This window comes from Sycon ciliatum, chromosome 2, assembly GCF_964019385.1.
Source record: "Sycon ciliatum chromosome 2, ocSycCili1.1, whole genome shotgun sequence".
NCBI lineage: Eukaryota > Metazoa > Porifera > Calcarea > Leucosolenida > Sycettidae > Sycon > Sycon ciliatum.
In genome coordinates, this window is record NC_088644.1 from 35,186,903 (window position 1) to 35,331,081 (window position 144,179).

At 46.6% G+C, this 144,179-nt stretch overlaps 7 protein-coding genes across 7 annotated transcripts; all 7 read right to left on the minus strand.

Annotated features, from left to right (window-relative positions):
- Positions 1 to 26,908: 26,908 nt before the first annotated feature.
- LOC135809816 (uncharacterized) lies at positions 26,909 to 34,219 on the minus strand. The gene is made up of 5 exons (XM_065323245.1): positions 33,631 to 34,219; positions 31,492 to 31,760; positions 29,850 to 30,037; positions 28,916 to 28,992; positions 26,909 to 27,473 (listed from the first exon to the last, which is right to left on the minus strand). The coding sequence occupies exons 1-5, from the start codon at positions 34,081 to 34,083 to the stop codon at positions 27,090 to 27,092; spliced, it is 1,371 nt and encodes a 456-aa protein (XP_065179317.1). The 5' UTR covers positions 34,084 to 34,219; the 3' UTR covers positions 26,909 to 27,089.
- A 10,336-nt stretch (positions 34,220 to 44,555) lies between these two features.
- Positions 44,556 to 54,966, minus strand: LOC135809817 (uncharacterized). The gene is made up of 5 exons (XM_065323247.1): positions 50,908 to 54,966; positions 49,158 to 49,426; positions 47,517 to 47,704; positions 46,586 to 46,662; positions 44,556 to 45,120 (listed from the first exon to the last, which is right to left on the minus strand). Exons 1-5 carry the CDS (start codon positions 51,364 to 51,366, stop codon positions 44,737 to 44,739), a joined length of 1,377 nt encoding a protein of 458 aa, XP_065179319.1. The 5' UTR covers positions 51,367 to 54,966; the 3' UTR covers positions 44,556 to 44,736.
- A 4,809-nt stretch (positions 54,967 to 59,775) lies between these two features.
- LOC135809818 (uncharacterized) lies at positions 59,776 to 69,946 on the minus strand. The gene is made up of 5 exons (XM_065323248.1): positions 66,519 to 69,946; positions 64,357 to 64,625; positions 62,715 to 62,902; positions 61,781 to 61,857; positions 59,776 to 60,340 (listed from the first exon to the last, which is right to left on the minus strand). The coding sequence occupies exons 1-5, from the start codon at positions 66,969 to 66,971 to the stop codon at positions 59,957 to 59,959; spliced, it is 1,371 nt and encodes a 456-aa protein (XP_065179320.1). The 5' UTR covers positions 66,972 to 69,946; the 3' UTR covers positions 59,776 to 59,956.
- A 7,123-nt stretch (positions 69,947 to 77,069) lies between these two features.
- Positions 77,070 to 87,789, minus strand: LOC135809819 (uncharacterized). The gene is made up of 5 exons (XM_065323249.1): positions 84,362 to 87,789; positions 82,223 to 82,491; positions 80,581 to 80,768; positions 79,647 to 79,723; positions 77,070 to 77,634 (listed from the first exon to the last, which is right to left on the minus strand). Exons 1-5 carry the CDS (start codon positions 84,812 to 84,814, stop codon positions 77,251 to 77,253), a joined length of 1,371 nt encoding a protein of 456 aa, XP_065179321.1. The 5' UTR covers positions 84,815 to 87,789; the 3' UTR covers positions 77,070 to 77,250.
- A 9,387-nt stretch (positions 87,790 to 97,176) lies between these two features.
- Positions 97,177 to 104,486, minus strand: LOC135809820 (uncharacterized). Its single transcript, XM_065323250.1, has 5 exons — positions 103,898 to 104,486; positions 101,757 to 102,025; positions 100,115 to 100,302; positions 99,181 to 99,257; positions 97,177 to 97,741 (listed from the first exon to the last, which is right to left on the minus strand). Exons 1-5 carry the CDS (start codon positions 104,348 to 104,350, stop codon positions 97,358 to 97,360), a joined length of 1,371 nt encoding a protein of 456 aa, XP_065179322.1. The 5' UTR covers positions 104,351 to 104,486; the 3' UTR covers positions 97,177 to 97,357.
- Positions 104,487 to 114,822: 10,336 nt separating this feature from the next.
- LOC135809821 (uncharacterized) lies at positions 114,823 to 125,232 on the minus strand. The gene is made up of 5 exons (XM_065323251.1): positions 121,174 to 125,232; positions 119,424 to 119,692; positions 117,783 to 117,970; positions 116,852 to 116,928; positions 114,823 to 115,387 (listed from the first exon to the last, which is right to left on the minus strand). The coding sequence occupies exons 1-5, from the start codon at positions 121,630 to 121,632 to the stop codon at positions 115,004 to 115,006; spliced, it is 1,377 nt and encodes a 458-aa protein (XP_065179323.1). The 5' UTR covers positions 121,633 to 125,232; the 3' UTR covers positions 114,823 to 115,003.
- Positions 125,233 to 130,929: 5,697 nt separating this feature from the next.
- Positions 130,930 to 141,109, minus strand: LOC135809822 (uncharacterized). The gene is made up of 5 exons (XM_065323252.1): positions 137,682 to 141,109; positions 135,523 to 135,791; positions 133,872 to 134,059; positions 132,937 to 133,013; positions 130,930 to 131,494 (listed from the first exon to the last, which is right to left on the minus strand). Exons 1-5 carry the CDS (start codon positions 138,132 to 138,134, stop codon positions 131,111 to 131,113), a joined length of 1,371 nt encoding a protein of 456 aa, XP_065179324.1. The 5' UTR covers positions 138,135 to 141,109; the 3' UTR covers positions 130,930 to 131,110.
- Positions 141,110 to 144,179: the final 3,070 nt, after the last annotated feature.

Sequence of the window (144,179 nt, forward strand, 5' to 3'; positions counted from 1 at the left end):
GACCAACGACTCACTTCAAGAGAAAATGGATTCAGCTAGCGACCTGGTGCTCACATTGCCAAATCCAACTTCCTGCAATGAAAAACGGGACGCAAAGCGACGATCATTGTACTTGAGCATATACGTTACAAGTAATCCAATCTTCTTGCGTGTCAGGGTCGATTCCAAGGTGTTCGCAGAATCCTTCTCCTCGTCGCCACCAGCTGCTACACGTCCTGAAGAACAACAGAACATGGCCCGACAAGTCATCGAAGATCTCGCCAAGGTCAGCGCAATGTCTGCATACCCATCGTCACCAGCAGGAAATATCGTGTCTCTACTGACTCTGCTCTGCTTCGGAACAGCCACAATGGAGGAAGATATCTGCATCGCTACCAATGAGGCTGATGAACAGGCCCACGGAATAGCTCCGAATATTCCAATACCTGCATCTATGCTGGAAGTGTACCTGGCGCTTTACAATGACGTAGTAGAAGAAGAAGGTGGAAAGTCAAAGTCGCATTCTTCGTTTCACCATCTGGATCCCACCACTCGAGAACGAGTTCGAATTCTGTACAAGCGTCGTCGTTTGGTAGAAGTTCGCCTGCTCCTTCCCGGCGGCTCGACTTTCGAGATTTACCAGCACCTGAAGAACCTCTTTAAAAACATCCACGGAGATATGAACGACTGGTTTCCAGGCATGTCAGTGGTAACTTTCTCGCCGATTATTCTCTCACCTGATTACGCTGGTGAACTGGAGGGTCTTCAGATTTCTGTTGTGTCCAGCTGTGATAAATCAGCGTCTACTCCCACGACATTTATGTTTCATGTCGGTGATAGCCTTGACACAGTAACTGCTGTCGTTATGTACATTGAGAATGACGGAATCACATCTGTCATGATAAAGAAACATCGGAGAAGGAGCGACTCGTCGAGGACACAGGCTTGGTGGAGTCGTCTCGACATGACTATCTTGGAGTACCTGCCAGTACACAAATACACGATTTCCGGCCCAGCAGGTACACAGTTGCAGCTTTATCCGAGCACGTATCGCTCAAGACGCACCACGTACTTTCCAGTGCCTATTCAAGTTTGCGTGCCTGAATGGGAGGTCCTCACGCAGCCTCCTAAATTGAGTCCTAATGACCGACTGCTACAGTGTGAAGGATGCTGGAGACATTCCAGACTCCTCACGGACAAGCAGCTCCACCAGTTTCAGCTGACATCGCAAGTAGACGTCACATGCCCATACTGTAACACAGACTATGGAATCCTGGGATAACCAAACCCGGTCTAACTACGTAGAGCATCTCCAAAGAGTTACTTCAGTCACTTGCCTAGTCACTGGCAACACAGGATGGCCAGGTGATCCGTATTTATAGCAAACACTTTGCACTGTAGAGTTCTACACCAAAACACCAGACCACGAATGAACGCTCTGATTATTAATACGTTGTTTGTTTGTTTTTATTCTTTAATTTGCTTGCAGGCAACTCATCTACACTCAATGGAGCACTGGTTTTACACACATAGTGTGACAGTTTTTTTATTCAATATAGGATATCCCAATGGCCTGATGCTATCCAGGAGGCCAGAAACTGTGACGGATGCTTCTCCATATACAAAATTGCCTCTGTTACCCTACTGCTCAAGGCTGGGGATCCCTGTCAAGCCAGCAACTACAGACCAATTTCCCTTCTCCCGATAGTCTCAAAGCTCCTCGAAAAGATCGTTCGGAAACAGCTGAGAAAGTACATCGAAGACAACCCTGACCTCAACATTCTTCCTCTCCAGCAATTTGCCTATAGGTCCCACCATTCAACTGAGGCTGCGCTAAGCTGCGCCATAAATAGATGGCAGTGTAGCTTGGAAGAGCGGAACGTGGTCGGTGTGTTATTTTTAGACATGAGCAAAGCTTTCGATCGAATCCGCCATGACACCCTCCTGGATGATCTTTTCCGATGCGGCATCGGAGGCACAGCCTTGTCCTGGTTTGCAGGCTATCTGTGCGACCGACACCAACAGGTGTAATATCGCCAAACTGGTCAGACCGCTACTCCCGTCGCATGCACAAGAGGAGTTCCACAAGGATCAGTGTTGGGACCTGTCCTCTTCACGATATACACAAGAGAGGTACCGACACGTGTAAATAGTGACTCTCTGCTCTACGCCGACGACACCTGCCTATTAAAGGCCTGCAAAGTGCCCAACATATCGAGCATGCTGAGGGTTTTATCAGAAGATTTCGCCGCTCTTAAATCATATTTTGATGGTCGTGGCCTTCTGGTAAACCTAAAGAAAGCCGAACTCCTAATCATCCATCGTGCCAGAGACTCAATTCCGGTGACTGCATCAGTGCTGTGCGACACGACTGTCATCACCCCGTCACCCACATGTTCGTATCTTGAGCTCCACATCGATGAGCACCTGACCTTCCGAGCCCATATCTCCCACCTCCGTGATGACATTAATAAGAAGCTAGGTGCTTTTAGGCGAGGCGGAGACAACCTGGACAGTAAGGCCCGCCGAGCGTTCTATCTCGGAGTTATACAGAGCAAATTAGAGTACGCAAGCACATCATATGTTCATTCATTATACGCTGCAGAATACGATACGCTTCTAGGACTGAGCCGCCGAGCTGTTCGTATTGTATTTGCCTACTCTTCCCGTGCTGACGTTGAGCCCATTTTGCGTTGTCACAACCTCCACCCACTCAACCTCCGCCTCACTCTTAAGCTTTTCATTGTTACTTTTCGGTGCCTCAGGTCCCTTGCCAGTCCCCTCATCTCCCAAATCTTCACGACCCGAAATGATGCTACCCACACTACCTCCCAAACCAGAGGCCAAACATTCAGTAGTCTCTTTCTCCCCCCATTCATGTCCCGGCCAGGCCTTTACAGTCTCTCATTTCTTGGTGCTGACCGCTTTAATGCACTACCCGCTATCATTCGACCCCAGCGTACTTTGCCTGCTTTTCGCGCTAGCTGCTCACAATTTCCCCTTCGGCACCCTGTAAGAAGGCCATAGGCCTGCTGGGTATACCCAAGTAAAATAATAAATACTACTACTACTGCGCCGACATGAACCTTCTCTTCTCCACCGCCCCCATCCCCTCTCTCCTTTCTCCATTTGTTCATTGGACCCGCACCCTCCCAACAATACAGTTATTCTTCTGGCCGTTGTAGGCTTCTTCGCCTTCTCGTTGAATTGGATTGTACACGTACCTCGTGTTTAATGGATGTAAAAAAGTACTATAATTATACTAGTGCAGATGTTTTTCAGGGTGTGCGTTTGTTTCTTGTTTCTCTCATTCTTTCGCTCTCTCTCTCTCTCTCTCTCTCTCTCTCTCTCTCTCTCTCTCTCTCTCTCTCTCTCTCTCTCTCTCTCTCTCTCTCTCTCTCTCTCTCTCTCTCTCTCTCTCTCTCGCTCGCTCTCTCGCTCTATTTCTCTCTCTCTCTCTCTCCCTCTCTCTCTCTCTCTCTCTCTCTCTCTCTCTCTCTCTCTCTCTCTCTCTCTCTCTCTCTTCTCTCTCTCTCTCTCTCTCTCTCTCTCTCTCTCTCTCTCTCTCTCTCTCTCCTCTCGCTCGCTCTCTCGCTCTATTTCTCTCTCTCCCCCCCCCCCCTCTCTCTCTCTCTCTCTCTCTCTCTCTCTCTCTCTCTCTCTCTCTCTCTCTCTCTCTCTCTCTCTCTCTCTCTCTCTCTCTCTCTCTCTCTCTCTCTCTCTCTCTCTCTCTCTCTCTCTGTTTCTTTTGCTCCATTCTCCGTGTGGTGTCGTAAATGGCATAAGTGAAAGGCACCCTCGCCACACTTGCATGAATAACCATGTGCCCTACGCAACTGCTGATGAACATTAATGATCAATACTTGCAGCAATATCAAAGTAAACCTCGTGGAGTTACATTGAAATGAACAATGTGTGTGCAATTTAGAGTACGTACGTGAAGAAGATCAAAGAAGATGATACACAACAAATCATCTCAATTGTCGTTCAACAGGAAAACCTAACTACACAAGCGCAGTGCATTGTTTCCCGGTCACATAGAACGATGCAATATCCATTTTACCCTTGAGAAAGTTAAAGTGCTTGGTGGGGGGGGGGGGGCAACATACATTCTTCAATCCAGCAAGCACAAACTGGACTACGCTGGCTGGGTCAGGCTGTGCGAGCCAAGATGGCAGTAAACACCAAGGATGTCATGCTATCGCTCCATGTACTTGTTTATCTCAGTTTGATTTGATCAATGTTGAATTTTGATTTGAGCTCTTTTTATCCAAGCGCTATTAATATTCAGACCAACGTTCATCAGTAGTTATTCCATGTCAATCAAGTATGCAGCATCAGACTGCAACAAGCTGCTTCTTTCTTTATAAAACGAAAGATAAATCTAAACAAAATGGTGACAGTGTCACACGCTGCATGAGACTGCAAACGTCACAAGTCACATGTCCATATCTAGTGGTGTCATCCTTCATTCAACTCAATCTATGAACAACACTTTTTGATGACAAAATAGTTGATTATTGAAATTGGAATGACGATCAGAAAGAACAGGAAATAGATGTTTTCGTCGAATGCCTTTGCCTGGTGTTGTGAACCCTCTGGTTCTCTAAAGTATCAGGAACGAACGACCCCACACGGCACGAGGACAACTATTTATTCTCAACAGTATATTTCACTTCCATCGACTAATAACAATGAACAATGAATGACTGAATGAACAACTGAAACTAACTGAATAACACTAAAACCACCAGGTAGTTATAGCGTGAAAATGACAGCGTATATGAGAAAAGCATACACATACAACATACAACTACAGCGCACCCAGCAAACCGCACATAGTGCATGTAGCGTATACTACGTCGTAAACATCAGCGGTACGGCGGAGTCGGGATACAGCTGCATTGGAACGAACACAATGTCACAAGCGAGAAGGCCTTTCACTCTCGAGAACTTGTCGTTTCACAACATTCTCCCCACCAAAGGGCTTCTCACCGCCGTACAACAACTCACAAGTCAAACGATTTGGGGCTTACTACGCGTCATCTTATGCTGCGGTGGTGGCCATGGTAGAATATCACTAATGCCCACCACTTCAGCCATCTCGATTTCGCGAAGCTTGCCGCTGTGGGCTGTCGCACACGACACTGTCACCGATCCACTTCGACATGAGGCAGACGCTGGACCCGACAACACACAACCGATAATGTCATAAAGCTCGACGATGTGGGCTGTCACACACGACATGGTCACCGGTACACTGCTTCGACCCGGGGCGGGCGCGGAATCCGAGGACACACATCGGATCTCTGTGTTCCACACAGTCTCGCCGCTTACATCTTCCGTGCTAACCAGTAGTATCGCCCTTCTCATTTTCTCGGCTTCTACGCCTTGCGTTTCTAAGTCTTGCGCCTCTAAGTCTTGCGCCTCCAACTCTTGCGCCTCCAACTCTTGCGCCTCCAACTCTTGCGCCTCCAACTCTTGCGCCTCCAACTCTTGCGCCTCCAACTCTTGCGCCTCCAACTCTTGCGCCTCCAACTCTTGCGCCTCCAACTCTTGCGCCTCCAACTCGTTCGGCCGAGACTCCAGCTGCTTCTGAGCGTCTCCGACCGATGTCGCCATGCACTGTACCGACCCAGTGGGCCTCGGATCTGATCCTCCCACTGGCTTCGAATACTCTTCTGACCGCTGCTTGTCTGCAAGCAAAGTCTTACACGCCTTGTCCGGCGTCCTTCCGGGCGAGGCAAGCAAATCTCGCTCTGCTTCCTCATAATATGTACTGACGGCGATGCGCTCGGCCATCTTCTTGAGCTTTTCGTTAAACTCTGCGCGGAGCGCACACTCTTGCCGTCTAGCACTGCGCTCTTCAAACTCCTCGCTCTGTCGGAGCCTCTTCTCCACGTATTCTCTCAACCTATCGCCTTCAAATCCATACCGAATTCCGTTGGCGATAAAGCTGGCTTCAATGATCCATAGTTCCTGTGCCATGCTCGCTTCGTATCCTGGCGTGGTCGCCAAATGTTATGAACCCTCTGGTTCTCTAAAGTATCAGGAACGAACGACCCCACACGGCACGAGGACAACTATTTATTCTCAACAGTATATTTCACTTCCATCGACTAATAACAATGAACAATGAATGACTGAATGAACAACTGAAACTAACTGAATAACACTAAAACCACCAGGTAGTTATAGCGTGAAAATGACAGCGTATATGAGAAAAGCATACACATACAACATACAACTACAGCGCACCCAGCAAACCGCACATAGTGCATGTAGCGTATACTACGTCGTAAACATCAGCGGTACGGCGGAGTCGGGATACAGCTGCATTGGAACGAACACAATGTCACAAGCGAGAAGGCCTTTCACTCTCGAGAACTTGTCGTTTCACAACACCTGGGTTGATGGCGTGCAAGTTGGCGGAGGATCACCATGCACGTCCGAACCATTCTGCACGTATAGCTCAATAGCAGTCTTCAGTGTGTTACGAACCTGCTTCTGATAGGCAGGGTCATACGAGTCGTTAATCAGATTGATGTTGGCGTTTAGTAGTTCATAGAGTGGCGTTAGGGAGTTGTCCTCGGTGACGCTGATGGCGCTTTGCTTGGAGCGTAAGGACCTGACGTATTCGAAAAACGTACTGTCGTCTCCAGCCAGAGAGGCATCGCCTTCCAGAATCACGTCCATCTGAATGTCGACAATATCCGCCTCTGTCTCGCTGCTGGATGTGTTCGATGCTCCACCAACGTCTGTTTCCAGTCCCTTGGCTGGACATGTCGAAAGCTTTCGACAAAGGTTCGTCACCATGTCCTCATACAGGATCTGTTTGAGGTTGGCGTAACTGGCAGGGGATTGTCATGGATTGCCAGCCATCTCAGCATCCAAAGTGGCATGAAATCGTGCACATGTGGTGTTCCACAGGACTCAGTGCTTGCCCCCCTGATGTTCAGTGTCTATACCCGGGATGTCCCATCTGTTGTAGAGCCAGCAAAGTCAAGCCAATTTGCTGATGACATTGAGGTTCAATTCAGCCACAAGTCAACGGATGTCATCTCATCTAATCTCTCCACAGCATTCACAAAGCTCAGTGAGTGGCTATGTCAACGTGGCCTCATTCTCAATGAGACAACGAGTCATCTCCTAGCAGTGTATGCAGGATGCAAACAGGCAATACCACCGATCGAAGTCACCTGCGACAGAACACCCCTTCCGAAAGCCTCCTCAGTCAAGTATCTCGGAGTGACCCTGGACAACATGTTAACACTTTGACATTCAAGGAGCTCATTGATAGAATGGCAGCCAAGATGGCTCAGAAGATTGGAGCACTCTGGCGCGCACGCCGCTGCCTTAGTGAAGCTGCAAGGGCACGGTACGTGACCTCTGTAGTACTAGGCTATAGGGACCATTGGCAAGTCGTGAAAACCGTGAAACTTCAACGAGAACGGGTTCATCGGAACGCACGTGAAACACGGCGTGATTTAGAATTAGCTTCTCTTGTTAAAAACCTGTCTACGCGAGGAGGCTGCTTTCCAGATTCAAACAGTTTTCTGATATTTTTACTGGCACTGATTTTTGCGAACTTTTCCTTGACAACAATTCTCAGCTTGACTGACGATTTCCCGAACAAAAGTGGAAGAAACCCATGACACCCACTGGGCTACATCGCCGGTTGGATGGGTGCAGCAAGGTGGTGTGTTCGAGAGGTCCATGTCAAAACATTCTCCGAAAAACTTTGCAATGAAGCCAGTCAATTAAGAACATTTGAAAAAATGTACGTTTCGGAGCAGTCGACAAAAAATGGAGTGAGCTAGCTGAAGGTGGTCTTGAAAAAATCTAATTTCCGGCACTGTGGTTACCCTCGATCCTGTTCGAAACTTTGCAATGGAGCCAGTCAATTAAGAACATTTGAAAAAATGTACGTTTCGGAGCAGTCGACAAAAAATGGAGTGAGCTAGCTGAAGGTGGTCTTGAAAAAATCTAATTTTCGGCACTGTGGTTACCCTCGATCCTGTTCTGTTCCATGTTAGTATCAGTTATGCCAAAATAAATGGTCCTACTGGTTGTTTGGCTCGTTTCGCCATCATATTCTAACAAGAATGGATGTGACATTTTCGAAATTTGAGAAAAATGGTGAAGTCAAAAAGAGGCACGAGTTATGGTGCTATTCTCCGTATCATGGTTGAAATCGCACGTACTGGACTAAGACCTACTCAATAAAATTAGCTGAATCGACATTTGTGCACTTTATTCATGCAATGTAAAAACGGTGGAGACAATGGCGCATGTCCTAGCGGTGTATTTTTTCTCTACACCATTTCTTCATATTTTCATTGCTTTATTGCACATCGTCTCATATTTGTGCATTATTGTTAATCTTGCTTCCCTCTTCGCTACCTTGATATTGGGAAGAAATTCCCGTTTGGATTTTGCAAAGTAAGGCGAGACCAAAATAAAATCGAGATTCCAGGGCAGGACCCATGTGAAATTGGTGTGGGCGGGCGAATTATATTTTTTATTTTTTCCCCATGTATGTACATGTACAAGCCATGTTGAACTTTTTGTACAGCTTTTTCCGGTTATTTTATTCAATTTTTTTACAGACAACAGGTACGCGGTTTACCCGTTCAATTTTTCTATATTTCGGCCAACGATGGCTCTGATCTGTACATCAGGGAGTCGTACAAGCCCGGGTTTGTGTGACTCCACGTCACAGATCTACTCACACGATCAGTACTGTACATGTACATGTATGAACTGTTCAAAAAAAAATTGGCTTTGGCTCGATTTTGGTGCGGGAGGGCCCCGGAATCCCTTTTTTTTTTGGTCTCGCCTTAAAAGCAAAATATTTCTTCATAATTCCAAAAATCCATTGCAGCGTATTTCTTGCACTTGAAAATACCGCCATTCCGACAACAGGCTCTCAGCTGCACCAAATAGATACTAAGTAAATAAATAGCATTGCCAATATTTAAAAAGAGTAACCAGCGCAGACGGTGGTGGCGCCGACACAGAGCTATCAGAGCAACATGGCTGTGAAGTCGATAACCTTGTCCCTCAACAGCTCGCGGAACCGTCCCTCACCTTTGTCCGCCAGAGACATGTTAGAGTCTTGAAAGTATTTCGTTTGCCTACGAAATCCCGGTCAGCACTTTGGAAAACGCCCTTTCAGCTAACAAGATCTTGCTAGCTTAGTGTGTCTAACGCGACTTGTCACTGTGTTCCCTAAGACTGTAGACTGTGGAGTAAGACTAAGACTTAAAGTAAGAGTCTCACTCGGCGCGTTCCCCAGCGAAAACATCTACAATGACATCTCGCGTGTCCAGTCCTTGCCCTTGGACCTCGAGTCTTGTATAAAAGCTAGCTGGAAGCAGGCGTGTCGCTGGGAATCCCCATCACGGCTTGTATGAGTAAGCGCTCGTGCCTGTCGCTCACGCGATCAGACTTGCAAGTCTCCTTTGTACTGGGCCTGGGCCGCCCTGGGATGCGCTGGCGGGAGTGTCCCACGACGTAGCCTTTCAAGTGAACGACTGATGAAGACTATTATTTTTAGTTCTATAATACATGTTCGAAGTACATCACCTGCATACATATGACACTCTACTCTTAACACCACTCACACATGTTCTGTACATGACGATAACATTTTGACATCTTTATTGTTGAAATAGTGGCTACTACTTCGGCGATGATTTGTTGGGGGGGGGGGGGTATCGGTATTGTTGAACCAAAAATAGCAATACATTACGTACATGACATACATGTACATGTATGTCATGTCATGAACGTGTACTGGGGACTACTGGCACGAAAACTACTGTGTTTATGGCTAATACTCACATTCGTACTGAATTAGTGTTATGCTCTGGACTGTTGTGGCCATGCTTAGGGAGATACATGTAAATGTGCATATATCTACCAATATAGTGGGGTATGATCTCCGCCATGCACATTAGTTTGATTCACGATCGAAGAGGCTGCTCCGAACATCATTGACATCCGATCACAGCATTGGGGGGAATGACCCTTCGCGCACAGAATTGTCACCATGTCTTGATGGAATAACATAAAAGTTACAACAGATCCATGGCACTCTGAATGAAAATAAACTAAAGAAAGTTGGAAGATTTGACGCCCTTGAACTTTGGGATTGATCCTGTACGCTAGACGTCTAGAACACGAAGTACAAAAGCTACTGGAAATTCGACGAGGCATTAGCCATTACGCACCAATATTCTTCAATGTCGGATTTCCGCTGCTCGCATGTTTATAGGCCACTTGGGTAGATCAATACCGCACCAATTATCCTTGCGGAGTGTTCTTCTCTTCATTTCCAATTTCTTTATGTCTTACACATGTAGAAGCAAGTGGTACACTGTCTGAGACTACATGTACATGTATTGAAACAGGGGGGGGGGGGGGTGGAGGAGAGAAGGTTCGTGAAAAGGCATCTGTATAGGTAATATGTATTGCTTGGAATAAAAATAAATAACCTGATGAGCCGTCACGAACCATACGCCATGCAGTCGTATTTATTCAGCTTTTATTTCTTGTGGACTTGCATACTCTGCATTCCCAACTCATCACAACCACGCGCTCTTCAGCCGAACCATACAGACACCAGCAAGGACACTTCCGTTGAGAGATAATATTGCTCCACGCCTCTAGACAGCTGTTTCGCTCCCTGTCGGAGCTCATCAGTAGAGGATGATAATGATGATAATGGAGGAATGATCATTCTTATACACCAGAAATGGCGCAAGTGCGCGCTTTTCACATAATTATATCAATGGCATATGCAAGCTGCTAAAATGGTAAAGTGTGAGAACAGCGATAAATAATCATAGTACGCGCTCATTGGTGGAGAAACACACCACACAAGCGACGAAAATCTTACTCGGAATACTGATGCCAATGGAAAGTACATGTATGTTGTTTATTATTATGATGTTGCAATGTCCATGTATGCAGGCGAGGCGAGACTCACCGCCGAGATCCCCCAACGCGACAGGCTCGGTTGCCGTTCAGGATTCACACCGACCTGTCCGCCCGTCAACAGGATCGACAGCGGGAGGCCCCACTGATGCCGATGTCGATGCACACCAGGAAACTTGTAGTCGTGAGTGTGATACTAAACAGGTCTAGTGGGGGATCTCGGCGGTGAGTCTCGCCTCGCCTGCATACATGGACATTGCAACATCATAATAATAAACAACATTTTTTTTTTTTTTTTTTACGAGAAACCACGAACCTCGAGAACAGAATACTGCATGGTAGAGGTGGTTGCAGACGCAACTGTGGTGGTGAAAACTGGAGCATCTCCGCCGACCTGAGGTCTCGGCTTCAGCAACACTTCAGAGCACCAAAAACTGGGGAGGAGTAGGCACAGGGGGAGGGGAGGGGGGGGTACATTTATATAGAGGAAGGAAAAACGGAAAGATGATACATGTGAAAGAGGAAGAAAAAAAAATAAATAATAAATAAATAAAAAATAAATAAATAAATAAATAAAATAATAAAAAATAAATAAATAAATAAAAAAAGGGGGGAGCCAGGGTGCAAGCAGAGAGGGTGTTCAGCGAGTGTTCAGAGGGCATCTGTGGCTGAACGCCAGTCTCGGCTGCGGAGCGACTTGTAGGCGCCTTCCTTGAATGCCTGCATTCCCTTCTGCGTGGGAAGGTTGCGTAGCAGGGCAGATGGGAGACGATTCCAGTCTTGGATCGTGGCATGGGGGAATGATCGGAGAGCACTATTACGGGCTCCGGCGGGCAGTGTCGGTGCTAGTTGGTGCTGGTGCTGGTTCTTTTGCTGGTGGCGAGTGGAGCGCCGGTGCTGGTTTGCAACTGCCCTCGGTGGTGTCATGGAGGTCAGGATTGGGGGACCGTCGATCCAATGCAGCTTGTACAGGAATGTGAGTGCTGCGACTTGACGCCGAACAGTGAGGCTTGGGAGGTATGACCCTGGGCCGATGAGCTTTAGGGCTCGGTGCTGTACCCGGTCCAGCTGGTTCAGGGTAGACTGGGACGCACCCAACCATGAAAGCGGGCAGTATTCAAGTACTGGGCGGACGAAGCCGCAACATACATGTACTTTCCATTGGCATCAGTATTCCGAGTAAGATTTTCGTCGCTTGTGTGGTGTGTTTCTCCACCAATGAGCGCGTACTATGATTATTTATCGCTGTTCTCACACTTTACCATTTTAGCAGCTTGCATATGCCATTGATATAATTATGTGAAAAGCGCGCACTTGCGCCATTTCTGGTGTATAAGAATGATCATTCCTCCATTATCATCATTATCATCCTCTACTGATGAGCTCCGACAGGGAGCGAAACAGCTGTCTAGAGGCGTGGAGCAATATTATCTCTCAACGGAAGTGTCCTTGCTGGTGTCTGTATGGTTCGGCTGAAGAGCGCGTGGTTGTGATGAGTTGGGAATGCAATGAATTGAAAATATGGCCGAAAGCTCTGTCGCAATATTTAGTTCTGAAGACTTGCATACTGGTATTAGTTTAGTCCCACAACCTGCGATAAAATGATCAGCTGTAGCACCTACTCCACTTTTTGTTTATGTATCTATGTCATTCGGATCTTCCCAAGTTGTACAATGTACTGTTGAGATACCGAATTCAAATAAATCAATACCATACCATCAATACGCCGAAACGTACGTCGTGTGAAACAACTTGTTTTGTAGTCAACTAGTCCATCACAATGTCATGCATGAGGAGTACTGTAGGAGTTTGGCTTTCGGCTTGTACAATTCGTTTTCGCAAAGCTTCCCTTTCTTTACTTATCTTTGATATTTATGACCCACCCAAGTTGGGTGGTGTGCTGCTTTGCTGCTTCGAATTGTAGTTAGACCGCTTTGTCAAATATCGTACTGGTCTCGTCATCGTCCAGTAACAATCGACATTCTTTGTTCCGTTGGGACTGTAGCTTTTGCTCGTTTTCGTTGCGCTTGCCTTCCCCTCTTTGGTCTTTCCATAACCTTGAACCTTCCAAGTTGGAAGGCTGTCGGTTAGCGCTACGGAGATGTGTTGAAGCTACATGTAGGTGTCAGGACGTCGAATGTTTCAGTACTCTGTCAGTTTTGTGCCTAGTTATTGCACTTTCTGACTGTATATAGTATCATGTTACAGCGATGGAGAGTTACTCTTAACTCGTATCCATATGTCCTTTTCTCTTCTACATAAATAAATCTACATGTACATGTACCAGGAAAATACTCTGCAAACCTTTTTTGTAAGGAATGTCCTTTCGCTAAGAACCCTCAATCACAACCTGATCACTGTTCAAGGCCCAGCATCTTTACAGTCATGTGCGCAATTACAATGAAGGAAACTACCATAATGATACCGCGTGACTCAGTGACACTGACCCAAAACATGTCGTCACAGAATTAGACAGAATGCGACAACTTTTGTCGCAAGCAGCTAGGCTCTCGCGAAACCCGTCATGTAATTTCTCAACACTGAAAAAAGTCATTGGCGTACTATTACTAGTAGTACGTGTACTAGTACATGTTGTTTGTAGACAGCATGTAACAAGGCGGGGACCACATACACGCGCTGTCGACCGACAACATGGGTTTTTTTAAACGGTTTATCTAATACCAGTATTATACGATCATGTACAGTAGGTGACAAAAGACGATAGGTACTAGGTGTCACTAGTGCACTACTACTACTACTAGCCAGCTCAACCAACTACAATGTACTCTTACTAGTCTTAGTTCTAGCACCAAATTTCCGACTTTGAAGAATAATGGTGCGAAAGACCTCGTCGATACTCCCAGTTGCTTCTATAATTCGTGTTCTACTCGATGAAATTTTCCACCCCCACGGCCCCAGATGGCTAGCGAGGACATGCCTAGCACCTACATGTCCATGTACATGTAACTGATCGCATGAACGACATATTGAACACAACTTTGCAGGTACGTTTCCACTAACTTTTATTCTCCACCGCCCCCACCCGCTCTCTCCCCCCCCCCCCCCCCCCCCTCTGCATTTGTTCGGTGGACCCGCGCCCTCCACACAAGGTACTTTGCATATGCTCCATTCTCCGTGTGGTGTCGTGAATGACATAAGGGAGAGGCACCCTCGCCACACTTACTTGAACACACCTAAAACCATGCGCAATACGCAACTGCTGATGAACAATAATAGTCAATACTTGTAGCAATATCAAAATAAAACCTCGCGGAGTTACATTGAAATGGACATTGATTGGGAAATTGCCCAATACGTCCGTGAAGAAGATCAAGGCAGAGGATACACAACAAATCATCTCAATAAAATCGTTCAACAATAAAGATTAACTACACTGGCGTAGTGTATTGTTTTCCGGTCACATAGAAAGAAGCAACAGCCATTGTATCCTTGGGAAAGGTGGTGTTCTTAGGGGGCGACAACCATTATTCAATGCAGCAAGCACAAATTGGTATCATGTGCGGCAGATGTAGACTACGCTGGCTGGGCCAGGCTGTGCGAGCCAAGATGGCAGTAAACACCAAGGATGTCAAGCTATTGCTATACACGTATCTCAGTTGGATTTGATTAGAGCTGTTTTATATCCAGACGCTATTCAAATTAAGATCAACGTCCATCAGTAGGTATTCCATGTCAATCAAGTATGCAGCGGACTGCATAATTACACTGCTTCTGTCCAAGTAAAACGAAAGATAAATCTAAACAAATGGTGGCAGTGCCACACGCTGCATGAGACTGCTAACGTCACAAGTCACATGTCCATATCTAGTGGTGTCATCCTTCAACTCAGTCTAAAATTTTAATTTCTATACCACTTGATGACCACATAGATGATTATTACTAATGGAAGGACAAGCAGAAAGAACAGGAAATAGATGTTTTCGTTGAATGGCTTTACCTGAGTTGGCGTGCAAACTGGCGGAGGATCACCATCCACGTCCGAACCATTCTGCAGGTCTAGCTCAATAGCAGTCTTCAGGGTGTTCTGAACCTGCTTCCAATAGGTAGCATCATACGAGTCGTTAAGCAGGTTGATGTTGGCGTTTAGTAGCTCATAGAGTGGCGTTAGAGAGTTGTCCTCGGTGACGCTGATGGCGCTTTGCTTGGAGCGTACGGACCTGACGTATTCGAAAAACGTACTGTCGTCTCCAGCCAGAGAGGCATCGCCTCCCAGAATCGTGTCCTCCTGAATGTCGACACTGGCCGACTCTGTTTCGCTGCTGGATGTGTTCAATGCTCCACCAAGGTCTACTTTCAGTCCCTTGGCCAATGTCTGATAGGCAGACTCCTTAACGGACTGGCCCTTGGTCCTTGCATTGTACGCCTCGCACTTGTCCACGGTGGCCTTGGCGACGGCACGGCCTCCCAAATACACTTGAGCAACGAAAGCGTGACCATAGGCTGCAATGAAATACCCGTAGGAAGGATGAGTAGGATCTGTTGGATGCAAGCTCAGTAAGTGGCCCAGGAAACTGGGGGTGAATGGATAACAGCGCCAGTCATCGATCGATACGATGCCGTAGATCACTCGACGATCGTTCAGTGCGTAGTAGTTCTTGCCCTTGCTCAGACTCTGCACTCCGCTGGACTTTGAAAATCCGAATTTTGCAGTGATCCCATCGTAGTTTCCCGTCAAGCCCAATTCGCCCGATCTCAATCTAATGTACTGCTCGCTATTGGTGAACATACGAACATCTCTGTTCCACTCGACGATGGGAGGATTGAATTCGTCATACAGCGCTTCGCAGGGCAGATTGACGGGTGCAGACGGTGGTGGCGCCGACACAGAGCTAGCAGAGCAATATGTGAAGTCGAAAATCCGGTTCCTCAACTGCTCGCGGAACCGTCCCTCGCCTTTGTCGGTCTTGACATTGTAGCCAATTCCGATGCTGGCGGCCCTGGCCCGAAGGAACGGGGTACTCGGCAAGCGCGTGCAATATCGCTCCTGACAGGGACTAAGGGACTTGGCGCAGCTTAGCTGAAGCTCCGTAGCATTTAGTTGAGCAGACAGCTTCGCCAAGGAACTAAGTAACACAGCAAGACTTAGTATTAGTCGCGTGCCTGACGACACCATGATCCCGGTTTCCACCTACAGGCACCACCGGTTCGTCCGGGCTCCGTCTCTCAAAGCCGCTGGAATGGAACAACTTCAGAACTTTACTGATCGGACACAACCAGTGTCTAATCCGATCATTCAGAAAAACATGTCAGTTAGTTGTCCCGTAATGTAATGATGAAACACAAGACAGCTGCGGCCTCTTATACCATCGGTCCACTGTAGAACCGAGTGGTGAGACTGATCGCTCATGGCTAATTATCGTTCACTGGCCGACGTCGGCGCAAGGTTGGCGAAATCAAAATTCCCCGGTGACTCGCACTCGTAGTACACATGATGTAGAATACAAGTAGATCACACTACCTCATATCCTCTGCCAGAACATGATGTTTTCAGGTCAGAATGTTGATGACATAATACCTCCCCCCCAGTATCCATGTGTCATCGCCGATGTGGCGATGGTCGGGAATGCACAAAACAAATCCCATGTGAAACAGTACTATTAGAATCTCATGTACATGTACTGGTGGGCTTGCTTCTATCAAGATCATGATTGACTGACTCGGTCAGAGACATGTTAGAGTCTTGAAAGTATTTCGTTTGCCTACGAAACTACGGTCAGCACTTCGGAAAATATCTTCGGAAAATATATTTTTCAGCTAAAAAATTATCTTGCTTGCAATGTGTATCTCACTCGCAACTGATGTCACTGTGTTCCCTATTGTAGTATTGAAGACTGTACTGTAGTAAGAGTAAGACTCTGACACTCAGCTCAGCGCGTTCAGCAGCGAAAACATCGACAATGACATCTCGCGTGTCAAGTCCTTGCCTTGGACCTCGCGTCTTTTAGTAGTTTTACAGCTAGCTGGAAGCAGGCGTGTCATGTCGCCAGGAATCCCCATCACTGCTAGTATGAGTAAGCGCTCATACCTGTACCTGTCGCTCACCCGAACAGACTTGCAAGTCTCCTTTGCACGGCGTCGCGCCGCCGGGACTATCCCTTGAACTGTTGAAGTAGCCTTTGAAGTGAACAGAATGATGTATAACCTGCATACACATGAAACTCTTCTCTTGAGTCTTGTCTTGACACCACTCAGACATGTTCTGTACATGACGACGATCGATACTCGTACTAGTCGTAGTCAACTACATTGTATTGACATTAATTTTTTATAGTCAATTCTAGTACATTACGTGCACATTACGTGCATATGAACGTGCACTGGCAGGAAAACTATTGGGGTTATGACTAGTCATCTCACATTCGTATACCGAATTCGTGTAAGGCTCTGGGGCAGTCTGGGCTGTTTCATGCTTCGTACAATGACTTATGTCTACATCTACGACTGTGGTGGGGTATGATCTCCGCAGTGCGGCGTATTTTGATGAGCGATAGAACATTGACATCATTGACATTGAAGCTTTCCCAACACAATCCGGCTCTTACAACTTTACTTCTGCTTTCGTGAGTCGACCGTATAAAAGGCACCGATCAACTCGACCCCGTCACATTGCCAGCAGAAGCCAGTCATAATCATGTCCACTATTGGGCTCCTTCTGAGGACTGGAGCGATCATTCTTCTGGGGAGCGTCGTGGCTGCATCTGACATTTCTCAATGCGGTAACCAAATTGCTTCCTATCCTTGCCACAGCGACCAAGTAACGTGCCACGAGGAGCGACTGGGCAAGATCGCCAACACTCTGCCATTGGGGCGTGGTGTGGACGCAGCGCGCGCATCAGACCTGTACAGTACACGCAAGCCGCACGTATTCGACCTCTCTTACTGTGATAACAACCGGAGCGAAGTCGGCCGCTTCTTCAATGGTTACAGAGTGGCATGCGAAGCCGATTACGACGATTATGCTCCCCGCGAGTTCTTCAGGAAATCCGTGAAAGTCTATACGTCTGCTAAACAATATGGTAGCGATAAGGCAATGACTGCTGGCCTTTCCGCGACAGAGTCCAACTTCGCATTGCAAGGATCGTACGATAGTGTAGCTGCGGACATACGAGAGCAACGCGGGGCGGTGGCGGAGTTGGAGAGGACGGTGCAAATCGGCTCTGTGCGACTGGAGGGCCTAGAGTGTCTCAGATTCACCGAGAACTACAAACGTTGCTTTAACCAGCTGAACGAGACCGACCCGACGCATCCGGCCTACCACACAATCTTCACGGAGTTCGGCACTCATGTTGTGGTACGAGTCGGCATCGGTGCCACACAGAAGATCACGTCCACGATTAATCAATGTACGCTACAGTCCCTGCAGAAGGACAGGTTTGGCGTCAAGCTAGGTTTGGAGAAGTTCATCTCCATTGCCCTGGGCTCAACCTCCGCTAGCAGTGAGTTCGAATCTCTGGGAACCTCGGAGGTGAGCTTCAAGTTTATCGGTGGCGATGCATCCCTCTATCGAACCGACCAGTGGCAACAGTATGTGGCTTCGGTGAACGGTTCGGAGGCGGTGATTGCCTTTGAAATGCTCGTGCCGCTCTACTCGCTCGTGGACAACATCAACACCATTGATGACCCGCGTGACCAGGTCACATTCGGACAAACATACAAGACAGCTACTCTTCTACACATGGAGAACGCAGTTGTGCAAGATCCGCCACCAGTCGACTGCAACCAAATCTAGGCGTGAACAGTGGTTACAAAACCCACCACCACCTTGAAGATTCGAACCGTCGCTCTGTCCCACAATCATACTAGTAGGTTATGGACATACTACACCGTTACTTGTTCAGTTTTTTTATGTCTTTTGAAATTGAGGTTGACAAATACGAGTAATAGCCCATACAATGTATACATGTGCGTACACTATTGGTACTAGCTCTCAATACTACAATGTACATGGTATAATTATCGTTTCCCTAGATTATAATAATATCAAAATCAGATCTTGCCTGTTGAACCATTATCAGTTGTATGATGATTGCCTATTTAGGCGTGAAGCTATTGTAACAACGGTGATGCGTGCTGCCCTGTGACTAGTGGTTTTCGCCCAAATGAATAAGCATGCCATGTTGAACTACCGGTATGGGTAGCGTGTAGCAGCACTGGATTACTACCTACATCGTAGCTGGGATTGCCTGGGAATACTACAATAGATGGGGACAATGATTCAGATGACGCTGGAGACACCACGTCTCAATCACAGCCGCCTGCAGACTGCGCGTGTGACCAGTTTTCGCTCGTCTGCTAGTTCAGGAATTGGCATCAAAAGCACCCATATCGCCAGTTTGCTGCAGATATGCCACTTTAATGCTCGGCAGTGCTAGTTTGCTAAAACAAGCATCATAATGCTACACTTATACTGCTAGCATTAGCCGCCGATGCCTAGCCATGTGGAGTTGGAAAGTTCATCGCGTGACAATTCTCAAACAATTTTACATGCATAATTATGCCGTTCACGATCGTCGACCGTTGCCGCTGCTACCCAACAACGCAATAGCCTGTTACACGTGACGGTACACATGGTACAGTGAGTGCAATGATGGAGACATTATTTTATTACTACATGTAGACAGTCCCGACCCCGGCGGGGCGACGCAGTGCAAAGGAGACTTGCACGTCTGTTCGCGTGAGCGACAGCTGTCGACAGGTATGAGCGCTTACTCATACTAGCAGTGATGGGGATTCCCGGCGACAGGACACGCCTGCTTCCAGCTAGCTGTAAAAGACCCGAGGTCCAAGGACTTGACACGCGAGATGTCATTGTCGATGTTTTCGCTGCTGAACGCGCCGAGTGAGAGTCTTTCTCTTACTACAATCTTAGGGAACACAGTGACATCAGTTGCGAGGGAGATACACATAATTGCAAGCAAGATAATATTTTAGCTGAAAAAGACATTTTCCGAAGTGCTGACCATACTGTAGTTTCCATGGTTTCGTAGGCAAACGAAAATTATTAATTCTTTCAAGACTCTAACATGTCTCTGACCGAGTCAGTCAATCATGACCTTGATAGAAGCAAGCCCAGTACATGTACATGACACATGACACATGACACATGACATTGTAATTACGGTAAAATCCTGCCAGAGCGCCCCTACCTCCTCGACGCTTCAGGTGGGAGTGGCGGATGGGCGAGTTCTACTTGCCGCATTCAGTGCTACATGAAAAAGTACTCACCCTACGAAAACTATTGGTACTAGCTCTCAATACTACAATGTACATGGTATAATAATCATTTCCCTAGATTATAATAATATCAAAAATTTCCCATTTCACAAGCAATGGAAAATTGTGTAGTGAAGTGGGAATTGTATAAGGAGTTGGAGGTGAGATATAACTATGTCTAGCCCTCGCGATTTACGCGATTTCATGCTCGAACACAGCATTTTTTTAAAGTTCAATATTCTAATGAAGCTGTACTTGATGCAGCTCATCCAAGGCCCTTCAGGCCTATTTTCATGGAGAACAAACCCAAACAGGGTGGGTGGGACATAGTTATATCTCACCTCCAACTCCTTATACAATTCCCACTTCACTACACAATTTTCCATTGCTTGTGAAATGGGAAATTGCATGTCGGAGTTTCCGGTGAGATATAACTATGTCTTGTTTAAAGTCGGTTCCGCACCCTGAGCGGAAACAAGAAACTATCCCACTGTCCACACAAGGACTTAGTGAAAGTTCTAGTAAAAGGTGCGTGGCATGATAAACAAGCATAATCAGCCCACACTATGCCAGGCACAGACCACCGAATGACCATCACTGAGTACAGATGGAATTATCATAAAACTTACGCACGGAACGGCGAGTGGAGTAGATCATACCAAAATGGAATACAACTTAGCATTGTCAACTATGCAGAATTAACGGACAATGCAAACTCCAGAGTGGGAACACCTGGGAAAACTGGTGCACCAGGTATATACAGGACCTTTGGAAAGGAAAAGGTCTGAGAAAAACCCAAATGTGTAGGAGAAAAGAACACGGCGGACTGAAGCCGTGGACCCTATCGGCCGCAATCATGAGCGGCGGAATAACAGACTGTCAGCCAAGGACAGTCGCACCTAAGGTGGTGCCATCAGAAAAACGATGGTGTCCACACCAGCATCCGACATGGAAGTGAGGAACCACCTCAGCGGCAACGGTGCTCGGTGAGACCGGCCTGTGAGGCCGTCGGAGCGACAGCAGCAGAGGGTTGGCAGACGCGGCGGCAACGGGCGGGAAACTCTCTCTCTCTGTGCGAGCAGAATACTGCCTTAGAGCATCCACACACAACGGAGGGTGCTGAGGGCAAGCAGGGAAGACAAACTGCTTGGCTGGATCACCGACGCGCTGATTCTGGGTAAAAGTGGGGATCCCAAATAAAGCAGCGTTGACAATAATGTCCATAAAACGAACATCGAGCTTCTGCAGCTCAGAGCAACGCTGGGCACCCGTCAGAGCCAGCAGCATAGTCAACCTGAGAGTCAGTTCTTTGAGAGACTCATGCGTGAAGGACATGTTCCGGAACCAATCCAGGACTGCCTGTACATTCCACATCCTGCCATAGCACGGCTGAGAAGGACGGGAGTGGGATGCACCGGGGAGCATATGAGACACCAGAGGATGCGGGCCAACCACAACGCCATCGATGGGAGGAAGCGTCATTGACATGGCTGACCGGTACAACCCTAGCGTATGATACAGTCGAGCCAGACGGAATTGGGAGGTCAGAAAATCGAGGACCTCTGAGAGAACACCCAGGGAAGCAATTTGCTGTGTGGCACACCAATCACACCATTTGTTCCATGCCGACTGATACACACGGTCGGTGAGGGAACGCCATGATGCCAAGAGTAGGTTGGCAGTGTCGCCCGAAACTCCACTGCGGCTGTTGCTAGCCCGGAGAGTTTCCATGCGACCAGGGTGAAGTGAGCTGACTGTACTGACGGGTGAACTTTGTGATCTGGACCAGCGAACAAGACCGGAGAGGCTGACAGCACGCGCGGAATGTCCACCACTAGTGCCAAGAGAGCTGGAAACCAAGCCTGGCCGGGCCGAAGCGGAGTGACCATGACTATGGATGGGATCTCCTGTAGAACAACCCTGGCCGGGCATTTGCCAATCAGATAGATTGGAGGGAAGGCATAGACTTGCAGGCAGGACCAGTGGAGACGGAAGGCATGGGGGCTGTGTGCATATGGGCGCCAACTGACGTACGTGTGCAGTTGAAATTTAGTGCGAGATGCAAACAGGTCGCAGGCACTCGGTCGCATGATCTGGTGATCCTGGAAAACTGACCGGTCGAGCATCCAGGCGCTGGTATCCGTGTGATGGCGAGAGTGATAATCGGCAACTGTATTCACTGCATCAGGTAGATATTGGGAAGCAAAGTGATATCTCTGAGCAGACTGACACCACTCCCACAGCGTGGCAGCTATCCTGTCTAATGTCGGTGATGAACGGCTGCCAGTGCGGGGCAAACAGGGAACAGCCACACGTTAGTCGAGCTGCAGGAGAATACTGCCCTGGTATAGAGAAGGCGCTAGCGACTGGACAGCATACTGGGCTGTGAGCGGTTCCGGGACATTCATGTGAAGCTGCTTCTCGGCAGATGTCCATCAGCCGCCTGTGGTGACATTGGCACAATATGCACCGGGCCCCAACCCGAATGACCTGCACGGGATGCATCGGACTGGATGGCGAGGTTCGGTTCGGAAAGGCGTACAGGTCGCCCACTTCACAGCTGGAGATGCCGAATCCACTAATGAATCTCGGCATGGCACTCATGACTGAGAGTAAGCCGGTAAGTGTAAAAGGGACCCTGCCGTAGGAACGTAGTCTTCAAACACTGCAAGCGACGATAGTTAAGTGATGCAGGAACCACGGCAACCATGGTGGACACCATCATGCCCACAATTGACGCAATACCCCGAAGACATACGGTGTGAGCAGCCAGCAGACGCGCACATTGTTGTTGAAGCGTGGATGCTTTCGAGTCTGGCAATGAGAACGCCATGGTGACGGAGTTGACCTGAATACCCAGGTATTGTATCTGCCTGGTTGGAATCAGATACGACTGCATCCAGTTGATATCGAGCCCAAGACCAATCAGCAGATGAAGAATGGTAGCAACAGGGAGAAACAGGTCGGACGTTGTCCGTGCCATGATAAATACGTCGGCGAGGTAAATCACCAGGTGTAGGCCGAGCGAACGTACCATCTTCACTACAGGGTGCAGGAGCTAGTCTTGGTGGAGACTCTGGCCTCTGGGACCACTGCGCAAGCCAAACGGTAGACAGTTAAACTGGGAAATCTGTTGATACCACTGAAAACTAGAGAAACTGACGATCGAGCCGCTGGACTGGAGAAATAAGCATCTCTTAAGTCTATCCCGATCATCACATCCCCTAGCTGCAGGTGATCCGGCACTGTCTTCAATGACTCCAGCGCGAAGTGGTGATACTACAGATAATTGTTCAGCGCTCGGAGGTTGATAATTGTGGGGGCCGGGGTTTGCCATTATTAAAATTATTTCTTTTCTTTTTGTTTTGTCTTCTCACATTCGTCACTCTGTGAAATGTCACGAATGATTGCAAATTGCCATGTACCACAAAGAGCCATTGGCAAAACAAACCAATGCATGGCTCGTAATTATTATCGCCTTACTCAGGACCGCCGGATGCAGCGTTTGAGTGGTCCGGTAGTATCATGGCCGTTATACTTTCTGTAGGGTATGACGGGTACACCTGCCCTCCACAGTAGGAAACACGTGTTCGTGGCTGAAAAATTAGTCCGGTAATAACCTGACCAGCTCCGGCGGCCTGTTATTAATCGCACATCACGGCAGTATGCTACAAGCACAATTGACAAACATGTCACCCGGCAACAGCAAACGGGTGCGCGTTACAGGATTGGCCTGGCAACTTCAAACAGGCGCAATTGACAAACATGTTGCTCCGCTGGGCAACGTCAGCGGGAATGCACCAAAACAAACACAGCCCCGGCATCAGCAAACGGGAACGCCGTTACAAATATGGTGCCCCGGTAAACTCAACGGGAGCGCACTAATACAAGCTGGCCTGGTAGCTTCAAACAGGCACAACTGACAAACGTGGTGCTCCGCTCGGCAACTTCAGCGTGAGTGCACCAATACAAACACGGCCCCGGCAACAGCGAACGGGAAAGCCGTTATAAACATGGTGCCCGGAAAACTCAACGGGAACGCACCAATGCAAGCTGGCCTGGCAACTGTAAAGCGGCACAACAGACAAATGTGGTGCCCCGCTGGGCAACTTCAACGGGAAAGCACCAATACAAACACGGCCCCGGCAACAGCAGACGGGAACGCCGTTTCAAACATGGTGCCCCGGCAAACTCAACGGGAACGCACCAATACAAGCTGGCCTGGCAACTTCAAACAGGCACAACTGACAAACGTGGTGCCCGGCTGGGCAACTCAGTCAACGGGAATGCACCAATCATGTGACAAACACGGCCACGGCAACAGCAAACGGAATCGCCGTTACAAATATGGTGCCCTGGCAAACTCCACGGGAACGCACCAAGCTGGCCTAGCAAATGGGTACACTGTTACAACATCAGACCATCACATCAAGATGCCGCTGCGGCAACAATGTATATGTAGCAGCAATACAGCAGACATGTGAGGTGGATGTGATTGGGACCGTTTGGCCCGCGTGCTACGCCCGAGGTGGTGGCAAGTAACACTGTCCTGATGTGAGGACTCCGAGTCGGCACTAGCATCTGAGCTCTGACTAGAACTAGACTAGTCTAGAGACTTAGAGTAGTGCTCACCCTCATCTGAGTCGGAGTATGCCGGTCTTTGACTGAGAACAGTCAGACTCACACTTGGAGGCACTGGCAACAGTGTCCGCCGGACTCGTAGGCACTTAGGCCAAGCAGGTCGTGAGACCGTTCAGGCCGTTTAGGCCGTTAGTGCTCGTCACATTTAAGGACGCACTATGGTGCCGACAAGGTGCCGGGCTGGAGCCACTAGCCACTCGTGTCCTGGCTTCGCCAGAAACATCACACGACCCAAAGTCACGGCGTGACTCGCGTGGACGCAAAACACTCAAAGCACCCGGCCCATCTTGGGGTGTCATCACACGCCCGCATCCACGGCTCAGGGGGTTTCGACCGCATCGGCCGGCACTTGGGCAAGGCGGCGAGCCGCCTGATCATCGTCACGCAAAGACTCTAAAAGCTTCTCCCTCGCCGAGAGTCTAAGACGGTGAGAGGAAAATATCCAAGGCACTTCTTGTTCGAGCATGAAAAAAGGCCTGAAGGGCCTTGGATGAGCTGCATCAAGTACAGCTTCATTAGAATATTGAACTTTAAAAAAATGCTGTGTTCGAGCATGAAATCGCGTAAATCGCGAGGGCTAGACATTGTTATATCTCACCGGAAACTCCGACATGCAATCTGATCTTGCCCGTTGTATTGAACCATTATCAGTTGTATGATGATTGCCTATTTAGGCGTGAAGCTATTGTAACAACGGTGATGCGTGCTGCTCTGTGACTAGTGTGCACTGGGTGATGCGTCGAATGCTTAGGCCTTGACCATCTTGTTGACGGATTATGCTAATATTTTCGTGAAATTATGCTTTTCGCATTGCTGAAAAAATTGCAGAATTATGCTGTTTTTATGGTAAAAGTTACCATATTATGCCGCATTATGCTCACATACGCTGCTAATGCAAAATGGTTCTGTGCAAAATAACAAGGGAATTTTTTTGTAGAGTAGGTTGTACTGTAGTACTAGTAGCAAAAGTTCAACGGGGTCAATGCATCGTCCGACCTGGCTACGACCATCACTGATTGTAGTGGACTGGACATATCATCAAGGCCAAGGGAGTCGTAAACCTACTTCCTACTATCCTAGTGCATCTACTTGTACTTGTACTTGTAGAACATGTTCAACTGTATGGAATTTGATGCGAACAGGCGGATTATTACAATTTTATGCGATTCGTATGCAATTTGCCTCGAATTATGCGATTATTCGATTCTGGAAGGAATTATGCGAAAAATTATGCTAGCATAATCCGTCAAGGCCTACGAATGCTACATCCATAGTTACATTATCCTCAACTAACTATTTTATTTATAATTACTTCAAAGAAGTATTTTTATTTAAAGGATCTCCCAGAGGCGATGGCCTGTCGAGGGGATCTCCTGATGCAAATCATGCAATAGAAATAAACAGTGAGGAAAACTACACGTGTTACAGTATATGCTACATAATGAGCAATAAACTACTTAGTGTGTGCGGATTTTGGCTAGCCCACTTCGATGCCCTAACGCCTTGTGCATGCCCTATACAACAGGTATACTTGTACTGTGATCACTTTCTGTAAAAAAAATCTATTTTCCGCTTTGCCATGATTGCTGTGTTTGCTTTCTTTCTATATAAAATAACATGGCGAGCACGGAGACACATTTATATTTTCATGTCATGGTATGCATGCATGGTGAACGTATTAGAACTCAACTGGCACTTGGAACATTATTGTAAGTGAGATGTCTGGCTTAATCTGCATGTATCTACATAGAAGGAAACCAAACATTGGCTGAAGATGATGATACAGTGAAACTTGTCTAGTCGACTGCTCAAGGGACTTTCAAAGTGGGGTCTCTGTAGCAAGGTGGTCTCTTTATCCCAGTGGCATTTGACTGGAAATAGCATCCCTTGGTCCTGGCTGCAGTGATCTCCTGGGACAGGTGGTCGCCTTATCCGAGTGGTCGCCTTGACAGGTTTAATAACTGTACATGCGTCCAGGTGAAGACAAACAGAGAGCCAACATGTAACATGTGTAGCACGGGGACGACAACCCTTGACCTTGGCCTTGGCAGCAGTGATCAGTCGTCTACCTACCCACATACACATTCTCGTCTATGACACATGCAAGGCTGCATACTGGCGGCAAGACTCATTCGTCAAGGCAAACACAGTAAACCCAGTCGGTCACCTCAGCTATGCTGCAACTACACGACCAACGGTGTACTAGGAAAATCTCCACAGCGCTGGACAGCACTCTTGGTCTACTGTCAACAAAAGATCTGGAAAAATCTTTTTGAATATACCTATTTCAAGTACTAGAATAACCTTTGACTCAGATTTGAGCCATAAAATAAATAATACAATATTTGATGAAGTTGATTGTTCCAACTAGAAACACACGCTTCTTGCCGAACTTGACACTTGACTGACTTGACTGACTTCATGTTGATAGCCGCCGAAGTCGCAACGTCTAAGTTCGTACAATCTTTGATATTTAGAAAAACCGTCGATATCCTCAGCGCAAACGCTCCGCCTTTGGCAAAGGCCCTGATCACAATATAGTAGGTCTTGGCGGGGAGAAGAGGGTGCACAACACGCGGGTTACCATCCTCACCACCATCAGTGGCTGCAGCGATGAAACGTGTTTCAATGTCAGGACCATACAGGGTGAGTGCCAGGTCAGCTTCATCGCCAGTCGTCTAAGCAGTTAAAACAACAAACACCGGAAAATCGTCCAGAACACACCTTTAACGCCCCCCCCCCCCCCCCCCCCCCAACGGTTGCACATGCAATGCTCATTTCTCACCCGCATGAGACCCGGAAAGCGAGCTATTCCGCCTCCATCTGGGGTCGCGGGCATTCCTAGTGTGTTTACATACATCCAAGAAACTGACTGGGACCCTGAGTGAAGGCAGTCGAGAAACCTCCTGGCCGGGCCAGCCTGTTTGACACGTGAACGCACCACAACTTTCCGCCTTGGCAGCGTACATATCCCACATGCGCATTCATGACGATATTCCGCCTTGGCAGCGTACATTTCCGCAGTCCCAAATGCATGCTGCATCCCGTCATTCAATGAGGTTGTTAAACTGTCCGGGCAGGAGTGACTGTAGGTGCAGGTCGGGCTGAACTTCTCCATATAACCATGGTTTTATCCACCCATAACCTAGTTTTCAAAGCTGACGGGACTCTTTTATCGGAATTAACTTGTACTACCTCCGCGTCATTAAAATTGTCGCTTCGCACATCGCAATGTTTGTGAGTTTCTCGTCTTAGTCAGACAGTCAGAATCGCTGTTTTCTGTGTTCGAACATTAATGCGACCCTTCCTGCGCAATGTCTACGTTTTACTGAAGCCGTGGTGGTCTCAGACTTTGTCGGAGCTCTCTTCTGCACCAAACAAATCCATTGCTCTCCTCACTATTCCGCCCCAGAGCGCGTATCGTTTTTTTCTGGTTTTAGTGCCGTCCCACATTTTTCCCGTGTGCATATATCAAGACTGCAAGCTTGGGTATAATAATCCTGGTATCTCTCCTGAATTCTAAATTCTGAAGTTGACGATGGCAAGGACAAAGTGTTCTCAAATTCCTAAAATGCGCTACGTGTGGCGCATGTTGCTGGGAATGTAGTAGGTCTGAAAACACCAACAACATCAGTAAAGCGTTTGCCAAGGACAGAAGTTGCGAAACTGCTTACCCTATCTCGCTGGAAGGTCGTTGCAGTGTACTTGAAAAATTGCTACTTTGCCCTAATCGCCTGCCACCTGGAGGCATGGATCGCATGAAAACGAAGTTTCTAGACCTGAATTTGAACGCCCGTGCTGAAGGGTCTGCCTCAAACTCTGATGAAGACGTCAACCTTAGCTGCAAGTGCAGCGAAGCGGGAGGTCACAAACTAAAGCTTGGTCCGTCGACAATGCTCTGCCTCAATTTCTAGCTGATTTCTTTGCCCTTCGAGTGGACAAATTAAATTCGAAAAATCGCTCTGGGTAGGGACAATTTTAATGACGCGGAGGAAGTACCCAGAACGTCTAGAAGCACATCTCTCTCTCTTTCTCTCCCTCCCTTCCTCCCTACCTCTCTCTCTCTCTCTCCCCCTCCCCCCCCCCCCCCCATGAAAACACACATCTATCACACACATACCTCGATTGTGTACTTTCTTTTTTCTTTTGGATCACTTGTGAACGTGAATTTCATTTCCTCTCCAGGGCTGATGTGATCTAGAGGAAACAGCAAAGTGCAAAATAATAGGAAGTTGGGCCTTATGGCATCTCTCCGAGACTGGTGCGAATCACTCGCAAAGCTCCAGTCCTGGTTCGATGCAGTCAATCAGCATGTTGATATCGTACGTACGGAATTGAGCAAGCAGCTGATATACTCTATCAAGCCGCGGTGATGCAGCCAGCTGTTTTGTTCTACCATGTGCACAGGGACTGTGTGACATCATAGACTCATGAATATCAGGCACGTAGGAGCAAATTCACAAACACATTACAAAATTGTATATATAGGGACACTTCCCCCATCAATGCCTTTGTAAGATGTTCAGTTCATAGGCCAGCGAAACAAAAACTTCTTGGGACGATTTACGGCCATTGCAACGGAAAGTGCTTCTACTGCAAATATCAATGATTCACAGCTCAGCGCACTAAACCAGCATTGAGCGATGCGCAGCTAGTGCGTAAGATCTCATTCATGCTAAGCAAGGGATTTTGAAGACAGTGCCTATTGTCAAAGTTTCAAAAAATAGCAGTGCTGCTGCTGCTGCTGCTCAATGGCTGAACCTGACCATCCTGTAGTGCTATAAACTGCAAAACAGAGAGTGCCAGAATTCTGTCTGGTTTGCCTCAAAGTCATCTGCCTTTGTGGAAAGCCCCCGTCTCGCAGTTAAAAGACGCTGCCTTGGATGCTTTGTGCCGATATAGACATGCCTTGTTGTTGACTTGACCGCATAGGGATCAGTTCAGCCAATCAATCTGAGCTCTGGGTTAACTGGGTTATTCTTAGTGCCAGCAGTCGCCAGCAGTTGTCTCAGGAATGGAGATGAATGTTTTATTAAAAGGGAGGGTAATCTTACTCTTTGACTTGTCAGCATCTTCAGGCAGAGTCTGCGGTTCTTCCTTTGGTGGTGCTGGCTTTGTGCCAGGAGGACCGTAGAGTTTCCTCACAACGAGTTTGTCCGTCGGTGAAAGCTCTGATATCACGGGAAAATCAGAATCCTGTGTCGGCCTCCCATCAATGCTCAATATCAACCCTTTAGGAAATCTGTGCACGACAACCAACAGTTTACGTACAGAACACGGACAGAAGTCAAGAAATCAAACTACTAATAAGTTAAACAAACAATAAGAGAACTGAAAAAGTGTTTTTTTAAACTCTTGGACAGCCTGAAACCTCTCTGTTTTACTAATATGTTATAAATATAATAATATGTTCATCCTTGCATCGAGTCAAGAACTTGGTTTTAGCACTGAACTCCCACTACGATGCCTTTAGCCGATTGGCAAATGCTTTCACTTACTAATACTTGACTTCACCGCAATCTGTTCAACCAGACACTAAGAGCCCTGCTGATAATAAAGAACACGATTGAAACAGCTAGTTGTTCGAAGATTCAGTACCAATATATTTAGTATGATTTCACCTCGAAGCATGAACTTAATCCAGCCTATATGGTGCTTGGTCCTGCCGCTGATCCCGAGACCCATGGTCGGGGGAGGTAGGCCCAAATCACCACCCATGGTCGGAGGAGGTAGGCCCAATTCACCAACACGCTGCGCCGGTTTCCCGCTCTATAGTCATGTCTCCCCATTGGTTCAGTCTTCCCATTCCGTTCCCCGCTGGACTGTGTATTTCAGAAAGAAAAATAAAATAAAAAAATAAATAAAGAATGGACTCGGATGGAGAGCCAAGGATAAATATATATTAAATAAAAAATGGACCAAGGAACTACATGTAAAAGTTACGCTATAATGTCCACTAACACCACCAGTTACTAAACGGCTAGTTAGTTGTAGGACGTCAGTACCGTCGGTCAGTGTCGTGAGCTGATTGTTTCGTACCTGGTGGTGTTAGTGGACATTATAATTATAGCGTAACTCGTAGTTACTTGGTCCATTTTATATTTAATATAAATTTATCCTTGGCTCTCCATCCAAGTCCATTCTTTATTTTATTTTTTATACTGAAATACACAGTGCAGCACTTCATTTTTTTATTTACAGGTGGAATCCTGATAATTCGAATATGGCTTAATTCGAACATACCGCTTAATTAGAAGTGTTTCCAGGATTGATTTCTGTCAATTCGATTCCCACATAAAGTTTTCTGATAATTCGAACCTCGAACCGGACATGTCCGGTTAATTCGAAGTTCCACGGATTTCACTTTCATAGAAAATGTGTGGGATTTGTGCTGATAATTCGAAGTAAGCAAAGTGTAATTCGAAGTTCACTATACACTGTAATGATCAGTTCAGTTTGCATGAGCAGGCTGTGCTGGTCAGTTCAGTATCCGTGAAATCTGTATCTAAGGTCCATAGCGCAACTCTACGTGAACATGGGAGCATTTTGACATACATATTGTGTTGTGGGTTCATGTTTGGATAATTAGAATGTCCGGATAATCAGAAGATTTTTCCTGGCATTTGGAGATTCGAATTATCAGGATTACACCTGAAATATAAAAAGTAAAGCATTGAGTTACATGGAGACACTTACCTATAGTGCATGATGGACTGCATGTCGTATGTAGAGCCTGTAACATCATCCGCCTTGAACGGTTCCAGGATTTGTCTCTGGATCTGCTCCTCATCCCAGTAGTTTGGTGACCCCGTGAACTCTGCCATCACCTTGGGCACGTTCCAGAGCACAATGCCCTTGATGGGTGACTGGTGTTCGTGCAGTAGACCAAGCACGTGACCAAATTCGTGGAGTACAGTTGACTTGTCAATCACAGCAAGGTTCATCGTGCACTCATCTTTAGGAATCTGAAAACGCGCATGCCGGGGAAGGTGAACGAGAGAGAGAGAGAGAGAGAGAGAGAGAGAGAGAGAGACAGAGAGAGTGTCACAGTGTGCGTAATGCATGCATCTACGTGACTGGCGCTCGACCTACTGTTGTGGACATGGAAATCCGGTCGCACGTCTAGCGGCCCCAGGGTGCTGGCCATGCAGCCGTGGATAAGCGGTACACACATGCAATTTATGCGCTGCAGCGTGATAGTCGCATCGAATCAACATGTGCCCTTCACGCAGCGTTCTGTACGCGCTGAGGGCGCCGGCCCCGGTCAATCGACCGGATTTCCATGTCCATGACAGTACGTAGCTAACTGAGCTATACGTAACGTTGCGTTCAGGCACAGCCACTAGTCTACGGTACCGGCGCTAGTGACATGTCCACTCACGCGCGATGAAAATACAGTATTTTTTGCTGGACTCGACTACGCTGTACAGACTGTCAGTGTACTGTGCTTGTGCAAGGACATCAAAGACAAAGCGTGGACAGTAGGCATGTCGCATACATGTACATCAGGGGCGTGCTCGGCCCCCCAACTAGGGGGGTGCACGGGAGCCGAGGGGAGCCCCCCCCCCCCTCGGCAATTTTCTGCAATTTGTTTGCAACCTTTCTTGAATTTTAGAGCATATTTGCATACATTACAATTGCAATTACCCAGATTGAAAATGTTTGGGGGGTGCACGTGCCCCCCCCGTGCCCATCGCCGAGCACGCGCCTGTACATGTATGTATGTCCAAAGTGGAAACCAGTGTTTTCATCTTGGTCTTGAAGTGGGTGCTTTGGTCTTGGACTGGAGTACGAGCGGCTGTTTGTGTTGTTAGTAAAATTACTGTTCAGGTTTGTGGTTTTGAGGACAAAGGCAATGAGTTTTCAGCAGAAGACTTTGTCGGCTCTCTGGGAAAAAAACAGCGTGAAATTTCTGACGGAGAGTCGGATTCTTCCGCCACCGGCACTGCTGAAGGCAGCAGCCAAGTTGAAGTTCAAGACTGTGACGAGCCAAGTTTCACAATAGAGGACGAAACTGATGACGAGCCCGCTGCAAAAAGATTGACTTTTGGTGAAGATTATGACTTTTCCGACGTTGGCACACTCTATGATGACGAGAATTGTCGGTGGAAACTCTGTCCACGCACTGCCCCTTTATAAAACAAAGGTGGCGATCGCCAATCAACACTGGACACCCACCAAGTCCTTCCCTTATCCAGTCAGTAGCTTATTGCAAAATGGGGGTCGGAACTTTTTGGAAACCACCTTTTTTTGACCCGGTGCACGCGCCTGATGAAGAGTTCAAAGAGCACAAGCAAAGAAGACATCTGAGGGTGATAGCGTCCCTCATTGGGCACAACTCTACATGACTGCAGTGTTACCACTGCCCGTATTTGTCCGTATTTTTACGGAAAAAAGATGTTTTGTCCGCAGTACGGATTTCAATCGAATTATGCCGGAAAAAGCGTTTTTGTTTTCCACTCGGCGAAGTGTTTTGGTAGTCATAGAATGCTTTGGAGTTTGGACTGAAGTGTAAAAATGCAACGAAGTTTTGCTTAGCGGAGGAAGTATACAGGTGAGAAATTACAGGAAATTCAGCAAGTGCAGCCGGTGTGACAATGGACATGCATGTGCAAGTCTGTGTGTATTGTTTTTTTTCCAAATTACACTAATAATCAGTGAGAATATTGACCTGAAAAAACGAGTACGGAAAACGCTGAAAAATTCCGCAAAATGGCACTGGGCAATACGGATGGGGGTAGAGGGCACTTGGTAACACTGTGACTGTACCTGCTTGTATGTATGCATACATGATCACGTATCATTATTGCACACGGGAACTGTGGCATGACTTACCCTCAGTGCATCCGTCCCCACACGGGAGTACGAGCCCTCCTTTTCCTTGAAAGACACTCGCACTTCCGAGTCGCTTCGATCTGTCACTTCAACGAATGAAATACTACAATGTTGGCTCCATTCGCTGGCAATGGGTAGCACTCGATCACGTTTCGGATGATCTTCAGTAAAGTACACTTTTATAGCCTCGGACTTCTTTTTCGCCCAGAGGTTCTTTGTATCCTTGTTGGCCAATGCAAACTGGGGTTTCACCACATTCGTACTGTCCTGACTCGGTCGCCTTTCAGCTTGGGGCTCAGTCCCACCCGATGCGGCCACTTCGTCCTGTTCGTCCGACTCTTGCTTTGAAGAGTTAGCGGCACATTCAGCTTTGCGCTGTTCAACATCTTGTAGCTGATCGCGTTCATCGCCAACCTCGTCGCTAGGTAGAAACACTGGATTGCGGCACCACATGACCGCTTTCTTCACAGCACTCAACACGACTGACGTTGTATCCGTGCTATCGAAATGGAGCAGCAGTAAACTTATCTAGGTCGCTAATACTATGGGTAAAATGAATACTTGCTTTTACTATCAGTATCTGAAAGAGAAAAAAACTGTCTCTACAGTGATCATGTACATGACTAATTGAACTACATTATTTTTACAAACGCCAAAGGGCCAAAGGCAGGGCCGGGAGAGATTGAAGAAAATCCGAAAATGAGTCACCTTGTCACCACAAGGCGCTAATTCTAGTCTGTACTGACTGTAGACTACTAGTACTACTACCAAGAGTCCATAACGGCAAGAGTATGCAACTGTGATTATGGGTGCATGCGTACGCGTGGCGCGCTGCCTAGGCGCCTTCATTACCATGATTACGTAACTAAGTTACTTGCCTTCATCACGCTCTGAAAGCATGCATTCAAACTCTCAATTTCTCGCACGAGCCCATCCGTTTTTGCTCGATTCGTTCCAGTACCTACACAATCTCTGAATTCTGATGCGTCTAGCACATCTCAATTCTAAAATCCACCGGGAATCCACAGGAAAACTACACAGACTACCCTGTTATTATTCATTGCAAAAGAACACCGAAAGGCCAGACCGCATGGTGAAGACAAATGTCTAGACTACTGAAGGATTCTCTGAATCCTTGTGCCATTAACAAGAGGCAGGATGAGCGCGTTACGGGTTGAGTTTGTCGAAAACCAATTGTACTTCATCATGTGTGAAGGGGTTTTATGAAGAAATATTTTATGAACCAGTGTACAGAGATGGTGCTTATGACGAACGGAGAGAGGAGAAGTGTGTGCAAGTCGATAAAGGGCATCCGAAGGAAAACATCGATCCTTGTTGTAAAGAATTTTAAGTGTAAATCTATGGTGGACTTCTAATTGGTTCAGAGTTGTGTCAGAAAGGCCACACCAAGCGGTATCGCAATAGTCGAATATAGGGAGAATATAGCACTGATAAAATAATAGTTTACGCTGGATGGGCAAATGAGTGCAATGTGGTTGTAGTACCCCTTATGCTGAACTGGTTCGCTTGCATACACAGTTGACATGTGCAGCCCAAGAGAGTTTGCAGTCAAACATCACACCTAGATGTTTGTGCTGAGTAACAACACGGATAGGCATAGTCGAGTCAGGGAAGTATAATGGTTGATCAGGAGGGGATGAAGAAATATACATGGCTTCTGTCTTGTCTATATTGGGCTGGAGTTTCCACGTTTGCATCCACATGACAGTGCTGTTGATGCGATGCTGCATGGTAAAGAGTAATTGTGCAGGGGAGGAATCAGAACAGATAAGGCCAGTGTCATCCGCATACAAACTAACATCGGGGACAACTGAAGGTAGGTCATTAACGTAAAGCAAGAATAACAAAGGACCCAGAATGGAACCTTGGGGCACTCCAGACGTTACAGGGAGGGGATCAGACAAGAAATAGGACAAGCGAACAGCCTGAGAACGAGCAGACAGATACGAGGATATCCAACGCAAGGCAGCATCCTCCACCCGGAAGGTGACCTCCAACTTGGCAAGTAAGCCACGATGCCAAACGGTGTCGAATGCCTTAGCCAAGTCGAAAAACACCATTCCCACGTGCTCCCCACAGTTCCTCTTTGTCGCTATGTCTTGGACAAGTCGAGTCACCTGGTATTGAGTTGAGTCACCACGGCAGAATCCCGACTGAGCTGGTGAGAGAGCCGGAGCGATGTGCAGGTAGAGGGAATCGAATACAATACGCTCACAAAGTTTGGAAACTGTGCGCAGCAGAGAGATGGGGCGGTAGTTTGCCGGGCAAGCACGGGAGCCTTTATTCTTGTAAAGCGGTGTCACGATGGCGGATTTCCAATCCTGTGGGAATGTACCAGTTCGAAATGACATATTTAAAAAAAATAATGGCGAGAGGATAGGCTATTGATGGTGCAAGAGACTGCAGCACTTCATTCGGGATCCCATCTGAGCCGGGAGACTTTCCACATTTCAGGCGCTTCAGATATTTCCGAACTTGAAACGTAGTGACATGTCACGGCTGTTAGCTGCACTTGGATCGCGGCAACTTAGTTTTCTGCACGTGAACCCTGAAAAATCAATGCATGCTCATGCATGTTCATGCATAACCAGTCAGCTGGCCTGCTCGCCCACGCATTTGACAGGTAACAATTCCATCAAATTTGAGATATCGCTTCGTTCTAAGTCTCAAAACAGTTCTAAAGTCACCAAACCACGCTGGTAATCGATGGCTATTCAATGTTAACATCTTCAGGAAGACTTCAGCCGTTTCCCGAGAGTTTGGGCATCGTTGCCGTTATTTTTCACGGTGTTCTTCTTCGTCCTGTCTGGAGCTGCAATTGCATCCTGGAATTATTTGAAAGGTATTTCGTGCGGGCTGTGGGGGGTTCCAACAGGCATAAACTGACATCGCTATAGGATAACTGGTAACTTTCACCCTTCAAGGAGGTAGAGCAATGAGAATTTTTTTGTGGCGGTCGTCCAATTTTTGTGGCGGTCATGGCTGTATTTGTGCACTTCCAAGGCTTTCATTCTGCCTGATACTACTTCGGACTGTATGGGAATCGTTGTTTAGGCACATGTAGCTGTCTTATTTGGTAGATCTGCTGTTTTCAATCACTTGGGACACTTTGTCTAGCCTATTTGTCTTTCGTTCGTGCCATCTATCAGTTTTGTGGGGTGCCTTGACCTGTATTTGTGAAGTTCTCGAGTAAAGACCCTAATTCTTGACTGGAGTCACGTCTTGAATTGAATTTGCTTGGTGAGCCCTCGTTCACGCAGTTGTACTTATCGTAATAGTCAATATCTGCTTGCTGGACGGACTAGCGGCTAGAATAGGGATGACCAAATGGTCCAAGTGTGTACTAGTACACGATTATTGTTTCCATCATCGTGAAATGCTCGTTGTGGAATTGCAGCCGTCTGCCTTTGGCACTGAGGACATGAGGAGAGTTGATTGTTACTTCTGCTCAGCAATGAAGCGATCATCAGCTCTCTTTGTTCTAATTATTGAGAGGACATACCGGCATCGCAATCAAGTAAAGATTAGGCAAACCTCGCCAACCTCCAAAGAGAGTCGAAGATATTTTCTCCAAATGCAAAGACGATCTTTGTGAGTTTGTGACTTGCATTTGCGTGCATACATGAGCAAGTCATGGACCACGGCACGTGCGCGGTTACCATGCCATCTCGAACCGACGCCATCTTTCTAAGTTGCCGCTTCTTGACAGCCGTGGACAGTGATTGTACGGAACGGAACAGATATGAAAGGCGACTGGGGCAAAAGGGGGAATGCGCCACGAAGGATCATCAGCCAGCCCAAATGAGGTGAACTGAGTGTTCAGAATATCAGCTATGCTCTTGGGGGACGTGGCGACCGTACCGTCGGATGCTATCATCGTTTGGGGCATGACACGGCCGGAAGTGTGCCGCTGTGCTCGCACAAACTGAAAGAGTGTAGGTCGATTCGGTGACGTTAGTGATGCTTGGATGGAGCGTATATATTGACGATGTGCTTGCCGAGACAGGTGCTTTACAGCATTCCTTTGTCGGTTATAAGCTGCATGATTTACTGCTGTCGGATATTTTTTGTACACACTATATAGATCACGCTTGCGTTTTACAGCAGACCTGAGCCCAGCAGTAACCCATGGTGGAGATTGCATGCGGGGTCGTGGAGATGTCACAGTGTGGGTGGCTCCGAATGAGGTGAGGTGACGACGGAAGGCGGACTGGAGCTCACAATCAAAGTGATGAAGTGCGTCATTAACATCAGTGTACGAGTTCAGAGAGGACCAGTTGTAGCCAGCTAAATCAGCGTTGATTAATTGCCAAAGGTGCGAAGGTACTTGTTTGAAGCGATACAGTGAAGAGGGAGGACCAGTGGAAGAGTTGGGGAAGTAGTTCGAAATAGGGGCGTAACATAAAGTGCAAACAATCTGTATATGGTCAGACATACCCAAGGGAGGTGCTTGATCAATTGAGCGCATGAGGCGTGGTCGGTTGGTGATCACCAAGTCCAGACACGAAACAGAGCCATTAGGCGAGGAATGAGTGGGGAAGTCAACCATCTGGTGGAGCCCAAGAGCAGCAAATACTGTGCTAAGGAGATCACCAGCCTTCGAGGTAGACTCGGTGGGACACCAGCTTGAGTTGTGGGCGTTGAAATCGCCAGTCACTAACAGATCATAAGAATCTAAACAGACTGACTGTAATGCCTCAACAAACATGTCACAAAAGTACGACAATTGCATTGTGCTCTGTGAGGGTGGTCGATACATGCAGCATAGTAAGATGTGATTCTGAGATTGAGTAGAGGGGGAGCCAAGTTCAAGCCACACAGACTCGCAGCCAGGGCGTTGAAGGTCGGCACGAGGGGAGACGTAAGGAAAGGAGTCCGAACGGACAAGTACGGCAACACCCCCATACCCACGGCTACAATGTGCTTACCGATTGTCTTCCGGAGGTCGATCTCTGCGGATGCAGATATAGCCTGACAGTGAGAGCGGGTTCGAGGGACAGAGCCACGTCTCTGTTAGGCAGATTATGTCAGGCTTAGCACATTCGGCAATAACGCAGAGCTCAGACAACTTGTTGACAACAGAGCGACAATTCAGAGATACTAGGGTTAAATCACGCTGGGATTTAGGGAAAAAAGGGAACGCTGATGGATTTAGCGCAAGACCATTCGACTTAGCACCCCGAAGACTACAACTGGTGAAAAGTAGCAAAAGCCATGGCAACTAACGCACCATTCAACAGCTTGGAATCCTGACCGCCACTAGTGACTAGGCACTATTCAGCCTGGTCTACACCACACTGTGGCACACAGCTATGAAGTGACATTTTCTGTCCCAGGGGAAACTCGCGGAAAAAAAGGGCACATTTTCGGCCATAACTCTTGAACGGCTGGTCAGATAGGGACACAGTTTTCAGAGAATTTGCAGCTATTCATGCTCTTTCAACTGACGTAGCACTCAATATGAATTTACAAATTCGATTTTTCAGCGAATTTTTGGGTGATGTGCCCCCTTAAGGGGGCACATCACCCAAAAATTTCATATGGCATTCAATTGACCGTAACTTTGGTGTTTCTCAGTGGATTTGAGTGAAATTTTGACCACACACTCCTGCCACTATGCTGGCCCTCAGGACATGATTTACAAGTTCTTGCGCCTCACTGACAGGCTTTCCAGGCCGGAAAAACTCAAATTTCCGGCATAGTGCTACGGTGTGCGAGCCACCCAGGAGCCAAACAAATGCATTTACATTTTTTTCACATTTTCGTGCCCATTCTGTCCGTGCGCGGGACCCAAACCTAAAACAAGTCCAGAAGCAGCCATGGGTGGTGGGGTACGGCCCCTCAACGTGGCCCTGGAATCTGTCACAACGGAACGAGTGGGCGTTCTTTCACGGACTCCCACAGACCCAAGTCAATTTTTGAATTTTTTTAGGTTTGGCACGTGCTACGAGGTCGTACCTTTGATACAACATCCAGTGCTGGGACCTCCACAGCAAGCCATTTCCACAGCGCTGCACACCAAATCCAGGATGCCCTCAGAAACCGGCAAAGACTGCCACTAACGTTTCACTACTGCCTAGTACTGAATCCTACCTGACTTCTTGACACGACTCAAACTTGCCAAAGTCACTAAATCAACGTCAACTACAATAATCAAGCCACATATCTGGAACGTCACGAGGGTGCTGGCAAAAGTCCTGCTGCACGGCGGCGGGCTTCGCCCGCCGCCGTGCAGCCCAATACGTGGTTTTTTAACGTGATTTTTTGGACTTTTTTGGACAAATGACAGCATGCGACAAAAAAATCTTTCCTTGCAAGGGCACATTTTCGGCCATAACTCTTGAACGGCTGGTCAGATATCAGATAGGGACACAGTTTTCAGAGAATTTGCAGCTATTCATGCTCTTTCAACTGACGTAGCACTCAATATGAATAATTTACAAATTCGATTTTTCAGCGAATTTTTGGGTGATGTGCCCCCTTAAGGTGGCAGTCTGGGTTCAGAGGGTCAAAAAACAAAGTTTCGATTTTCTGTATTTTTTCACTGGCAGCGTCTTGTGTATAGTCCAAAGGGTTTATCCTGAAAATTTGAGCGTAATCGGGTGCTTCCTTCCGGAGATATAGCCGCGCAAAGTCTGCACAATTGTTTTTGAAATACTGAAATATCAGCAAATTTCTACAAAATTTAGGTTTGCACACTATTCCGATTTTTACCGTCAATCTTTGAGCGATTTCATTAAAATTTTCTGGAGCGACTCCTGGTACTCCTCTGCTGTCTGCGCTGCAGACTGACAGCCGCGCACGATCTTTGTCACCATGGCAACCAAGATAACTTTTGCGCATGCGCAAATTCAAAAAAATTCAAATTTCGACTCTCATGATCTCAGCTGATCGCTCTGCTGTTGAAACTAGTTACTTTTGGAGTAATTGTTTTGGAGTAATTGTTTCTTGGAGCTAACCCCTTCGTTGGCTACTATGGGGAAGTCTAGAGCCAAGGGAAAGCCCGGACGATCTAAGAAAAGGAAAAGAACGTTCTATGGAGTGTCTCAGGCGCCGAAGGCTCCCTCTGGTGAAATTTCGCCTGCAAAACAAATTCCTGACTTGCCACTGTCTGATGACGACCTTGAAGTGTCAGCTGAAGCCACGTCTTCAAACAGCGATAGTGATGGAAGTGGCGGTGAAGTCGACAGCAGTTCCTCCGACAGTGACTTGGATGAAGAGTGTGAGGAAGGGGCGCATGGATTTCGCCTGATTGATCTCGAGTGCCTTCAGCAGCTTTTGTCAGCTGCAGTTTGTTGCAGTGGCTGTAATGGCGCAGTCACGATCAGCGAATCGCAACGGGGAGGCCTTGCATCATGCCTGGAGCTTTCCTGTGTTAACTGCGGCGACATAGCAAGCGAATTTATGTCCAAGAAGTTCAATCGGGTCTGGGAGGTGAACAGACGAGCAGTATTCGGAATGCGACTGATTGGCCGTGGACGTCAATCAATGGTAAAGCTGGCGGGTGCACTGAATATGCCATCACCTATGAGTCGGTCGACATTTTACAGCCATGCTAAAGGCCTGCATTCCGCGTCCAAGAGCGTCGCTGAGCGTAGCATGACTGAGGCAGCTGAGAAAGCAGTGTCCGCAGCAGATGGGGGTAGCGATATCGCTGCTTCCTATGACGGTACCTGGATGCGCCGAGGATTCGCATCGCTCTTCGGAGCCTTCACTATAATTGCATATGATGTCGGCAAAGTGGTGGACTGCGAAGTGCTTTCAAAGTTTTGCCACAAGTGCACGCACTTGGCGTCTAGAAAAGAGAAGGGAGAGCTAACCAAAGATGACTATGATCGACAGATTGCCGAACACGATTGCTCAGTCAACACCACTGTATCAGCTCCTGCCATGGAGAGTGCAGCCGCCAAGACTCTGTGGGCCAGGTCCTTTGAGAGCCGCAAGCTGAGGTACACCACCTACATTGGTGATGGAGATACCAAGAGTTTTAAGGCTGTGCGTGACGCTTGTCCGTATGGGCCCGAGGTGCCTGTAGTCAAGGAGGAATGTGTCGGCCACGTTCAAAAACGCATCGGTACCAGCCTAAGAAAGCTGAAGAAAAACCTTGCGGGCAAGAAGCTTGCTGATGGGCGCACTATAGGCGGACGTGGTCGCCTCACGGATGCCATGATCGACAAGCTGCAAGCCTACTATGGCATGGCTGTGCGGAACAACAGCGGAGACTTGCAAGCCATGGCCAGGGCCATATGGGCATCCCTCATGCATCGTGCATCCAGCGACAGTAAACCTCAGCACCAGTATTGTCCGCCTGGAATTAACAGCTGGTGTAGATGGCAGCAGCAACAGGCAGGTGGTGATGTCTACGCCCACCACAATATCCTGCCAGAGGCAGTATGGAAGGAACTGAAGCCGGTCTACATTCGGTTGTCCGACCGGAGTTTGCTCGAGCGCTGCCAGAAGGGTGCTACGCAGAATCGCAACGAAGCGTTCAATGGACTCGTGTGGCAGTTGTGTCCAAAGACAGGCTTTGCATCCGCTCCCACTGTCCAGATGTGCGTCTACCTGGCCGTGGCCTGGTTCAATGATGGAGGTGTGGCAGTGAAACGCGTTCTGGACGAGATGGGCCTCCCTACTGGACACCATACGACACGTCTCATCAAGCTGCTAGACCGTGAGAGACAGGCACATGCTGCCAGAAAGAAGTCAGAAGAAGGGAAGAGGTCACGAAAGAAGCGAAGGAGGATCAGGAAAGGCATCCAGGATGAGCAGCAAGAGGAAGAAGGTTTGACATATGAAGCTGGTGGCTTCGACTAAGTTCTAGTAAGTTCTAGTTGGACAGACATACCTCCATCTGTACTTGCACAGAGCACTTTTTTTCTCCATTTTCCACTGAGTCCCGTACCTCTTAGACAGCGTAGCGAAGAACCTGTAAGTCACAGACCCCATAAACCATACATTTTTGGAAACTGTGAGCATTTATCAAGGTGCTAAGTGTCATGGATTTTTATATTTGTCTAGTAGCTTTGAGTAAAGTGCTACTGATCGAGGACCTAAATTTTGCGCGATTGCATGATTTTTGTTTGACAGCTTGAGTACTTTGTTCTGAATATGATTTCAAAATTCCGCTCCACTTAGCACCTAGGTATATGTGAAGGAAATCCTGTGGAGCACTCAGTTTCTACCCAGCTTCTTTCTGCGTTTGCATATTGCGTCTAAGGTATTGGTGGTACGGCATAATCGCAGATTTGACTATTGTGTCTGCGGATTCCCATGTGTGAGCTTGATTTATACTTCATTGGACTTAGTGAAATACACTGGGTATGTGGTCAAGATTTGAGCAAAATTCATCAATTATTATGGAAGTTACGGCTGTGTTCATGCGGTCGGGCCGCGAACCCAGACTGCCACCTTAAGGACGCGAGCACTATTGAACCATTATCAGTTGTATGATGATTGCCTATTTAGGCGTGAAGCTATTGTAACAACGGTGATGCGTGCTGCTCTGTGACTAGTGTGCACTGGGTGATGCGTCGAATGCTTAGGCCTTGACCATCTTGTTGACGGATTATGCTAATATTTTCGTGAAATTATGCTTTTCGCATTGCTGAAAAAATTGCAGAATTATGCTGTTTTTATGGTAAAAGTTACCATATTATGCCGCATTATGCTCACATACGCTGCTAATGCAAAATGGTTCTGTGCAAAATAACAAGGGAATTTTTTTGTAGAGTAGGTTGTACTGTAGTACTAGTAGCAAAAGTTCAACGGGGTCAATGCATCGTCCGACCTGGCTACGACCATCACTGATTGTAGTGGACTGGACATATCATCAAGGCCAAGGGAGTCGTAAACCTACTTCCTACTATCCTAGTGCATCTACTTGTACTTGTACTTGTAGAACATGTTCAACTGTATGGAATTTGATGCGAACAGGCGGATTATTACAATTTTATGCGATTCGTATGCAATTTGCCTCGAATTATGCGATTATTCGATTCTGGAAGGAATTATGCGAAAAATTATGCTAGCATAATCCGTCAAGGCCTACGAATGCTACATCCATAGTTACATTATCATCAACTAACTATTTTATTTATAATTACTTCAAAGAAGTATTTTTATTTAAAGGATCTCCCAGAGGCGATGGCCTGTCGAGGGGATCTCCTGATGCAAATCATGCAATAGAAATAAACAGTGAGGAAAACTACACGTGTTACAGTATATGCTACATAATGAGCAATAAACTACTTAGTGTGTGCGGATTTTGGCTAGCCCACTTCGATGCCCTAACGCCTTGTGCATGCCCTATACAACAGGTATACTTGTACTGTGATCACTTTCTGTAAAAAAAATCTATTTTCCGCTTTGCCATGATTGCTGTGTTTGCTTTCTTTCTATATAAAATAACATGGCGAGCACGGAGACACATTTATATTTTCATGTCATGGTATGCATGCATGGTGAACGTATTAGAACTCAACTGGCACTTGGAACATTATTGTAAGTGAGATGTCTGGCTTAATCTGCATGTATCTACATAGAAGGAAACCAAACATTGGCTGAAGATGATGATACAGTGAAACTTGTCTAGTCGACTGCTCAAGGGACTTTCAAAGTGGGGTCTCTGTAGCAAGGTGGTCTCTTTATCCCAGTGGCATTTGACTGGAAATAGCATCCCTTGGTCCTGGCTGCAGTGATCTCCTGGGACAGGTGGTCGCCTTATCCGAGTGGTCGCCTTGACAGGTTTAATAACTGTACATGCGTCCAGGTGAAGACAAACAGAGAGCCAACATGTAACATGTGTAGCACGGGGACGACAACCCTTGACCTTGGCCTTGGCAGCAGTGATCAGTCGTCTACCTACCCACATACACATTCTCGTCTATGACACATGCAAGGCTGCATACTGGCGGCAAGACTCATTCGTCAAGGCAAACACAGTAAACCCAGTCGGTCACCTCAGCTATGCTGCAACTACACGACCAACGGTGTACTAGGAAAATCTCCACAGCGCTGGACAGCACTCTTGGTCTACTGTCAACAAAAGATCTGGAAAAATCTTTTTGAATATACCTATTTCAAGTACTAGAATAACCTTTGACTCAGATTTGAGCCATAAAATAAATAATACAATATTTGATGAAGTTGATTGTTCCAACTAGAAACACACGCTTCTTGCCGAACTTGACACTTGACTGACTTGACTGACTTCATGACGATAACCGCCGAAGTCGCAACTTCTAAGTTCGTACAATCTTTGATATTTAGACAAACCGGCGATATCCTCAGCGCAAACGCTCCGCCTTTGGCAAAGGCCCTGATCACAATATAGTAGGTCTTGGCGGGTTGAAGATGGTCCACAACACGCGGGTTACCATCCTCACCACCATCAGTGGCTGCAGCGATGAAACGTGTTTCAATGTCAGGACCAGACAGGGTGAGTGCCAGGTCAGGTTCATCGCCAGTCGTCTAAGCAGTTAAAACAACAAACACCGGAAAATCGTCCAGAACACACATTTAACGCCCCCCCCCCCCCCCCAACGGTTGCACATGCAATGCTCATTTCTCACCCGCATGAGACCCGGAAAGCGAGCTATTCCGCCTCCATCTGGGGTCGCGGGCATTCCTAGTGTGTTAACATACATCCAAGAAGCTGACTGGGACCCTGAGTGAAGGCAGTCGAGAAACCTCCTGGCCGGGCCAGCCTGTTTGACACGTGAACGCACCACAACTTTCCGCCTTGGCAGCGTACATATCCCACATGCGCATTCATGACGATATTCCGCCTTGGCAGCGTACATTTCCGCAGTCCCAAATGCATGCTGCATCCCGTCATTCAATGAGGTTGTTAAACTGCCCGGGCAGGAGTGACTGTAGGTGCAGGTCGGGCTGAACTTCTCCATATAACCATGGTTTTATCCACCCATAACCTAGTTTTCAAAGCTGACGGGACTCTTTTATCGGAATTAACTTGTACTTCCTCCGCGTCATTAAAATTGTCGCTTCGCACATCGCAATTTTTGTGAGTTTCTCGTCTTAGTCAGACAGTCAGAATCGCTGTTTTCTGTGTTCGAACATTAATGCGACCCTTCCTGCGCAATGTCTACGTCGTTTTACTGAAGCCGTGGTGGTCTCAGACTTTGTCGGAGCTCTCTTCTGCACCAAACAAATCCATTGCTCTCCTCACTATTCCGCCCCAGAGCGCGTATCGTTTTTTTCTGGTTTTAGTGCCGTCCCACATTTTTCCCGTGTGCATATATCAAGACTGCAAGCTTGGGTATAATAATCCTGGTATCTCTCCTGAATTCTAAATTCTGAAGTTGACGATGGCAAGGACAAAGTGTTCTCAAATTCCTAAAATGCGCTACGTGTGGCGCATGTTGCTGGGAATGTAGTAGGTCTGAAAACACCAACAACATCAGTAAAGCGTTTGCCAAGGACAGAAGTTGCGAAACTGCTTACCCTATCTCGCTGGAAGGTCGTTGCAGTGTACTTGAAAAATTGCTACTTTGCCCTAATCGCCTGCCACCTGGAGGCATGGATCGCATGAAAACGAAGTTTCTAGACCTGAATTTGAACGCCCGTGCTGAAGGGTCTGCCTCAAACTCTGATGAAGACGTCAACCTTAGCTGCAAGTGCAGCGAAGCGGGAGGTCACAAACTAAAGCTTGGTCCGTCGACAATGCTCTGCCTCAATTTCTAGCTGATTTCTTTGCCCTTCGAGTGGACAAATTAAATTCGAAAAATCGCTCTGGGTAGGGACAATTTTAATGACGCGGAGGAAGTACCCAGAACGTCTAGAAGCACATCTCTCTCTCTTTCTCTCCCTCCCTTCCTCCCTACCTCTCTCTCTCTCTCTCTCTCTCTCTCTCTCTCTCTCTCTCTCTCTCCTCCCCCCCCCCCCCCATGAAAACACACATCTATCACACACATACCTCGATTGTGTACTTTCTTTTTTCTTTTGGATCACTTGTGAACGTGAATTTCATTTCCTCTCCAGGGCTGATGTGATCTAGAGGAAACAGCAAAGTGCAAAATAATAGGAAGTTGGGCCTTATGGCATCTCTCCGAGACTGGTGCGAATCACTCGCAAAGCTCCAGTCCTGGTTCGATGCAGTCAATCAGCATGTTGATATCGTACGTACGGAATTGAGCAAGCAGCTGATATACTCTATCAAGCCGCGGTGATGCAGCCAGCTGTTTTGTTCTACCATGTGCACAGGGACTGTGTGACATCATAGACTCATGAATATCAGGCACGTAGGAGCAAATTCACAAACACATTACAAAATTGTATATATAGGGACACTTCCCCCATCAATGCCTTTGTAAGATGTTCAGTTCATAGGCCAGCGAAACAAAAACTTCTTGGGACGATTTACGGCCATTGCAACGGAAAGTGCTTCTACTGCAAATATCAATGATTCACAGCTCAGCGCACTAAACCAGCATTGAGCGATGCGCAGCTAGTGCGTAAGATCTCATTCATGCTAAGCAAGGGATTTTGAAGACAGTGCCTATTGTCAAAGTTTCAAAAAATAGCAGTGCTGCTGCTGCTGCTCAATGGCTGAACCTGACCATCCTGTAGTGCTATAAACTGCAAAACAGAGAGTGCCAGAATTCTGTCTGGTTTGCCTCAAAGTCATCTGCCTTTGTGGAAAGCCCCCGTCTCGCAGTTAAAAGACGCTGCCTTGGATGCTTTGTGCCGATATAGACATGCCTTGTTGTTGACTTGACCGCATAGGGATCAGTTCAGCCAATCAATCTGAGCTCTGGGTTAACTGGGTTATTCTTAGTGCCAGCAGTCGCCAGCAGTTGTCTCAGGAATGGAGATGAATGTTTTATTAAAGGGGAGGGTAATCTTACTCTTTGACTTGTCAGCATCTTCAGGCAGAGTCTGCGGTTCTTCCTTTGGTGGTGCTGGCTTTGTGCCAGGAGGACCGTAGAGTTTCCCAACAACGAGTTTGTCCGTCGGTGAAAGCTCTGATATCACGGGAAAATCAGAATCCAGTGTCGGCCTCCCATCAATGCTCAATATCAACCCTTTAGCAAAGCTGTGCACGACAACCAACAGTTTACGTACAGAACACGGACAGAAGTCAAGAAATCAAACTACTAATAAGTTAAACAAACAATAAGAGAACTGAAAAAGTGTTTTTTTAAACTCTTGGACAGCCTGAAACCTCTCTGTTTTACTAATATGTTATAAATATAATAATATGTTCATCCTTGCATCGAGTCAAGAACTTGGTTTTAGCACTGGACTCCCACTACGATGCCTTTAGCCGATTGGCAAATGCTTTCACTTACTAATACTTGACTTCACCGCAATCTGTTCAACCAGACACTAAGAGCCCTGCTGATAATAAAGAACACGATTGAAACAGCTAGTTGTTCGAAGATTCAGTACCAATATATTTAGTATGATTTCACCTCGAAGCATGAACTTAATCCAGCCTATATGGTGCTTGGTCCTGCCGCTGATCCCGAGACCCATGGTCGGGGGAGGTAGGCCCAAATCACCACCCATGGTCGGAGGAGGTAGGCCCAATTCACCAACACGCTGCGCCGGTTTCCCGCTCTATAGTCATGTCTCCCCATTGGTTCAGTCTTCCCATTCCGTTCCCCGCTGGACTGTGTATTTCAGAAAGAAAAATAAAAAAATAAATAAATAAAGAATGGACTCGGATGGAGAGCCAAGGATAAATATATATTAAATATAAAATGGACCAAGGAACTACATGTAAAAGTTACGCTATAATGTCCACTAACACCACCAGTTACTAAACGGCTAGTTAGTTGTAGGACGTCAGTACCGTCGGTCAGTGTCGTGAGCTGATTGTTTCGTACCTGGTGGTGTTAGTGGACATTATAATTATAGCGTAACTCGTAGTTACTTGGTCCATTTTATATTTAATATAAATTTATCCTTGGCTCTCCATCCAAGTCCATTCTTTATTTTATTTTTTATACTGAAATACACAGTGCAGCACTTCATTTTTTTATTTACAGGTGGAATCCTGATAATTCGAATATGGCTTAATTCGAACATACCGCTTAATTAGAAGTGTTTCCAGGATTGATTTCTGTCAATTCGATTCCCACATAAAGTTTTCTGATAATTCGAACCTCGAACCGGACATGTCCGGTTAATTCGAAGTTCCACGGATTTCACTTTCATAGAAAATGTGTGGGATTTGTGCTGATAATTCGAAGTAAGCAAAGTGTAATTCGAAGTTCACTATACACTGTAATGATCAGTTCAGTTTGCATGAGCAGGCTGTGCTGGTCAGTTCAGTATCCGTGAAATCTGTATCTAAGGTCCATAGCGCAACTCTACGTGAACATGGGAGCATTTTGACATACATATTGTGTTGTGGGTTCATGTTTGGATAATTAGAATGTCCGGATAATCAGAAGATTTTTCCTGGCATTTGGAGATTCGAATTATCAGGATTACACCTGAAATATAAAAAGTAAAGCATTGAGTTACATGGAGACACTTACCTATAGTGCATGATGGACTGCATGTCGTATGTAGAGCCTGTAACATCATCCGCCTTGAACGGTTCCAGGATTTGTCTCTGGATCTGCTCCTCATCCCAGTAGTTTGGTGACCCCGTGAACTCTGCCATCACCTTGGGCACGTTCCAGAGCACAATGCCCTTGATGGGTGACTGGTGTTCGTGCAGTAGACCAAGCACGTGACCAAATTCGTGGAGTACAGTTGACTTGTCAATCACAGCAAGGTTCATCGTGCACTCATCTTTAGGAATCTGAAAACGCGCATGCCGGGGAAGGTGAACGAGAGAGAGAGAGAGAGAGAGAGAGAGAGAGAGAGAGAGAGAGAGAGAGAGAGAGAGAGAGACAGAGAGAGTGTCACAGTGTGCGTAATGCATGCATCTACGTGACTGGCGCTCGACCTACTGTTGTGGACATGGAAATCCGGTCGCACGTCTAGCGGCCCCAGGGTGCTGGCCATGCAGCCGTGGATAAGCGGTACACACATGCAATTTATGCGCTGCAGCGTGATAGTCGCATCGAATCAACATGTGCCCTTCACGCAGCGTTCTGTACGCGCTGAGGGCGCCGGCCCCGGTCAATCGACCGGATTTCCATGTCCATGACAGTACGTAGCTAACTGAGCTATACGTAACGTTGCGTTCAGGCACAGCCACTAGTCTACGGTACCGGCGCTAGTGACATGTCCACTCACGCGCGATGAAAATACAGTATTTTTTGCTGGACTCGACTACGCTGTACAGACTGTCAGTGTACTGTGCTTGTGCAAGGACATCAAAGACAAAGCGTGGACAGTAGGCATGTCGCATACATGTACATCAGGGGCGTGCTCGGCCCCCCAACTAGGGGGGTGCACGGGAGCCGAGGGGAGCCCCCCCCCCCCCTCGGCAATTTTCTGCAATTTGTTTGCAACCTTTCTTGAATTTTAGAGCATATTTGCATACATTACAATTGCAATTACCCAGATTGAAAATGTTTGGGGGGTGCACGTGCCCCCCCGTGCCCATCGCCGAGCACGCGCCTGTACATGTATGTATGTCCAAAGTGGAAACCAGTGTTTTCATCTTGGTCTTGAAGTGGGTGCTTTGGTCTTGGACTGGAGTACGAGCGGCTGTTTGTGTTGTTAGTAAAATTACTGTTCAGGTTTGTGGTTTTGAGGACAAAGGCAATGAGTTTTCAGCAGAAGACTTTGTCCGCTCTCTGGGGAAAAAAAACAGCGTGAAATTTCTGACGGAGAGTCGGATTCTTCCGCCACCGGCACTGCTGAAGGCAGCAGCCAAGTTGAAGTTCAAGACTGTGACGAGCCAAGTTTCACAATAGAGGACGAAACTGATGACGAGCCCGCTGCAAAAAGATTGACTTTTGGTGAAGATTATGACTTTTCCGACGTTGGCACACTCTATGATGACGAGAATTGTCGGTGGAAACTCTGTCCACGCACTGCCCCTTTATAAAACAAAGGTGGCGATCGCCAATCAACACTGGACACCCACCAAGTCCTTCCCTTATCCAGTCAGTAGCTTATTGCAAAATGGGGGTCGGAACCTTTTGGAAACCACCTTTTTTTGACTCGGTGCACGCGCCTGATGAAGAGTTCAAAGAGCACAAGCAAAGAAGACATCTGAGGGTGATAGCGTCCCTCATTGGGCACAACTCTACATGACTGTACCTACTTGTATGTATGCATACATGATCACGTATCATTATTGCACACGGGAACTGTGGCATGACTTACCGGCAGTGCATCCGTCCCCACATGGGAGTACGAGCCCTCCTTTTCCTTGAAAGACACTCGCACTTCCGAGTCGCTTCGATCTGTCACTTCAACGAATGAAATACTACAATGTTGGCTCCATTCGCTGGCAATGGGTAGCACTTGATCACGTTTCGGATGATCTTCAGTAAAGTACACTTTTATAGCCTCGGACTTCTTTTTCTCCCAGAGCTTCTTTCTATCCTTGTTGGTCAATGCAAACTGGGGTTTCACCACATTTGTACTGTCCTGACTCGGTCGCCTTTCAGCTTGGGGCTCAGTCCCACCCGATGCGGCCACTTCGTCCTGTTCGTCCGACTCTTGCTTTGAAGAGTTAGCGGCACATTCAGCTTTGCGCTGTTCAACATCTTGTAGCTGATCGCAGGCGCGTTCATCGCCAACCTCGTCGCCAGGTAGAAACACTTGATTGCGGCACCACATGACCGCTTTCTTCACAGCACTCAACACGACTGACGTTGTATCCGTGCTATCGAAATGGAGCAGCAGTAAACTTATCTAGTAAAAATGATTACTTGCTTTTACTATCAGTATCTGAAAGAGAAAAAAACTGTTTCTACAGTGATCATGTACATGACTAATTGAACTACATTATTTTTACAAACGCCAAAGGGCCAAAGGCAGGGCCGGGAGAGATTGAAGAAAATCCGAAAATGAGTCACCTTGTCACCACAAGGCGCTAATTCTAGTCTGTACTGACTGTAGACTACTAGTACTACTACCAAGAGTCCATAACGGCAAGAGTATGCAACTGTGATTATGGGTGCATGCGTACGCGTGGCGCGCTGCCTAGGCGCCTTCATTACCATGATTACGTAACTAAGTTACTTGCCTTCATCACGCTCTGAAAGCATGCATTCAAACTCTCAATTTCTCGCACGAGCCCATCCGTTTTTGCTCGATTCGTTCCAGTACCTACACAATCTCTGAATTCTGATGCGTCTAGCACATCTCAATTCTAAAATCCACCGGGAATCCACAGGAAAACTACACAGACTACCCTGTTATTATTCATTGCAAAAGAACACCGAAAGGCCAGACCGCATGGTGAAGACAAATGTCTAGACTACTGAAGGATTCTCTGAATCCTTGTGCCATTAACAAGAGGCAGGATGAGCGCGTTACGGGTTGAGTTTGTCGAAAACCAATTGTACTTCATCATGTGTGAAGGGGTTTTATGAAGAAATATTTTATGAACCAGTGTACAGAGATGGTGCTTATGACGAACGGAGAGAGGAGAAGTGTGTGCAAGTCGATAAAGGGCATCCGAAGGAAAACATCGATCCTTGTTGTAAAGAATTTTAAGTGTAAATCTATGGTGGACTTCTAATTGGTTCAGAGTTGTGTCAGAAAGGCCACACCAAGCGGTATCGCAATAGTCGAATATAGGGAGAATATAGCACTGATAAAATAATAGTTTACGCTGGATGGGCAAATGAGTGCAATGTGGTTGTAGTACCCCTTATGCTGAACTGGTTCGCTTGCATACACAGTTGACATGTGCAGCCCAAGAGAGTTTGCAGTCAAACATCACACCTAGATGTTTGTGCTGAGTAACAACACGGATAGGCATAGTCGAGTCAGGGAAGTATAATGGTTGATCAGGAGGGGATGAAGAAATATACATGGCTTCTGTCTTGTCTATATTGGGCTGGAGTTTCCACGTTTGCATCCACATGACAGTGCTGTTGATGCGATGCTGCATGGTAAAGAGTAATTGTGCAGGGGAGGAATCAGAACAGATAAGGCCAGTGTCATCCGCATACAAACTAACATCGGGGACAACTGAAGGTAGGTCATTAACGTAAAGCAAGAATAACAAAGGACCCAGAATGGAACCTTGGGGCACTCCAGACGTTACAGGGAGGGGATCAGACAAGAAATAGGACAAGCGAACAGCCTGAGAACGAGCAGACAGATACGAGGATATCCAACGCAAGGCAGCATCCTCCACCCGGAAGGTGACCTCCAACTTGGCAAGTAAGCCACGATGCCAAACGGTGTCGAATGCCTTAGCCAAGTCGAAAAACACCATTCCCACGTGCTCCCCACAGTTCCTCTTTGTCGCTATGTCTTGGACAAGTCGAGTCACCTGGTATTGAGTTGAGTCACCACGGCAGAATCCCGACTGAGCTGGTGAGAGAGCCGGAGCGATGTGCAGGTAGAGGGAATCGAATACAATACGCTCACAAAGTTTGGAAACTGTGCGCAGCAGAGAGATGGGGCGGTAGTTTGCCGGGCAAGCACGGGAGCCTTTATTCTTGTAAAGCGGTGTCACGATGGCGGATTTCCAATCCTGTGGGAATGTACCAGTTCGAAATGACATATTTAAAAAAATAATGGCGAGAGGATAGGCTATTGATGGTGCAAGAGACTGCAGCACTTCATTCGGGATCCCATCTGAGCCGGGAGACTTTCCACATTTCAGGCGCTTCGGATATTTCCGAACTTGAAACGTAGTGACATGTCGACAGTGATTGTACGGAACGGAACAGATATGAAAGGCGACTGGGGCAAAGGGGGAATGCGCCACGAAGGATCATCAGCCAGCCCAAATGAGGTGAACTGAGTGTTCAGAATATCAGCTATGCTCTTGGGGGACGTGGCGACCGTACCGTCGGATGCTATCATCGTTTGGGGCATGACACGGCCGGAAGTGTGCCGCTGTGCTCGCACAAACTGAAAGAGTGTAGGTCGATTCGGTGACGTTAGTGATGCTTGGATGGAGCGTATATATTGACGATGTGCTTGCCGAGACAGGTGCTTTACAGCATTCCTTTGTCGGTTATAAGCTGCATGATTTACTGCTGTCGGATATTTTTTGTACACACTATATAGATCACGCTTGCGTTTTACAGCAGACCTGAGCCCAGCAGTAACCCATGGTGGAGATTGCATGCGGGGTCGTGGAGATGTCACAGTGTGGGTGGCTCCGAATGAGGTGAGGTGACGACGGAAGGCGGACTGGAGCTCACAATCAAAGTGATGAAGTGCGTCATTAACATCAGTGTACGAGTTCAGAGAGGACCAGTTGTAGCCAGCTAAATCAGCGTTGATTAATTGCCAAAGGTGCGAAGGTACTTGTTTGAAGCGATACAGTGAAGAGGGAGGACCAGTGGAAGAGTTGGGGAAGTAGTTCGAAATAGGGGCGTAACATAAAGTGCAAACAATCTGTATATGGTCAGACATACCCAAGGGAGGTGCTTGATCAATTGAGCGCATGAGGCGTGGTCGGTTGGTGATCACCAAGTCCAGACACGAAACAGAGCCATTAGGCGAGGAATGAGTGGGGAAGTCAACCATCTGGTGGAGCCCAAGAGCAGCAAATACTGTGCTAAGGAGATCACCAGCCTTCGAGGTAGACTCGGTGGGACACCAGCTTGAGTTGTGGGCGTTGAAATCGCCAGTCACTAACAGATCATAAGAATCTAAACAGACTGACTGTAATGCCTCAACAAACATGTCACAAAAGTACGACAATTGCATTGTGCTCTGTGAGGGTGGTCGATACATGCAGCATAGTAAGATGTGATTCTGAGATTGAGTAGAGGGGGAGCCAAGTTCAAGCCACACAGACTCGCAGCCAGGGCGTTGAAGGTCGGCACGAGGGGAGACGTAAGGAAAGGAGTCCGAACGGACAAGTACGGCAACACCCCCATACCCACGGCTACAATGTGCTTACCGATTGTCTTCCGGAGGTCGATCTCTGCGGATGCAGATATAGCCTGACAGTGAGAGCGGGTTCGAGGGACAGAGCCACGTCTCTGTTAGGCAGATTATGTCAGGCTTAGCACATTCGGCAATAACGCAGAGCTCAGACAACTTGTTGACAACAGAGCGACAATTCAGAGATACTAGGGTTAAATCACGCTGGGATTTAGGGAAAAAAGGGAACGCTGATGGATTTAGCGCAAGACCATTCGACTTAGCACCCCGAAGACTACAACTGGTGAAAAGTAGCAAAAGCCATGGCAACTAACGCACCATTCAACAGCTTGGAATCCTGACCGCCACTAGTGACTAGGCACTATTCAGCCTGGTCTACACCACACTGTGGCACACAGCTATGAAGTGACATTTTCTGTCCCAGGGGAAACTCGCGGAAAAAAGGGCACATTTTCGGCCATAACTCTTGAACGGCTGGTCAGATAGGGACACAGTTTTCAGAGAATTTGCAGCTATTCATGCTCTTTCAACTGACGTAGCACTCAATATGAATTTACAAATTCGATTTTTCAGCGAATTTTTGGGTGATGTGCCCCCTTAAGGGGGCACATCACCCAAAAATTTCATATGGCATTCAATTGACCGTAACTTTGGTGTTTCTCAGTGGATTTGAGTGAAATTTTGACCACACACTCCTGCCACTATGCTGGCCCTCAGGACATGATTTACAAGTTCTTGCGCCTCACTGACAGGCTTTCCAGGCCGGAAAAACTCAAATTTCCGGCATAGTGCTACGGTGTGCGAGCCACCCAGGAGCCAAACAAATGCATTTACATTTTTTTCACATTTTCGTGCCCATTCTGTCCGTGCGCGGGACCCAAACCTAAAACAAGTCCAGAAGCAGCCATGGGTGGTGGGGTACGGCCCCTCAACGTGGCCCTGGAATCTGTCACAACGGAACGAGTGGGCGTTCTTTCACGGACTCCCACAGACCCAAGTCAATTTTTGAATTTTTTTAGGTTTGGCACGTGCTACGAGGTCGTACCTTTGATACAACATCCAGTGCTGGGACCTCCACAGCAAGCCATTTCCACAGCGCTGCACACCAAATCCAGGATGCCCTCAGAAACCGGCAAAGACTGCCACTAACGTTTCACTACTGCCTAGTACTGAATCCTACCTGACTTCTTGACACGACTCAAACTTGCCAAAGTCACTAAATCAACGTCAACTACAATAATCAAGCCACATATCTGGAACGTCACGAGGGTGCTGGCAAAAGTCCTGCTGCACGGCGGCGGGCTTCGCCCGCCGCCGTGCAGCCCAATACGTGGTTTTTTAACGTGATTTTTTGGACTTTTTTGGACAAATGACAGCATGCGACAAAAAAATCTTTCCTTGCAAGGGCACATTTTCGGCCATAACTCTTGAACGGCTGGTCAGATAGGGACACAGTTTTCAGAGAATTTGCAGCTATTCATGCTCTTTCAACTGACGTAGCACTCAATATGAATTTACAAATTCGATTTTTCAGCGAATTTTTGGGTGATGTGCCCCCTTAAGGTGGCGATCTACCTTCAGGGGTCAAAATTTTGTGAAATTTTCAACTTGCTCTAATTTCGTCCAATTCGGTGTCAAATTGCTCGTATAGATCCCAGACATCATCTCTGAAAATTTGAGTGAGATTGCTTTATCCATATGGCTGCTATGAGCTTGCAAAGACCGAATGTAACATATCTTTGACACGCACAATTGCAACTTTTTGGGGGAAAACGTAGAAATCAGTCTTTTCACGGTAAATCCTTGTGGATTTTGTTCAAATTTTCTGTGCTCGTCAGAAATACCACTGCTGACTCATGCCATACCAATACGCACATATTACGTCATCATGGACACAGTGCGCATGCGCAAATCAATAATTCGATAATTTGTGAAGAATTCAAACAATTGTGTTTGGAAAGTCTATTGGAGACGTCTCACGTCGTCGCCTGTCACCAAGATCGGGTGGAATGAGTACTGTCCGTCGTCTTGGATGCCCGAAGCAGCCTATATTACTGCCAGAAGCTCTCGATATCCATCTATCCGCTGAAAATATCCCTGACGTTGACGACGCTGTTCAAATTTATTGGCAAAAAAATTGCCAAGCGAAGACGTATTTCAACTTCATCTCCAACTCTGACTACTCTGACGATGACGATGTCAACAACAGTTCTAGCCATTGTGGTGATTAGTTTTTCTCTCTCTTTCGGCGTCAGGCAGTGAGTGCAAAATATAGCCTACTGGAGTTAGTCTGTGAAATATTGAGTGATTTCTGCTATTTCTGGTCAAATCAGTATGCTGTCAGCTGTACCAGTCCACATCCCATCGTAGATCTACTAAGCGAGCAGGCAAACCCAGATATTTGCCTTGGGATTTCATTGACGATTGTGTGTGGTGAGAAGAGAAGTCCATTCAGTTCTGAGAAATTCAATTTCAAATTGGAAGTCCACAGGCCTGCATTTAGTATGCGCCGAATTCATCACCGCCAGTGACGCTTTGCATAGTTTTCAATATTCTACTGCCCATATATACTAAGACCTGTGGCGGCAACGCGATCCTATTCAATCTGTGGTCATGTTCTCCGAGATGAGTTCAGAAGCAGACATGTGATCTGCTACGCTGGATCTGAGGCAATTTACCAAAGTGGCAGTGCTGCAACCGCATGCGATCGCCGTGATGTGTGACGGAAACGGCATGGCTGCACCCTGGATATGCCTCATTCATCAGCACCTATATTGCCATACGCATGGAGAGAGGCCACCAGTGAAGGCTGGGTTTCCGACTTGATTTTGCCTGCAATGATCCTGATTGAACAAGCCCTTAGAGAAGAAAAGAAGACTCTAGCTGAACACTGAAACCAGATAGCATCGCGTTTCTGCTCGGCACCGCACTAAGTAACACCATTGTGATACAACCAGGAAGAGCTGGGAACTTGTGGGAAGTGACAAAGAAGTCAAGGAAGAAGTAAAGAAGACTGAAGAAGAGCATTACTAATCATCAAGGAGACCAAAATGAGGTCACCTACGAGCCAGATGGCTTCTGATGTGAAGATTTGTAGGCAGGTAGGCTGGAATTGGATAGACCTTTTTTGTGTGTTTTTGGTAACTTTTTAGCCTATCCCGCATTTTTCTACCACGATTGCGGCAAAGTGGTAGGTGCTATACCCCTAAACCTATACATTTCTGAGCTCTGTGATGCATCAGCTAGTTCGTGAATGTCTTCGTTTAGCCATTTATCATTGCTTGTTCTCACATTGGTTGTGGACCCGATCATGACTTTTTTTGCGGATGCGCGCGTCAAAACGCTTTGTTGTGACATTGTGATCTAAAGGACTTTGCAACTGTTTCTTGATATTCAGTACCTAGAAATATATGTTAGGAACACTGTAGCAATTGGTTATTTTCTACTTGATGGATGCATATTTCAATTTTGCGGTTAAGAGGTGCGGGTGCGGCCAATTATCGCGATTCGGCGATAACAATGGACATGAGCGGAGTCTGTCCTCTATTTGTGCTGCTCCTTGTCCTTTGGTACATAATGAATGTCTCCAGAAAATTTGACCTAATTCCAAAGAGAATTGGCTGAGATGTTTGTATTTTACGGTGGACTATCCGCGAAGGTAGATCGCCACCTTAAGGACGCGAGCACTATTGAACCATTATCAGTTGTATGATGATTGCCTATTTAGGCGTGAAGCTATTGTAACAACGGTGATGCGTGCTGCTCTGTGACTAGTGTGCACTGGGTGATGCGTCGAATGCTTAGGCCTTGACCATCTTGTTGACGGATTATGCTAATATTTTCGTGAAATTATGCTTTTCGCATTGCTGAAAAAATTGCAGAATTATGCTGTTTTTATGGTAAAAGTTACCATATTATGCCGCATTATGCTCACATACGCTGCTAATGCAAAATGGTTCTGTGCAAAATAACAAGGGAATTTTTTTGTAGAGTAGGTTGTACTGTAGTACTAGTAGCAAAAGTTCAACGGGGTCAATGCATCGTCCGACCTGGCTACGACCATCACTGATTGTAGTGGACTGGACATATCATCAAGGCCAAGGGAGTCGTAAACCTACTTCCTACTATCCTAGTGCATCTACTTGTACTTGTACTTGTAGAACATGTTCAACTGTATGGAATTTGATGCGAACAGGCGGATTATTACAATTTTATGCGATTCGTATGCAATTTGCCTCGAATTATGCGATTATTCGATTCTGGAAGGAATTATGCGAAAAATTATGCTAGCATAATCCGTCAAGGCCTACGAATGCTACATCCATAGTTACATTATCATCAACTAACTATTTTATTTATAATTACTTCAAAGAAGTATTTTTATTTAAAGGATCTCCCAGAGGCGATGGCCTGTCGAGGGGATCTCCTGATGCAAATCATGCAATAGAAATAAACAGTGAGGAAAACTACACGTGTTACAGTATATGCTACATAATGAGCAATAAACTACTTAGTGTGTGCGGATTTTGGCTAGCCCACTTCGATGCCCTAACGCCTTGTGCATGCCCTATACAACAGGTATACTTGTACTGTGATCACTTTCTGTAAAAAAAATCTATTTTCCGCTTTGCCATGATTGCTGTGTTTGCTTTCTTTCTATATAAAATAACATGGCGAGCACGGAGACACATTTATATTTTCATGTCATGGTATGCATGCATGGTGAACGTATTAGAACTCAACTGGCACTTGGAACATTATTGTAAGTGAGATGTCTGGCTTAATCTGCATGTATCTACATAGAAGGAAACCAAACATTGGCTGAAGATGATGATACAGTGAAACTTGTCTAGTCGACTGCTCAAGGGACTTTCAAAGTGGGGTCTCTGTAGCAAGGTGGTCTCTTTATCCCAGTGGCATTTGACTGGAAATAGCATCCCTTGGTCCTGGCTGCAGTGATCTCCTGGGACAGGTGGTCGCCTTATCCGAGTGGTCGCCTTGACAGGTTTAATAACTGTACATGCGTCCAGGTGAAGACAAACAGAGAGCCAACATGTAACATGTGTAGCACGGGGACGACAACCCTTGACCTTGGCCTTGGCAGCAGTGATCAGTCGTCTACCTACCCACATACACATTCTCGTCTATGACACATGCAAGGCTGCATACTGGCGGCAAGACTCATTCGTCAAGGCAAACACAGTAAACCCAGTCGGTCACCTCAGCTATGCTGCAACTACACGACCAACGGTGTACTAGGAAAATCTCCACAGCGCTGGACAGCACTCTTGGTCTACTGTCAACAAAAGATCTGGAAAAATCTTTTTGAATATACCTATTTCAAGTACTAGAATAACCTTTGACTCAGATTTGAGCCATAAAATAAATAATACAATATTTGATGAAGTTGATTGTTCCAACTAGAAACACACGCTTCTTGCCGAACTTGACACTTGACTGACTTGACTGACTTCATGTTGATAGCCGCCGAAGTCGCAACGTCTAAGTTCGTACAATCTTTGATATTTAGAAAAACCGTCGATATCCTCAGCGCAAACGCTCCGCCTTTGGCAAAGGCCCTGATCACAATATAGTAGGTCTTGGCGGGGAGAAGAGGGTGCACAACACGCGGGTTACCATCCTCACCACCATCAGTGGCTGCAGCGATGAAACGTGTTTCAATGTCAGGACCATACAGGGTGAGTGCCAGGTCAGCTTCATCGCCAGTCGTCTAAGCAGTTAAAACAACAAACACCGGAAAATCGTCCAGAACACACCTTTAACGCCCCCCCCCCCCCCCCCCCCAACGGTTGCACATGCAATGCTCATTTCTCACCCGCATGAGACCCGGAAAGCGAGCTATTCCGCCTCCATCTGGGGTCGCGGGCATTCCTAGTGTGTTTACATACATCCAAGAAACTGACTGGGACCCTGAGTGAAGGCAGTCGAGAAACCTCCTGGCCGGGCCAGCCTGTTTGACACGTGAACGCACCACAACTTTCCGCCTTGGCAGCGTACATATCCCACATGCGCATTCATGACGATATTCCGCCTTGGCAGCGTACATTTCCGCAGTCCCAAATGCATGCTGCATCCCGTCATTCAATGAGGTTGTTAAACTGTCCGGGCAGGAGTGACTGTAGGTGCAGGTCGGGCTGAACTTCTCCATATAACCATGGTTTTATCCACCCATAACCTAGTTTTCAAAGCTGACGGGACTCTTTTATCGGAATTAACTTGTACTACCTCCGCGTCATTAAAATTGTCGCTTCGCACATCGCAATGTTTGTGAGTTTCTCGTCTTAGTCAGACAGTCAGAATCGCTGTTTTCTGTGTTCGAACATTAATGCGACCCTTCCTGCGCAATGTCTACGTTTTACTGAAGCCGTGGTGGTCTCAGACTTTGTCGGAGCTCTCTTCTGCACCAAACAAATCCATTGCTCTCCTCACTATTCCGCCCCAGAGCGCGTATCGTTTTTTTCTGGTTTTAGTGCCGTCCCACATTTTTCCCGTGTGCATATATCAAGACTGCAAGCTTGGGTATAATAATCCTGGTATCTCTCCTGAATTCTAAATTCTGAAGTTGACGATGGCAAGGACAAAGTGTTCTCAAATTCCTAAAATGCGCTACGTGTGGCGCATGTTGCTGGGAATGTAGTAGGTCTGAAAACACCAACAACATCAGTAAAGCGTTTGCCAAGGACAGAAGTTGCGAAACTGCTTACCCTATCTCGCTGGAAGGTCGTTGCAGTGTACTTGAAAAATTGCTACTTTGCCCTAATCGCCTGCCACCTGGAGGCATGGATCGCATGAAAACGAAGTTTCTAGACCTGAATTTGAACGCCCGTGCTGAAGGGTCTGCCTCAAACTCTGATGAAGACGTCAACCTTAGCTGCAAGTGCAGCGAAGCGGGAGGTCACAAACTAAAGCTTGGTCCGTCGACAATGCTCTGCCTCAATTTCTAGCTGATTTCTTTGCCCTTCGAGTGGACAAATTAAATTCGAAAAATCGCTCTGGGTAGGGACAATTTTAATGACGCGGAGGAAGTACCCAGAACGTCTAGAAGCACATCTCTCTCTCTTTCTCTCCCTCCCTTCCTCCCTACCTCTCTCTCTCTCTCTCCCCCTCCCCCCCCCCCCCCCATGAAAACACACATCTATCACACACATACCTCGATTGTGTACTTTCTTTTTTCTTTTGGATCACTTGTGAACGTGAATTTCATTTCCTCTCCAGGGCTGATGTGATCTAGAGGAAACAGCAAAGTGCAAAATAATAGGAAGTTGGGCCTTATGGCATCTCTCCGAGACTGGTGCGAATCACTCGCAAAGCTCCAGTCCTGGTTCGATGCAGTCAATCAGCATGTTGATATCGTACGTACGGAATTGAGCAAGCAGCTGATATACTCTATCAAGCCGCGGTGATGCAGCCAGCTGTTTTGTTCTACCATGTGCACAGGGACTGTGTGACATCATAGACTCATGAATATCAGGCACGTAGGAGCAAATTCACAAACACATTACAAAATTGTATATATAGGGACACTTCCCCCATCAATGCCTTTGTAAGATGTTCAGTTCATAGGCCAGCGAAACAAAAACTTCTTGGGACGATTTACGGCCATTGCAACGGAAAGTGCTTCTACTGCAAATATCAATGATTCACAGCTCAGCGCACTAAACCAGCATTGAGCGATGCGCAGCTAGTGCGTAAGATCTCATTCATGCTAAGCAAGGGATTTTGAAGACAGTGCCTATTGTCAAAGTTTCAAAAAATAGCAGTGCTGCTGCTGCTGCTGCTCAATGGCTGAACCTGACCATCCTGTAGTGCTATAAACTGCAAAACAGAGAGTGCCAGAATTCTGTCTGGTTTGCCTCAAAGTCATCTGCCTTTGTGGAAAGCCCCCGTCTCGCAGTTAAAAGACGCTGCCTTGGATGCTTTGTGCCGATATAGACATGCCTTGTTGTTGACTTGACCGCATAGGGATCAGTTCAGCCAATCAATCTGAGCTCTGGGTTAACTGGGTTATTCTTAGTGCCAGCAGTCGCCAGCAGTTGTCTCAGGAATGGAGATGAATGTTTTATTAAAAGGGAGGGTAATCTTACTCTTTGACTTGTCAGCATCTTCAGGCAGAGTCTGCGGTTCTTCCTTTGGTGGTGCTGGCTTTGTGCCAGGAGGACCGTAGAGTTTCCTCACAACGAGTTTGTCCGTCGGTGAAAGCTCTGATATCACGGGAAAATCAGAATCCTGTGTCGGCCTCCCATCAATGCTCAATATCAACCCTTTAGGAAATCTGTGCACGACAACCAACAGTTTACGTACAGAACACGGACAGAAGTCAAGAAATCAAACTACTAATAAGTTAAACAAACAATAAGAGAACTGAAAAAGTGTTTTTTTAAACTCTTGGACAGCCTGAAACCTCTCTGTTTTACTAATATGTTATAAATATAATAATATGTTCATCCTTGCATCGAGTCAAGAACTTGGTTTTAGCACTGAACTCCCACTACGATGCCTTTAGCCGATTGGCAAATGCTTTCACTTACTAATACTTGACTTCACCGCAATCTGTTCAACCAGACACTAAGAGCCCTGCTGATAATAAAGAACACGATTGAAACAGCTAGTTGTTCGAAGATTCAGTACCAATATATTTAGTATGATTTCACCTCGAAGCATGAACTTAATCCAGCCTATATGGTGCTTGGTCCTGCCGCTGATCCCGAGACCCATGGTCGGGGGAGGTAGGCCCAAATCACCACCCATGGTCGGAGGAGGTAGGCCCAATTCACCAACACGCTGCGCCGGTTTCCCGCTCTATAGTCATGTCTCCCCATTGGTTCAGTCTTCCCATTCCGTTCCCCGCTGGACTGTGTATTTCAGAAAGAAAAATAAAATAAAAAAATAAATAAAGAATGGACTCGGATGGAGAGCCAAGGATAAATATATATTAAATAAAAAATGGACCAAGGAACTACATGTAAAAGTTACGCTATAATGTCCACTAACACCACCAGTTACTAAACGGCTAGTTAGTTGTAGGACGTCAGTACCGTCGGTCAGTGTCGTGAGCTGATTGTTTCGTACCTGGTGGTGTTAGTGGACATTATAATTATAGCGTAACTCGTAGTTACTTGGTCCATTTTATATTTAATATAAATTTATCCTTGGCTCTCCATCCAAGTCCATTCTTTATTTTATTTTTTATACTGAAATACACAGTGCAGCACTTCATTTTTTTATTTACAGGTGGAATCCTGATAATTCGAATATGGCTTAATTCGAACATACCGCTTAATTAGAAGTGTTTCCAGGATTGATTTCTGTCAATTCGATTCCCACATAAAGTTTTCTGATAATTCGAACCTCGAACCGGACATGTCCGGTTAATTCGAAGTTCCACGGATTTCACTTTCATAGAAAATGTGTGGGATTTGTGCTGATAATTCGAAGTAAGCAAAGTGTAATTCGAAGTTCACTATACACTGTAATGATCAGTTCAGTTTGCATGAGCAGGCTGTGCTGGTCAGTTCAGTATCCGTGAAATCTGTATCTAAGGTCCATAGCGCAACTCTACGTGAACATGGGAGCATTTTGACATACATATTGTGTTGTGGGTTCATGTTTGGATAATTAGAATGTCCGGATAATCAGAAGATTTTTCCTGGCATTTGGAGATTCGAATTATCAGGATTACACCTGAAATATAAAAAGTAAAGCATTGAGTTACATGGAGACACTTACCTATAGTGCATGATGGACTGCATGTCGTATGTAGAGCCTGTAACATCATCCGCCTTGAACGGTTCCAGGATTTGTCTCTGGATCTGCTCCTCATCCCAGTAGTTTGGTGACCCCGTGAACTCTGCCATCACCTTGGGCACGTTCCAGAGCACAATGCCCTTGATGGGTGACTGGTGTTCGTGCAGTAGACCAAGCACGTGACCAAATTCGTGGAGTACAGTTGACTTGTCAATCACAGCAAGGTTCATCGTGCACTCATCTTTAGGAATCTGAAAACGCGCATGCCGGGGAAGGTGAACGAGAGAGAGAGAGAGAGAGAGAGAGAGAGAGAGAGAGAGAGAGAGAGAGAGAGAGAGAGACAGAGAGAGTGTCACAGTGTGCGTAATGCATGCATCTACGTGACTGGCGCTCGACCTACTGTTGTGGACATGGAAATCCGGTCGCACGTCTAGCGGCCCCAGGGTGCTGGCCATGCAGCCGTGGATAAGCGGTACACACATGCAATTTATGCGCTGCAGCGTGATAGTCGCATCGAATCAACATGTGCCCTTCACGCAGCGTTCTGTACGCGCTGAGGGCGCCGGCCCCGGTCAATCGACCGGATTTCCATGTCCATGACAGTACGTAGCTAACTGAGCTATACGTAACGTTGCGTTCAGGCACAGCCACTAGTCTACGGTACCGGCGCTAGTGACATGTCCACTCACGCGCGATGAAAATACAGTATTTTTTGCTGGACTCGACTACGCTGTACAGACTGTCAGTGTACTGTGCTTGTGCAAGGACATCAAAGACAAAGCGTGGACAGTAGGCATGTCGCATACATGTACATCAGGGGCGTGCTCGGCCCCCCAACTAGGGGGGTGCACGGGAGCCGAGGGGAGCCCCCCCCCCCCCTCGGCAATTTTCTGCAATTTGTTTGCAACCTTTCTTGAATTTTAGAGCATATTTGCATACATTACAATTGCAATTACCCAGATTGAAAATGTTTGGGGGGTGCACGTGCCCCCCCCGTGCCCATCGCCGAGCACGCGCCTGTACATGTATGTATGTCCAAAGTGGAAACCAGTGTTTTCATCTTGGTCTTGAAGTGGGTGCTTTGGTCTTGGACTGGAGTACGAGCGGCTGTTTGTGTTGTTAGTAAAATTACTGTTCAGGTTTGTGGTTTTGAGGACAAAGGCAATGAGTTTTCAGCAGAAGACTTTGTCGGCTCTCTGGGAAAAAAACAGCGTGAAATTTCTGACGGAGAGTCGGATTCTTCCGCCACCGGCACTGCTGAAGGCAGCAGCCAAGTTGAAGTTCAAGACTGTGACGAGCCAAGTTTCACAATAGAGGACGAAACTGATGACGAGCCCGCTGCAAAAAGATTGACTTTTGGTGAAGATTATGACTTTTCCGACGTTGGCACACTCTATGATGACGAGAATTGTCGGTGGAAACTCTGTCCACGCACTGCCCCTTTATAAAACAAAGGTGGCGATCGCCAATCAACACTGGACACCCACCAAGTCCTTCCCTTATCCAGTCAGTGGCTTATTGCAAAATGGGGGTCGGAACTTTTTGGAAACCACCTTTTTTTGACCCGGTGCACGCGCCTGATGAAGAGTTCAAAGAGCACAAGCAAAGAAGACATCTGAGGGTGATAGCGTCCCTCATTGGGCACAACTCTACATGACTGCAGTGTTACCACTGCCCGTATTTGTCCGTATTTTTACGGAAAAAAGATGTTTTGTCCGCAGTACGGATTTCAATCGAATTATGCCGGAAAAAGCGTTTTTGTTTTCCACTCGGCGAAGTGTTTTGGTAGTCATAGAATGCTTTGGAGTTTGGACTGAAGTGTAAAAATGCAACGAAGTTTTGCTTAGCGGAGGAAGTATACAGGTGAGAAATTACAGGAAATTCAGCAAGTGCAGCCGGTGTGACAATGGACATGCATGTGCAAGTCTGTGTGTATTGTTTTTTTTCCAAATTACACTAATAATCAGTGAGAATATTGACCTGAAAAAACGAGTACGGAAAACGCTGAAAAATTCCGCAAAATGGCACTGGGCAATACGGATGGGGGTAGAGGGCACTTGGTAACACTGTGACTGTACCTGCTTGTATGTATGCATACATGATCACGTATCATTATTGCACACGGGAACTGTGGCATGACTTACCCTCAGTGCATCCGTCCCCACACGGGAGTACGAGCCCTCCTTTTCCTTGAAAGACACTCGCACTTCCGAGTCGCTTCGATCTGTCACTTCAACGAATGAAATACTACAATGTTGGCTCCATTCGCTGGCAATGGGTAGCACTCGATCACGTTTCGGATGATCTTCAGTAAAGTACACTTTTATAGCCTCGGACTTCTTTTTCGCCCAGAGGTTCTTTGTATCCTTGTTGGCCAATGCAAACTGGGGTTTCACCACATTCGTACTGTCCTGACTCGGTCGCCTTTCAGCTTGGGGCTCAGTCCCACCCGATGCGGCCACTTCGTCCTGTTCGTCCGACTCTTGCTTTGAAGAGTTAGCGGCACATTCAGCTTTGCGCTGTTCAACATCTTGTAGCTGATCGCGTTCATCGCCAACCTCGTCGCTAGGTAGAAACACTGGATTGCGGCACCACATGACCGCTTTCTTCACAGCACTCAACACGACTGACGTTGTATCCGTGCTATCGAAATGGAGCAGCAGTAAACTTATCTAGGTCGCTAATACTATGGGTAAAATGAATACTTGCTTTTACTATCAGTATCTGAAAGAGAAAAAAACTGTTTCTACAGTGATCATGTACATGACTAATTGAACTACATTATTTTTACAAACGCCAAAGGGCCAAAGGCAGGGCCGGGAGAGATTGAAGAAAATCCGAAAATGAGTCACCTTGTCACCACAAGGCGCTAATTCTAGTCTGTACTGACTGTAGACTACTAGTACTACTACCAAGAGTCCATAACGGCAAGAGTATGCAACTGTGATTATGGGTGCATGCGTACGCGTGGCGCGCTGCCTAGGCGCCTTCATTACCATGATTACGTAACTAAGTTACTTGCCTTCATCACGCTCTGAAAGCATGCATTCAAACTCTCAATTTCTCGCACGAGCCCATCCGTTTTTGCTCGATTCGTTCCAGTACCTACACAATCTCTGAATTCTGATGCGTCTAGCACATCTCAATTCTAAAATCCACCGGGAATCCACAGGAAAACTACACAGACTACCCTGTTATTATTCATTGCAAAAGAACACCGAAAGGCCAGACCGCATGGTGAAGACAAATGTCTAGACTACTGAAGGATTCTCTGAATCCTTGTGCCATTAACAAGAGGCAGGATGAGCGCGTTACGGGTTGAGTTTGTCGAAAACCAATTGTACTTCATCATGTGTGAAGGGGTTTTATGAAGAAATATTTTATGAACCAGTGTACAGAGATGGTGCTTATGACGAACGGAGAGAGGAGAAGTGTGTGCAAGTCGATAAAGGGCATCCGAAGGAAAACATCGATCCTTGTTGTAAAGAATTTTAAGTGTAAATCTATGGTGGACTTCTAATTGGTTCAGAGTTGTGTCAGAAAGGCCACACCAAGCGGTATCGCAATAGTCGAATATAGGGAGAATATAGCACTGATAAAATAATAGTTTACGCTGGATGGGCAAATGAGTGCAATGTGGTTGTAGTACCCCTTATGCTGAACTGGTTCGCTTGCATACACAGTTGACATGTGCAGCCCAAGAGAGTTTGCAGTCAAACATCACACCTAGATGTTTGTGCTGAGTAACAACACGGATAGGCATAGTCGAGTCAGGGAAGTATAATGGTTGATCAGGAGGGGATGAAGAAATATACATGGCTTCTGTCTTGTCTATATTGGGCTGGAGTTTCCACGTTTGCATCCACATGACAGTGCTGTTGATGCGATGCTGCATGGTAAAGAGTAATTGTGCAGGGGAGGAATCAGAACAGATAAGGCCAGTGTCATCCGCATACAAACTAACATCGGGGACAACTGAAGGTAGGTCATTAACGTAAAGCAAGAATAACAAAGGACCCAGAATGGAACCTTGGGGCACTCCAGACGTTACAGGGAGGGGATCAGACAAGAAATAGGACAAGCGAACAGCCTGAGAACGAGCAGACAGATACGAGGATATCCAACGCAAGGCAGCATCCTCCACCCGGAAGGTGACCTCCAACTTGGCAAGTAAGCCACGATGCCAAACGGTGTCGAATGCCTTAGCCAAGTCGAAAAACACCATTCCCACGTGCTCCCCACAGTTCCTCTTTGTCGCTATGTCTTGGACAAGTCGAGTCACCTGGTATTGAGTTGAGTCACCACGGCAGAATCCCGACTGAGCTGGTGAGAGAGCCGGAGCGATGTGCAGGTAGAGGGAATCGAATACAATACGCTCACAAAGTTTGGAAACTGTGCGCAGCAGAGAGATGGGGCGGTAGTTTGCCGGGCAAGCACGGGAGCCTTTATTCTTGTAAAGCGGTGTCACGATGGCGGATTTCCAATCCTGTGGGAATGTACCAGTTCGAAATGACATATTTAAAAAAAATAATGGCGAGAGGATAGGCTATTGATGGTGCAAGAGACTGCAGCACTTCATTCGGGATCCCATCTGAGCCGGGAGACTTTCCACATTTCAGGCGCTTCAGATATTTCCGAACTTGAAACGTAGTGACATGTCACGGCTGTTAGCTGCACTTGGATCGCGGCAACTTAGTTTTCTGCACGTGAACCCTGAAAAATCAATGCATGCTCATGCATGTTCATGCATAACCAGTCAGCTGGCCTGCTCGCCCACGCATTTGACAGGTAACAATTCCATCAAATTTGAGATATCGCTTCGTTCTAAGTCTCAAAACAGTTCTAAAGTCACCAAACCACGCTGGTAATCGATGGCTATTCAATGTTAACATCTTCAGGAAGACTTCAGCCGTTTCCCGAGAGTTTGGGCATCGTTGCCGTTATTTTTCACGGTGTTCTTCTTCGTCCTGTCTGGAGCTGCAATTGCATCCTGGAATTATTTGAAAGGTATTTCGTGCGGGCTGTGGGGGGTTCCAACAGGCATAAACTGACATCGCTATAGGATAACTGGTAACTTTCACCCTTCAAGGAGGTAGAGCAATGAGAATTTTTTTGTGGCGGTCGTCCAATTTTTGTGGCGGTCATGGCTGTATTTGTGCACTTCCAAGGCTTTCATTCTGCCTGATACTACTTCGGACTGTATGGGAATCGTTGTTTAGGCACATGTAGCTGTCTTATTTGGTAGATCTGCTGTTTTCAATCACTTGGGACACTTTGTCTAGCCTATTTGTCTTTCGTTCGTGCCATCTATCAGTTTTGTGGGGTGCCTTGACCTGTATTTGTGAAGTTCTCGAGTAAAGACCCTAATTCTTGACTGGAGTCACGTCTTGAATTGAATTTGCTTGGTGAGCCCTCGTTCACGCAGTTGTACTTATCGTAATAGTCAATATCTGCTTGCTGGACGGACTAGCGGCTAGAATAGGGATGACCAAATGGTCCAAGTGTGTACTAGTACACGATTATTGTTTCCATCATCGTGAAATGCTCGTTGTGGAATTGCAGCCGTCTGCCTTTGGCACTGAGGACATGAGGAGAGTTGATTGTTACTTCTGCTCAGCAATGAAGCGATCATCAGCTCTCTTTGTTCTAATTATTGAGAGGACATACCGGCATCGCAATCAAGTAAAGATTAGGCAAACCTCGCCAACCTCCAAAGAGAGTCGAAGATATTTTCTCCAAATGCAAAGACGATCTTTGTGAGTTTGTGACTTGCATTTGCGTGCATACATGAGCAAGTCATGGACCACGGCACGTGCGCGGTTACCATGCCATCTCGAACCGACGCCATCTTTCTAAGTTGCCGCTTCTTGACAGCCGTGGACAGTGATTGTACGGAACGGAACAGATATGAAAGGCGACTGGGGCAAAAGGGGGAATGCGCCACGAAGGATCATCAGCCAGCCCAAATGAGGTGAACTGAGTGTTCAGAATATCAGCTATGCTCTTGGGGGACGTGGCGACCGTACCGTCGGATGCTATCATCGTTTGGGGCATGACACGGCCGGAAGTGTGCCGCTGTGCTCGCACAAACTGAAAGAGTGTAGGTCGATTCGGTGACGTTAGTGATGCTTGGATGGAGCGTATATATTGACGATGTGCTTGCCGAGACAGGTGCTTTACAGCATTCCTTTGTCGGTTATAAGCTGCATGATTTACTGCTGTCGGATATTTTTTGTACACACTATATAGATCACGCTTGCGTTTTACAGCAGACCTGAGCCCAGCAGTAACCCATGGTGGAGATTGCATGCGGGGTCGTGGAGATGTCACAGTGTGGGTGGCTCCGAATGAGGTGAGGTGACGACGGAAGGCGGACTGGAGCTCACAATCAAAGTGATGAAGTGCGTCATTAACATCAGTGTACGAGTTCAGAGAGGACCAGTTGTAGCCAGCTAAATCAGCGTTGATTAATTGCCAAAGGTGCGAAGGTACTTGTTTGAAGCGATACAGTGAAGAGGGAGGACCAGTGGAAGAGTTGGGGAAGTAGTTCGAAATAGGGGCGTAACATAAAGTGCAAACAATCTGTATATGGTCAGACATACCCAAGGGAGGTGCTTGATCAATTGAGCGCATGAGGCGTGGTCGGTTGGTGATCACCAAGTCCAGACACGAAACAGAGCCATTAGGCGAGGAATGAGTGGGGAAGTCAACCATCTGGTGGAGCCCAAGAGCAGCAAATACTGTGCTAAGGAGATCACCAGCCTTCGAGGTAGACTCGGTGGGACACCAGCTTGAGTTGTGGGCGTTGAAATCGCCAGTCACTAACAGATCATAAGAATCTAAACAGACTGACTGTAATGCCTCAACAAACATGTCACAAAAGTACGACAATTGCATTGTGCTCTGTGAGGGTGGTCGATACATGCAGCATAGTAAGATGTGATTCTGAGATTGAGTAGAGGGGGAGCCAAGTTCAAGCCACACAGACTCGCAGCCAGGGCGTTGAAGGTCGGCACGAGGGGAGACGTAAGGAAAGGAGTCCGAACGGACAAGTACGGCAACACCCCCATACCCACGGCTACAATGTGCTTACCGATTGTCTTCCGGAGGTCGATCTCTGCGGATGCAGATATAGCCTGACAGTGAGAGCGGGTTCGAGGGACAGAGCCACGTCTCTGTTAGGCAGATTATGTCAGGCTTAGCACATTCGGCAATAACGCAGAGCTCAGACAACTTGTTGACAACAGAGCGACAATTCAGAGATACTAGGGTTAAATCACGCTGGGATTTAGGGAAAAAAGGGAACGCTGATGGATTTAGCGCAAGACCATTCGACTTAGCACCCCGAAGACTACAACTGGTGAAAAGTAGCAAAAGCCATGGCAACTAACGCACCATTCAACAGCTTGGAATCCTGACCGCCACTAGTGACTAGGCACTATTCAGCCTGGTCTACACCACACTGTGGCACACAGCTATGAAGTGACATTTTCTGTCCCAGGGGAAACTCGCGGAAAAAAAGGGCACATTTTCGGCCATAACTCTTGAACGGCTGGTCAGATAGGGACACAGTTTTCAGAGAATTTGCAGCTATTCATGCTCTTTCAACTGACGTAGCACTCAATATGAATTTACAAATTCGATTTTTCAGCGAATTTTTGGGTGATGTGCCCCCTTAAGGGGGCACATCACCCAAAAATTTCATATGGCATTCAATTGACCGTAACTTTGGTGTTTCTCAGTGGATTTGAGTGAAATTTTGACCACACACTCCTGCCACTATGCTGGCCCTCAGGACATGATTTACAAGTTCTTGCGCCTCACTGACAGGCTTTCCAGGCCGGAAAAACTCAAATTTCCGGCATAGTGCTACGGTGTGCGAGCCACCCAGGAGCCAAACAAATGCATTTACATTTTTTTCACATTTTCGTGCCCATTCTGTCCGTGCGCGGGACCCAAACCTAAAACAAGTCCAGAAGCAGCCATGGGTGGTGGGGTACGGCCCCTCAACGTGGCCCTGGAATCTGTCACAAAGGAACGAGTGGGCGTTCTTTCACGGACTCCCACAGACCCAAGTCAATTTTTGAATTTTTTTAGGTTTGGCACGTGCTACGAGGTCGTACCTTTGATACAACATCCAGTGCTGGGACCTCCACAGCAAGCCATTTCCACAGCGCTGCACACCAAATCCAGGATGCCCTCAGAAACCGGCAAAGACTGCCACTAACGTTTCACTACTGCCTAGTACTGAATCCTACCTGACTTCTTGACACGACTCAAACTTGCCAAAGTCACTAAATCAACGTCAACTACAATAATCAAGCCACATATCTGGAACGTCACGAGGGTGCTGGCAAAAGTCCTGCTGCACGGCGGCGGGCTTCGCCCGCCGCCGTGCAGCCCAATACGTGGTTTTTTAACGTGATTTTTTGGACTTTTTTGGACAAATGACAGCATGCGACAAAAAAATCTTTCCTTGCAAGGGCACATTTTCGGCCATAACTCTTGAACGGCTGGTCAGATAGGGACACAGTTTTCAGAGAATTTGCAGCTATTCATGCTCTTTCAACTGACGTAGCACTCAATATGAATAATTTACAAATTCGATTTTTCAGCGAATTTTTGGGTGATGTGCCCCCTTAAGGTGGCAGATCCCCTTTTGGGTCCAAAAAAAGGACCAAAAAATGAAAGTTGTCAGAATGAGGCCATATCCGGCTCATTTTCCTCCTAAAGTGATGAACTTTCCGCTGGTGTAATTTTTTATGCGGTAAACAACACGACGGTTGGGAAATTTTGAAAATTCAAACCAACTCCCACTGCGAATTTGTAAAAAATCAGCTGATCTCCACTTTGAATGCAGTTCGCAAGCGCAATCAATCTTCGTTCCGGTTCACCGCGTGGATCGCGGAGGGTGCCAAGACCGCCAGCTATTTGTGTGTGTGTGCCGTGTTGGCTTTTAGTTGTACCCCGTACCGACCCGTACATCTACTCAGCTCTGCAGTACAGTCAGCTCAGCACTGGTACGGTGTCACTGTCAGCACGAACAAAAAAAATGCAAATCCGCGTCAAAGGAAGTACAGAAAAATTTGGAAATTGGCGTGGCCGCTGTTCTCTGTAGCTTTTGTCTTCTGGTCATTGGCAATTAGAGGAGATAGTCCGCTAACTACAGAGCCAAGAAGCGTGTTTTCTACGGGAACCAGTTCCAGAGCCCCAAGCGCAGAGATCTGGAGAAAGAAAACGAGTCTGCATCTCGTGCTCAAACTGAATGTGACTCTGAGCAATTGGGAGTACCTGACACGTCTCGTAGCTGTGAACCCTTGGCTGGCGATCTGAACTTACTTGCAGATGAGGATACCGAGAGCGCTGGTGACTCCAATGAAGACTCGAGTGAGGAGAGTGGTGAAGTCCTGGATTCTGACAAGCGGAATTTTAGTTTGCAGAAATTAAATTTAATTGCAGAATTTATTGTCCACATCAGCAGTTTGCAGAAAATGTAAGAGCTGGCCTAGTCTCCATAATTGAAGTTGCATGCAACTACTGCACTGCTGTTGCTTCACCGCCCGCAGTGGGAAAGACATCCAGTTATTTTGAATTGAATAGAAAGAGCGTACTGGCTATGCGCCTGCTTGAACGAGGCCGCGAGGATTTCCGGAAATTGTATGCATTCCTCGATTTGCCAACGCCGGTTGCAAAGAAGAACTACCAGCGCCACGTGAAGAATCTTCACCAAGCTGCTAAAGCTACTGCAAGTTTGAGCATGAATAATGCTGCTGAAGTTGGGTTCACACAACGAGTTGCAGCCGGGGAGGAATCGCCAGCCGAAATCGCCGTCACAGCGGACGGAACATGGATGCGACGAGGATACAGCTCCTTATATGGCATGCAGACTGTGATTGCTTGGGAGACACACACATTTTGTGGACGTGGAAGTGTTGACCCGCTATTGTACTTTCTGCACAAGGAAGGAGACTCCCTACGGAACTATTTTGGAAATGCTATCTGCAGGATTGCAGGCTTCGTCACAGCGATGGCCCGTGTTATTTGGGCATCTGTTTGCCACAACGTACAGTCCAAGGATGCCGAGAAATGCAATCAGTTCTGCCCAGAAGGACTCAGGGTGCAGGTGGCAGCAATAGAAGTGTGGATATGGCAATGTTTCTGTGGCAGTTTCTTCATCGTCAAACAACACTATCCCTGTTGCAGTCTTTGAAGAAATTAAACCTGTATATGTCCATCTTGCCGACAAATCCCTCCTACAGGGCTGTGTTCGCCGTGCCACACAGAATGCCAATGAAGCACTCAATGGCACTATTTGACATCTCTGTCCAAAGGAATCGTTCTGTAGCTCCATAACTGTTGAGACTGCTGTGTTCCTGGCAGTGATCGTGTTCAATGAAGACCACAGTGAGCTTGCCGAAGTAGTACAGCGTATGGGGTGCACTGTTAGTCCGTCGTTGGAGAGAAATCTAGGTGTCTTTCAAGAGGAAAACTGTACCACAAGCGTAGAAAGTCGTCAGAAGAGGAGCAAAAGGCAAGGAAGCATTGCAGAGCAATGAAGAAAGGGTTTCTGGATCAAGCACAGCACAAGGAAGAAGAAACATATGCTGCTGGTGGCTTTTGAAAGGTGAAACTGGAGTGTACTTTTTCCTGAATTTGACCCTCTTTTTCATGGACTCCGACAAGCTTGAGCCAACATATCTCAGGGCTTACTTGTCATGGAATCATAATCTTGGGCATTATTCACATCTACGTGAAATTTGCTAGGTGCTAAACTAAACAGAACTGTCAATATCCCAGCGAGGTTCTTCCAACTGGCATGCCTCTGAATTATCTGTAAACATCGCGTTTCTGATCTGTAAAATTGAAAATCACAATGCTCCACTGTACATATGTTTGCAAGGTTTAGTCTAGTTTAGCACCTCGAGCTGTCAGTCTGCATGAGTTCTGAGCAAATTAATACTGCTGGGTACCATTAGCCTCTGTTCTCTTTTGGCTCAATCCTTGCCCTCTACGTGCGATATGAACGCATTTTGGCTGAGAGCAAGTTCGGCACTTCAAGATATGTGAGATGTGTGAAAAATGATTCTGAACCTAGGTATGAACACCCTCAACATCACTGCCAAGTTTGGTTTGGATATTCCTAGCTGTTCATGACTTCTGGTCCAAAGAGTGTAGTATACGGAAAAGGGGAACTGCCACCTTAAGGACGCGAGCACTATTGAACCATTATCAGTTGTATGATGATTGCCTATTTAGGCGTGAAGCTATTGTAACAACGGTGATGCGTGCTGCTCTGTGACTAGTGTGCACTGGGTGATGCGTCGAATGCTTAGGCCTTGACCATCTTGTTGACGGATTATGCTAATATTTTCGTGAAATTATGCTTTTCGCATTGCTGAAAAAATTGCAGAATTATGCTGTTTTTATGGTAAAAGTTACCATATTATGCCGCATTATGCTCACATACGCTGCTAATGCAAAATGGTTCTGTGCAAAATAACAAGGGAATTTTTTTGTAGAGTAGGTTGTACTGTAGTACTAGTAGCAAAAGTTCAACGGGGTCAATGCATCGTCCGACCTGGCTACGACCATCACTGATTGTAGTGGACTGGACATATCATCAAGGCCAAGGGAGTCGTAAACCTACTTCCTACTATCCTAGTGCATCTACTTGTACTTGTACTTGTAGAACATGTTCAACTGTATGGAATTTGATGCGAACAGGCGGATTATTACAATTTTATGCGATTCGTATGCAATTTGCCTCGAATTATGCGATTATTCGATTCTGGAAGGAATTATGCGAAAAATTATGCTAGCATAATCCGTCAAGGCCTACGAATGCTACATCCATAGTTACATTATCATCAACTAACTATTTTATTTATAATTACTTCAAAGAAGTATTTTTATTTAAAGGATCTCCCAGAGGCGATGGCCTGTCGAGGGGATCTCCTGATGCAAATCATGCAATAGAAATAAACAGTGAGGAAAACTACACGTGTTACAGTATATGCTACATAATGAGCAATAAACTACTTAGTGTGTGCGGATTTTGGCTAGCCCACTTCGATGCCCTAACGCCTTGTGCATGCCCTATACAACAGGTATACTTGTACTGTGATCACTTTCTGTAAAAAAAATCTATTTTCCGCTTTGCCATGATTGCTGTGTTTGCTTTCTTTCTATATAAAATAACATGGCGAGCACGGAGACACATTTATATTTTCATGTCATGGTATGCATGCATGGTGAACGTATTAGAACTCAACTGGCACTTGGAACATTATTGTAAGTGAGATGTCTGGCTTAATCTGCATGTATCTACATAGAAGGAAACCAAACATTGGCTGAAGATGATGATACAGTGAAACTTGTCTAGTCGACTGCTCAAGGGACTTTCAAAGTGGGGTCTCTGTAGCAAGGTGGTCTCTTTATCCCAGTGGCATTTGACTGGAAATAGCATCCCTTGGTCCTGGCTGCAGTGATCTCCTGGGACAGGTGGTCGCCTTATCCGAGTGGTCGCCTTGACAGGTTTAATAACTGTACATGCGTCCAGGTGAAGACAAACAGAGAGCCAACATGTAACATGTGTAGCACGGGGACGACAACCCTTGACCTTGGCCTTGGCAGCAGTGATCAGTCGTCTACCTACCCACATACACATTCTCGTCTATGACACATGCAAGGCTGCATACTGGCGGCAAGACTCATTCGTCAAGGCAAACACAGTAAACCCAGTCGGTCACCTCAGCTATGCTGCAACTACACGACCAACGGTGTACTAGGAAAATCTCCACAGCGCTGGACAGCACTCTTGGTCTACTGTCAACAAAAGATCTGGAAAAATCTTTTTGAATATACCTATTTCAAGTACTAGAATAACCTTTGACTCAGATTTGAGCCATAAAATAAATAATACAATATTTGATGAAGTTGATTGTTCCAACTAGAAACACACGCTTCTTGCCGAACTTGACACTTGACTGACTTGACTGACTTCATGTTGATAGCCGCCGAAGTCGCAACGTCTAAGTTCGTACAATCTTTGATATTTAGAAAAACCGTCGATATCCTCAGCGCAAACGCTCCGCCTTTGGCAAAGGCCCTGATCACAATATAGTAGGTCTTGGCGGGGAGAAGAGGGTGCACAACACGCGGGTTACCATCCTCACCACCATCAGTGGCTGCAGCGATGAAACGTGTTTCAATGTCAGGACCATACAGGGTGAGTGCCAGGTCAGCTTCATCGCCAGTCGTCTAAGCAGTTAAAACAACAAACACCGGAAAATCGTCCAGAACACACCTTTAACGCCCCCCCCCCCCCCCCCCCAACGGTTGCACATGCAATGCTCATTTCTCACCCGCATGAGACCCGGAAAGCGAGCTATTCCGCCTCCATCTGGGGTCGCGGGCATTCCTAGTGTGTTTACATACATCCAAGAAACTGACTGGGACCCTGAGTGAAGGCAGTCGAGAAACCTCCTGGCCGGGCCAGCCTGTTTGACACGTGAACGCACCACAACTTTCCGCCTTGGCAGCGTACATATCCCACATGCGCATTCATGACGATATTCCGCCTTGGCAGCGTACATTTCCGCAGTCCCAAATGCATGCTGCATCCCGTCATTCAATGAGGTTGTTAAACTGTCCGGGCAGGAGTGACTGTAGGTGCAGGTCGGGCTGAACTTCTCCATATAACCATGGTTTTATCCACCCATAACCTAGTTTTCAAAGCTGACGGGACTCTTTTATCGGAATTAACTTGTACTACCTCCGCGTCATTAAAATTGTCGCTTCGCACATCGCAATGTTTGTGAGTTTCTCGTCTTAGTCAGACAGTCAGAATCGCTGTTTTCTGTGTTCGAACATTAATGCGACCCTTCCTGCGCAATGTCTACGTTTTACTGAAGCCGTGGTGGTCTCAGACTTTGTCGGAGCTCTCTTCTGCACCAAACAAATCCATTGCTCTCCTCACTATTCCGCCCCAGAGCGCGTATCGTTTTTTTCTGGTTTTAGTGCCGTCCCACATTTTTCCCGTGTGCATATATCAAGACTGCAAGCTTGGGTATAATAATCCTGGTATCTCTCCTGAATTCTAAATTCTGAAGTTGACGATGGCAAGGACAAAGTGTTCTCAAATTCCTAAAATGCGCTACGTGTGGCGCATGTTGCTGGGAATGTAGTACAGTCAAACCTCGTTAGGACGAACTTCAAGGGACTGAACACATTTGTTTGTCTTATCGGGAGTTCTTCTTATCCAGATCTGACAAAAAATCGATATGCATATCATATGGATTGTATTTACATGTACGTGAAGGTGCATGCTGGTGTACATGGGAAGCATGTTATTCTTAGCATAAGCCAGAAACAGGTAAGTACAATGACAAAGTGCAATGAATCACGACTGTGTCGAAAGTTCGTACAACGCACTGATTATTTTGTTAAAAACACGCTTGAAAACAATTTGCACTGTACGTACAATATGACCTCGACTATTGAAAACAAAGAAGAAAAAAGGCAGCCAGCGCACGCGCACGCTCGTGGACCGAAAGTTTGTACTACATGTACATGACCACACTGATTTTGTTCAAATCACACTTGAAAATAGTTCGTCTTCGCGAAAGTTCGCTGTACAGAAGTTCGTCGTAAACGAATAATTTTGACTTGAATTGATGCCTGGCCAACCATAGGATTGGCCTTAGTTCGTACTAATGGAAAGTTCGCCTTATCAGTGTTCGTCCTAACGAGGTTTGACTGTAGGTCTGAAAACACCAACAACATCAGTAAAGCGTTTGCCAAGGACAGAAGTTGCGAAACTGCTTACCCTATCTCGCTGGAAGGTCGTTGCAGTGTACTTGAAAAATTGCTACTTTGCCCTAATCGCCTGCCACCTGGAGGCATGGATCGCATGAAAACGAAGTTTCTAGACCTGAATTTGAACGCCCGTGCTGAAGGGTCTGCCTCAAACTCTGATGAAGACGTCAACCTTAGCTGCAAGTGCAGCGAAGCGGGAGGTCACAAACTAAAGCTTGGTCCGTCGACAATGCTCTGCCTCAATTTCTAGCTGATTTCTTTGCCCTTCGAGTGGACAAATTAAATTCGAAAAATCGCTCTGGGTAGGGACAATTTTAATGACGCGGAGGAAGTACCCAGAACGTCTAGAAGCACATCTCTCTCTCTTTCTCTCCCTCCCTTCCTCCCTACCTCTCTCTCTCTCTCTCCCCCTCCCCCCCCCCCCCCATGAAAACACACATCTATCACACACATACCTCGATTGTGTACTTTCTTTTTTCTTTTGGATCACTTGTGAACGTGAATTTCATTTCCTCTCCAGGGCTGATGTGATCTAGAGGAAACAGCAAAGTGCAAAATAATAGGAAGTTGGGCCTTATGGCATCTCTCCGAGACTGGTGCGAATCACTCGCAAAGCTCCAGTCCTGGTTCGATGCAGTCAATCAGCATGTTGATATCGTACGTACGGAATTGAGCAAGCAGCTGATATACTCTATCAAGCCGCGGTGATGCAGCCAGCTGTTTTGTTCTACCATGTGCACAGGGACTGTGTGACATCATAGACTCATGAATATCAGGCACGTAGGAGCAAATTCACAAACACATTACAAAATTGTATATATAGGGACACTTCCCCCATCAATGCCTTTGTAAGATGTTCAGTTCATAGGCCAGCGAAACAAAAACTTCTTGGGACGATTTACGGCCATTGCAACGGAAAGTGCTTCTACTGCAAATATCAATGATTCACAGCTCAGCGCACTAAACCAGCATTGAGCGATGCGCAGCTAGTGCGTAAGATCTCATTCATGCTAAGCAAGGGATTTTGAAGACAGTGCCTATTGTCAAAGTTTCAAAAAATAGCAGTGCTGCTGCTGCTGCTGCTCAATGGCTGAACCTGACCATCCTGTAGTGCTATAAACTGCAAAACAGAGAGTGCCAGAATTCTGTCTGGTTTGCCTCAAAGTCATCTGCCTTTGTGGAAAGCCCCCGTCTCGCAGTTAAAAGACGCTGCCTTGGATGCTTTGTGCCGATATAGACATGCCTTGTTGTTGACTTGACCGCATAGGGATCAGTTCAGCCAATCAATCTGAGCTCTGGGTTAACTGGGTTATTCTTAGTGCCAGCAGTCGCCAGCAGTTGTCTCAGGAATGGAGATGAATGTTTTATTAAAAGGGAGGGTAATCTTACTCTTTGACTTGTCAGCATCTTCAGGCAGAGTCTGCGGTTCTTCCTTTGGTGGTGCTGGCTTTGTGCCAGGAGGACCGTAGAGTTTCCTCACAACGAGTTTGTCCGTCGGTGAAAGCTCTGATATCACGGGAAAATCAGAATCCTGTGTCGGCCTCCCATCAATGCTCAATATCAACCCTTTAGGAAATCTGTGCACGACAACCAACAGTTTACGTACAGAACACGGACAGAAGTCAAGAAATCAAACTACTAATAAGTTAAACAAACAATAAGAGAACTGAAAAAGTGTTTTTTTAAACTCTTGGACAGCCTGAAACCTCTCTGTTTTACTAATATGTTATAAATATAATAATATGTTCATCCTTGCATCGAGTCAAGAACTTGGTTTTAGCACTGAACTCCCACTACGATGCCTTTAGCCGATTGGCAAATGCTTTCACTTACTAATACTTGACTTCACCGCAATCTGTTCAACCAGACACTAAGAGCCCTGCTGATAATAAAGAACACGATTGAAACAGCTAGTTGTTCGAAGATTCAGTACCAATATATTTAGTATGATTTCACCTCGAAGCATGAACTTAATCCAGCCTATATGGTGCTTGGTCCTGCCGCTGATCCCGAGACCCATGGTCGGGGGAGGTAGGCCCAAATCACCACCCATGGTCGGAGGAGGTAGGCCCAATTCACCAACACGCTGCGCCGGTTTCCCGCTCTATAGTCATGTCTCCCCATTGGTTCAGTCTTCCCATTCCGTTCCCCGCTGGACTGTGTATTTCAGAAAGAAAAATAAAATAAAAAAATAAATAAAGAATGGACTCGGATGGAGAGCCAAGGATAAATATATATTAAATAAAAAATGGACCAAGGAACTACATGTAAAAGTTACGCTATAATGTCCACTAACACCACCAGTTACTAAACGGCTAGTTAGTTGTAGGACGTCAGTACCGTCGGTCAGTGTCGTGAGCTGATTGTTTCGTACCTGGTGGTGTTAGTGGACATTATAATTATAGCGTAACTCGTAGTTACTTGGTCCATTTTATATTTAATATAAATTTATCCTTGGCTCTCCATCCAAGTCCATTCTTTATTTTATTTTTTATACTGAAATACACAGTGCAGCACTTCATTTTTTTATTTACAGGTGGAATCCTGATAATTCGAATATGGCTTAATTCGAACATACCGCTTAATTAGAAGTGTTTCCAGGATTGATTTCTGTCAATTCGATTCCCACATAAAGTTTTCTGATAATTCGAACCTCGAACCGGACATGTCCGGTTAATTCGAAGTTCCACGGATTTCACTTTCATAGAAAATGTGTGGGATTTGTGCTGATAATTCGAAGTAAGCAAAGTGTAATTCGAAGTTCACTATACACTGTAATGATCAGTTCAGTTTGCATGAGCAGGCTGTGCTGGTCAGTTCAGTATCCGTGAAATCTGTATCTAAGGTCCATAGCGCAACTCTACGTGAACATGGGAGCATTTTGACATACATATTGTGTTGTGGGTTCATGTTTGGATAATTAGAATGTCCGGATAATCAGAAGATTTTTCCTGGCATTTGGAGATTCGAATTATCAGGATTACACCTGAAATATAAAAAGTAAAGCATTGAGTTACATGGAGACACTTACCTATAGTGCATGATGGACTGCATGTCGTATGTAGAGCCTGTAACATCATCCGCCTTGAACGGTTCCAGGATTTGTCTCTGGATCTGCTCCTCATCCCAGTAGTTTGGTGACCCCGTGAACTCTGCCATCACCTTGGGCACGTTCCAGAGCACAATGCCCTTGATGGGTGACTGGTGTTCGTGCAGTAGACCAAGCACGTGACCAAATTCGTGGAGTACAGTTGACTTGTCAATCACAGCAAGGTTCATCGTGCACTCATCTTTAGGAATCTGAAAACGCGCATGCCGGGGAAGGTGAACGAGAGAGAGAGAGAGAGAGAGAGAGAGAGAGAGAGAGACAGAGAGAGTGTCACAGTGTGCGTAATGCATGCATCTACGTGACTGGCGCTCGACCTACTGTTGTGGACATGGAAATCCGGTCGCACGTCTAGCGGCCCCAGGGTGCTGGCCATGCAGCCGTGGATAAGCGGTACACACATGCAATTTATGCGCTGCAGCGTGATAGTCGCATCGAATCAACATGTGCCCTTCACGCAGCGTTCTGTACGCGCTGAGGGCGCCGGCCCCGGTCAATCGACCGGATTTCCATGTCCATGACAGTACGTAGCTAACTGAGCTATACGTAACGTTGCGTTCAGGCACAGCCACTAGTCTACGGTACCGGCGCTAGTGACATGTCCACTCACGCGCGATGAAAATACAGTATTTTTTGCTGGACTCGACTACGCTGTACAGACTGTCAGTGTACTGTGCTTGTGCAAGGACATCAAAGACAAAGCGTGGACAGTAGGCATGTCGCATACATGTACATCAGGGGCGTGCTCGGCCCCCCAACTAGGGGGGTGCACGGGAGCCGAGGGGAGCCCCCCCCCCCCTCGGCAATTTTCTGCAATTTGTTTGCAACCTTTCTTGAATTTTAGAGCATATTTGCATACATTACAATTGCAATTACCCAGATTGAAAATGTTTGGGGGGTGCACGTGCCCCCCCCGTGCCCATCGCCGAGCACGCGCCTGTACATGTATGTATGTCCAAAGTGGAAACCAGTGTTTTCATCTTGGTCTTGAAGTGGGTGCTTTGGTCTTGGACTGGAGTACGAGCGGCTGTTTGTGTTGTTAGTAAAATTACTGTTCAGGTTTGTGGTTTTGAGGACAAAGGCAATGAGTTTTCAGCAGAAGACTTTGTCGGCTCTCTGGGAAAAAAACAGCGTGAAATTTCTGACGGAGAGTCGGATTCTTCCGCCACCGGCACTGCTGAAGGCAGCAGCCAAGTTGAAGTTCAAGACTGTGACGAGCCAAGTTTCACAATAGAGGACGAAACTGATGACGAGCCCGCTGCAAAAAGATTGACTTTTGGTGAAGATTATGACTTTTCCGACGTTGGCACACTCTATGATGACGAGAATTGTCGGTGGAAACTCTGTCCACGCACTGCCCCTTTATAAAACAAAGGTGGCGATCGCCAATCAACACTGGACACCCACCAAGTCCTTCCCTTATCCAGTCAGTAGCTTATTGCAAAATGGGGGTCGGAACTTTTTGGAAACCACCTTTTTTTGACCCGGTGCACGCGCCTGATGAAGAGTTCAAAGAGCACAAGCAAAGAAGACATCTGAGGGTGATAGCGTCCCTCATTGGGCACAACTCTACATGACTGCAGTGTTACCACTGCCCGTATTTGTCCGTATTTTTACGGAAAAAAGATGTTTTGTCCGCAGTACGGATTTCAATCGAATTATGCCGGAAAAAGCGTTTTTGTTTTCCACTCGGCGAAGTGTTTTGGTAGTCATAGAATGCTTTGGAGTTTGGACTGAAGTGTAAAAATGCAACGAAGTTTTGCTTAGCGGAGGAAGTATACAGGTGAGAAATTACAGGAAATTCAGCAAGTGCAGCCGGTGTGACAATGGACATGCATGTGCAAGTCTGTGTGTATTGTTTTTTTTCCAAATTACACTAATAATCAGTGAGAATATTGACCTGAAAAAACGAGTACGGAAAACGCTGAAAAATTCCGCAAAATGGCACTGGGCAATACGGATGGGGGTAGAGGGCACTTGGTAACACTGTGACTGTACCTGCTTGTATGTATGCATACATGATCACGTATCATTATTGCACACGGGAACTGTGGCATGACTTACCCTCAGTGCATCCGTCCCCACACGGGAGTACGAGCCCTCCTTTTCCTTGAAAGACACTCGCACTTCCGAGTCGCTTCGATCTGTCACTTCAACGAATGAAATACTACAATGTTGGCTCCATTCGCTGGCAATGGGTAGCACTCGATCACGTTTCGGATGATCTTCAGTAAAGTACACTTTTATAGCCTCGGACTTCTTTTTCGCCCAGAGGTTCTTTGTATCCTTGTTGGCCAATGCAAACTGGGGTTTCACCACATTCGTACTGTCCTGACTCGGTCGCCTTTCAGCTTGGGGCTCAGTCCCACCCGATGCGGCCACTTCGTCCTGTTCGTCCGACTCTTGCTTTGAAGAGTTAGCGGCACATTCAGCTTTGCGCTGTTCAACATCTTGTAGCTGATCGCGTTCATCGCCAACCTCGTCGCTAGGTAGAAACACTGGATTGCGGCACCACATGACCGCTTTCTTCACAGCACTCAACACGACTGACGTTGTATCCGTGCTATCGAAATGGAGCAGCAGTAAACTTATCTAGGTCGCTAATACTATGGGTAAAATGAATACTTGCTTTTACTATCAGTATCTGAAAGAGAAAAAAACTGTTTCTACAGTGATCATGTACATGACTAATTGAACTACATTATTTTTACAAACGCCAAAGGGCCAAAGGCAGGGCCGGGAGAGATTGAAGAAAATCCGAAAATGAGTCACCTTGTCACCACAAGGCGCTAATTCTAGTCTGTACTGACTGTAGACTACTAGTACTACTACCAAGAGTCCATAACGGCAAGAGTATGCAACTGTGATTATGGGTGCATGCGTACGCGTGGCGCGCTGCCTAGGCGCCTTCATTACCATGATTACGTAACTAAGTTACTTGCCTTCATCACGCTCTGAAAGCATGCATTCAAACTCTCAATTTCTCGCACGAGCCCATCCGTTTTTGCTCGATTCGTTCCAGTACCTACACAATCTCTGAATTCTGATGCGTCTAGCACATCTCAATTCTAAAATCCACCGGGAATCCACAGGAAAACTACACAGACTACCCTGTTATTATTCATTGCAAAAGAACACCGAAAGGCCAGACCGCATGGTGAAGACAAATGTCTAGACTACTGAAGGATTCTCTGAATCCTTGTGCCATTAACAAGAGGCAGGATGAGCGCGTTACGGGTTGAGTTTGTCGAAAACCAATTGTACTTCATCATGTGTGAAGGGGTTTTATGAAGAAATATTTTATGAACCAGTGTACAGAGATGGTGCTTATGACGAACGGAGAGAGGAGAAGTGTGTGCAAGTCGATAAAGGGCATCCGAAGGAAAACATCGATCCTTGTTGTAAAGAATTTTAAGTGTAAATCTATGGTGGACTTCTAATTGGTTCAGAGTTGTGTCAGAAAGGCCACACCAAGCGGTATCGCAATAGTCGAATATAGGGAGAATATAGCACTGATAAAATAATAGTTTACGCTGGATGGGCAAATGAGTGCAATGTGGTTGTAGTACCCCTTATGCTGAACTGGTTCGCTTGCATACACAGTTGACATGTGCAGCCCAAGAGAGTTTGCAGTCAAACATCACACCTAGATGTTTGTGCTGAGTAACAACACGGATAGGCATAGTCGAGTCAGGGAAGTATAATGGTTGATCAGGAGGGGATGAAGAAATATACATGGCTTCTGTCTTGTCTATATTGGGCTGGAGTTTCCACGTTTGCATCCACATGACAGTGCTGTTGATGCGATGCTGCATGGTAAAGAGTAATTGTGCAGGGGAGGAATCAGAACAGATAAGGCCAGTGTCATCCGCATACAAACTAACATCGGGGACAACTGAAGGTAGGTCATTAACGTAAAGCAAGAATAACAAAGGACCCAGAATGGAACCTTGGGGCACTCCAGACGTTACAGGGAGGGGATCAGACAAGAAATAGGACAAGCGAACAGCCTGAGAACGAGCAGACAGATACGAGGATATCCAACGCAAGGCAGCATCCTCCACCCGGAAGGTGACCTCCAACTTGGCAAGTAAGCCACGATGCCAAACGGTGTCGAATGCCTTAGCCAAGTCGAAAAACACCATTCCCACGTGCTCCCCACAGTTCCTCTTTGTCGCTATGTCTTGGACAAGTCGAGTCACCTGGTATTGAGTTGAGTCACCACGGCAGAATCCCGACTGAGCTGGTGAGAGAGCCGGAGCGATGTGCAGGTAGAGGGAATCGAATACAATACGCTCACAAAGTTTGGAAACTGTGCGCAGCAGAGAGATGGGGCGGTAGTTTGCCGGGCAAGCACGGGAGCCTTTATTCTTGTAAAGCGGTGTCACGATGGCGGATTTCCAATCCTGTGGGAATGTACCAGTTCGAAATGACATATTTAAAAAAAATAATGGCGAGAGGATAGGCTATTGATGGTGCAAGAGACTGCAGCACTTCATTCGGGATCCCATCTGAGCCGGGAGACTTTCCACATTTCAGGCGCTTCAGATATTTCCGAACTTGAAACGTAGTGACATGTCACGGCTGTTAGCTGCACTTGGATCGCGGCAACTTAGTTTTCTGCACGTGAACCCTGAAAAATCAATGCATGCTCATGCATGTTCATGCATAACCAGTCAGCTGGCCTGCTCGCCCACGCATTTGACAGGTAACAATTCCATCAAATTTGAGATATCGCTTCGTTCTAAGTCTCAAAACAGTTCTAAAGTCACCAAACCACGCTGGTAATCGATGGCTATTCAATGTTAACATCTTCAGGAAGACTTCAGCCGTTTCCCGAGAGTTTGGGCATCGTTGCCGTTATTTTTCACGGTGTTCTTCTTCGTCCTGTCTGGAGCTGCAATTGCATCCTGGAATTATTTGAAAGGTATTTCGTGCGGGCTGTGGGGGGTTCCAACAGGCATAAACTGACATCGCTATAGGATAACTGGTAACTTTCACCCTTCAAGGAGGTAGAGCAATGAGAATTTTTTTGTGGCGGTCGTCCAATTTTTGTGGCGGTCATGGCTGTATTTGTGCACTTCCAAGGCTTTCATTCTGCCTGATACTACTTCGGACTGTATGGGAATCGTTGTTTAGGCACATGTAGCTGTCTTATTTGGTAGATCTGCTGTTTTCAATCACTTGGGACACTTTGTCTAGCCTATTTGTCTTTCGTTCGTGCCATCTATCAGTTTTGTGGGGTGCCTTGACCTGTATTTGTGAAGTTCTCGAGTAAAGACCCTAATTCTTGACTGGAGTCACGTCTTGAATTGAATTTGCTTGGTGAGCCCTCGTTCACGCAGTTGTACTTATCGTAATAGTCAATATCTGCTTGCTGGACGGACTAGCGGCTAGAATAGGGATGACCAAATGGTCCAAGTGTGTACTAGTACACGATTATTGTTTCCATCATCGTGAAATGCTCGTTGTGGAATTGCAGCCGTCTGCCTTTGGCACTGAGGACATGAGGAGAGTTGATTGTTACTTCTGCTCAGCAATGAAGCGATCATCAGCTCTCTTTGTTCTAATTATTGAGAGGACATACCGGCATCGCAATCAAGTAAAGATTAGGCAAACCTCGCCAACCTCCAAAGAGAGTCGAAGATATTTTCTCCAAATGCAAAGACGATCTTTGTGAGTTTGTGACTTGCATTTGCGTGCATACATGAGCAAGTCATGGACCACGGCACGTGCGCGGTTACCATGCCATCTCGAACCGACGCCATCTTTCTAAGTTGCCGCTTCTTGACAGCCGTGGACAGTGATTGTACGGAACGGAACAGATATGAAAGGCGACTGGGGCAAAAGGGGGAATGCGCCACGAAGGATCATCAGCCAGCCCAAATGAGGTGAACTGAGTGTTCAGAATATCAGCTATGCTCTTGGGGGACGTGGCGACCGTACCGTCGGATGCTATCATCGTTTGGGGCATGACACGGCCGGAAGTGTGCCGCTGTGCTCGCACAAACTGAAAGAGTGTAGGTCGATTCGGTGACGTTAGTGATGCTTGGATGGAGCGTATATATTGACGATGTGCTTGCCGAGACAGGTGCTTTACAGCATTCCTTTGTCGGTTATAAGCTGCATGATTTACTGCTGTCGGATATTTTTTGTACACACTATATAGATCACGCTTGCGTTTTACAGCAGACCTGAGCCCAGCAGTAACCCATGGTGGAGATTGCATGCGGGGTCGTGGAGATGTCACAGTGTGGGTGGCTCCGAATGAGGTGAGGTGACGACGGAAGGCGGACTGGAGCTCACAATCAAAGTGATGAAGTGCGTCATTAACATCAGTGTACGAGTTCAGAGAGGACCAGTTGTAGCCAGCTAAATCAGCGTTGATTAATTGCCAAAGGTGCGAAGGTACTTGTTTGAAGCGATACAGTGAAGAGGGAGGACCAGTGGAAGAGTTGGGGAAGTAGTTCGAAATAGGGGCGTAACATAAAGTGCAAACAATCTGTATATGGTCAGACATACCCAAGGGAGGTGCTTGATCAATTGAGCGCATGAGGCGTGGTCGGTTGGTGATCACCAAGTCCAGACACGAAACAGAGCCATTAGGCGAGGAATGAGTGGGGAAGTCAACCATCTGGTGGAGCCCAAGAGCAGCAAATACTGTGCTAAGGAGATCACCAGCCTTCGAGGTAGACTCGGTGGGACACCAGCTTGAGTTGTGGGCGTTGAAATCGCCAGTCACTAACAGATCATAAGAATCTAAACAGACTGACTGTAATGCCTCAACAAACATGTCACAAAAGTACGACAATTGCATTGTGCTCTGTGAGGGTGGTCGATACATGCAGCATAGTAAGATGTGATTCTGAGATTGAGTAGAGGGGGAGCCAAGTTCAAGCCACACAGACTCGCAGCCAGGGCGTTGAAGGTCGGCACGAGGGGAGACGTAAGGAAAGGAGTCCGAACGGACAAGTACGGCAACACCCCCATACCCACGGCTACAATGTGCTTACCGATTGTCTTCCGGAGGTCGATCTCTGCGGATGCAGATATAGCCTGACAGTGAGAGCGGGTTCGAGGGACAGAGCCACGTCTCTGTTAGGCAGATTATGTCAGGCTTAGCACATTCGGCAATAACGCAGAGCTCAGACAACTTGTTGACAACAGAGCGACAATTCAGAGATACTAGGGTTAAATCACGCTGGGATTTAGGGAAAAAAGGGAACGCTGATGGATTTAGCGCAAGACCATTCGACTTAGCACCCCGAAGACTACAACTGGTGAAAAGTAGCAAAAGCCATGGCAACTAACGCACCATTCAACAGCTTGGAATCCTGACCGCCACTAGTGACTAGGCACTATTCAGCCTGGTCTACACCACACTGTGGCACACAGCTATGAAGTGACATTTTCTGTCCCAGGGGAAACTCGCGGAAAAAAGGGCACATTTTCGGCCATAACTCTTGAACGGCTGGTCAGATAGGGACACAGTTTTCAGAGAATTTGCAGCTATTCATGCTCTTTCAACTGACGTAGCACTCAATATGAATTTACAAATTCGATTTTTCAGCGAATTTTTGGGTGATGTGCCCCCTTAAGGGGGCACATCACCCAAAAATTTCATATGGCATTCAATTGACCGTAACTTTGGTGTTTCTCAGTGGATTTGAGTGAAATTTTGACCACACACTCCTGCCACTATGCTGGCCCTCAGGACATGATTTACAAGTTCTTGCGCCTCACTGACAGGCTTTCCAGGCCGGAAAAACTCAAATTTCCGGCATAGTGCTACGGTGTGCGAGCCACCCAGGAGCCAAACAAATGCATTTACATTTTTTTCACATTTTCGTGCCCATTCTGTCCGTGCGCGGGACCCAAACCTAAAACAAGTCCAGAAGCAGCCATGGGTGGTGGGGTACGGCCCCTCAACGTGGCCCTGGAATCTGTCACAAAGGAACGAGTGGGCGTTCTTTCACGGACTCCCACAGACCCAAGTCAATTTTTGAATTTTTTTAGGTTTGGCACGTGCTACGAGGTCGTACCTTTGATACAACATCCAGTGCTGGGACCTCCACAGCAAGCCATTTCCACAGCGCTGCACACCAAATCCAGGATGCCCTCAGAAACCGGCAAAGACTGCCACTAACGTTTCACTACTGCCTAGTACTGAATCCTACCTGACTTCTTGACACGACTCAAACTTGCCAAAGTCACTAAATCAACGTCAACTACAATAATCAAGCCACATATCTGGAACGTCACGAGGGTGCTGGCAAAAGTCCTGCTGCACGGCGGCGGGCTTCGCCCGCCGCCGTGCAGCCCAATACGTGGTTTTTTAACGTGATTTTTTGGACTTTTTTGGACAAATGACAGCATGCGACAAAAAAATCTTTCCTTGCAAGGGCACATTTTCGGCCATAACTCTTGAACGGCTGGTCAGATAGGGACACAGTTTTCAGAGAATTTGCAGCTATTCATGCTCTTTCAACTGACGTAGCACTCAATATGAATAATTTACAAATTCGATTTTTCAGCGAATTTTTGGGTGATGTGCCCCCTTAAGGTGGCAGATCCCCTTTTGGGTCCAAAAAAAGGACCAAAAAATGAAAGTTGTCAGAATGAGGCCATATCCGGCTCATTTTCCTCCTAAAGTGATGAACTTTCCGCTGGTGTAATTTTTTATGCGGTAAACAACACGACGGTTGGGAAATTTTGAAAATTCAAACCAACTCCCACTGCGAATTTGTAAAAAATCAGCTGATCTCCACTTTGAATGCAGTTCGCAAGCGCAATCAATCTTCGTTCCGGTTCACCGCGTGGATCGCGGAGGGTGCCAAGACCGCCAGCTATTTGTGTGTGTTAGTCCTAGGGCCCATTTGAAATTTCTCACTTTTACTTGACACATGTTTGCTAACATGGATTTTATGATCATTCCTGGATGGTTTTTGCCTCCTGAACACGATGGAATAGATTTCGATTGCCGAATTGTGTCCGAACATGGTGAAAAACATCAAAATAGAAAAAGGCCGTTATTACCATGGCAACCTAACTAAAATTGCTCCTATATCCATTTTTACTGACATGTATATGGCCAAGTAGCACCTCATTTTGCTCAGAATAAGCAGTAGATACAGTACGGCGACAAGTACTGTACTTTTACAGTGTCAAAACAAAATTTCCAAAGTGCAATAAAACTTGGCTATTGGACATGTACATGTACATGTACATGATTGTACATTACATGTCGCGTCGAATGTTAGCATTGAGGTACGTGTACATGGATGTGCAGCTAGCAGGTACATGAGACTATTTACAGGCATGCATTACGATAATTATCAGACTGCAAACACGAGAGAAGCACGAGAGAAGCGTCAGACGGTTCGGCGTTACACTTCAACTGAGAGAATAGGTATTGTAACCCAAGTACTAACAGGAGAAGGAAAAGAATGTAGGAAACTGTCAGAGTCTAAGGAAAGAAGTGCTATAGGACAGTTGCAACCTGAACTAATTTACTCGAAGTACGTGTAGATAATACGATAGATCTCGCAGCAATGTAAGAAGGACAACACTATTTGTATGCGATGGCAGTGCTGTAACGAAAAAATGATGAAAATGAAAATACCAAAATCCTTTGCATACTAGTAGATATTAAAACAGTCCAAACATTGGCTAGCTTGTCACTATACTTAAATGCTTTGAAAAGACTTCAAGGCTGCAGTTGGACAACGCTCACAGGTGAATAGCTGCAGTTTAAAAAGCTGATCGATCCCAACATTGGGATGCGAATACTTTCGCTTCCATGTGTTTCACTTTAACTGAAGTTGTTCTTCCGTCTGAGCTTTGGAAACTCTACGCCGTACAGCTGAGCCCATCTCTACTCCGCCACCTACACCATCACTGTTGGCTCTGCAGTCAGGGACAATTCTTTAGCCACTAGTACATGAGGTATTATATGAACATGTTTTCCCTCTTCACCGCCGCTCTTGAATCGCATCAACTACGTGCCGTGATCAGTTCAGGAGAGACAAGCCATGACATTGGACATCGGACTCTTTCTTGCAGTTAGTGTTTTATAAGTATAACTGTAGTTTCACACTGCCTAGGCCCAGCCATCAAATTCTGTGACAAGGAAATGATTCTTCTACTGCTGGTGTTGCATATTGGGATAGGTTACCTCCAGGTACTCGGATTTCGTTTTTGTAACACTACACACCACATAGCTACTCCCTCCCTCTCACTGCAGCATGGCACTCCTGAGGCAGTTGTCCTAGAGCTGTTGAGCTGGTAAATAGGCTTTGTGCAAATGGTAGCTGATCACCACGGTCGGTGTGTTCAAATCATGGTACTAACACTAGCCGCTCTTGTAGATTCGAATCAAATGCTCGTCCACTGTAACACCTCCTGTGCAGCAGTACTCACAAAGTAAATGCCTTCATTCCAGCCCGATGAAGTTAGCCAGGTCTGAAACTTTCCACGGTTGTACAAGTAGATTAGTCCTATGAATAGTTACAACTGGCTTGGCAAGCTATGATGACTTTCCCCTGCTTTCCACACATAATTGTTGTGCTGCTCCTTGTTGGAATCATGCCTACTTTTCCGGGGAGCCAAGATGACATTGTAATGAAGGTTCTGCTGAATTTAGCATCGATCCATTCGTGGACGTTCCGACAGCAAAAGCGCCAGCGAGTCAATGCAAAACTTTGAAGAAAGTGTCCAAACGAGGTAACACATTTCTGGTATGTCACAACTACACTACTTGATGCTCAATCTTTCCAACTCTCGCACAAAATCAGTGTACGCGTCGGTTCGCATCCTGTGTATGTACGGTGTTACTATAGCTCCTGGCACATAAAAGAGTAAAAACTCCCAGGTCCAGTCAATATAGTACCGAGAAAGTCTTGAAAATGCTTGAATATAGCCGATGAGAACTTAGTTTTTTCGGCAATTTTGTATTCCTATCGAGGGTGATTTCGGGACCTTTGGACGCGATTGGACACGCCATACTGGGCCAAGATACTCTTGAAGACATTATCTATCAAATAACACCGAAAAATCCTTGTTAGCCAACATGTGTCAAGGCATGTATTGTAGAGGTCGATTTTTTGAATTGGCCCCAGTACTATGTGTGCCGTGTTGGCTTTTAGTTGTACCCCGTACCGACCCGTACATCTACTCAGCTCTGCAGTACAGTCAGCTCAGCACTGGTACGGTGTCACTGTCAGCACGAACAAAAAAAATGCAAATCCGCGTCAAAGGAAGTACAGAAAAATTTGGAAATTGGCGTGGCCGCTGTTCTCTGTAGCTTTTGTCTTCTGGTCATTGGCAATTAGAGGAGATAGTCCGCTAACTACAGAGCCAAGAAGCGTGTTTTCTACGGGAACCAGTTCCAGAGCCCCAAGCGCAGAGATCTGGAGAAAGAAAACGAGTCTGCATCTCGTGCTCAAACTGAATGTGACTCTGAGCAATTGGGAGTACCTGACACGTCTCGTAGCTGTGAACCCTTGGCTGGCGATCTGAACTTACTTGCAGATGAGGATACCGAGAGCGCTGGTGACTCCAATGAAGACTCGAGTGAGGAGAGTGGTGAAGTCCTGGATTCTGACAAGCGGAATTTTAGTTTGCAGAAATTAAATTTAATTGCAGAATTTATTGTCCACATCAGCAGTTTGCAGAAAATGTAAGAGCTGGCCTAGTCTCCATAATTGAAGTTGCATGCAACTACTGCACTGCTGTTGCTTCACCGCCCGCAGTGGGAAAGACATCCAGTTATTTTGAATTGAATAGAAAGAGCGTACTGGCTATGCGCCTGCTTGAACGAGGCCGCGAGGATTTCCGGAAATTGTATGCATTCCTCGATTTGCCAACGCCGGTTGCAAAGAAGAACTACCAGCGCCACGTGAAGAATCTTCACCAAGCTGCTAAAGCTACTGCAAGTTTGAGCATGAATAATGCTGCTGAAGTTGGGTTCACACAACGAGTTGCAGCCGGGGAGGAATCGCCAGCCGAAATCGCCGTCACAGCGGACGGAACATGGATGCGACGAGGATACAGCTCCTTATATGGCATGCAGACTGTGATTGCTTGGGAGACACACACATTTTGTGGACGTGGAAGTGTTGACCCGCTATTGTACTTTCTGCACAAGGAAGGAGACTCCCTACGGAACTATTTTGGAAATGCTATCTGCAGGATTGCAGGCTTCGTCACAGCGATGGCCCGTGTTATTTGGGCATCTGTTTGCCACAACGTACAGTCCAAGGATGCCGAGAAATGCAATCAGTTCTGCCCAGAAGGACTCAGGGTGCAGGTGGCAGCAATAGAAGTGTGGATATGGCAATGTTTCTGTGGCAGTTTCTTCATCGTCAAACAACACTATCCCTGTTGCAGTCTTTGAAGAAATTAAACCTGTATATGTCCATCTTGCCGACAAATCCCTCCTACAGGGCTGTGTTCGCCGTGCCACACAGAATGCCAATGAAGCACTCAATGGCACTATTTGACATCTCTGTCCAAAGGAATCGTTCTGTAGCTCCATAACTGTTGAGACTGCTGTGTTCCTGGCAGTGATCGTGTTCAATGAAGACCACAGTGAGCTTGCCGAAGTAGTACAGCGTATGGGGTGCACTGTTAGTCCGTCGTTGGAGAGAAATCTAGGTGTCTTTCAAGAGGAAAACTGTACCACAAGCGTAGAAAGTCGTCAGAAGAGGAGCAAAAGGCAAGGAAGCATTGCAGAGCAATGAAGAAAGGGTTTCTGGATCAAGCACAGCACAAGGAAGAAGAAACATATGCTGCTGGTGGCTTTTGAAAGGTGAAACTGGAGTGTACTTTTTCCTGAATTTGACCCTCTTTTTCATGGACTCCGACAAGCTTGAGCCAACATATCTCAGGGCTTACTTGTCATGGAATCATAATCTTGGGCATTATTCACATCTACGTGAAATTTGCTAGGTGCTAAACTAAACAGAACTGTCAATATCCCAGCGAGGTTCTTCCAACTGGCATGCCTCTGAATTATCTGTAAACATCGCGTTTCTGATCTGTAAAATTGAAAATCACAATGCTCCACTGTACATATGTTTGCAAGGTTTAGTCTAGTTTAGCACCTCGAGCTGTCAGTCTGCATGAGTTCTGAGCAAATTAATACTGCTGGGTACCATTAGCCTCTGTTCTCTTTTGGCTCAATCCTTGCCCTCTACGTGCGATATGAACGCATTTTGGCTGAGAGCAAGTTCGGCACTTCAAGATATGTGAGATGTGTGAAAAATGATTCTGAACCTAGGTATGAACACCCTCAACATCACTGCCAAGTTTGGTTTGGATATTCCTAGCTGTTCATGACTTCTGGTCCAAAGAGTGTAGTATACGGAAAAGGGGAACTGCCACCTTAAGGACGCGAGCACTATTGAACCATTATCAGTTGTATGATGATTGCCTATTTAGGCGTGAAGCTATTGTAACAACGGTGATGCGTGCTGCTCTGTGACTAGTGTGCACTGGGTGATGCGTCGAATGCTTAGGCCTTGACCATCTTGTTGACGGATTATGCTAATATTTTCGTGAAATTATGCTTTTCGCATTGCTGAAAAAATTGCAGAATTATGCTGTTTTTATGGTAAAAGTTACCATATTATGCCGCATTATGCTCACATACGCTGCTAATGCAAAATGGTTCTGTGCAAAATAACAAGGGAATTTTTTTGTAGAGTAGGTTGTACTGTAGTACTAGTAGCAAAAGTTCAACGGGGTCAATGCATCGTCCGACCTGGCTACGACCATCACTGATTGTAGTGGACTGGACATATCATCAAGGCCAAGGGAGTCGTAAACCTACTTCCTACTATCCTAGTGCATCTACTTGTACTTGTACTTGTAGAACATGTTCAACTGTATGGAATTTGATGCGAACAGGCGGATTATTACAATTTTATGCGATTCGTATGCAATTTGCCTCGAATTATGCGATTATTCGATTCTGGAAGGAATTATGCGAAAAATTATGCTAGCATAATCCGTCAAGGCCTACGAATGCTACATCCATAGTTACATTATCATCAACTAACTATTTTATTTATAATTACTTCAAAGAAGTATTTTTATTTAAAGGATCTCCCAGAGGCGATGGCCTGTCGAGGGGATCTCCTGATGCAAATCATGCAATAGAAATAAACAGTGAGGAAAACTACACGTGTTACAGTATATGCTACATAATGAGCAATAAACTACTTAGTGTGTGCGGATTTTGGCTAGCCCACTTCGATGCCCTAACGCCTTGTGCATGCCCTATACAACAGGTATACTTGTACTGTGATCACTTTCTGTAAAAAAAATCTATTTTCCGCTTTGCCATGATTGCTGTGTTTGCTTTCTTTCTATATAAAATAACATGGCGAGCACGGAGACACATTTATATTTTCATGTCATGGTATGCATGCATGGTGAACGTATTAGAACTCAACTGGCACTTGGAACATTATTGTAAGTGAGATGTCTGGCTTAATCTGCATGTATCTACATAGAAGGAAACCAAACATTGGCTGAAGATGATGATACAGTGAAACTTGTCTAGTCGACTGCTCAAGGGACTTTCAAAGTGGGGTCTCTGTAGCAAGGTGGTCTCTTTATCCCAGTGGCATTTGACTGGAAATAGCATCCCTTGGTCCTGGCTGCAGTGATCTCCTGGGACAGGTGGTCGCCTTATCCGAGTGGTCGCCTTGACAGGTTTAATAACTGTACATGCGTCCAGGTGAAGACAAACAGAGAGCCAACATGTAACATGTGTAGCACGGGGACGACAACCCTTGACCTTGGCCTTGGCAGCAGTGATCAGTCGTCTACCTACCCACATACACATTCTCGTCTATGACACATGCAAGGCTGCATACTGGCGGCAAGACTCATTCGTCAAGGCAAACACAGTAAACCCAGTCGGTCACCTCAGCTATGCTGCAACTACACGACCAACGGTGTACTAGGAAAATCTCCACAGCGCTGGACAGCACTCTTGGTCTACTGTCAACAAAAGATCTGGAAAAATCTTTTTGAATATACCTATTTCAAGTACTAGAATAACCTTTGACTCAGATTTGAGCCATAAAATAAATAATACAATATTTGATGAAGTTGATTGTTCCAACTAGAAACACACGCTTCTTGCCGAACTTGACACTTGACTGACTTGACTGACTTCATGTTGATAGCCGCCGAAGTCGCAACGTCTAAGTTCGTACAATCTTTGATATTTAGAAAAACCGTCGATATCCTCAGCGCAAACGCTCCGCCTTTGGCAAAGGCCCTGATCACAATATAGTAGGTCTTGGCGGGGAGAAGAGGGTGCACAACACGCGGGTTACCATCCTCACCACCATCAGTGGCTGCAGCGATGAAACGTGTTTCAATGTCAGGACCATACAGGGTGAGTGCCAGGTCAGCTTCATCGCCAGTCGTCTAAGCAGTTAAAACAACAAACACCGGAAAATCGTCCAGAACACACCTTTAACGCCCCCCCCCCCCCCCCCCCAACGGTTGCACATGCAATGCTCATTTCTCACCCGCATGAGACCCGGAAAGCGAGCTATTCCGCCTCCATCTGGGGTCGCGGGCATTCCTAGTGTGTTTACATACATCCAAGAAACTGACTGGGACCCTGAGTGAAGGCAGTCGAGAAACCTCCTGGCCGGGCCAGCCTGTTTGACACGTGAACGCACCACAACTTTCCGCCTTGGCAGCGTACATATCCCACATGCGCATTCATGACGATATTCCGCCTTGGCAGCGTACATTTCCGCAGTCCCAAATGCATGCTGCATCCCGTCATTCAATGAGGTTGTTAAACTGTCCGGGCAGGAGTGACTGTAGGTGCAGGTCGGGCTGAACTTCTCCATATAACCATGGTTTTATCCACCCATAACCTAGTTTTCAAAGCTGACGGGACTCTTTTATCGGAATTAACTTGTACTACCTCCGCGTCATTAAAATTGTCGCTTCGCACATCGCAATGTTTGTGAGTTTCTCGTCTTAGTCAGACAGTCAGAATCGCTGTTTTCTGTGTTCGAACATTAATGCGACCCTTCCTGCGCAATGTCTACGTTTTACTGAAGCCGTGGTGGTCTCAGACTTTGTCGGAGCTCTCTTCTGCACCAAACAAATCCATTGCTCTCCTCACTATTCCGCCCCAGAGCGCGTATCGTTTTTTTCTGGTTTTAGTGCCGTCCCACATTTTTCCCGTGTGCATATATCAAGACTGCAAGCTTGGGTATAATAATCCTGGTATCTCTCCTGAATTCTAAATTCTGAAGTTGACGATGGCAAGGACAAAGTGTTCTCAAATTCCTAAAATGCGCTACGTGTGGCGCATGTTGCTGGGAATGTAGTAGGTCTGAAAACACCAACAACATCAGTAAAGCGTTTGCCAAGGACAGAAGTTGCGAAACTGCTTACCCTATCTCGCTGGAAGGTCGTTGCAGTGTACTTGAAAAATTGCTACTTTGCCCTAATCGCCTGCCACCTGGAGGCATGGATCGCATGAAAACGAAGTTTCTAGACCTGAATTTGAACGCCCGTGCTGAAGGGTCTGCCTCAAACTCTGATGAAGACGTCAACCTTAGCTGCAAGTGCAGCGAAGCGGGAGGTCACAAACTAAAGCTTGGTCCGTCGACAATGCTCTGCCTCAATTTCTAGCTGATTTCTTTGCCCTTCGAGTGGACAAATTAAATTCGAAAAATCGCTCTGGGTAGGGACAATTTTAATGACGCGGAGGAAGTACCCAGAACGTCTAGAAGCACATCTCTCTCTCTTTCTCTCCCTCCCTTCCTCCCTACCTCTCTCTCTCTCTCTCCCCCTCCCCCCCCCCCCCCCATGAAAACACACATCTATCACACACATACCTCGATTGTGTACTTTCTTTTTTCTTTTGGATCACTTGTGAACGTGAATTTCATTTCCTCTCCAGGGCTGATGTGATCTAGAGGAAACAGCAAAGTGCAAAATAATAGGAAGTTGGGCCTTATGGCATCTCTCCGAGACTGGTGCGAATCACTCGCAAAGCTCCAGTCCTGGTTCGATGCAGTCAATCAGCATGTTGATATCGTACGTACGGAATTGAGCAAGCAGCTGATATACTCTATCAAGCCGCGGTGATGCAGCCAGCTGTTTTGTTCTACCATGTGCACAGGGACTGTGTGACATCATAGACTCATGAATATCAGGCACGTAGGAGCAAATTCACAAACACATTACAAAATTGTATATATAGGGACACTTCCCCCATCAATGCCTTTGTAAGATGTTCAGTTCATAGGCCAGCGAAACAAAAACTTCTTGGGACGATTTACGGCCATTGCAACGGAAAGTGCTTCTACTGCAAATATCAATGATTCACAGCTCAGCGCACTAAACCAGCATTGAGCGATGCGCAGCTAGTGCGTAAGATCTCATTCATGCTAAGCAAGGGATTTTGAAGACAGTGCCTATTGTCAAAGTTTCAAAAAATAGCAGTGCTGCTGCTGCTGCTGCTCAATGGCTGAACCTGACCATCCTGTAGTGCTATAAACTGCAAAACAGAGAGTGCCAGAATTCTGTCTGGTTTGCCTCAAAGTCATCTGCCTTTGTGGAAAGCCCCCGTCTCGCAGTTAAAAGACGCTGCCTTGGATGCTTTGTGCCGATATAGACATGCCTTGTTGTTGACTTGACCGCATAGGGATCAGTTCAGCCAATCAATCTGAGCTCTGGGTTAACTGGGTTATTCTTAGTGCCAGCAGTCGCCAGCAGTTGTCTCAGGAATGGAGATGAATGTTTTATTAAAAGGGAGGGTAATCTTACTCTTTGACTTGTCAGCATCTTCAGGCAGAGTCTGCGGTTCTTCCTTTGGTGGTGCTGGCTTTGTGCCAGGAGGACCGTAGAGTTTCCTCACAACGAGTTTGTCCGTCGGTGAAAGCTCTGATATCACGGGAAAATCAGAATCCTGTGTCGGCCTCCCATCAATGCTCAATATCAACCCTTTAGGAAATCTGTGCACGACAACCAACAGTTTACGTACAGAACACGGACAGAAGTCAAGAAATCAAACTACTAATAAGTTAAACAAACAATAAGAGAACTGAAAAAGTGTTTTTTTAAACTCTTGGACAGCCTGAAACCTCTCTGTTTTACTAATATGTTATAAATATAATAATATGTTCATCCTTGCATCGAGTCAAGAACTTGGTTTTAGCACTGAACTCCCACTACGATGCCTTTAGCCGATTGGCAAATGCTTTCACTTACTAATACTTGACTTCACCGCAATCTGTTCAACCAGACACTAAGAGCCCTGCTGATAATAAAGAACACGATTGAAACAGCTAGTTGTTCGAAGATTCAGTACCAATATATTTAGTATGATTTCACCTCGAAGCATGAACTTAATCCAGCCTATATGGTGCTTGGTCCTGCCGCTGATCCCGAGACCCATGGTCGGGGGAGGTAGGCCCAAATCACCACCCATGGTCGGAGGAGGTAGGCCCAATTCACCAACACGCTGCGCCGGTTTCCCGCTCTATAGTCATGTCTCCCCATTGGTTCAGTCTTCCCATTCCGTTCCCCGCTGGACTGTGTATTTCAGAAAGAAAAATAAAATAAAAAAATAAATAAAGAATGGACTCGGATGGAGAGCCAAGGATAAATATATATTAAATAAAAAATGGACCAAGGAACTACATGTAAAAGTTACGCTATAATGTCCACTAACACCACCAGTTACTAAACGGCTAGTTAGTTGTAGGACGTCAGTACCGTCGGTCAGTGTCGTGAGCTGATTGTTTCGTACCTGGTGGTGTTAGTGGACATTATAATTATAGCGTAACTCGTAGTTACTTGGTCCATTTTATATTTAATATAAATTTATCCTTGGCTCTCCATCCAAGTCCATTCTTTATTTTATTTTTTATACTGAAATACACAGTGCAGCACTTCATTTTTTTATTTACAGGTGGAATCCTGATAATTCGAATATGGCTTAATTCGAACATACCGCTTAATTAGAAGTGTTTCCAGGATTGATTTCTGTCAATTCGATTCCCACATAAAGTTTTCTGATAATTCGAACCTCGAACCGGACATGTCCGGTTAATTCGAAGTTCCACGGATTTCACTTTCATAGAAAATGTGTGGGATTTGTGCTGATAATTCGAAGTAAGCAAAGTGTAATTCGAAGTTCACTATACACTGTAATGATCAGTTCAGTTTGCATGAGCAGGCTGTGCTGGTCAGTTCAGTATCCGTGAAATCTGTATCTAAGGTCCATAGCGCAACTCTACGTGAACATGGGAGCATTTTGACATACATATTGTGTTGTGGGTTCATGTTTGGATAATTAGAATGTCCGGATAATCAGAAGATTTTTCCTGGCATTTGGAGATTCGAATTATCAGGATTACACCTGAAATATAAAAAGTAAAGCATTGAGTTACATGGAGACACTTACCTATAGTGCATGATGGACTGCATGTCGTATGTAGAGCCTGTAACATCATCCGCCTTGAACGGTTCCAGGATTTGTCTCTGGATCTGCTCCTCATCCCAGTAGTTTGGTGACCCCGTGAACTCTGCCATCACCTTGGGCACGTTCCAGAGCACAATGCCCTTGATGGGTGACTGGTGTTCGTGCAGTAGACCAAGCACGTGACCAAATTCGTGGAGTACAGTTGACTTGTCAATCACAGCAAGGTTCATCGTGCACTCATCTTTAGGAATCTGAAAACGCGCATGCCGGGGAAGGTGAACGAGAGAGAGAGAGAGAGAGAGAGAGAGAGAGAGAGAGAGACAGAGAGAGTGTCACAGTGTGCGTAATGCATGCATCTACGTGACTGGCGCTCGACCTACTGTTGTGGACATGGAAATCCGGTCGCACGTCTAGCGGCCCCAGGGTGCTGGCCATGCAGCCGTGGATAAGCGGTACACACATGCAATTTATGCGCTGCAGCGTGATAGTCGCATCGAATCAACATGTGCCCTTCACGCAGCGTTCTGTACGCGCTGAGGGCGCCGGCCCCGGTCAATCGACCGGATTTCCATGTCCATGACAGTACGTAGCTAACTGAGCTATACGTAACGTTGCGTTCAGGCACAGCCACTAGTCTACGGTACCGGCGCTAGTGACATGTCCACTCACGCGCGATGAAAATACAGTATTTTTTGCTGGACTCGACTACGCTGTACAGACTGTCAGTGTACTGTGCTTGTGCAAGGACATCAAAGACAAAGCGTGGACAGTAGGCATGTCGCATACATGTACATCAGGGGCGTGCTCGGCCCCCCAACTAGGGGGGTGCACGGGAGCCGAGGGGAGCCCCCCCCCCCCTCGGCAATTTTCTGCAATTTGTTTGCAACCTTTCTTGAATTTTAGAGCATATTTGCATACATTACAATTGCAATTACCCAGATTGAAAATGTTTGGGGGGTGCACGTGCCCCCCCCGTGCCCATCGCCGAGCACGCGCCTGTACATGTATGTATGTCCAAAGTGGAAACCAGTGTTTTCATCTTGGTCTTGAAGTGGGTGCTTTGGTCTTGGACTGGAGTACGAGCGGCTGTTTGTGTTGTTAGTAAAATTACTGTTCAGGTTTGTGGTTTTGAGGACAAAGGCAATGAGTTTTCAGCAGAAGACTTTGTCGGCTCTCTGGGAAAAAAACAGCGTGAAATTTCTGACGGAGAGTCGGATTCTTCCGCCACCGGCACTGCTGAAGGCAGCAGCCAAGTTGAAGTTCAAGACTGTGACGAGCCAAGTTTCACAATAGAGGACGAAACTGATGACGAGCCCGCTGCAAAAAGATTGACTTTTGGTGAAGATTATGACTTTTCCGACGTTGGCACACTCTATGATGACGAGAATTGTCGGTGGAAACTCTGTCCACGCACTGCCCCTTTATAAAACAAAGGTGGCGATCGCCAATCAACACTGGACACCCACCAAGTCCTTCCCTTATCCAGTCAGTAGCTTATTGCAAAATGGGGGTCGGAACTTTTTGGAAACCACCTTTTTTTGACCCGGTGCACGCGCCTGATGAAGAGTTCAAAGAGCACAAGCAAAGAAGACATCTGAGGGTGATAGCGTCCCTCATTGGGCACAACTCTACATGACTGCAGTGTTACCACTGCCCGTATTTGTCCGTATTTTTACGGAAAAAAGATGTTTTGTCCGCAGTACGGATTTCAATCGAATTATGCCGGAAAAAGCGTTTTTGTTTTCCACTCGGCGAAGTGTTTTGGTAGTCATAGAATGCTTTGGAGTTTGGACTGAAGTGTAAAAATGCAACGAAGTTTTGCTTAGCGGAGGAAGTATACAGGTGAGAAATTACAGGAAATTCAGCAAGTGCAGCCGGTGTGACAATGGACATGCATGTGCAAGTCTGTGTGTATTGTTTTTTTTCCAAATTACACTAATAATCAGTGAGAATATTGACCTGAAAAAACGAGTACGGAAAACGCTGAAAAATTCCGCAAAATGGCACTGGGCAATACGGATGGGGGTAGAGGGCACTTGGTAACACTGTGACTGTACCTGCTTGTATGTATGCATACATGATCACGTATCATTATTGCACACGGGAACTGTGGCATGACTTACCCTCAGTGCATCCGTCCCCACACGGGAGTACGAGCCCTCCTTTTCCTTGAAAGACACTCGCACTTCCGAGTCGCTTCGATCTGTCACTTCAACGAATGAAATACTACAATGTTGGCTCCATTCGCTGGCAATGGGTAGCACTCGATCACGTTTCGGATGATCTTCAGTAAAGTACACTTTTATAGCCTCGGACTTCTTTTTCGCCCAGAGGTTCTTTGTATCCTTGTTGGCCAATGCAAACTGGGGTTTCACCACATTCGTACTGTCCTGACTCGGTCGCCTTTCAGCTTGGGGCTCAGTCCCACCCGATGCGGCCACTTCGTCCTGTTCGTCCGACTCTTGCTTTGAAGAGTTAGCGGCACATTCAGCTTTGCGCTGTTCAACATCTTGTAGCTGATCGCGTTCATCGCCAACCTCGTCGCTAGGTAGAAACACTGGATTGCGGCACCACATGACCGCTTTCTTCACAGCACTCAACACGACTGACGTTGTATCCGTGCTATCGAAATGGAGCAGCAGTAAACTTATCTAGGTCGCTAATACTATGGGTAAAATGAATACTTGCTTTTACTATCAGTATCTGAAAGAGAAAAAAACTGTCTCTACAGTGATCATGTACATGACTAATTGAACTACATTATTTTTACAAACGCCAAAGGGCCAAAGGCAGGGCCGGGAGAGATTGAAGAAAATCCGAAAATGAGTCACCTTGTCACCACAAGGCGCTAATTCTAGTCTGTACTGACTGTAGACTACTAGTACTACTACCAAGAGTCCATAACGGCAAGAGTATGCAACTGTGATTATGGGTGCATGCGTACGCGTGGCGCGCTGCCTAGGCGCCTTCATTACCATGATTACGTAACTAAGTTACTTGCCTTCATCACGCTCTGAAAGCATGCATTCAAACTCTCAATTTCTCGCACGAGCCCATCCGTTTTTGCTCGATTCGTTCCAGTACCTACACAATCTCTGAATTCTGATGCGTCTAGCACATCTCAATTCTAAAATCCACCGGGAATCCACAGGAAAACTACACAGACTACCCTGTTATTATTCATTGCAAAAGAACACCGAAAGGCCAGACCGCATGGTGAAGACAAATGTCTAGACTACTGAAGGATTCTCTGAATCCTTGTGCCATTAACAAGAGGCAGGATGAGCGCGTTACGGGTTGAGTTTGTCGAAAACCAATTGTACTTCATCATGTGTGAAGGGGTTTTATGAAGAAATATTTTATGAACCAGTGTACAGAGATGGTGCTTATGACGAACGGAGAGAGGAGAAGTGTGTGCAAGTCGATAAAGGGCATCCGAAGGAAAACATCGATCCTTGTTGTAAAGAATTTTAAGTGTAAATCTATGGTGGACTTCTAATTGGTTCAGAGTTGTGTCAGAAAGGCCACACCAAGCGGTATCGCAATAGTCGAATATAGGGAGAATATAGCACTGATAAAATAATAGTTTACGCTGGATGGGCAAATGAGTGCAATGTGGTTGTAGTACCCCTTATGCTGAACTGGTTCGCTTGCATACACAGTTGACATGTGCAGCCCAAGAGAGTTTGCAGTCAAACATCACACCTAGATGTTTGTGCTGAGTAACAACACGGATAGGCATAGTCGAGTCAGGGAAGTATAATGGTTGATCAGGAGGGGATGAAGAAATATACATGGCTTCTGTCTTGTCTATATTGGGCTGGAGTTTCCACGTTTGCATCCACATGACAGTGCTGTTGATGCGATGCTGCATGGTAAAGAGTAATTGTGCAGGGGAGGAATCAGAACAGATAAGGCCAGTGTCATCCGCATACAAACTAACATCGGGGACAACTGAAGGTAGGTCATTAACGTAAAGCAAGAATAACAAAGGACCCAGAATGGAACCTTGGGGCACTCCAGACGTTACAGGGAGGGGATCAGACAAGAAATAGGACAAGCGAACAGCCTGAGAACGAGCAGACAGATACGAGGATATCCAACGCAAGGCAGCATCCTCCACCCGGAAGGTGACCTCCAACTTGGCAAGTAAGCCACGATGCCAAACGGTGTCGAATGCCTTAGCCAAGTCGAAAAACACCATTCCCACGTGCTCCCCACAGTTCCTCTTTGTCGCTATGTCTTGGACAAGTCGAGTCACCTGGTATTGAGTTGAGTCACCACGGCAGAATCCCGACTGAGCTGGTGAGAGAGCCGGAGCGATGTGCAGGTAGAGGGAATCGAATACAATACGCTCACAAAGTTTGGAAACTGTGCGCAGCAGAGAGATGGGGCGGTAGTTTGCCGGGCAAGCACGGGAGCCTTTATTCTTGTAAAGCGGTGTCACGATGGCGGATTTCCAATCCTGTGGGAATGTACCAGTTCGAAATGACATATTTAAAAAAAATAATGGCGAGAGGATAGGCTATTGATGGTGCAAGAGACTGCAGCACTTCATTCGGGATCCCATCTGAGCCGGGAGACTTTCCACATTTCAGGCGCTTCAGATATTTCCGAACTTGAAACGTAGTGACATGTCACGGCTGTTAGCTGCACTTGGATCGCGGCAACTTAGTTTTCTGCACGTGAACCCTGAAAAATCAATGCATGCTCATGCATGTTCATGCATAACCAGTCAGCTGGCCTGCTCGCCCACGCATTTGACAGGTAACAATTCCATCAAATTTGAGATATCGCTTCGTTCTAAGTCTCAAAACAGTTCTAAAGTCACCAAACCACGCTGGTAATCGATGGCTATTCAATGTTAACATCTTCAGGAAGACTTCAGCCGTTTCCCGAGAGTTTGGGCATCGTTGCCGTTATTTTTCACGGTGTTCTTCTTCGTCCTGTCTGGAGCTGCAATTGCATCCTGGAATTATTTGAAAGGTATTTCGTGCGGGCTGTGGGGGGTTCCAACAGGCATAAACTGACATCGCTATAGGATAACTGGTAACTTTCACCCTTCAAGGAGGTAGAGCAATGAGAATTTTTTTGTGGCGGTCGTCCAATTTTTGTGGCGGTCATGGCTGTATTTGTGCACTTCCAAGGCTTTCATTCTGCCTGATACTACTTCGGACTGTATGGGAATCGTTGTTTAGGCACATGTAGCTGTCTTATTTGGTAGATCTGCTGTTTTCAATCACTTGGGACACTTTGTCTAGCCTATTTGTCTTTCGTTCGTGCCATCTATCAGTTTTGTGGGGTGCCTTGACCTGTATTTGTGAAGTTCTCGAGTAAAGACCCTAATTCTTGACTGGAGTCACGTCTTGAATTGAATTTGCTTGGTGAGCCCTCGTTCACGCAGTTGTACTTATCGTAATAGTCAATATCTGCTTGCTGGACGGACTAGCGGCTAGAATAGGGATGACCAAATGGTCCAAGTGTGTACTAGTACACGATTATTGTTTCCATCATCGTGAAATGCTCGTTGTGGAATTGCAGCCGTCTGCCTTTGGCACTGAGGACATGAGGAGAGTTGATTGTTACTTCTGCTCAGCAATGAAGCGATCATCAGCTCTCTTTGTTCTAATTATTGAGAGGACATACCGGCATCGCAATCAAGTAAAGATTAGGCAAACCTCGCCAACCTCCAAAGAGAGTCGAAGATATTTTCTCCAAATGCAAAGACGATCTTTGTGAGTTTGTGACTTGCATTTGCGTGCATACATGAGCAAGTCATGGACCACGGCACGTGCGCGGTTACCATGCCATCTCGAACCGACGCCATCTTTCTAAGTTGCCGCTTCTTGACAGCCGTGGACAGTGATTGTACGGAACGGAACAGATATGAAAGGCGACTGGGGCAAAAGGGGGAATGCGCCACGAAGGATCATCAGCCAGCCCAAATGAGGTGAACTGAGTGTTCAGAATATCAGCTATGCTCTTGGGGGACGTGGCGACCGTACCGTCGGATGCTATCATCGTTTGGGGCATGACACGGCCGGAAGTGTGCCGCTGTGCTCGCACAAACTGAAAGAGTGTAGGTCGATTCGGTGACGTTAGTGATGCTTGGATGGAGCGTATATATTGACGATGTGCTTGCCGAGACAGGTGCTTTACAGCATTCCTTTGTCGGTTATAAGCTGCATGATTTACTGCTGTCGGATATTTTTTGTACACACTATATAGATCACGCTTGCGTTTTACAGCAGACCTGAGCCCAGCAGTAACCCATGGTGGAGATTGCATGCGGGGTCGTGGAGATGTCACAGTGTGGGTGGCTCCGAATGAGGTGAGGTGACGACGGAAGGCGGACTGGAGCTCACAATCAAAGTGATGAAGTGCGTCATTAACATCAGTGTACGAGTTCAGAGAGGACCAGTTGTAGCCAGCTAAATCAGCGTTGATTAATTGCCAAAGGTGCGAAGGTACTTGTTTGAAGCGATACAGTGAAGAGGGAGGACCAGTGGAAGAGTTGGGGAAGTAGTTCGAAATAGGGGCGTAACATAAAGTGCAAACAATCTGTATATGGTCAGACATACCCAAGGGAGGTGCTTGATCAATTGAGCGCATGAGGCGTGGTCGGTTGGTGATCACCAAGTCCAGACACGAAACAGAGCCATTAGGCGAGGAATGAGTGGGGAAGTCAACCATCTGGTGGAGCCCAAGAGCAGCAAATACTGTGCTAAGGAGATCACCAGCCTTCGAGGTAGACTCGGTGGGACACCAGCTTGAGTTGTGGGCGTTGAAATCGCCAGTCACTAACAGATCATAAGAATCTAAACAGACTGACTGTAATGCCTCAACAAACATGTCACAAAAGTACGACAATTGCATTGTGCTCTGTGAGGGTGGTCGATACATGCAGCATAGTAAGATGTGATTCTGAGATTGAGTAGAGGGGGAGCCAAGTTCAAGCCACACAGACTCGCAGCCAGGGCGTTGAAGGTCGGCACGAGGGGAGACGTAAGGAAAGGAGTCCGAACGGACAAGTACGGCAACACCCCCATACCCACGGCTACAATGTGCTTACCGATTGTCTTCCGGAGGTCGATCTCTGCGGATGCAGATATAGCCTGACAGTGAGAGCGGGTTCGAGGGACAGAGCCACGTCTCTGTTAGGCAGATTATGTCAGGCTTAGCACATTCGGCAATAACGCAGAGCTCAGACAACTTGTTGACAACAGAGCGACAATTCAGAGATACTAGGGTTAAATCACGCTGGGATTTAGGGAAAAAAGGGAACGCTGATGGATTTAGCGCAAGACCATTCGACTTAGCACCCCGAAGACTACAACTGGTGAAAAGTAGCAAAAGCCATGGCAACTAACGCACCATTCAACAGCTTGGAATCCTGACCGCCACTAGTGACTAGGCACTATTCAGCCTGGTCTACACCACACTGTGGCACACAGCTATGAAGTGACATTTTCTGTCCCAGGGGAAACTCGCGGAAAAAAAGGGCACATTTTCGGCCATAACTCTTGAACGGCTGGTCAGATAGGGACACAGTTTTCAGAGAATTTGCAGCTATTCATGCTCTTTCAACTGACGTAGCACTCAATATGAATTTACAAATTCGATTTTTCAGCGAATTTTTGGGTGATGTGCCCCCTTAAGGGGGCACATCACCCAAAAATTTCATATGGCATTCAATTGACCGTAACTTTGGTGTTTCTCAGTGGATTTGAGTGAAATTTTGACCACACACTCCTGCCACTATGCTGGCCCTCAGGACATGATTTACAAGTTCTTGCGCCTCACTGACAGGCTTTCCAGGCCGGAAAAACTCAAATTTCCGGCATAGTGCTACGGTGTGCGAGCCACCCAGGAGCCAAACAAATGCATTTACATTTTTTTCACATTTTCGTGCCCATTCTGTCCGTGCGCGGGACCCAAACCTAAAACAAGTCCAGAAGCAGCCATGGGTGGTGGGGTACGGCCCCTCAACGTGGCCCTGGAATCTGTCACAACGGAACGAGTGGGCGTTCTTTCACGGACTCCCACAGACCCAAGTCAATTTTTGAATTTTTTTAGGTTTGGCACGTGCTACGAGGTCGTACCTTTGATACAACATCCAGTGCTGGGACCTCCACAGCAAGCCATTTCCACAGCGCTGCACACCAAATCCAGGATGCCCTCAGAAACCGGCAAAGACTGCCACTAACGTTTCACTACTGCCTAGTACTGAATCCTACCTGACTTCTTGACACGACTCAAACTTGCCAAAGTCACTAAATCAACGTCAACTACAATAATCAAGCCACATATCTGGAACGTCACGAGGGTGCTGGCAAAAGTCCTGCTGCACGGCGGCGGGCTTCGCCCGCCGCCGTGCAGCCCAATACGTGGTTTTTTAACGTGATTTTTTGGACTTTTTTGGACAAATGACAGCATGCGACAAAAAAATCTTTCCTTGCAAGGGCACATTTTCGGCCATAACTCTTGAACGGCTGGTCAGATATCAGATAGGGACACAGTTTTCAGAGAATTTGCAGCTATTCATGCTCTTTCAACTGACGTAGCACTCAATATGAATAATTTACAAATTCGATTTTTCAGCGAATTTTTGGGTGATGTGCCCCCTTAAGGTGGCAGTCTGGGTTCAGAGGGTCAAAAAACAAAGTTTCGATTTTCTGTATTTTTTCACTGGCAGCGTCTTGTGTATAGTCCAAAGGGTTTATCCTGAAAATTTGAGCGTAATCGGGTGCTTCCTTCCGGAGATATAGCCGCGCAAAGTCTGCACAATTGTTTTTGAAATACTGAAATATCAGCAAATTTCTACAAAATTTAGGTTTGCACACTATTCCGATTTTTACCGTCAATCTTTGAGCGATTTCATTAAAATTTTCTGGAGCGACTCCTGGTACTCCTCTGCTGTCTGCGCTGCAGACTGACAGCCGCGCACGATCTTTGTCACCATGGCAACCAAGATAACTTTTGCGCATGCGCAAATTCAAAAAAATTCAAATTTCGACTCTCATGATCTCAGCTGATCGCTCTGCTGTTGAAACTAGTTACTTTTGGAGTAATTGTTTTGGAGTAATTGTTTCTTGGAGCTAACCCCTTCGTTGGCTACTATGGGGAAGTCTAGAGCCAAGGGAAAGCCCGGACGATCTAAGAAAAGGAAAAGAACGTTCTATGGAGTGTCTCAGGCGCCGAAGGCTCCCTCTGGTGAAATTTCGCCTGCAAAACAAATTCCTGACTTGCCACTGTCTGATGACGACCTTGAAGTGTCAGCTGAAGCCACGTCTTCAAACAGCGATAGTGATGGAAGTGGCGGTGAAGTCGACAGCAGTTCCTCCGACAGTGACTTGGATGAAGAGTGTGAGGAAGGGGCGCATGGATTTCGCCTGATTGATCTCGAGTGCCTTCAGCAGCTTTTGTCAGCTGCAGTTTGTTGCAGTGGCTGTAATGGCGCAGTCACGATCAGCGAATCGCAACGGGGAGGCCTTGCATCATGCCTGGAGCTTTCCTGTGTTAACTGCGGCGACATAGCAAGCGAATTTATGTCCAAGAAGTTCAATCGGGTCTGGGAGGTGAACAGACGAGCAGTATTCGGAATGCGACTGATTGGCCGTGGACGTCAATCAATGGTAAAGCTGGCGGGTGCACTGAATATGCCATCACCTATGAGTCGGTCGACATTTTACAGCCATGCTAAAGGCCTGCATTCCGCGTCCAAGAGCGTCGCTGAGCGTAGCATGACTGAGGCAGCTGAGAAAGCAGTGTCCGCAGCAGATGGGGGTAGCGATATCGCTGCTTCCTATGACGGTACCTGGATGCGCCGAGGATTCGCATCGCTCTTCGGAGCCTTCACTATAATTGCATATGATGTCGGCAAAGTGGTGGACTGCGAAGTGCTTTCAAAGTTTTGCCACAAGTGCACGCACTTGGCGTCTAGAAAAGAGAAGGGAGAGCTAACCAAAGATGACTATGATCGACAGATTGCCGAACACGATTGCTCAGTCAACACCACTGTATCAGCTCCTGCCATGGAGAGTGCAGCCGCCAAGACTCTGTGGGCCAGGTCCTTTGAGAGCCGCAAGCTGAGGTACACCACCTACATTGGTGATGGAGATACCAAGAGTTTTAAGGCTGTGCGTGACGCTTGTCCGTATGGGCCCGAGGTGCCTGTAGTCAAGGAGGAATGTGTCGGCCACGTTCAAAAACGCATCGGTACCAGCCTAAGAAAGCTGAAGAAAAACCTTGCGGGCAAGAAGCTTGCTGATGGGCGCACTATAGGCGGACGTGGTCGCCTCACGGATGCCATGATCGACAAGCTGCAAGCCTACTATGGCATGGCTGTGCGGAACAACAGCGGAGACTTGCAAGCCATGGCCAGGGCCATATGGGCATCCCTCATGCATCGTGCATCCAGCGACAGTAAACCTCAGCACCAGTATTGTCCGCCTGGAATTAACAGCTGGTGTAGATGGCAGCAGCAACAGGCAGGTGGTGATGTCTACGCCCACCACAATATCCTGCCAGAGGCAGTATGGAAGGAACTGAAGCCGGTCTACATTCGGTTGTCCGACCGGAGTTTGCTCGAGCGCTGCCAGAAGGGTGCTACGCAGAATCGCAACGAAGCGTTCAATGGACTCGTGTGGCAGTTGTGTCCAAAGACAGGCTTTGCATCCGCTCCCACTGTCCAGATGTGCGTCTACCTGGCCGTGGCCTGGTTCAATGATGGAGGTGTGGCAGTGAAACGCGTTCTGGACGAGATGGGCCTCCCTACTGGACACCATACGACACGTCTCATCAAGCTGCTAGACCGTGAGAGACAGGCACATGCTGCCAGAAAGAAGTCAGAAGAAGGGAAGAGGTCACGAAAGAAGCGAAGGAGGATCAGGAAAGGCATCCAGGATGAGCAGCAAGAGGAAGAAGGTTTGACATATGAAGCTGGTGGCTTCGACTAAGTTCTAGTAAGTTCTAGTTGGACAGACATACCTCCATCTGTACTTGCACAGAGCACTTTTTTTCTCCATTTTCCACTGAGTCCCGTACCTCTTAGACAGCGTAGCGAAGAACCTGTAAGTCACAGACCCCATAAACCATACATTTTTGGAAACTGTGAGCATTTATCAAGGTGCTAAGTGTCATGGATTTTTATATTTGTCTAGTAGCTTTGAGTAAAGTGCTACTGATCGAGGACCTAAATTTTGCGCGATTGCATGATTTTTGTTTGACAGCTTGAGTACTTTGTTCTGAATATGATTTCAAAATTCCGCTCCACTTAGCACCTAGGTATATGTGAAGGAAATCCTGTGGAGCACTCAGTTTCTACCCAGCTTCTTTCTGCGTTTGCATATTGCGTCTAAGGTATTGGTGGTACGGCATAATCGCAGATTTGACTATTGTGTCTGCGGATTCCCATGTGTGAGCTTGATTTATACTTCATTGGACTTAGTGAAATACACTGGGTATGTGGTCAAGATTTGAGCAAAATTCATCAATTATTATGGAAGTTACGGCTGTGTTCATGCGGTCGGGCCGCGAACCCAGACTGCCACCTTAAGGACGCGAGCACTATTGAACCATTATCAGTTGTATGATGATTGCCTATTTAGGCGTGAAGCTATTGTAACAACGGTGATGCGTGCTGCTCTGTGACTAGTGTGCACTGGGTGATGCGTCGAATGCTTAGGCCTTGACCATCTTGTTGACGGATTATGCTAATATTTTCGTGAAATTATGCTTTTCGCATTGCTGAAAAAATTGCAGAATTATGCTGTTTTTATGGTAAAAGTTACCATATTATGCCGCATTATGCTCACATACGCTGCTAATGCAAAATGGTTCTGTGCAAAATAACAAGGGAATTTTTTTGTAGAGTAGGTTGTACTGTAGTACTAGTAGCAAAAGTTCAACGGGGTCAATGCATCGTCCGACCTGGCTACGACCATCACTGATTGTAGTGGACTGGACATATCATCAAGGCCAAGGGAGTCGTAAACCTACTTCCTACTATCCTAGTGCATCTACTTGTACTTGTACTTGTAGAACATGTTCAACTGTATGGAATTTGATGCGAACAGGCGGATTATTACAATTTTATGCGATTCGTATGCAATTTGCCTCGAATTATGCGATTATTCGATTCTGGAAGGAATTATGCGAAAAATTATGCTAGCATAATCCGTCAAGGCCTACGAATGCTACATCCATAGTTACATTATCATCAACTAACTATTTTATTTATAATTACTTCAAAGAAGTATTTTTATTTAAAGGATCTCCCAGAGGCGATGGCCTGTCGAGGGGATCTCCTGATGCAAATCATGCAATAGAAATAAACAGTGAGGAAAACTACACGTGTTACAGTATATGCTACATAATGAGCAATAAACTACTTAGTGTGTGCGGATTTTGGCTAGCCCACTTCGATGCCCTAACGCCTTGTGCATGCCCTATACAACAGGTATACTTGTACTGTGATCACTTTCTGTAAAAAAAATCTATTTTCCGCTTTGCCATGATTGCTGTGTTTGCTTTCTTTCTATATAAAATAACATGGCGAGCACGGAGACACATTTATATTTTCATGTCATGGTATGCATGCATGGTGAACGTATTAGAACTCAACTGGCACTTGGAACATTATTGTAAGTGAGATGTCTGGCTTAATCTGCATGTATCTACATAGAAGGAAACCAAACATTGGCTGAAGATGATGATACAGTGAAACTTGTCTAGTCGACTGCTCAAGGGACTTTCAAAGTGGGGTCTCTGTAGCAAGGTGGTCTCTTTATCCCAGTGGCATTTGACTGGAAATAGCATCCCTTGGTCCTGGCTGCAGTGATCTCCTGGGACAGGTGGTCGCCTTATCCGAGTGGTCGCCTTGACAGGTTTAATAACTGTACATGCGTCCAGGTGAAGACAAACAGAGAGCCAACATGTAACATGTGTAGCACGGGGACGACAACCCTTGACCTTGGCCTTGGCAGCAGTGATCAGTCGTCTACCTACCCACATACACATTCTCGTCTATGACACATGCAAGGCTGCATACTGGCGGCAAGACTCATTCGTCAAGGCAAACACAGTAAACCCAGTCGGTCACCTCAGCTATGCTGCAACTACACGACCAACGGTGTACTAGGAAAATCTCCACAGCGCTGGACAGCACTCTTGGTCTACTGTCAACAAAAGATCTGGAAAAATCTTTTTGAATATACCTATTTCAAGTACTAGAATAACCTTTGACTCAGATTTGAGCCATAAAATAAATAATACAATATTTGATGAAGTTGATTGTTCCAACTAGAAACACACGCTTCTTGCCGAACTTGACACTTGACTGACTTGACTGACTTCATGACGATAACCGCCGAAGTCGCAACTTCTAAGTTCGTACAATCTTTGATATTTAGACAAACCGGCGATATCCTCAGCGCAAACGCTCCGCCTTTGGCAAAGGCCCTGATCACAATATAGTAGGTCTTGGCGGGTTGAAGATGGTCCACAACACGCGGGTTACCATCCTCACCACCATCAGTGGCTGCAGCGATGAAACGTGTTTCAATGTCAGGACCAGACAGGGTGAGTGCCAGGTCAGGTTCATCGCCAGTCGTCTAAGCAGTTAAAACAACAAACACCGGAAAATCGTCCAGAACACACATTTAACGCCCCCCCCCCCCCCCCAACGGTTGCACATGCAATGCTCATTTCTCACCCGCATGAGACCCGGAAAGCGAGCTATTCCGCCTCCATCTGGGGTCGCGGGCATTCCTAGTGTGTTAACATACATCCAAGAAGCTGACTGGGACCCTGAGTGAAGGCAGTCGAGAAACCTCCTGGCCGGGCCAGCCTGTTTGACACGTGAACGCACCACAACTTTCCGCCTTGGCAGCGTACATATCCCACATGCGCATTCATGACGATATTCCGCCTTGGCAGCGTACATTTCCGCAGTCCCAAATGCATGCTGCATCCCGTCATTCAATGAGGTTGTTAAACTGCCCGGGCAGGAGTGACTGTAGGTGCAGGTCGGGCTGAACTTCTCCATATAACCATGGTTTTATCCACCCATAACCTAGTTTTCAAAGCTGACGGGACTCTTTTATCGGAATTAACTTGTACTTCCTCCGCGTCATTAAAATTGTCGCTTCGCACATCGCAATTTTTGTGAGTTTCTCGTCTTAGTCAGACAGTCAGAATCGCTGTTTTCTGTGTTCGAACATTAATGCGACCCTTCCTGCGCAATGTCTACGTTTTACTGAAGCCGTGGTGGTCTCAGACTTTGTCGGAGCTCTCTTCTGCACCAAACAAATCCATTGCTCTCCTCACTATTCCGCCCCAGAGCGCGTATCGTTTTTTTCTGGTTTTAGTGCCGTCCCACATTTTTCCCGTGTGCATATATCAAGACTGCAAGCTTGGGTATAATAATCCTGGTATCTCTCCTGAATTCTAAATTCTGAAGTTGACGATGGCAAGGACAAAGTGTTCTCAAATTCCTAAAATGCGCTACGTGTGGCGCATGTTGCTGGGAATGTAGTAGGTCTGAAAACACCAACAACATCAGTAAAGCGTTTGCCAAGGACAGAAGTTGCGAAACTGCTTACCCTATCTCGCTGGAAGGTCGTTGCAGTGTACTTGAAAAATTGCTACTTTGCCCTAATCGCCTGCCACCTGGAGGCATGGATCGCATGAAAACGAAGTTTCTAGACCTGAATTTGAACGCCCGTGCTGAAGGGTCTGCCTCAAACTCTGATGAAGACGTCAACCTTAGCTGCAAGTGCAGCGAAGCGGGAGGTCACAAACTAAAGCTTGGTCCGTCGACAATGCTCTGCCTCAATTTCTAGCTGATTTCTTTGCCCTTCGAGTGGACAAATTAAATTCGAAAAATCGCTCTGGGTAGGGACAATTTTAATGACGCGGAGGAAGTACCCAGAACGTCTAGAAGCACATCTCTCTCTCTTTCTCTCCCTCCCTTCCTCCCTACCTCTCTCTCTCTCTCTCTCTCTCTCTCTCTCTCTCTCTCTCTCTCTCCCCTCCCCCCCCCCCCCCATGAAAACACACATCTATCACACACATACCTCGATTGTGTACTTTCTTTTTTCTTTTGGATCACTTGTGAACGTGAATTTCATTTCCTCTCCAGGGCTGATGTGATCTAGAGGAAACAGCAAAGTGCAAAATAATAGGAAGTTGGGCCTTATGGCATCTCTCCGAGACTGGTGCGAATCACTCGCAAAGCTCCAGTCCTGGTTCGATGCAGTCAATCAGCATGTTGATATCGTACGTACGGAATTGAGCAAGCAGCTGATATACTCTATCAAGCCGCGGTGATGCAGCCAGCTGTTTTGTTCTACCATGTGCACAGGGACTGTGTGACATCATAGACTCATGAATATCAGGCACGTAGGAGCAAATTCACAAACACATTACAAAATTGTATATATAGGGACACTTCCCCCATCAATGCCTTTGTAAGATGTTCAGTTCATAGGCCAGCGAAACAAAAACTTCTTGGGACGATTTACGGCCATTGCAACGGAAAGTGCTTCTACTGCAAATATCAATGATTCACAGCTCAGCGCACTAAACCAGCATTGAGCGATGCGCAGCTAGTGCGTAAGATCTCATTCATGCTAAGCAAGGGATTTTGAAGACAGTGCCTATTGTCAAAGTTTCAAAAAATAGCAGTGCTGCTGCTGCTGCTCAATGGCTGAACCTGACCATCCTGTAGTGCTATAAACTGCAAAACAGAGAGTGCCAGAATTCTGTCTGGTTTGCCTCAAAGTCATCTGCCTTTGTGGAAAGCCCCCGTCTCGCAGTTAAAAGACGCTGCCTTGGATGCTTTGTGCCGATATAGACATGCCTTGTTGTTGACTTGACCGCATAGGGATCAGTTCAGCCAATCAATCTGAGCTCTGGGTTAACTGGGTTATTCTTAGTGCCAGCAGTCGCCAGCAGTTGTCTCAGGAATGGAGATGAATGTTTTATTAAAGGGGAGGGTAATCTTACTCTTTGACTTGTCAGCATCTTCAGGCAGAGTCTGCGGTTCTTCCTTTGGTGGTGCTGGCTTTGTGCCAGGAGGACCGTAGAGTTTCCCAACAACGAGTTTGTCCGTCGGTGAAAGCTCTGATATCACGGGAAAATCAGAATCCAGTGTCGGCCTCCCATCAATGCTCAATATCAACCCTTTAGCAAAGCTGTGCACGACAACCAACAGTTTACGTACAGAACACGGACAGAAGTCAAGAAATCAAACTACTAATAAGTTAAACAAACAATAAGAGAACTGAAAAAGTGTTTTTTTAAACTCTTGGACAGCCTGAAACCTCTCTGTTTTACTAATATGTTATAAATATAATAATATGTTCATCCTTGCATCGAGTCAAGAACTTGGTTTTAGCACTGGACTCCCACTACGATGCCTTTAGCCGATTGGCAAATGCTTTCACTTACTAATACTTGACTTCACCGCAATCTGTTCAACCAGACACTAAGAGCCCTGCTGATAATAAAGAACACGATTGAAACAGCTAGTTGTTCGAAGATTCAGTACCAATATATTTAGTATGATTTCACCTCGAAGCATGAACTTAATCCAGCCTATATGGTGCTTGGTCCTGCCGCTGATCCCGAGACCCATGGTCGGGGGAGGTAGGCCCAAATCACCACCCATGGTCGGAGGAGGTAGGCCCAATTCACCAACACGCTGCGCCGGTTTCCCGCTCTATAGTCATGTCTCCCCATTGGTTCAGTCTTCCCATTCCGTTCCCCGCTGGACTGTGTATTTCAGAAAGAAAAATAAAAAAATAAATAAATAAAGAATGGACTCGGATGGAGAGCCAAGGATAAATATATATTAAATATAAAATGGACCAAGGAACTACATGTAAAAGTTACGCTATAATGTCCACTAACACCACCAGTTACTAAACGGCTAGTTAGTTGTAGGACGTCAGTACCGTCGGTCAGTGTCGTGAGCTGATTGTTTCGTACCTGGTGGTGTTAGTGGACATTATAATTATAGCGTAACTCGTAGTTACTTGGTCCATTTTATATTTAATATAAATTTATCCTTGGCTCTCCATCCAAGTCCATTCTTTATTTTATTTTTTATACTGAAATACACAGTGCAGCACTTCATTTTTTTATTTACAGGTGGAATCCTGATAATTCGAATATGGCTTAATTCGAACATACCGCTTAATTAGAAGTGTTTCCAGGATTGATTTCTGTCAATTCGATTCCCACATAAAGTTTTCTGATAATTCGAACCTCGAACCGGACATGTCCGGTTAATTCGAAGTTCCACGGATTTCACTTTCATAGAAAATGTGTGGGATTTGTGCTGATAATTCGAAGTAAGCAAAGTGTAATTCGAAGTTCACTATACACTGTAATGATCAGTTCAGTTTGCATGAGCAGGCTGTGCTGGTCAGTTCAGTATCCGTGAAATCTGTATCTAAGGTCCATAGCGCAACTCTACGTGAACATGGGAGCATTTTGACATACATATTGTGTTGTGGGTTCATGTTTGGATAATTAGAATGTCCGGATAATCAGAAGATTTTTCCTGGCATTTGGAGATTCGAATTATCAGGATTACACCTGAAATATAAAAAGTAAAGCATTGAGTTACATGGAGACACTTACCTATAGTGCATGATGGACTGCATGTCGTATGTAGAGCCTGTAACATCATCCGCCTTGAACGGTTCCAGGATTTGTCTCTGGATCTGCTCCTCATCCCAGTAGTTTGGTGACCCCGTGAACTCTGCCATCACCTTGGGCACGTTCCAGAGCACAATGCCCTTGATGGGTGACTGGTGTTCGTGCAGTAGACCAAGCACGTGACCAAATTCGTGGAGTACAGTTGACTTGTCAATCACAGCAAGGTTCATCGTGCACTCATCTTTAGGAATCTGAAAACGCGCATGCCGGGGAAGGTGAACGAGAGAGAGAGAGAGAGAGAGAGAGAGAGAGAGAGAGAGAGAGAGAGAGAGAGAGAGAGAGACAGAGAGAGTGTCACAGTGTGCGTAATGCATGCATCTACGTGACTGGCGCTCGACCTACTGTTGTGGACATGGAAATCCGGTCGCACGTCTAGCGGCCCCAGGGTGCTGGCCATGCAGCCGTGGATAAGCGGTACACACATGCAATTTATGCGCTGCAGCGTGATAGTCGCATCGAATCAACATGTGCCCTTCACGCAGCGTTCTGTACGCGCTGAGGGCGCCGGCCCCGGTCAATCGACCGGATTTCCATGTCCATGACAGTACGTAGCTAACTGAGCTATACGTAACGTTGCGTTCAGGCACAGCCACTAGTCTACGGTACCGGCGCTAGTGACATGTCCACTCACGCGCGATGAAAATACAGTATTTTTTGCTGGACTCGACTACGCTGTACAGACTGTCAGTGTACTGTGCTTGTGCAAGGACATCAAAGACAAAGCGTGGACAGTAGGCATGTCGCATACATGTACATCAGGGGCGTGCTCGGCCCCCCAACTAGGGGGGTGCACGGGAGCCGAGGGGAGCCCCCCCCCCCCCTCGGCAATTTTCTGCAATTTGTTTGCAACCTTTCTTGAATTTTAGAGCATATTTGCATACATTACAATTGCAATTACCCAGATTGAAAATGTTTGGGGGGTGCACGTGCCCCCCCGTGCCCATCGCCGAGCACGCGCCTGTACATGTATGTATGTCCAAAGTGGAAACCAGTGTTTTCATCTTGGTCTTGAAGTGGGTGCTTTGGTCTTGGACTGGAGTACGAGCGGCTGTTTGTGTTGTTAGTAAAATTACTGTTCAGGTTTGTGGTTTTGAGGACAAAGGCAATGAGTTTTCAGCAGAAGACTTTGTCCGCTCTCTGGGGAAAAAAAACAGCGTGAAATTTCTGACGGAGAGTCGGATTCTTCCGCCACCGGCACTGCTGAAGGCAGCAGCCAAGTTGAAGTTCAAGACTGTGACGAGCCAAGTTTCACAATAGAGGACGAAACTGATGACGAGCCCGCTGCAAAAAGATTGACTTTTGGTGAAGATTATGACTTTTCCGACGTTGGCACACTCTATGATGACGAGAATTGTCGGTGGAAACTCTGTCCACGCACTGCCCCTTTATAAAACAAAGGTGGCGATCGCCAATCAACACTGGACACCCACCAAGTCCTTCCCTTATCCAGTCAGTAGCTTATTGCAAAATGGGGGTCGGAACCTTTTGGAAACCACCTTTTTTTGACTCGGTGCACGCGCCTGATGAAGAGTTCAAAGAGCACAAGCAAAGAAGACATCTGAGGGTGATAGCGTCCCTCATTGGGCACAACTCTACATGACTGTACCTACTTGTATGTATGCATACATGATCACGTATCATTATTGCACACGGGAACTGTGGCATGACTTACCGGCAGTGCATCCGTCCCCACATGGGAGTACGAGCCCTCCTTTTCCTTGAAAGACACTCGCACTTCCGAGTCGCTTCGATCTGTCACTTCAACGAATGAAATACTACAATGTTGGCTCCATTCGCTGGCAATGGGTAGCACTTGATCACGTTTCGGATGATCTTCAGTAAAGTACACTTTTATAGCCTCGGACTTCTTTTTCTCCCAGAGCTTCTTTCTATCCTTGTTGGTCAATGCAAACTGGGGTTTCACCACATTTGTACTGTCCTGACTCGGTCGCCTTTCAGCTTGGGGCTCAGTCCCACCCGATGCGGCCACTTCGTCCTGTTCGTCCGACTCTTGCTTTGAAGAGTTAGCGGCACATTCAGCTTTGCGCTGTTCAACATCTTGTAGCTGATCGCAGGCGCGTTCATCGCCAACCTCGTCGCCAGGTAGAAACACTTGATTGCGGCACCACATGACCGCTTTCTTCACAGCACTCAACACGACTGACGTTGTATCCGTGCTATCGAAATGGAGCAGCAGTAAACTTATCTAGTAAAAATGATTACTTGCTTTTACTATCAGTATCTGAAAGAGAAAAAAACTGTTTCTACAGTGATCATGTACATGACTAATTGAACTACATTATTTTTACAAACGCCAAAGGGCCAAAGGCAGGGCCGGGAGAGATTGAAGAAAATCCGAAAATGAGTCACCTTGTCACCACAAGGCGCTAATTCTAGTCTGTACTGACTGTAGACTACTAGTACTACTACCAAGAGTCCATAACGGCAAGAGTATGCAACTGTGATTATGGGTGCATGCGTACGCGTGGCGCGCTGCCTAGGCGCCTTCATTACCATGATTACGTAACTAAGTTACTTGCCTTCATCACGCTCTGAAAGCATGCATTCAAACTCTCAATTTCTCGCACGAGCCCATCCGTTTTTGCTCGATTCGTTCCAGTACCTACACAATCTCTGAATTCTGATGCGTCTAGCACATCTCAATTCTAAAATCCACCGGGAATCCACAGGAAAACTACACAGACTACCCTGTTATTATTCATTGCAAAAGAACACCGAAAGGCCAGACCGCATGGTGAAGACAAATGTCTAGACTACTGAAGGATTCTCTGAATCCTTGTGCCATTAACAAGAGGCAGGATGAGCGCGTTACGGGTTGAGTTTGTCGAAAACCAATTGTACTTCATCATGTGTGAAGGGGTTTTATGAAGAAATATTTTATGAACCAGTGTACAGAGATGGTGCTTATGACGAACGGAGAGAGGAGAAGTGTGTGCAAGTCGATAAAGGGCATCCGAAGGAAAACATCGATCCTTGTTGTAAAGAATTTTAAGTGTAAATCTATGGTGGACTTCTAATTGGTTCAGAGTTGTGTCAGAAAGGCCACACCAAGCGGTATCGCAATAGTCGAATATAGGGAGAATATAGCACTGATAAAATAATAGTTTACGCTGGATGGGCAAATGAGTGCAATGTGGTTGTAGTACCCCTTATGCTGAACTGGTTCGCTTGCATACACAGTTGACATGTGCAGCCCAAGAGAGTTTGCAGTCAAACATCACACCTAGATGTTTGTGCTGAGTAACAACACGGATAGGCATAGTCGAGTCAGGGAAGTATAATGGTTGATCAGGAGGGGATGAAGAAATATACATGGCTTCTGTCTTGTCTATATTGGGCTGGAGTTTCCACGTTTGCATCCACATGACAGTGCTGTTGATGCGATGCTGCATGGTAAAGAGTAATTGTGCAGGGGAGGAATCAGAACAGATAAGGCCAGTGTCATCCGCATACAAACTAACATCGGGGACAACTGAAGGTAGGTCATTAACGTAAAGCAAGAATAACAAAGGACCCAGAATGGAACCTTGGGGCACTCCAGACGTTACAGGGAGGGGATCAGACAAGAAATAGGACAAGCGAACAGCCTGAGAACGAGCAGACAGATACGAGGATATCCAACGCAAGGCAGCATCCTCCACCCGGAAGGTGACCTCCAACTTGGCAAGTAAGCCACGATGCCAAACGGTGTCGAATGCCTTAGCCAAGTCGAAAAACACCATTCCCACGTGCTCCCCACAGTTCCTCTTTGTCGCTATGTCTTGGACAAGTCGAGTCACCTGGTATTGAGTTGAGTCACCACGGCAGAATCCCGACTGAGCTGGTGAGAGAGCCGGAGCGATGTGCAGGTAGAGGGAATCGAATACAATACGCTCACAAAGTTTGGAAACTGTGCGCAGCAGAGAGATGGGGCGGTAGTTTGCCGGGCAAGCACGGGAGCCTTTATTCTTGTAAAGCGGTGTCACGATGGCGGATTTCCAATCCTGTGGGAATGTACCAGTTCGAAATGACATATTTAAAAAAATAATGGCGAGAGGATAGGCTATTGATGGTGCAAGAGACTGCAGCACTTCATTCGGGATCCCATCTGAGCCGGGAGACTTTCCACATTTCAGGCGCTTCGGATATTTCCGAACTTGAAACGTAGTGACATGTCGACAGTGATTGTACGGAACGGAACAGATATGAAAGGCGACTGGGGCAAAGGGGGAATGCGCCACGAAGGATCATCAGCCAGCCCAAATGAGGTGAACTGAGTGTTCAGAATATCAGCTATGCTCTTGGGGGACGTGGCGACCGTACCGTCGGATGCTATCATCGTTTGGGGCATGACACGGCCGGAAGTGTGCCGCTGTGCTCGCACAAACTGAAAGAGTGTAGGTCGATTCGGTGACGTTAGTGATGCTTGGATGGAGCGTATATATTGACGATGTGCTTGCCGAGACAGGTGCTTTACAGCATTCCTTTGTCGGTTATAAGCTGCATGATTTACTGCTGTCGGATATTTTTTGTACACACTATATAGATCACGCTTGCGTTTTACAGCAGACCTGAGCCCAGCAGTAACCCATGGTGGAGATTGCATGCGGGGTCGTGGAGATGTCACAGTGTGGGTGGCTCCGAATGAGGTGAGGTGACGACGGAAGGCGGACTGGAGCTCACAATCAAAGTGATGAAGTGCGTCATTAACATCAGTGTACGAGTTCAGAGAGGACCAGTTGTAGCCAGCTAAATCAGCGTTGATTAATTGCCAAAGGTGCGAAGGTACTTGTTTGAAGCGATACAGTGAAGAGGGAGGACCAGTGGAAGAGTTGGGGAAGTAGTTCGAAATAGGGGCGTAACATAAAGTGCAAACAATCTGTATATGGTCAGACATACCCAAGGGAGGTGCTTGATCAATTGAGCGCATGAGGCGTGGTCGGTTGGTGATCACCAAGTCCAGACACGAAACAGAGCCATTAGGCGAGGAATGAGTGGGGAAGTCAACCATCTGGTGGAGCCCAAGAGCAGCAAATACTGTGCTAAGGAGATCACCAGCCTTCGAGGTAGACTCGGTGGGACACCAGCTTGAGTTGTGGGCGTTGAAATCGCCAGTCACTAACAGATCATAAGAATCTAAACAGACTGACTGTAATGCCTCAACAAACATGTCACAAAAGTACGACAATTGCATTGTGCTCTGTGAGGGTGGTCGATACATGCAGCATAGTAAGATGTGATTCTGAGATTGAGTAGAGGGGGAGCCAAGTTCAAGCCACACAGACTCGCAGCCAGGGCGTTGAAGGTCGGCACGAGGGGAGACGTAAGGAAAGGAGTCCGAACGGACAAGTACGGCAACACCCCCATACCCACGGCTACAATGTGCTTACCGATTGTCTTCCGGAGGTCGATCTCTGCGGATGCAGATATAGCCTGACAGTGAGAGCGGGTTCGAGGGACAGAGCCACGTCTCTGTTAGGCAGATTATGTCAGGCTTAGCACATTCGGCAATAACGCAGAGCTCAGACAACTTGTTGACAACAGAGCGACAATTCAGAGATACTAGGGTTAAATCACGCTGGGATTTAGGGAAAAAAGGGAACGCTGATGGATTTAGCGCAAGACCATTCGACTTAGCACCCCGAAGACTACAACTGGTGAAAAGTAGCAAAAGCCATGGCAACTAACGCACCATTCAACAGCTTGGAATCCTGACCGCCACTAGTGACTAGGCACTATTCAGCCTGGTCTACACCACACTGTGGCACACAGCTATGAAGTGACATTTTCTGTCCCAGGGGAAACTCGCGGAAAAAAGGGCACATTTTCGGCCATAACTCTTGAACGGCTGGTCAGATAGGGACACAGTTTTCAGAGAATTTGCAGCTATTCATGCTCTTTCAACTGACGTAGCACTCAATATGAATTTACAAATTCGATTTTTCAGCGAATTTTTGGGTGATGTGCCCCCTTAAGGGGGCACATCACCCAAAAATTTCATATGGCATTCAATTGACCGTAACTTTGGTGTTTCTCAGTGGATTTGAGTGAAATTTTGACCACACACTCCTGCCACTATGCTGGCCCTCAGGACATGATTTACAAGTTCTTGCGCCTCACTGACAGGCTTTCCAGGCCGGAAAAACTCAAATTTCCGGCATAGTGCTACGGTGTGCGAGCCACCCAGGAGCCAAACAAATGCATTTACATTTTTTTCACATTTTCGTGCCCATTCTGTCCGTGCGCGGGACCCAAACCTAAAACAAGTCCAGAAGCAGCCATGGGTGGTGGGGTACGGCCCCTCAACGTGGCCCTGGAATCTGTCACAACGGAACGAGTGGGCGTTCTTTCACGGACTCCCACAGACCCAAGTCAATTTTTGAATTTTTTTAGGTTTGGCACGTGCTACGAGGTCGTACCTTTGATACAACATCCAGTGCTGGGACCTCCACAGCAAGCCATTTCCACAGCGCTGCACACCAAATCCAGGATGCCCTCAGAAACCGGCAAAGACTGCCACTAACGTTTCACTACTGCCTAGTACTGAATCCTACCTGACTTCTTGACACGACTCAAACTTGCCAAAGTCACTAAATCAACGTCAACTACAATAATCAAGCCACATATCTGGAACGTCACGAGGGTGCTGGCAAAAGTCCTGCTGCACGGCGGCGGGCTTCGCCCGCCGCCGTGCAGCCCAATACGTGGTTTTTTAACGTGATTTTTTGGACTTTTTTGGACAAATGACAGCATGCGACAAAAAAATCTTTCCTTGCAAGGGCACATTTTCGGCCATAACTCTTGAACGGCTGGTCAGATAGGGACACAGTTTTCAGAGAATTTGCAGCTATTCATGCTCTTTCAACTGACGTAGCACTCAATATGAATTTACAAATTCGATTTTTCAGCGAATTTTTGGGTGATGTGCCCCCTTAAGGACGCGAGCACTATTGAACCATTATCAGTTGTATGATGATTGCCTATTTAGGCGTGAAGCTATTGTAACAACGGTGATGCGTGCTGCTCTGTGACTAGTGTGCACTGGGTGATGCGTCGAATGCTTAGGCCTTGACCATCTTGTTGACGGATTATGCTAATATTTTCGTGAAATTATGCTTTTCGCATTGCTGAAAAAATTGCAGAATTGTAGTATCCCTGCCTTGCTAGTACTGAACTGTTATGTAGCTGACTACTACATCTACATTATTCTGCTGACCTCTAATCATGTCACATGTACACGTACACGCACTGCATGACTCTTGTCACTCCTTTGCTGACAAGCCTGCAAAGCTAATTATATCACTTCTCACCACTTGTGCTTCTCTTGCGCTTGCTGGATTGCATACTACATATCTTTGCTAGTTTAGATCATCGCACCTGTATGTACATGTAGAACTAACACCCACATGTTGTACTGTACCTCCCTGACCCTGACTGAGGTCATGCGGACAGTCATGACCCTTTCTAGATCCTGTTTGCATCCATTTGCTAATGCCCTCCCTGGCCTCTGTTCTCCTCCAAAGTTCCGTTTGCTTCTTTCATCCTTATACATTTAGATACTGTTGCTATGCCTTCCCAAGTTCTGTTTGGACTGACACAACAGACTTTTGCCCTTTTTCATGACTCATGGCTCATGCAGACGCTATGATGATCTCCTTCCTTTTCGCCCTATAAAAGCTGCCATGCTTTACTCATTTCTTCAGAGCAGAGCAGAACATAACAGAACAGAACAGAGTCCCTCCTGGCAGATTGAGCCGGAGCAGTTGTATTCCTTTCAGAGTCCCTCCAGGCAGATTGAGCCGGAGCAGTTGTATACATAACTTCAGGCAGATTGAGCCGAAGAACATAATATTAACCAGTCTTCTTGTGTGTGCCTCCTGATACCACTCGGCGACCTATTACACTGGTGGCAGCGGTGGTTCAATTTTATAATTGCTAGATTCGAACCCACCTAGTATCTGTATTACACTGGTGGCAGCGGTAAGATTCGAACCTACCTATTACACTGGTGGCAGCGGTGGTTAAAGTTAACGACGTTCCTTTGTAAGATTCGAACCTACCTATTACACTGGTGGCAGGCGTGGTTAAAGTTGTCCTTAGTCAATCGTTGTCGTCAGTTTCGTTATAAGTACCTATTACATTGATGGCAGCCTCGAACGATGAGCGGAAAGCACCGTTAATTGGCCCCCACCGCGGTTCTGAACCCATGACGATCTGACAACGATGCAGAATCTCGGTTCGCCAGTCCATCCGAACAGCAGATCGACGCTGCGACGCCCGCGTTCCGGCAAAGTGCATCACCATACTTCTCCAGCGAGCTCTCATGCCCTCCGGCATGTCCCTGTAGTACTACCGGTATATGTACGACCCAAGCGACGTCGGCCCTTTCGTCTTCGCCCATATTGTCGATACTGCAAGCAGATTGGCCATGCCATTGCGTATTGCTATCGTCGTCGCGATACACGGCACATCTTCCCTTCAACCCAGGTATGTCACCATTCCTGCTGTATCCCTACTCAATCATCAACCCGGTCAAATGCAACTGTTACTAGTACACATGCTACCCCTATCATGCCCGCTACGCCGCGTATCATGCAAGCTCCCCCATCCAGCAGTAGTGTCCATTCTGTTCTTATGCTCCTTGCTGCCATATTCCTCTCACTAACTCGTTCTGCTGCCAAAGTTGTTCCCCTGCTAACATCTCTCACATTTAGTGTGTTTGCTACACTACACGCGATACACAAGGCCCTCCACGTTCCTTCAGCCACTCCATCCCACAGACAATCCCACTCCCAGTCACCGTCCCACCATTCGATCAACAGCCTAGGACTCACAACTCTCCATAATATACCTTCATGTACGTGCAGATACATGCAGTACACAGTTCTAGATCACTCAACATTTCGCCGCACTGAAGCTCCCCTACAACCGCTTTCTCCCCGGTCTGACCACAAAGTGTCCTAGCCTTTTCGTTACCCATCCCGATCATGTCCACCCCGTAACGACCAAGCAATCAGTTTCAGACCCAAAATACTGTATACCCTGCAAGCACGCACTCAAATAACCAGTCCATGTAACAATGATATACCGCCACATGATGTGCGAGTCTACTTTTCCCGTTGTACCGTCCCAGAGAGACGCGAATGAAGAACTGTTACCGTCCACAGTGACGCGATTTTACACATCCTTTTTTTACCGTCCGAAATTTTTCCCGCTCCACAGAGAGACAGGTCCTTCACACATTATACACACAGGGTCCCTACTTTATTATCCGTCTACCAAGCCATGCTGTCTCACCATAATGATCATTCGTACTCCTGCTTTAATAAAAACTTAATACTTTTGAAAAATCACGAGGGCGTGATTATCTGTAGGAAGGGAGGGTGTAGTATCCCTGCCTTGCTAGTACTGAACTGTTATGTAGCTGACTACTACATCTACATTATTCTACTGACCTCTAATCATGTCACATGTACACGTACACGCACTGCATGACTCTTGTCACTCCTTTGCTGACAAGCCTGCAAAGCTAATTATATCACTTCTCACCACTTGTGCTTCTCTTGCGCTTGCTGGATTGCATACTACATATCTTTGCTAGTTTAGATCATCGCACCTGTATGTACATGTAGAACTAACACCCACATGTTGTACTGTACCTCCCTGACCCTGACTGAGGTCATGCGGACAGTCATGACCCTTTCTAGATCCTGTTTGCATCCATTTGCTAATGCCCTCCCTGGCCTCTGTTCTCCTCCAAAGTTCCGTTTGCTTCTTTCATCCTTATACATTTAGATACTGTTGCTATGCCTTCCCAAGTTCTGTTTGGACTGACACAACAGACTTTTGCCCTTTTTCATGACTCATGGCTCATGCAGACGCTATGATGATCTCCTTCCTTTTCGCCCTATAAAAGCTGCCATGCTTTACTCATTTCTTCAGAGCAGAGCAGAACATAACAGAACAGAACAGAGTCCCTCCTGGCAGATTGAGCCGGAGCAGTTGTATTCCTTTCAGAGTCCCTCCAGGCAGATTGAGCCGGAGCAGTTGTATACATAACTTCAGGCAGATTGAGCCGAAGAACATAATATTAACCAGTCTTCTTGTGTGTGCCTCCTGATACCACTCGGCGACCTATTACAGAATTATGCTGTTTTTATGGTAAAAGTTACCATATTATGCCGCATTATGCTCACATACGCTGCTAATGCAAAATGGTTCTGTGCAAAATAACAAGGGAATTTTTTTGTAGAGTAGGTTGTACTGTAGTACTAGTAGCAAAAGTTCAACGGGGTCAATGCATCGTCCGACCTGGCTACGACCATCACTGATTGTAGTGGACTGGACATATCATCAAGGCCAAGGGAGTCGTAAACCTACTTCCTACTATCCTAGTGCATCTACTTGTACTTGTACTTGTAGAACATGTTCAACTGTATGGAATTTGATGCGAACAGGCGGATTATTACAATTTTATGCGATTCGTATGCAATTTGCCTCGAATTATGCGATTATTCGATTCTGGAAGGAATTATGCGAAAAATTATGCTAGCATAATCCGTCAAGGCCTACGAATGCTACATCCATAGTTACATTATCATCAACTAACTATTTTATTTATAATTACTTCAAAGAAGTATTTTTATTTAAAGGATCTCCCAGAGGCGATGGCCTGTCGAGGGGATCTCCTGATGCAAATCATGCAATAGAAATAAACAGTGAGGAAAACTACACGTGTTACAGTATATGCTACATAATGAGCAATAAACTACTTAGTGTGTGCGGATTTTGGCTAGCCCACTTCGATGCCCTAACGCCTTGTGCATGCCCTATACAACAGGTATACTTGTACTGTGATCACTTTCTGTAAAAAAAATCTATTTTCCGCTTTGCCATGATTGCTGTGTTTGCTTTCTTTCTATATAAAATAACATGGCGAGCACGGAGACACATTTATATTTTCATGTCATGGTATGCATGCATGGTGAACGTATTAGAACTCAACTGGCACTTGGAACATTATTGTAAGTGAGATGTCTGGCTTAATCTGCATGTATCTACATAGAAGGAAACCAAACATTGGCTGAAGATGATGATACAGTGAAACTTGTCTAGTCGACTGCTCAAGGGACTTTCAAAGTGGGGTCTCTGTAGCAAGGTGGTCTCTTTATCCCAGTGGCATTTGACTGGAAATAGCATCCCTTGGTCCTGGCTGCAGTGATCTCCTGGGACAGGTGGTCGCCTTATCCGAGTGGTCGCCTTGACAGGTTTAATAACTGTACATGCGTCCAGGTGAAGACAAACAGAGAGCCAACATGTAACATGTGTAGCACGGGGACGACAACCCTTGACCTTGGCCTTGGCAGCAGTGATCAGTCGTCTACCTACCCACATACACATTCTCGTCTATGACACATGCAAGGCTGCATACTGGCGGCAAGACTCATTCGTCAAGGCAAACACAGTAAACCCAGTCGGTCACCTCAGCTATGCTGCAACTACACGACCAACGGTGTACTAGGAAAATCTCCACAGCGCTGGACAGCACTCTTGGTCTACTGTCAACAAAAGATCTGGAAAAATCTTTTTGAATATACCTATTTCAAGTACTAGAATAACCTTTGACTCAGATTTGAGCCATAAAATAAATAATACAATATTTGATGAAGTTGATTGTTCCAACTAGAAACACACGCTTCTTGCCGAACTTGACACTTGACTGACTTGACTGACTTCATGTTGATAGCCGCCGAAGTCGCAACGTCTAAGTTCGTACAATCTTTGATATTTAGAAAAACCGTCGATATCCTCAGCGCAAACGCTCCGCCTTTGGCAAAGGCCCTGATCACAATATAGTAGGTCTTGGCGGGGAGAAGAGGGTGCACAACACGCGGGTTACCATCCTCACCACCATCAGTGGCTGCAGCGATGAAACGTGTTTCAATGTCAGGACCATACAGGGTGAGTGCCAGGTCAGCTTCATCGCCAGTCGTCTAAGCAGTTAAAACAACAAACACCGGAAAATCGTCCAGAACACACCTTTAACGCCCCCCCCCCCCCCCCCCCCCCAACGGTTGCACATGCAATGCTCATTTCTCACCCGCATGAGACCCGGAAAGCGAGCTATTCCGCCTCCATCTGGGGTCGCGGGCATTCCTAGTGTGTTTACATACATCCAAGAAACTGACTGGGACCCTGAGTGAAGGCAGTCGAGAAACCTCCTGGCCGGGCCAGCCTGTTTGACACGTGAACGCACCACAACTTTCCGCCTTGGCAGCGTACATATCCCACATGCGCATTCATGACGATATTCCGCCTTGGCAGCGTACATTTCCGCAGTCCCAAATGCATGCTGCATCCCGTCATTCAATGAGGTTGTTAAACTGTCCGGGCAGGAGTGACTGTAGGTGCAGGTCGGGCTGAACTTCTCCATATAACCATGGTTTTATCCACCCATAACCTAGTTTTCAAAGCTGACGGGACTCTTTTATCGGAATTAACTTGTACTACCTCCGCGTCATTAAAATTGTCGCTTCGCACATCGCAATGTTTGTGAGTTTCTCGTCTTAGTCAGACAGTCAGAATCGCTGTTTTCTGTGTTCGAACATTAATGCGACCCTTCCTGCGCAATGTCTACGTTTTACTGAAGCCGTGGTGGTCTCAGACTTTGTCGGAGCTCTCTTCTGCACCAAACAAATCCATTGCTCTCCTCACTATTCCGCCCCAGAGCGCGTATCGTTTTTTTCTGGTTTTAGTGCCGTCCCACATTTTTCCCGTGTGCATATATCAAGACTGCAAGCTTGGGTATAATAATCCTGGTATCTCTCCTGAATTCTAAATTCTGAAGTTGACGATGGCAAGGACAAAGTGTTCTCAAATTCCTAAAATGCGCTACGTGTGGCGCATGTTGCTGGGAATGTAGTAGGTCTGAAAACACCAACAACATCAGTAAAGCGTTTGCCAAGGACAGAAGTTGCGAAACTGCTTACCCTATCTCGCTGGAAGGTCGTTGCAGTGTACTTGAAAAATTGCTACTTTGCCCTAATCGCCTGCCACCTGGAGGCATGGATCGCATGAAAACGAAGTTTCTAGACCTGAATTTGAACGCCCGTGCTGAAGGGTCTGCCTCAAACTCTGATGAAGACGTCAACCTTAGCTGCAAGTGCAGCGAAGCGGGAGGTCACAAACTAAAGCTTGGTCCGTCGACAATGCTCTGCCTCAATTTCTAGCTGATTTCTTTGCCCTTCGAGTGGACAAATTAAATTCGAAAAATCGCTCTGGGTAGGGACAATTTTAATGACGCGGAGGAAGTACCCAGAACGTCTAGAAGCACATCTCTCTCTCTTTCTCTCCCTCCCTTCCTCCCTACCTCTCTCTCTCTCTCTCCCCCTCCCCCCCCCCCCCCCATGAAAACACACATCTATCACACACATACCTCGATTGTGTACTTTCTTTTTTCTTTTGGATCACTTGTGAACGTGAATTTCATTTCCTCTCCAGGGCTGATGTGATCTAGAGGAAACAGCAAAGTGCAAAATAATAGGAAGTTGGGCCTTATGGCATCTCTCCGAGACTGGTGCGAATCACTCGCAAAGCTCCAGTCCTGGTTCGATGCAGTCAATCAGCATGTTGATATCGTACGTACGGAATTGAGCAAGCAGCTGATATACTCTATCAAGCCGCGGTGATGCAGCCAGCTGTTTTGTTCTACCATGTGCACAGGGACTGTGTGACATCATAGACTCATGAATATCAGGCACGTAGGAGCAAATTCACAAACACATTACAAAATTGTATATAATAGGGACACTTCCCCCATCAATGCCTTTGTAAGATGTTCAGTTCATAGGCCAGCGAAACAAAAACTTCTTGGGACGATTTACGGCCATTGCAACGGAAAGTGCTTCTACTGCAAATATCAATGATTCACAGCTCAGCGCACTAAACCAGCATTGAGCGATGCGCAGCTAGTGCGTAAGATCTCATTCATGCTAAGCAAGGGATTTTGAAGACAGTGCCTATTGTCAAAGTTTCAAAAAATAGCAGTGCTGCTGCTGCTGCTGCTCAATGGCTGAACCTGACCATCCTGTAGTGCTATAAACTGCAAAACAGAGAGTGCCAGAATTCTGTCTGGTTTGCCTCAAAGTCATCTGCCTTTGTGGAAAGCCCCCGTCTCGCAGTTAAAAGACGCTGCCTTGGATGCTTTGTGCCGATATAGACATGCCTTGTTGTTGACTTGACCGCATAGGGATCAGTTCAGCCAATCAATCTGAGCTCTGGGTTAACTGGGTTATTCTTAGTGCCAGCAGTCGCCAGCAGTTGTCTCAGGAATGGAGATGAATGTTTTATTAAAAGGGAGGGTAATCTTACTCTTTGACTTGTCAGCATCTTCAGGCAGAGTCTGCGGTTCTTCCTTTGGTGGTGCTGGCTTTGTGCCAGGAGGACCGTAGAGTTTCCTCACAACGAGTTTGTCCGTCGGTGAAAGCTCTGATATCACGGGAAAATCAGAATCCTGTGTCGGCCTCCCATCAATGCTCAATATCAACCCTTTAGGAAATCTGTGCACGACAACCAACAGTTTACGTACAGAACACGGACAGAAGTCAAGAAATCAAACTACTAATAAGTTAAACAAACAATAAGAGAACTGAAAAAGTGTTTTTTTAAACTCTTGGACAGCCTGAAACCTCTCTGTTTTACTAATATGTTATAAATATAATAATATGTTCATCCTTGCATCGAGTCAAGAACTTGGTTTTAGCACTGAACTCCCACTACGATGCCTTTAGCCGATTGGCAAATGCTTTCACTTACTAATACTTGACTTCACCGCACTCTGTTCAACCAGACACTAAGAGCCCTGCTGATAATAAAGAACACGATTGAAACAGCTAGTTGTTCGAAGATTCAGTACCAATATATTTAGTATGATTTCACCTCGAAGCATGAACTTAATCCAGCCTATATGGTGCTTGGTCCTGCCGCTGATCCCGAGACCCATGGTCGGGGGAGGTAGGCCCAAATCACCACCCATGGTCGGAGGAGGTAGGCCCAATTCACCAACACGCTGCGCCGGTTTCCCGCTCTATAGTCATGTCTCCCCATTGGTTCAGTCTTCCCATTCCGTTCCCCGCTGGACTGTGTATTTCAGAAAGAAAAATAAAATAAAAAAATAAATAAAGAATGGACTCGGATGGAGAGCCAAGGATAAAAAAAATTAATATATATTAAATAAAAAATGGACCAAGGAACTACATGTAAAAGTTACGCTATAATGTCCACTAACACCACCAGTTACTAAACGGCTAGTTAGTTGTAGGACGTCAGTACCGTCGGTCAGTGTCGTGAGCTGATTGTTTCGTACCTGGTGGTGTTAGTGGACATTATAATTATAGCGTAACTCGTAGTTACTTGGTCCATTTTATATTTAATATAAATTTATCCTTGGCTCTCCATCCAAGTCCATTCTTTATTTTATTTTTTATACTGAAATACACAGTGCAGCACTTCATTTTTTTATTTACAGGTGGAATCCTGATAATTCGAATATGGCTTAATTCGAACATACCGCTTAATTAGAAGTGTTTCCAGGATTGATTTCTGTCAATTCGATTCCCACATAAAGTTTTCTGATAATTCGAACCTCGAACCGGACATGTCCGGTTAATTCGAAGTTCCACGGATTTCACTTTCATAGAAAATGTGTGGGATTTGTGCTGATAATTCGAAGTAAGCAAAGTGTAATTCGAAGTTCACTATACACTGTAATGATCAGTTCAGTTTGCATGAGCAGGCTGTGCTGGTCAGTTCAGTATCCGTGAAATCTGTATCTAAGGTCCATAGCGCAACTCTACGTGAACATGGGAGCATTTTGACATACATATTGTGTTGTGGGTTCATGTTTGGATAATTAGAATGTCCGGATAATCAGAAGATTTTTCCTGGCATTTGGAGATTCGAATTATCAGGATTACACCTGAAATATAAAAAGTAAAGCATTGAGTTACATGGAGACACTTACCTATAGTGCATGATGGACTGCATGTCGTATGTAGAGCCTGTAACATCATCCGCCTTGAACGGTTCCAGGATTTGTCTCTGGATCTGCTCCTCATCCCAGTAGTTTGGTGACCCCGTGAACTCTGCCATCACCTTGGGCACGTTCCAGAGCACAATGCCCTTGATGGGTGACTGGTGTTCGTGCAGTAGACCAAGCACGTGACCAAATTCGTGGAGTACAGTTGACTTGTCAATCACAGCAAGGTTCATCGTGCACTCATCTTTAGGAATCTGAAAACGCGCATGCCGGGGAAGGTGAACGAGAGAGAGAGAGAGAGAGAGAGAGAGAGAGAGAGAGAGAGAGAGAGAGAGAGAGAGACAGAGAGAGTGTCACAGTGTGCGTAATGCATGCATCTACGTGACTGGCGCTCGACCTACTGTTGTGGACATGGAAATCCGGTCGCACGTCTAGCGGCCCCAGGGTGCTGGCCATGCAGCCGTGGATAAGCGGTACACACATGCAATTTATGCGCTGCAGCGTGATAGTCGCATCGAATCAACATGTGCCCTTCACGCAGCGTTCTGTACGCGCTGAGGGCGCCGGCCCCGGTCAATCGACCGGATTTCCATGTCCATGACAGTACGTAGCTAACTGAGCTATACGTAACGTTGCGTTCAGGCACAGCCACTAGTCTACGGTACCGGCGCTAGTGACATGTCCACTCACGCGCGATGAAAATACAGTATTTTTTGCTGGACTCGACTACGCTGTACAGACTGTCAGTGTACTGTGCTTGTGCAAGGACATCAAAGACAAAGCGTGGACAGTAGGCATGTCGCATACATGTACATCAGGGGCGTGCTCGGCCCCCCAACTAGGGGGGTGCACGGGAGCCGAGGGGAGCCCCCCCCCCCCTCGGCAATTTTCTGCAATTTGTTTGCAACCTTTCTTGAATTTTAGAGCATATTTGCATACATTACAATTGCAATTACCCAGATTGAAAATGTTTGGGGGGTGCACGTGCCCCCCCCGTGCCCATCGCCGAGCACGCGCCTGTACATGTATGTATGTCCAAAGTGGAAACCAGTGTTTTCATCTTGGTCTTGAAGTGGGTGCTTTGGTCTTGGACTGGAGTACGAGCGGCTGTTTGTGTTGTTAGTAAAATTACTGTTCAGGTTTGTGGTTTTGAGGACAAAGGCAATGAGTTTTCAGCAGAAGACTTTGTCGGCTCTCTGGGAAAAAAACAGCGTGAAATTTCTGACGGAGAGTCGGATTCTTCCGCCACCGGCACTGCTGAAGGCAGCAGCCAAGTTGAAGTTCAAGACTGTGACGAGCCAAGTTTCACAATAGAGGACGAAACTGATGACGAGCCCGCTGCAAAAAGATTGACTTTTGGTGAAGATTATGACTTTTCCGACGTTGGCACACTCTATGATGACGAGAATTGTCGGTGGAAACTCTGTCCACGCACTGCCCCTTTATAAAACAAAGGTGGCGATCGCCAATCAACACTGGACACCCACCAAGTCCTTCCCTTATCCAGTCAGTGGCTTATTGCAAAATGGGGGTCGGAACTTTTTGGAAACCACCTTTTTTTGACCCGGTGCACGCGCCTGATGAAGAGTTCAAAGAGCACAAGCAAAGAAGACATCTGAGGGTGATAGCGTCCCTCATTGGGCACAACTCTACATGACTGCAGTGTTACCACTGCCCGTATTTGTCCGTATTTTTACGGAAAAAAGATGTTTTGTCCGCAGTACGGATTTCAATCGAATTATGCCGGAAAAAGCGTTTTTGTTTTCCACTCGGCGAAGTGTTTTGGTAGTCATAGAATGCTTTGGAGTTTGGACTGAAGTGTAAAAATGCAACGAAGTTTTGCTTAGCGGAGGAAGTATACAGGTGAGAAATTACAGGAAATTCAGCAAGTGCAGCCGGTGTGACAATGGACATGCATGTGCAAGTCTGTGTGTATTGTTTTTTTTCCAAATTACACTAATAATCAGTGAGAATATTGACCTGAAAAAACGAGTACGGAAAACGCTGAAAAATTCCGCAAAATGGCACTGGGCAATACGGATGGGGGTAGAGGGCACTTGGTAACACTGTGACTGTACCTGCTTGTATGTATGCATACATGATCACGTATCATTATTGCACACGGGAACTGTGGCATGACTTACCCTCAGTGCATCCGTCCCCACACGGGAGTACGAGCCCTCCTTTTCCTTGAAAGACACTCGCACTTCCGAGTCGCTTCGATCTGTCACTTCAACGAATGAAATACTACAATGTTGGCTCCATTCGCTGGCAATGGGTAGCACTCGATCACGTTTCGGATGATCTTCAGTAAAGTACACTTTTATAGCCTCGGACTTCTTTTTCGCCCAGAGGTTCTTTGTATCCTTGTTGGCCAATGCAAACTGGGGTTTCACCACATTCGTACTGTCCTGACTCGGTCGCCTTTCAGCTTGGGGCTCAGTCCCACCCGATGCGGCCACTTCGTCCTGTTCGTCCGACTCTTGCTTTGAAGAGTTAGCGGCACATTCAGCTTTGCGCTGTTCAACATCTTGTAGCTGATCGCGTTCATCGCCAACCTCGTCGCTAGGTAGAAACACTGGATTGCGGCACCACATGACCGCTTTCTTCACAGCACTCAACACGACTGACGTTGTATCCGTGCTATCGAAATGGAGCAGCAGTAAACTTATCTAGGTCGCTAATACTATGGGTAAAATGAATACTTGCTTTTACTATCAGTATCTGAAAGAGAAAAAAACTGTTTCTACAGTGATCATGTACATGACTAATTGAACTACATTATTTTTACAAACGCCAAAGGGCCAAAGGCAGGGCCGGGAGAGATTGAAGAAAATCCGAAAATGAGTCACCTTGTCACCACAAGGCGCTAATTCTAGTCTGTACTGACTGTAGACTACTAGTACTACTACCAAGAGTCCATAACGGCAAGAGTATGCAACTGTGATTATGGGTGCATGCGTACGCGTGGCGCGCTGCCTAGGCGCCTTCATTACCATGATTACGTAACTAAGTTACTTGCCTTCATCACGCTCTGAAAGCATGCATTCAAACTCTCAATTTCTCGCACGAGCCCATCCGTTTTTGCTCGATTCGTTCCAGTACCTACACAATCTCTGAATTCTGATGCGTCTAGCACATCTCAATTCTAAAATCCACCGGGAATCCACAGGAAAACTACACAGACTACCCTGTTATTATTCATTGCAAAAGAACACCGAAAGGCCAGACCGCATGGTGAAGACAAATGTCTAGACTACTGAAGGATTCTCTGAATCCTTGTGCCATTAACAAGAGGCAGGATGAGCGCGTTACGGGTTGAGTTTGTCGAAAACCAATTGTACTTCATCATGTGTGAAGGGGTTTTATGAAGAAATATTTTATGAACCAGTGTACAGAGATGGTGCTTATGACGAACGGAGAGAGGAGAAGTGTGTGCAAGTCGATAAAGGGCATCCGAAGGAAAACATCGATCCTTGTTGTAAAGAATTTTAAGTGTAAATCTATGGTGGACTTCTAATTGGTTCAGAGTTGTGTCAGAAAGGCCACACCAAGCGGTATCGCAATAGTCGAATATAGGGAGAATATAGCACTGATAAAATAATAGTTTACGCTGGATGGGCAAATGAGTGCAATGTGGTTGTAGTACCCCTTATGCTGAACTGGTTCGCTTGCATACACAGTTGACATGTGCAGCCCAAGAGAGTTTGCAGTCAAACATCACACCTAGATGTTTGTGCTGAGTAACAACACGGATAGGCATAGTCGAGTCAGGGAAGTATAATGGTTGATCAGGAGGGGATGAAGAAATATACATGGCTTCTGTCTTGTCTATATTGGGCTGGAGTTTCCACGTTTGCATCCACATGACAGTGCTGTTGATGCGATGCTGCATGGTAAAGAGTAATTGTGCAGGGGAGGAATCAGAACAGATAAGGCCAGTGTCATCCGCATACAAACTAACATCGGGGACAACTGAAGGTAGGTCATTAACGTAAAGCAAGAATAACAAAGGACCCAGAATGGAACCTTGGGGCACTCCAGACGTTACAGGGAGGGGATCAGACAAGAAATAGGACAAGCGAACAGCCTGAGAACGAGCAGACAGATACGAGGATATCCAACGCAAGGCAGCATCCTCCACCCGGAAGGTGACCTCCAACTTGGCAAGTAAGCCACGATGCCAAACGGTGTCGAATGCCTTAGCCAAGTCGAAAAACACCATTCCCACGTGCTCCCCACAGTTCCTCTTTGTCGCTATGTCTTGGACAAGTCGAGTCACCTGGTATTGAGTTGAGTCACCACGGCAGAATCCCGACTGAGCTGGTGAGAGAGCCGGAGCGATGTGCAGGTAGAGGGAATCGAATACAATACGCTCACAAAGTTTGGAAACTGTGCGCAGCAGAGAGATGGGGCGGTAGTTTGCCGGGCAAGCACGGGAGCCTTTATTCTTGTAAAGCGGTGTCACGATGGCGGATTTCCAATCCTGTGGGAATGTACCAGTTCGAAATGACATATTTAAAAAAAATAATGGCGAGAGGATAGGCTATTGATGGTGCAAGAGACTGCAGCACTTCATTCGGGATCCCATCTGAGCCGGGAGACTTTCCACATTTCAGGCGCTTCAGATATTTCCGAACTTGAAACGTAGTGACATGTCACGGCTGTTAGCTGCACTTGGATCGCGGCAACTTAGTTTTCTGCACGTGAACCCTGAAAAATCAATGCATGCTCATGCATGTTCATGCATAACCAGTCAGCTGGCCTGCTCGCCCACGCATTTGACAGGTAACAATTCCATCAAATTTGAGATATCGCTTCGTTCTAAGTCTCAAAACAGTTCTAAAGTCACCAAACCACGCTGGTAATCGATGGCTATTCAATGTTAACATCTTCAGGAAGACTTCAGCCGTTTCCCGAGAGTTTGGGCATCGTTGCCGTTATTTTTCACGGTGTTCTTCTTCGTCCTGTCTGGAGCTGCAATTGCATCCTGGAATTATTTGAAAGGTATTTCGTGCGGGCTGTGGGGGGTTCCAACAGGCATAAACTGACATCGCTATAGGATAACTGGTAACTTTCACCCTTCAAGGAGGTAGAGCAATGAGAATTTTTTTGTGGCGGTCGTCCAATTTTTGTGGCGGTCATGGCTGTATTTGTGCACTTCCAAGGCTTTCATTCTGCCTGATACTACTTCGGACTGTATGGGAATCGTTGTTTAGGCACATGTAGCTGTCTTATTTGGTAGATCTGCTGTTTTCAATCACTTGGGACACTTTGTCTAGCCTATTTGTCTTTCGTTCGTGCCATCTATCAGTTTTGTGGGGTGCCTTGACCTGTATTTGTGAAGTTCTCGAGTAAAGACCCTAATTCTTGACTGGAGTCACGTCTTGAATTGAATTTGCTTGGTGAGCCCTCGTTCACGCAGTTGTACTTATCGTAATAGTCAATATCTGCTTGCTGGACGGACTAGCGGCTAGAATAGGGATGACCAAATGGTCCAAGTGTGTACTAGTACACGATTATTGTTTCCATCATCGTGAAATGCTCGTTGTGGAATTGCAGCCGTCTGCCTTTGGCACTGAGGACATGAGGAGAGTTGATTGTTACTTCTGCTCAGCAATGAAGCGATCATCAGCTCTCTTTGTTCTAATTATTGAGAGGACATACCGGCATCGCAATCAAGTAAAGATTAGGCAAACCTCGCCAACCTCCAAAGAGAGTCGAAGATATTTTCTCCAAATGCAAAGACGATCTTTGTGAGTTTGTGACTTGCATTTGCGTGCATACATGAGCAAGTCATGGACCACGGCACGTGCGCGGTTACCATGCCATCTCGAACCGACGCCATCTTTCTAAGTTGCCGCTTCTTGACAGCCGTGGACAGTGATTGTACGGAACGGAACAGATATGAAAGGCGACTGGGGCAAAAGGGGGAATGCGCCACGAAGGATCATCAGCCAGCCCAAATGAGGTGAACTGAGTGTTCAGAATATCAGCTATGCTCTTGGGGGACGTGGCGACCGTACCGTCGGATGCTATCATCGTTTGGGGCATGACACGGCCGGAAGTGTGCCGCTGTGCTCGCACAAACTGAAAGAGTGTAGGTCGATTCGGTGACGTTAGTGATGCTTGGATGGAGCGTATATATTGACGATGTGCTTGCCGAGACAGGTGCTTTACAGCATTCCTTTGTCGGTTATAAGCTGCATGATTTACTGCTGTCGGATATTTTTTGTACACACTATATAGATCACGCTTGCGTTTTACAGCAGACCTGAGCCCAGCAGTAACCCATGGTGGAGATTGCATGCGGGGTCGTGGAGATGTCACAGTGTGGGTGGCTCCGAATGAGGTGAGGTGACGACGGAAGGCGGACTGGAGCTCACAATCAAAGTGATGAAGTGCGTCATTAACATCAGTGTACGAGTTCAGAGAGGACCAGTTGTAGCCAGCTAAATCAGCGTTGATTAATTGCCAAAGGTGCGAAGGTACTTGTTTGAAGCGATACAGTGAAGAGGGAGGACCAGTGGAAGAGTTGGGGAAGTAGTTCGAAATAGGGGCGTAACATAAAGTGCAAACAATCTGTATATGGTCAGACATACCCAAGGGAGGTGCTTGATCAATTGAGCGCATGAGGCGTGGTCGGTTGGTGATCACCAAGTCCAGACACGAAACAGAGCCATTAGGCGAGGAATGAGTGGGGAAGTCAACCATCTGGTGGAGCCCAAGAGCAGCAAATACTGTGCTAAGGAGATCACCAGCCTTCGAGGTAGACTCGGTGGGACACCAGCTTGAGTTGTGGGCGTTGAAATCGCCAGTCACTAACAGATCATAAGAATCTAAACAGACTGACTGTAATGCCTCAACAAACATGTCACAAAAGTACGACAATTGCATTGTGCTCTGTGAGGGTGGTCGATACATGCAGCATAGTAAGATGTGATTCTGAGATTGAGTAGAGGGGGAGCCAAGTTCAAGCCACACAGACTCGCAGCCAGGGCGTTGAAGGTCGGCACGAGGGGAGACGTAAGGAAAGGAGTCCGAACGGACAAGTACGGCAACACCCCCATACCCACGGCTACAATGTGCTTACCGATTGTCTTCCGGAGGTCGATCTCTGCGGATGCAGATATAGCCTGACAGTGAGAGCGGGTTCGAGGGACAGAGCCACGTCTCTGTTAGGCAGATTATGTCAGGCTTAGCACATTCGGCAATAACGCAGAGCTCAGACAACTTGTTGACAACAGAGCGACAATTCAGAGATACTAGGGTTAAATCACGCTGGGATTTAGGGAAAAAAGGGAACGCTGATGGATTTAGCGCAAGACCATTCGACTTAGCACCCCGAAGACTACAACTGGTGAAAAGTAGCAAAAGCCATGGCAACTAACGCACCATTCAACAGCTTGGAATCCTGACCGCCACTAGTGACTAGGCACTATTCAGCCTGGTCTACACCACACTGTGGCACACAGCTATGAAGTGACATTTTCTGTCCCAGGGGAAACTCGCGGAAAAAAAGGGCACATTTTCGGCCATAACTCTTGAACGGCTGGTCAGATAGGGACACAGTTTTCAGAGAATTTGCAGCTATTCATGCTCTTTCAACTGACGTAGCACTCAATATGAATTTACAAATTCGATTTTTCAGCGAATTTTTGGGTGATGTGCCCCCTTAAGGTAGCAGTACTGGAAAACGGGTGTCAGATTTAGCCAAAATATCAATTTCACGGGAACTGCTTCAAGTGTGATTTTTCTGAAAGAAGGAATACCAAAGGGTCTACAAATGAATTTTTTTGGCATTCGAACCAGCCAAAGCAGAGATATGGCCCTTCAAAAACTGAAAATACCCGTCAAAATTTCAAAATTGCACTGATCAGCTGATCGATGTCAATCTATTTCGAGAGGGTTTCTGTATAATATCAGCGCATCCTTGCCAATCTCGGCCTGATTCACACTATCTGTCCAGCTAAAACCAGTTTAGAGCTGGGCTGAGTGTCGCGATCGCCAGCGCCTGCCTGGCCCAAGCTAGCTGGCCTGGCTGGCCTGCACTCAACCCACGCATTTTCAAAAATGATAAAAAAATTCTTTGTTCTCAAACTGTTTGCCAATGCGACGAGCGTTTGTCAGCGACGTTGGAGCTCTGCACTTGAGTTTTGTGCTGGCGCTACTTGGTCAGGAGACGGGTGATGAACACAAACGAAGGTCGCTCAGCAGGCCAAGGAAAAGCAAATTTCCTAGAGTTACGTCCAAGCTCGTCTCAAATCCTGAAGTATTTGAGCCAATTGAGGGGAGTGAAAGCAAACACGAGTCGCAGGCTGATGGAGCTGGTGAGGGCGTAGAAGATGACTCTGATCTTCCAGCTGATTTTTTATCCAGTGATGCCTCGTGTGATAGCGATGGAGATTAGTCTGAAGAGGATTGCGATGATATTCCATCAGGAATTCGAATTGTTCACATGGAGAGCTTACAGCAATTGGTGACGTCAGCGTGTGTATGTAGTAATTATCAAGAGGGCAACCTGACTATCAAAGATAATTTTCGTCATGGCCTCGCCTCAACAATTAGTTTGCAGTGCGAATCGTGCTGCTCATCAACCAGTGTAGCCCTGGCAGAAAGACACCCACTTGCTAAATTGTACG

Coding starts and splice junctions, on each gene's coding strand:
- LOC135809816 (XM_065323245.1), bottom strand. CDS start 34,083: ATGTGGTGCCGCAATCCAGTGTTTCTACCTAGCGACGAGGTTGGCGAT. Junction 31,761..33,630: donor TGGGGACGGATGCACTGAGG/GTAAGTCATGCC, acceptor GCGCGTTTTCAG/ATTCCTAAAGATGAGTGCAC. Junction 30,038..31,491: donor CAGTCCATCATGCACTATAG/GTAAGTGTCTCC, acceptor TGTCGTGCACAG/ATTTCCTAAAGGGTTGATAT.
- LOC135809817 (XM_065323247.1), bottom strand. CDS start 51,366: ATGTGGTGCCGCAATCAAGTGTTTCTACCTGGCGACGAGGTTGGCGAT. Junction 47,705..49,157: donor CAGTCCATCATGCACTATAG/GTAAGTGTCTCC, acceptor TGTCGTGCACAG/CTTTGCTAAAGGGTTGATAT. Junction 46,663..47,516: donor AGATGCTGACAAGTCAAAGA/GTAAGATTACCC, acceptor TGTTTCCTCTAG/ATCACATCAGCCCTGGAGAG.
- LOC135809818 (XM_065323248.1), bottom strand. CDS start 66,971: ATGTGGTGCCGCAATCCAGTGTTTCTACCTAGCGACGAGGTTGGCGAT. Junction 64,626..66,518: donor TGGGGACGGATGCACTGAGG/GTAAGTCATGCC, acceptor GCGCGTTTTCAG/ATTCCTAAAGATGAGTGCAC. Junction 60,341..61,780: donor AAAGAAAGTACACAATCGAG/GTATGTGTGTGA, acceptor TTAACTGCTTAG/ACGACTGGCGATGAAGCTGA.
- LOC135809819 (XM_065323249.1), bottom strand. CDS start 84,814: ATGTGGTGCCGCAATCCAGTGTTTCTACCTAGCGACGAGGTTGGCGAT. Junction 82,492..84,361: donor TGGGGACGGATGCACTGAGG/GTAAGTCATGCC, acceptor GCGCGTTTTCAG/ATTCCTAAAGATGAGTGCAC. Junction 77,635..79,646: donor AAAGAAAGTACACAATCGAG/GTATGTGTGTGA, acceptor TTAACTGCTTAG/ACGACTGGCGATGAAGCTGA.
- LOC135809820 (XM_065323250.1), bottom strand. CDS start 104,350: ATGTGGTGCCGCAATCCAGTGTTTCTACCTAGCGACGAGGTTGGCGAT. Junction 100,303..101,756: donor CAGTCCATCATGCACTATAG/GTAAGTGTCTCC, acceptor TGTCGTGCACAG/ATTTCCTAAAGGGTTGATAT. Junction 99,258..100,114: donor AGATGCTGACAAGTCAAAGA/GTAAGATTACCC, acceptor TGTTTCCTCTAG/ATCACATCAGCCCTGGAGAG.
- LOC135809821 (XM_065323251.1), bottom strand. CDS start 121,632: ATGTGGTGCCGCAATCAAGTGTTTCTACCTGGCGACGAGGTTGGCGAT. Junction 117,971..119,423: donor CAGTCCATCATGCACTATAG/GTAAGTGTCTCC, acceptor TGTCGTGCACAG/CTTTGCTAAAGGGTTGATAT. Junction 115,388..116,851: donor AAAGAAAGTACACAATCGAG/GTATGTGTGTGA, acceptor TTAACTGCTTAG/ACGACTGGCGATGAACCTGA.
- LOC135809822 (XM_065323252.1), bottom strand. CDS start 138,134: ATGTGGTGCCGCAATCCAGTGTTTCTACCTAGCGACGAGGTTGGCGAT. Junction 135,792..137,681: donor TGGGGACGGATGCACTGAGG/GTAAGTCATGCC, acceptor GCGCGTTTTCAG/ATTCCTAAAGATGAGTGCAC. Junction 131,495..132,936: donor AAAGAAAGTACACAATCGAG/GTATGTGTGTGA, acceptor TTAACTGCTTAG/ACGACTGGCGATGAAGCTGA.